This window comes from Pristiophorus japonicus, chromosome 11 (assembly GCF_044704955.1).
Source record: "Pristiophorus japonicus isolate sPriJap1 chromosome 11, sPriJap1.hap1, whole genome shotgun sequence".
Taxonomy (NCBI): domain Eukaryota; kingdom Metazoa; phylum Chordata; class Chondrichthyes; family Pristiophoridae; genus Pristiophorus; species Pristiophorus japonicus.
The window spans coordinates 1649644-1792372 of record NC_091987.1 but is presented as its reverse complement, the minus strand read 5'-3'; the positions used below and the strand labels follow the sequence as shown (position 1 = coordinate 1792372).

Genomic DNA, 142729 nt, shown 5'->3' with positions numbered 1-142729 from the left:
GGCTTCACCATAGGTGATCTGGTCATGGCTGGAATACTGGGTGGAAATCGACCCTAGCTATCCCAGCCATCTCCCCTTGTGGCGATAGATGCTCGCCCCATCCTTTGAGCCACCTCCAGTAGTCACGGTCAGTCCATCTCCGCCGGTGCAGCCGAAAACAACCAATTCCTCGGTGTCGCCCCTGCGACTCGTGCTGCCTTCAATCATGACGATCAGGATTACTATGACTGACTTCACCTTGTTCTTAGTTGTACAACTGCAGTTGTACAGGGCCTTGGTGAGACCACACCTTGAGTATTGTGTGCAATTTTGGTCGCCTCATCTGAGGCAGGACATTCTTGCCATTGAGGGAGCGCAGCGAAGGTTCACCAGACTGATTCCCGGGATGGCAGGACTGACATATGAAGAAAGATTGGATCAACTGGGTTTATATTCACTGGAGTTCAGAAGAATGAGAGGGGACCTCATAGAAACATATAAAATTCTGACGGGACTGGACAGGTTAGATGCAGAAAGAATGTTCCCAATGTTGGGGAAGTCCAGAACCAGGGGTCACAGTCTAAGGATAAGGGGTAAGCCATTTAGGACCGAGATGAGGAGAAACTTCTTCACCCAGAGAGTTGTGAACCTGTGGAATTCTCTACCAAAGAAAGTCGTTGAGGCCAGTTCGTTCGATATATTCGAAAGGGAGTTAGATGTGGCCCTTACGGCTAAAGCGATGAAGGGGTATGGAGAGAAAGCAGGAATGGGGGACTGAAGATGAATGATCAGCCATGATCATATTGAATGGTGGTGCAGGCTCGAAGAGCCGAATGGCCTACTCTTGCACCTATTTTCTATGTTTCTATGTTTCTATGTTTCTTAGGCATTCCCTGAAAACATACAGAAGACACCATTTCCTTTGGGTGATGCCTCACTTTTCCAGACGCAGCTACACATGATTACCTTTGGTAACCGGAATATACAGACAAGCTGAGGCAACAGACAGGAGAGAAAGAAGTTATGTACAACGCCACCTGTCTCCGGGTGGCCACACTAGGTCTCTGCGACCCTGGGCCTCTTACAACCCTGGCTTCCTTCATTCACCAGTGTGTAAGGAGACGTCTACGGTGCCCTTGGCCGTGGGATCCTGGCACTCCTCCTCACTCCTGCCCCCACAGGTGGAACGGCTGGTCCCTCTGTGGGCTCCTCATAATCCCAGATTATGGGCTGGAGGCCCACACCTATAGCGCAGCTCACCACTCCCTGCTGTTCCCTCCTCTTATCAGCTCTTTCCCCAGGGTTGAAAAGCTTGCACTGATTGATATGGAACCACTTAGTGCATCGGGGCATTTTGACCACATATACCATCGGACTTGCCTTATCCATGATACTGTACGGTCCCATGTATAACGGTTCAAAAGTCCCTACCCTGGCGAAGTTTCTGACCATTACTTGATCTCCGACCTTCCACTCGTGGTGCTTCTGAGGCTCAAGCAATAAACAATTTCTCCGATGTTGCTTCCCCATGTTACTGGCAACCTGCCAATGGATCTGTTTGAGATACTCAAACAGATTCTGAACAAATCTTTCCCGGTTCACCTCTCTCAACTGACCTTCCGTGAGAACTGGTGCCAGTACATGGCTGGTCGTTCTCATGACCCAACCAGTCACGAGCTCATGCGGGGAATACCCTATGCTTCTAAACGGGCTGGCTCGGACCCCCATCAGAACTAATGGCAAGACCTCCACCCATTTTCTAGGCGAGTCTCCCGTTTCCTTTCATAACCTTTCCTATCCATTCGCTCCACAATCCCCGATGATTGCGGGTTGTGGGCGACGTGCCATTTACCCTCTACACCTAGCATCTTCAGAGTCACCTGCATGGCTGCCCCTGTGAAGTGACTGCCCAGATCGGACTCCACATACTGTGGTAGCCCCCACCTTGAGAACACTTCACTCACTAGAATCGTTGCGGTCCCCAAAGCTGTAGCTGTTCGGCATGGCAAGGCTTCTACCCATTTAGAGAACAACATCTACCAGGACCAGGCAGTACTTGTAACCCCCCCAACCCCGCGCGGTGGGCGGCGGTCCGATATAATCGACCTGTATGGACTGCCATGGTCCCTCCACTCTCCGAGTGTATCCTTGGATACCTTCCTTTTCTGGGGGTCGGTGTTGTTTACAGCACACCAAGCAATCTGCGCAGAACTCGCGGACGTCCTCCCTCAGTTGCGACCACCCATTGCCAGGTAGTCTCCGGCCCGGGGTGCCCCCGCTCCTGGACCCTCATGGGCCAACTGAAGGAATTCTCTCCGGTGCTGCTGCAGAACTACCCACTGTTCCCCTCTGAAAACCATCCCTTCCTTTACCGTAATGCCTGCCACTCCATATGGCGCCTCTACCTTACCTCCCTTAGCCAGTTTCTCCAGAACAGTCTTTCGGACGGGATCCTGTATCTGAACCATCTTTAGGTCCGGGGCTAAAGCTACCCCTGCACTCCCTTGTGTCCCCCCTCTGACTCTGATTGCGGCTACTGAACTCGACCCATGAGGATCCCAAAACTTGCCCGTTTGAGCACCTTCCTTGGCCAATACGTCGGCCTGCTGATTGCCCATCGCACGGGATTCTGTCTTAGAATGGGCCTTGACTTTGTGGATATAGAAATCCCCCTGGGTTCCTGCGATGTTATGATCTGTTGCAACAAAGGCTTGGTTGCCAGGGGTTTCCCGTCTGCAGATGTGAACTCGCGACGAGACCAAATGGCCAAATATTCTGTACATGAACTGCAAGTGAACATGCTGTCCGAGCAAATCGTGTAAGGTGTCAGGAACTCTTCGGGGTGAGTAACCACATACACCACCGCCGACAGTTCAGTGTGCTGGGCGCTCATGGTGCTCGGGAGTTTAATTACCTTGGCAATGCCTGCCTTTGGGTCAAAAATCCCACATCCAGTGAGTCGCTCCTGTCTACATAGATCTCGCAGCCCGTGAGATGGATCCCAGCCCGAAACCCTATGTCTACATCGCATACTCCTTCAACAGAACATTTGTGAGCCACCCCTGGGTAGATCAAATTTGCGGCGAGCTTGGGCTCACAGAGGCCCTTTCACGCTCAAATTGATCTGCAAGAGCAATAAATTCCAGTGAGCAATGCGTGCACTGCTCACCGTGCCGTCCTTTATCCTCCCATCCAGAAACATCTGAATGGGCGTATGATGGGTTAAGAGCGTTATCGGGGACACCCCTGTGAAGATTTGTGATCTCTTCACGGCCCAATGTGTGGCAAGCAGGTGCCTCTCGCAATTGGAGTATCCCTCTCTACATCTGTGAGGATTCTTGATGAGTATACCATAGGCCTCAGCTTGCCATGCCACTCCTGGAGCAGCACTGCGCTTAAACTGTCCCCTGTGACAGCCAGCTCCAAAAAGAACTCCCCTCCCCCATCAATTGCTCCTAAAGCTGGCTCCTCCACCAGGGAGTGGGCTGGGAGTGGGATAAGGACTGCATGGCAGCTTTTAGTCGTCTGAAGATGAAGGAGTAGAGGGGTTTCCATAGCGGCATAGTCCTCTATGAAATCCCTGCAGTACCCTGTGAGTCCCAGGAAGGATCTTATCCCCGTTACCCTGGTCAGGGCAGGTAGCTCCTGTATTGCCTTCCTCCTCGCCTCATCGATGGCCCTCTCCCCAGCACGCACGGTCAGCCCGAGGAATCTTACTTCCTGCTGGCCTATCTGGAATTAACCTTGAACCCAGCTTCCTTTAACAGACTCAGCAGCTCAGCCAGCAGTGGGCCATGCTCCTCCCCCTTGTCGGAGAACAAAAGCAGGTTGTCCATGTACTGCACAAGCTGCTGTGGTCTGCTGAACGCTTTTAAACAGTCGGCCATACATTGGCGGAAAATAGGACTGTTATGAAACCCTTGGGGCAGGCGGGTCCATGTGTACTGCTGACCCTTGAAAGTGAATGCGAACTTTTGAGAGGGATGCACCAGAATCCGTTTAAAATGTCCAGCACCCGTGAATGTTTTCACAGATGCTGGGATACTCCCGATCAGGTCGGCTAAGGCTGCGATGGTGGGAGCACAGGCTGGGGTGTTCTTGCTAAGAACCCGATAGTCCACAGTGGCTCTCCACGAATTGTCCGGTTTCCTAACTGGCCAAATCAGAGAGTTCACATGAGTCGCTATGGGTCTCAACACACCCTGCTCAACCAGTGATACCAATGCCGTTTCTAAATCCGCCTCTGCCTCTCTGAGGAACTTGTACTGTTTCTGTGGTCGGGCCATGGGGTCTCCTTCTACTCTGACCTCCAACCCTGCTACCCTCCCGCAGTCGTGCTTGTGTGTAGCGAATGCCGCGAGGTTGGTTCGCACATCCGCTCTGTACTCCACCGGGGTAGAAGTGACCAAAAGTTCAAGGTCATAACTACCCTTGGGCTTCAGTGTACATGTGGTTCCCTTGCTTTGCTTCCCTGGTATAACTATCATCTCCTTTTCCTTTCCTGTGCATACTGCCCACCTTAGACAGTGATTCCGGAAATCCATCAATATCTTGTGGGCCAGTATGAAGTCTGCCCCCAAAATGCCTATTCCCTCCCACTCCCACTGCATCAGGACACAGTTTCACTCCACATGGAGTGTCCCCAGATCGATGGCGAGTGGGATGCAGAAAAACCCAGTTCGTTCATTCCCGGTGAACACTACTAAGTTAGATGGGACCCTGTTCGATAGAGGTGATATGGCCGGCTTATCCGCACAGACAATAGTGCTTGAAGCTCCAGTGTCCAGCAGATAGGCCCCTTGCACCTTCTCCACCCCCATCTTCATGCACGGTCTTTTCCAAGCATCATAACTTAGTGGGCACAGGTAAACGGGCTGAGAAGCCCCTAGTCATGGGTCGAGATTGATCGGGGCGGATGGGAGTACGCTGCCTGTTGCCACGTCCACCCTACCCTGACCTATCGGAAAGACTGCGCGGAGAGCAGCCATTAATACCACGAACGGATCAGTGCTGCTTCCCGCCACAGCTGCGGCTTTCCGCGCTGGCGCCGGAGGATCCCCTTTCCCGCTCCCTCTGTCAGGGACCGGGCAGTCTTTCCTCCAGTGCCCTTTACTCCCGCACCCATAACAACCCTGCTTCTTCTCTGAGCTACCCCCTTCCTGGTGCCACTGTTTTCTAACGTTGCCTCCACTAGGCTTTACCCGGTGCACTCTGCCCTTTGGTTTGTCACCCCCTACCATTCGTAAAAGAGAGAGTTAACTGCCAGATCACCCCTCTTCTGTGGTCTGGGGATCCCTGGAATCAAAGCACCCCTCTGCTTTGGCCTTGAGCCTGGGCAGGCTGTTCGCCATCAGGGTCCTCAACCACTGAGCCCTAGGCTCCCCCTACAGCTGTGTCCGGTCAGGCACCCAGCGCAGGCACTCCGGTAGCACTCTGCGAAAGCCTGTGGTACCTCCCCAGCTAACTGCAGTATCCTTTCCACTCGGGAGAAGGGACTTCCATCATTGAGGCCCATAGCCTCTAGGATGTCATCCTTTATCCCCTCTAACGTACCCTGTCCCCTCTTGCTACCCGCTGAATGGGACTGGTACAACCTACTATCCAGGGAAAACACAAGTAATTTGGCTGACTCAGCTTCGTTACACTTATTGATTCCCCCCCCACTCCCCAACCTGCTCCACATCCATAAAATGGACAGATGGGTCCCTTTTGCTAGTCAGTTTGGTCAGGTTAGAGACCATTGCCTGCAGCTGGGAGGTTGTATATGGGACCACGAAACCACTCTGCAGTGGTCCTTGCTCTTGACCGCTTATGGGCACACTGTATTTCCGCTGCCGGACAGGGCAGATGGGTCCTGGTCCCGGCACTTCAGGATGTGGTCAAGCGTCCTCCTCTGCCTCACAGTCCTCCTTATCTTTCCTCTGCTCTTCCTCATCTACCCGGACCCTTCCCAAGCGGACCATCCCTTTGGCCTTAGATAGAGCATCGGTTAAATTCCGGATCTGCACCTGGCAAGGACCATGATTACCTATATCAAACCCTCTAGTGCTGGCGACTATGTATGCCACCTGAATATCCTTCAACTGCTTTTCCAGCGCCTTTACCTCATTCGACAAGTGAGTGTTCTGTAAGGGGTGGTTTGCAGGGGGTCAGCTTTCCCTTCTGACCTGATATGAGCGGTTCCGAATCGCTCCCACACCCTTGGTTCTAGACACTGGAATTATGAAGGGACTGTGACAGACTTGGACAGACAATCGGTTTCAAGGTAGGAAGCAGGTATGGCTTTATTGTGTTCAAAAAGAAGTAAAAGGCACACCTTTAATAACACACACAGACCAATACACACTGAAGGGTACAACACATTGAATAAAATGTCAAATTACAGCCTGTGGGGAAAAGAATACAGCTTAAACTCTAAATGGGGTAAAGAGGAGAATGCAGATACATTTACACAAGTTATCCCAGCCTCCCCCCTCCCAATTCCCCGAAATAACTAAGTTATAGCTCTGAGGGTTCAGGGGCTATGCTCACCAATCCCTTTAGACAGTTGCCGGTGAATCACGGTTTCGGGGTTCACTGCACTTGGCCTTCTAGGCGAGCCGTACCCCGGACGGAGGAGAGGACTTCGGACTGCGTAGTCTTCAGTTGGGGTGCGTCCGTTGATGCGGTAAGTTGCGTTTTGGATGTATGGGATAAGTACCCACTTTCTTTGGTTTTAGTTAGTCCCTTTAGGTAATTTCTCACCTGTTGGCTGTTCAGAAGTAGATTGTAAAGTGGAAATAAATGTCGATTCTTCGGTTTTTGCTGAGTTGGTTTTGGTTGGTCGTTTCGCTGCTTGTGGTAACCTGGGTTTGTCAATTTGGTTGCTGAAAACCTTCCATTTCGTGGGCCTCGTGCTCGGTCGGTCCTTGACGATTTCTTGTAGGTTCCTTCACGACTCCATTTCTTCACTCCGGCTGCTTGTGTCTGTCTCTGTGTTCCCATCTGTGTCCTTGTTCGAGTCTGTGTTCTGCTAGTCTGTGTTCTGCTACCTTTTCCTTGTAAAACTGGGGAATAGATATATCCCAAAAAAAGGCTCTGTTATTTCCCATCAAATCTCTTGGGCTCTGTTTAAACTGTTCTGGCCATTGATTTTCCAATGTCTCCTTTGTCAGCAGTAACTCGATTAGGGTGTGTGAATGTGCTATCACTGGGTTTGCATTGTTTTAGAATTATCCAGTTTCTGACCATGATTTCCATTGTGCTTGATTGGGTCATTCGATTATCTCTTAGGGGGTGAATAGTTCCCCCAGACAGTCTGGGATCCTTAATACACGAATTTGCTTCAGACGTTGGCCCCACCTCCTGTATTTGGTAACTCTTTTTTGCAGCCAAAATGTTGTAGAATCTTAAAATTGATATGCTCCTTCCCAGAGATGTTATGGGGATCTCAAGCTTCTGTAATTTAGCTCCATTTTGAATTCCCTTTCCTATGAGTCCAAACACTGGGGGGGGGGGGGGTCTCCATGAATGCATCCCCTTTTATCCCCCGCAGGCTTCGTCTGCCCCTTTAAACTCATTTTAAAAGCTCAGAAAGGGATTCTTCTCCTCTGCAGGGGAAAGGTACCTGGAATCTTTGCGAGATATTGGTAAATCCTACATTCCCCCGTGATACCATATCACTTATGATATCATCTTTGAGGTGAGCAAAGTTCCTGACTCCCAAGAGATAACCTTCCCCGTAAATTAGCTAAACTAATACCCAAAATGCATTACACTTATGCAACATCACCATAGATACACACTTTTCCCTTTACAGGTACAAACTTTTTACATTTACACCCTCCCAGCTTGGAGGGGGTTCAATCACTACAATTGCATTTCAGCACAGTTACATTTCATTTCAGTTACATTATATTCACCAGCATACAGGCAACGTACAACCACATTACAGAAGGAAAAAAACATAGATTAAAATTAAACAACATCAATTGGTCTCCTGAGGTTTGTCCATCACCCGGTAATGTCTGGATCCTGCCCTTGAGAACTGCTCTCAGGCTGGCTGACACACAAGACAAACTCAAAATAATCACCTTAACATTACTGCAACATTACCCTCAATTCTAAACTTAACTTTAAAATGTAAAATGGTGCAGTCAGCTGCCTTAAACTAAAATTAGAGCTATGTACAACCGCCACCCGTCTCCGGGTGGCCTGGTTAGTCCCTGTCAGGCCCATGCCTTGTGCGGCCTGATAGCCGCCTGGATGCTAGGGTTTCCCCGCAGCCGGTGAGCTGGAGACCCTTGTCTCTGGGACAGCTCGTTGTTACTGCTCCTGTGAGACCCTCACCGCTGGAGGTGGCTGGCTGGTGGTCCCTACTCTGAGCGGCCTCTGTACTTCTGACCTTGGGTTGACCACTGATAAAATCAGCCCCCAGGATCCCTTTTCCCTTCTGCTCCCATTTCATCAGGACACACTTCCATTTCGTTTTGAGTGTCCCTAACTGAATGGTGAGCGGGATGGAAAATGAACCAGTTTGCTCATTGCCTGTGAACCCCACTAGACTGTACGGGACCCCGTTCGATAGAGGTGAGGTGGCTGGGTTATCTGCATATACAAGGGTGCTGGAAGCACCGGTATCTAGCAGGTAGGTCCCGTTCACTTTCTCCACCTCCATCGTAACGCACATTCTCTTCCAGGCATCGTACTCTAGGGAACACAGGTACACAGGCTGCGCTGGCTCTAGTCATGCATCTGGGTGGTTGGAGCAGAGGGTTTTACCGTACCGGCTACTGGACCGGTTGCGATAGCTACTGCTCCCTGTCCGTTTATGAGTGTCTGTAGGGCGGCTACGAATGTCTCATATGTATCGGGTGTTCCTGCCCCGGCCTTACGGGCTGGGGCTGAAGTGGCCTTTCCCTTAGTCTCTTTCCAGGGGTTCCTACAGTCCTTCCTCCAGTGCCCACTTTTCCCACACCCAAAACACTCGCCCCCTTTGTGGGGAGGGTTCCCACCTTCCTGATGCCACTCTCTCTTGCCTTGGCTGGGTTTAATCTCATGGACCCTCCCTTTAGAGGAGGGTTCCTCTGTCCCTCTACCGTTCCGGTAAGCCAGGGTCAACTGTCTGACCACTGTCTCCTCGGTGGTTCTGGGATCTCTTGGATCGAACCAGACCTGGGCTTTTGCCTTTACTCCAGGTAAGCTGTTTGCCACCAGGCTGCGGAGCCAGTGAGCCAGCTTGTTAGGGTTCAGGTCGGCCTGGTCAAGAACCCCACTACAGGCCCTTTCGTAGACCGGCCACAACCTGTCGGTGAAAGCCTGTGGAGTCTCCCCATCGAGCTGCACTGTCTTCTCCACTCGGGAGAAAGGACTCCCGTCGTTCATACCAATGGCCTCTAGAACCTCCTCCTGAACCGTAGCGTACGTGTTTCGCCCCTTTCTGTTGTCTGCAGAGAGGGAATGGCACAGCTTGGTGTCTAGTGAGAGGAGCAACAGCTTAGCCTGCTCCGAATCATCGCACCCGTTAATATCCCCTGTGTGTTCCACTTCCAGGAAGTGTAGCGAGGGATCCCCCTGTTGGGTGAGCTTACTTAGGTGGCCTATCATAGCCCTCAGTTTTTGAGTGTCGTGGGGGACTACGAAGTTGCTTTCTAGGGGTCCTGCTGCCCCATTGGCATCAGGCGGGCCAAACTTCTGCTGCCAGACCGGGTGCATTGGCCCTGGTTCCGGCCCTTCTTGTATTGGCTCGCCCTCTTCCCCCTGCTGCCAAGCCGAGTTAAAACTCGGGGCTGCCGGTGTTGGTAGTTTGCAATCCTTGCCTGTCCCGCACTCTGGCTGACACCCCTGCTGCTCCGGGCCATTCCTGGGAGCTGCAGGCGGTGACTGAGGGGTTTCTCCTTGCCCAACCAGGTGTTCCTGGGCTAAACCCGGGTTTATCAGGCACACCATGCCTTTAGCCCGGGATAGAGCAAGGTTCAAGCTTTGGATCTGCTGCTGGCAGGGGCCGTGGTCTCCTGCCTCAAATTCCCTGGCACTGGCTACCTTATAGGCTACCTGAATGTCTCTCACCCTCTCCCCGTACTCTTTAACTTGCTTGGCGAGTCAGGAATTCTCTTCCCGCAATGCCAGTTCGCTATTCTTGGCTTTGAGATTCATCATCTTTGATTCTCTCTAGCGGCTCGAGGATGTTGCAATATCCCAGAATGAGTGCCTTCACAGCTTCAGCGTCGGCACTCCACAGTGTCCCGGATAGTGATTTGGGCACTAGACATCCCTTTGGTAGTGAATCTGTAAGAATCTTGGACAAATCCAAAAAATAAAACTGCTTCAACGCAACAGCCCTCAGCAGACTGGCCAACGAGCTTTAGTGAGTGTGCTGCGCAACATGTAATCAACCAAAGCGTTGTGCTCTTTTATCTTTGCCTGCATCCCTGAATATTTACCGCTCATATTGGAGGCATTATCGCTGCTTTGGCCACGACAAAGACTGAAGTCAATACTTTTTTCGGTGAGAAAGTCAAGTAGGTATGAGGCAAGTTTCTCCTGTGTGGCTCGTGATGCTTTTGAAGGTCATGAAACGTTCCACTGGTCCGCTGGGTAACGCAAGATGACTGAGAACTGATTTGTGTGTGACGCATCTGGTGTTGAGTCTACAGACACAGAAAAGTACCCTGCATCCTTGATCTCATCAGCAATTGCTGATAGGGTCTTCTTTGTCAGCAGTGCAATGAATTCATCAGAAATTGTCTTTGATAATATGATGAATGGCCGTTTCCACGCTTTCCGTACTTATTGATGTGCTGAGCCAAGAAAGGGTCAAATTTAGCAATCAGTTCCAGAATGCCAAGATAGTTGCCATTGTGTTTTGATTATTACTTTTGACATTTGGCTTTGACATCTACATTTCCACTGTCAAAAGATAAATGAAAATTCTTCATTCTTTCGTAAGCATTCACGATGGTCAAACCTGATATTATTTATGTATTTATCCTATGAACAGCGTACATAACTGTCCGGGTGACTTTTGCTTGGATATTTATACATGTTTCAAGATTGTCACAGAATTTTATACACAATTTGAGCCATAAGGATGCAATATTCTGCACCTCTGAAGAGATAATTATGCAGTTACATACAATAATTGCTTAACCAACCTAGTGACAAAGATTTAGGGTTAATGATATAAATATCAGGGCCTAACGTCAAAGGCCTAAAACATATGAGGGTCTAAGGCTTATTAGCCTGTGAGTTAATCTGGCCCTGGTGCAGTCAGAAGCAGAAGGGACATGTTTCTACCCAGCAATGGGAGGAAGAAACCTGTGGCTCTCACCAAGAAGGCATGGAGACAGCTGAGGAGATGAGCAGCTGACGCATTGTGCCCCCGCCTTGGATGCAGTGCAAGAAGCAGTTTAATCGCCTAATGAGGGTCAGAAAAAATACACTAGTTGATTCAACTACATCCTGCAGTTTAAGTGTCCCCCCACCCTCCGACTTTCACTCTGTCTTGCTAAGCGTACTCCATCACATCACTCCACGCACCCACTCAACTTGCAGTAGCACCCAACCTTTATTTTCTCTGCACTTCATCGCTCCCCATTTATCGATCTACCATTGCCACTCACCCTGATCATTGTGCAATGTGATGCATCTGTCTCATAGTCACTCTCACCGAATGCACCGCAGCCAGCGGGTGAATGTCTAGCCTCCACTCACTCACAGATCTGTTTTTTCACCCCTTGTAGAAGAGAGCACAAAATGTAAAGCAGAAAGATGACTGGAGGGGCTCCACAAATAGTCCAGCTCATATATTCAGAGGAGGTCCTGACACATCTACGTCCCTCTCAGTCAGAGAGACTGAGAACTCGCAAATAACCGATGATAGAATAACAAATATCTCTGACATACGTATGCTGACTGTATTTCATCAATGACTGAACTATGAGAAGACTGATTATGGTGATTGTCAAGATTGTGACTTTGACACGACTAAATCATATCCCCTTCTTTTGTCTTCTATGGCCTTCATGCGTAAAGAAAGTGTTGCAGGACATTCATTAGGACAATTCCTTGGAGGACATCATTCCTTCTGAGGGTACACCGTCACAGGACGTACAGCCACATGTGACAAATTTACTGGCGTTCTTTGAGGATGTAACGAGCAGGGTGGATAAGGGGGAACCAGTGGATGTGGTGTATTTGGATTTCCAGAAGGCATTCGATAAGGTACCACATCAAATGTTACTGCACAAGAGCTTACAGATTGGGGGTAATATATTAGCATAGATAGCGGATTGGCTAACTAACAAAAAACAGAGAGTCGGGATATAAATGGGTCATTTTCCGGATGGCAAACTGACTAGTGGAGTGTCACAGGGATCGGTGCTGGGGCCTCAACTATTTACAATCTCTATTAATCATTTGGATGAAGGGACCGAGTGTAATATATCCAAGTTTGCTGATGGTACAAAGATGGGTGGGAAAGCAAGTTCTGAGGAGGGCACAAAAAATCTGCAAAGGGATATAGACAGGCTAAGTGAGTGGGCAAAATTTTGGCAGATGGAGTATAATGTGGGAAAGTGTGAGGTAATCCACTTTGGCAGAAAAAATAAAAAAACAAATTATTATTTAAATAGAGAAAAATTACAAAATGCTGCAGTACAGAGGGACCTGGGGGTCCTTATGCATGAATCATAAAAAGTTAGTATGTAGGTACAGCAAGTGATCAGGAAGGCAAATGGAATGTTGGCCTTTATTGCAAGGGTGATGGAGTATAAAAGCAGAGAAGTCCTGCTACAGTTGTACAGGGTATTGGTGAAGCCATACCTGGAGTACTGTGTACAGTTTTGGTCTCCTTATTTAAGGAGGGATATACTTGCATTGGAGGCAGTTCAGAGAAGGTTCACTCGGTTGATTCCTGAGATGAAGAGGTTGAATTATGAAGAAAGGTTGAGCAGGTTAAGCCTGTATTCATTGGAGTTCAGAAGAATGACAGCTGATCTTATCGAGACATATGAGATAATGACGGGGCTCAACAAGGTAGATGCAGAGAGGATGTTTCCACTCATGGCGGAATCTAGAACTAGGGGGCATAGTTTTAGACTAAGGGGTTGCCCATTTAAAACTGAGATGAGACATTTCTCTCCTAGAGGGCTGTGGAATTCTCTGCCCCAGAGAGCTGTGGAGACTGGGTCATTGAATAAATTAAAATGGAAATATTTGAGTGACAAGGGAGTAAAGGGTTATGGGGAGCGGGCAGGGAAGTGGAGCTGAGTCCATGATCAGATCAGCCATGATCTTATCGAATGGCGGAGCAGGCTCGAGGAGCCAAATGGCCTACTCCTGTTCCTATTTCTTATGTTCTTACTATTGCACTTGTCACTGTCTGTCATCCAGCCACCCCAGAATGCTGCCACCTGACCTGAGGTGGTTCAGTCTACAGCCGGACCTTCCAGGCCCAGAGCTGGATGAGGACGTCCTGCAAGGGCATCTGTAGTCTATGGTCCTGACACTCAGCAGCCTTCCACCAGCCTTGCTGCAGCCACTGGGGAGACACGACGTAGGAGCAGTAGAATAGTAAATTTAATAGTTGTTTATATTTGTGCTTAATGTGATGCGATAAATTTTTTAGTCGAATGTTGCACACTTGGTGCTGTCTCTCATTTCAGTTTTGTGACGTGGTATGGAATGAGAAATGGATGCACTGAAAGGGACGTGCACAGCAATGAAATTGGCTTTTAATTCAATGGAACGTAATTCTGATGATGCGGTCACAGACTTTCCTGACTACAACATACGGCACCGGCCAGACACCAAAAATTGCACTGACGCGCTCAGCAGGCTCCCACTGGCGACCACCGAGGGGGCGTCGGAATAATGCGCTGAGATGGTCATGGACGTTGAGGCTTTCGACACGGCAGGCTCCCCCATCACAGCTCGCCAGATCAAAATCTGGACCAACAGAGATCCCCTCATATCCCTGATTCCGAAATGTGTCCTGACTGGGGATTGGGCGCCCGGACACGGAGCATGCCCCGAGGAGGTCAGGCCGTTTCACAGACGGATGGATGAGCTCTCCATCCAAGCCGACTGCCTGCTATGGGGCAGTCGGGTAGTCATGCCCCAGAAAGGAAGGGAAGCATTCATCAGGGAACTCCACAGCGAGCACCCAGGCATCGTGCTAATGAAGACCATTGTCCGGTCACATGTACCGTGGCCGGGAATTGACTCAGACCTGGTACACTGGGTTCGCAGGTGCACTATGTGTGCTCAGCTGGGAAATGCCCCCAGGGAGGCCCCACTCAGTCCGTGGCCCTGTCCCACCAGGCCATGGTCACGTATTCACTTCATGGGCCCGTTCATGGGACAAATGTTCCTGATTGTTGTCGATGCATACTCGAAATGGATCGAGTGCATCATATTGAATTAGTGCACAACATCCACCACCGTGGAAAGTCTGCGTACAGTCTTTGCGACCCACGGCTTGCCGGACATCCTGGTTAGCGATAATGGCCCGTGTTTCACTAGCTATGAATTCCAGGAGTTCATGCCGGGTAATGGTATCAAACACGTCAGGACAGCACCGTTCAAGCCGGCTTCCAATGGCCAGGTTCAAATCATAAAACAGGGCATGCTCTGGATTCAAGGACCCTCCCTTCAATGCCGCCTATCGCGTCTCCTGCTGGCCTATAGGTCCCGGCCGCATTCGTGCATGGCAGTCCCGACCGCGGAACTACTCATGAAACGCACGTTTAAAACGCGGCTGTCCCTCATTCATCCAGCCCTGTCAGACATTGTTGAGGGCAAGCACCAGTCCCAAATCAAGTGCCATGATCGCAACTCAGTGGGGAGATGCATAGAAATCGATGACCCTGTATTCGTTCTCAATCATGCTTTGGGACCCAAGTGGCTTGAGGGTATTGTAATTGGCAAAGAGGGGAATAGGGACATAGTGGTCAGACTTAACAATGAGCAGATATGCTGCAAACATCTGGACCAAGTAAAGAAAAGGTTCAGCATGTACACTGAGGAATCTGAGGAAGATCATGAGATGTCACCCACACCACCGCCAGTGAACGAGCAACAAGGACATTCACCAGCATGCACAGTCCCTGTGGCCAGCCCGGACAGGCCGGAATCACCACAGAGGACAGAGACGCATGCCAAGGCCCAACCACCAGAGCCCCAACTGCGGCGCTCCACGAGAGAACGTCGACCGCCTGAAAGACTCAATCTTTGACCCAAAGACGTTGGGGGGGAGGTGATGTCATGTTTGTAACCTTCACATAACTGTAACCCTTATGTAACAACACTGTACACTGTATACACCTTGACCACAGGGGGTGAACTTGTGAGAGACACTCCTCACCTGGTCATCCAGGTATATAAAGGGAGGTCCCATGCAGGGTCATCACTTCTTGGTCCTGTGAACAAAGGTTCAGGTCACGTAGTGACTTTGTCTGCAGTACATCCCTCGTGTGATTCTATAGTAAGGTGTAAGGACACCACACTTTGGGAGTCTCGTGTCTGGCATGCGAACAATGTGGCCTGCCCAGTGGAGCTGATCAAGTGTGGCCAGTGCTTCAATGCTGGGGATGTTGGTCTGGTCGAGGACGCTAACGTTGGTGCGTCTGTCCTCCCAGGGAATTTGTAGGATCTTGCAGAGACATCGTTGGTGGTATTTCTCCAGCGACTTGAGGTGTCTACTGTACATGGTCCATGTCTCTGAGCCATACAGGAGGGCGGGTATTACTACAGCCCTGTAGACCATGAGCTTGGTAGCAGTTTTTAGGGTCTGGTCTTCAAACACACTTTTCCGAAGGTGGCTGAAGGCGCACTGGAGGCGGTGTTGGATCTCGTCGTCTAATGCCTGCTCTTGTTGATAGGAGGCTCCCGAGATACGGGAAGTGGTCCACGTTGTCCAGGGCCGTGCCGTGGATCTTAATGACCCAGGGGGCAGTGCTGTGCGGCAAGGACAGGCTGGTGGAGGACCTTTGTCTTATTGATGTTTAGCGTAAGGCCCATGATTTCGTACACCTCAGTAAATACGTCGACTATGTCCTGGCGTTCAGCCTCTGTATGTGCGCAGACGCAGGCATCATCCGCGTACTGTAGCTCACCGATAGAGGTTGGGGTGGTCTTCGACCTGGCCTGGAGATGGCGAAGGGTGAACAGGTTCCCACTGGTTCTGTAGTTTAGTTCCACTCCAGCGGGAAGCTTGTCGACTGTGAGTTGGAGCATGACAGCGAGGAAGATGGAGAAAAGAGTTGGGGCGATAACGCAGCCCTGCTTGACCTCGGACCGGACGTGGATTGGGTCTGCGATGGACCCGTTGGTAAGGATCACGGCCTGCATGTCATTGTGGAGCAGGCGGAGGATGGTGACGTACTTTTGGGGGCATCCGAAACAGAGGAGGACGCTCCATAGACCCTCGTGGTTGACAGTGTCAAAGGCTTTTGTCAGGTCAAAGAAGGCCATGTATAAGGGCTGGCGCTGCTCCCTGCATTTTACCTGCAGCTGTCACGCTGCAAAGATCATGTCCATTGTGCCCCGTAGGGAACAAAATAGGCACTGCGACTCCGGGAGGAGCTCCTTGGCCACAGGGAGAAGACGGTTGAGGAGGCCTTTAAATAGCGCCCCTGCAGCCACCATCCGATTGAAATCTGCTTCCTCAAACTGACATTGTTAACGGCAGGCACAACAGCAGGGGCGCGTGAGCCAATTCTGCTTCCGGGATGCTGTGCATGGCGATGACATCACGATCTCCGGGTGCAGGGGATCGGGGTGCAACACCGTACCGCCACCGCTAAACTCCCGCCGAATTTAATGGGAGGTGCTGATCGCGCCACGCCTGGGCGCTAGCTCATTTGCGGCCCGTTAACACCTCCGGAGCCTCAAACAAGAGGTGCAAAGCAGCCCAATTTCTTCCCCTATGCCTCTATGAAGCCCAGGATTCTATATATTTTTTTAACCACTTTCTAACGTGCCCTGCCACCTTCAATGATTTGTGCACATATACTCTCAAATCACTTTGTTCATGCACCCCCTTTAGAATTGTATCCGTTGTCAGCTGCGGGGAGTCTGCTTTGGGGGTTTAATCCTCTCCAAGCTCTGCTCAGCTGGACGTGTGAGCTGGATCCGGGGCTTGAAAAGGAGAATGCTAGAGGTACATCAGTAACTCAGCCAGGTACTGACAGACATATCCCGCAAACTCTCCACAATAGTGTAGAGTTTGGAGGAGTCCAACTCACTCGTTAGTGAATTGGTGGCTCAGCTAATTTTGAGAATGTCTGCCATGGAGAGAGTGACCGCCTCCATAGAGCTTCAAACAAACCTATGAGTCCATGCAGGCCATGACCATGGCTGTGCAGACTTTAGATGCCAACATGTCTACTGCCATAAACAGAATGACGGATATTGTATTTGTGGCCTTACAACGCATAAGAACATAAGAACATAAGAATTAGGAACAAGAGTAGGCCATCTAGCCCCTCGAGCCTGCTCCGCCATTCAACAAGATCATGGCTGATCTGGCCGTGGACTCAGCTCCACTTACCCGCCCGCTCCCCGTAACCCTTAATTCCCTTATTGGTTCCATCATTGATCTACACCAAGCTGGTCTGCTAAAGAGTAGTAAGAGTGATTCTGAAGGTGATTGACAGGGTAGATGCTGAGAGGTTGTTCCCACTTGCTGGAGAGTCTCGAACTAAGGGGCATTGTCTCAGGATAAGGGATAGGCCATTTAAGACCGAGATGAGAAGGAATTTTTTCACTCAGAGGGTTGTGAATCTTTGGAATTCTCTGCCCCAGAGTGCTGTGGATGCTGAGTCATTGAATATATTCAAGGCTGAGATAGATAGATTTTAGGACTCGAGGGGAATCAAGGGATATGGAGATTGGGCCGGAAAGTGGAGTTAAGGTCGATGATCAGCCTTGATCTTATTGAATGGTTCGAGTGGCCATATAAGAACATAAGAAATAGGAACAGGAGTAGGCCATATGGCCCCTCGAGCCTGCACCACCATTCAATAAGATCATGGCTGATCTGATCATGGACTCAGCTCCCCCTCCCTGCCCGTTCCCCATAACCCCTTATCCCCTTATCGTTTAATAAACTGTCTCTCTCTGTCTTAAACTTATTCAATGTCCCGGCTTCCACAGCTCTCTGAGGCAGCGAATTCCACAGATTTACAACCTCTTGAGAGAAGAAATTTCTCCTCATCTCAGTTTTAAATGGGCGGCCCCTTATTCTAAGACCATGCCCTCTAGTTCTATTCTCCCCCATCAGTGGAAACATCCTCTCTGCATCCACCTTGTCGAGCCTCCTCATAATCTTGTACGTTTCGATAAGATCGCCTCTCATTCTTCTGAATTCCAATGAGTAGAGGCCCAACCTACTCAACCTTTCCTCATAAGTCAACCCCCTCATCTCCGGAATCAACCCAATGAACCTTCTCTGAACTGCCTCCAAAGCAAGTATATCCTTTCATAAATATGGAAACCAAAACTGCACGCAGTATTCCAGGTGTGGCCTCACCAATACCCTGTACAGCTGTAGCAAGACTTCCCTGCTTTTATACTCCATCCCCTTTGCAGTAAAGGCCAAGATTCCATTGGCCTTCCTGATCACTTGCTGTACCTGCATACTATCCTTTTGTGTTTCATGCACAAGTACCCCCAGGTCCTGCTGTACTGCAGCACTTTGCAATCTTTCTCTATTTAAATAATAACTTGCTCTTTGATTTTTTTCTGCCAAAGTGCATGACCTCACACTTTCCAACATTATACTCCATCTGCCAAATTTTTGCCCACTCACTTAGCCTGTCTATGTCCTTTTGCAGATTTTTTGTGTCCTCCTCACACATTGCTTTTCCTCCCATCTTTGTATCGTCAGCAAACTTGGCTACGTTACACTCAGTCCCTTCTTCCAAGTCGTTAATATAAATTGTAAATAGTTGGGGTCCCAGCACTGATCCCTGCAGCACCCCACTAGTTACTGATTGCCAACCAGAGAATGAACCATTCTCCTGGCCGACACCTGCTTCTATTTCTTATGTGGCACTGACCCAGGAGAGGGATGATGGCGAAAGGCGATACAGAAGTGGGTTCTCCACTCAGTCTGTCAGCCAATGCTGCCTATTCCCTAGCCAGGATCCGACATGCTGCCTTGCGGCTGAAATTCACCTCTGCTCGAAATGGCGCGGACTTACCGTTTTTGAAGTCTTCTGGACGTTGCCTATCCGGAGAAATTCAGCTGCTTGAACATTTTTTTCAAGCGGGGCGGAGTTGGCCTCACCATGGGGCAGAAGTGGGGGCAGAGCGGATGGACGTCACTAGCGGGGCGGAAGTGGGGGGCGGGACGTTTTCTCCACCACTGTCAGTGTTCAGCGCCGATGAGGTCATCATGCTGGGGCGTCACAGCATCTCCCCCTCAGTTAAAGGGGAGGGCCGCTGCGAGCTCTGCATCTTTTTTAGTTAGGTCCACTGGGCCAACAGGGAAGGTTTCAGCCGGGCCAGCACTGGCACCCAAGCGGAAGTGCCTGGCTGCCTGTTGGCGGCCCGGCTGAACCCGGGGGCATGATTGTTGGCCCGACCTGGCAGTCAGCCGAAAAAAACAGACGTCGTTTAAGGACGGCCGCGCCTGCAACCAACAAGGAGTGCCCCAAAACAAAAAGCTTTCGGGGCACCGAACAGCGGCTGGGAGACTTTTGCAGGTGAATTTCCTTCCCGGAGCGGTTCCGTTGCGGTATGCGCACTGATGACGTATTTAAGATGCATCTGTAGGAGCGGAGCAGATCGTAACACCACAACAAAAAGCCCCGAGCTGAATTTAGTGAGCATCAGCCAGGGGGATGCCCCAAGTCGGCAGCCATTCAGCGCCACTCCATGGCCGCCGATTTCAGGTGCCCAGAGGCCTTATCGGGAGGCTGAATTTTGGCCCGCTCGTCTCTGGATGGCCGAGTCTGCCCCTGCACAGGTGCAGGTGGAGCAGAGGGCATAGGCCAAAAGCATCTCAACATTCAGAGTAGGGATCTGAGCAGTCTGCTTATACCTCTGTTGAAGCCACACGGGTGTTGGCATACGGACCTCAGTTAATTAATCTTCTGAAAGGTGTTCAGGTTTAGTTCATTCAATATGGGAAAAAAGGTGGTTGGCATCATGATACAGATTTCCTTTAGCAACAGCCACTGTTCAAGATTGAAGTTGGCTCTTGGGATGTATATAGTATTGCCATACTGTAAACATCCCATCACATACCATTGCAATCTTCGTAAGAGGATGTTGAAGTACAAGCCGGTTGAAAGGTGATCTATTGACTGTAAACTATCGAATGTTGATGTACGAGAAATGTAAACTTATGTGCAATCGGCTGAAGGATGCTGTTGACTGGAGACTACCAAATAAGGCAAGGATACTTCCACTTAGATGAAGAGAATAATGTATAAATATAAGCTTTTTCCTTTGTTCAAGCAGCATGAGGCGGGTCCCATGCCTATGTTTGGGTGCTCTATCTGTGACTATACTCTGCTTGTAAATTGCTTTTTATGCTGAAGTTTGTAATAGAGCTCCCTCTAGTGGACTACTGCTCCACCTAGTGGACTACTGTGGTAATGCAACTACTGATGTAAATAATAAAGGATCATGTGGCAAGGTCACACGATGACAGTTTCTAGGGTAGAACCATCTTGTAGAGTGTGTTTGTTACTGATATCGTAAGAATATATCACATTGGCGAATGAAGATTGGATAATTGGATTCCCTAGCTGAAATTTTTGTTGGTGGATAATCCAACCAACTGACAGAGAGACTTTGAGAGGTTCTTTGTTTTGCAAAACAGCTTAAACTCCAAGGTCAATTACAATCACACTTGGTTGAACTTTTGACTTTGCCCGAGTCCAGATGGCCATGCCTATGGAAATAATAGGGCGCTTGGGTGAGTTCCATCACGACCAAGAAACTTTCAGAGCACATGTGCTAGAAATGTTTTTACATAAGAACATAATAGGAGTAGGAGCCTGCTCCGCCATTCAATAAGATCATGGCTGATCTGATCCTGGCCTCAACTCCATTTTCCTGCCCGCTCCCCATCACCTTTGACTCCCTTTTAATTCAAAAATCTGTCTATCTCCACCATAAATATATTCAAAGACACAGCCTCCACAGCTCTCTGGGACAGAGAATTCCAAAGATTCATGATCCTCTGAGAGAAGAAATTCCTCCTCATTTCTGTTTTAAATGAGCAACCCCTTATTCCAAACTTATGCCCCGTAGTTCTAGATTCCCACATGAGGGGAAACATCCTCTTTGCATCTGTCCTGTCTCTCTACCCTGTCAAACCCCCTCAGAATCTTATCTGTTTCAATAAGATCACCTCACATCTTCTAAACTCCAATGAGTATAGGCCCAACTGCTCAACCTTTCTTTATATGACAACCCGTTCATCTCAGGAATTGGCCTTGTAACCTTCTCTGAACTACTTCCAATGCAAGTATATCCTTCTTTAAATAAGGAGACCAAAACTGTACACAGTACTCCAGGTGTGGTCTTACCAATGCCCTGTATAGCTGGAGCAGGACTTCCCTACTTTTATACTCCATCCCCCTTGCAATAAAGAGCAATATTCCATTTGCCTTCCTGATCACTTGCTATTGCTGCATGCTAACTTTTTGTGTTTCATGTACAAGCACCCCCAGATCCCTCAGTAGGGCATCATTTTGTAAGCTCTCCCCATTTAAATAATAATTTGCTTTTTTATTTTTCCTACTGAAGTGGATAATCTCACATTTTCCCACATTATTGTCCATCTGCCAAATGTTTGCCCACTCACTGAGCCTGTCTATATCCCTTTGTAGATTCTTTGCATCCTCCTCACAACTTGCTTTCCCACCCATCTTTGTATCATCAGCAAATTTGGCTACGTTACACTCAGTCCCTTCATTCAAGTCATTAATATAAACTAAATAGCTGAGGCCCCAGCACTGATCCCTGTGGCACCCCAATAGTTTCACCGTGATTAGTTTTGTCAAAGTCCCCGATGATGAAAACCATAAGCAGTTGGTTTTTGAAAGAAAACAGGCTGTTGTCTTGACTGAAGCAGGCCACGAGGTGTATAAAAACCTTGAAAAATGTACTTGTTCCTGTGAAGCCAAAGTACACGCCACTGGGCGGAGATTCTCACCAAGTTAGAACAGGACTACAGGCCTGAACCCCTGGCAACTGAGGAAATATATTGTTTTGTAATACGAGATCAATTAAATGAAGAGGTTATCAGTGAGTACATTGTAGCTTTAAAAAAATTATCCATTCATTGTCGTTTTGGAAACTGTCAGGACCGAGCATTTGTGTGACCGCTTTGTGGGATGAAAAAATGAAGCAATCAGAAGAAAACTGTCGTTTGACGTTTGATTTAGCTTGTCAGACAGCTGTGTCAATGGATATGGCTGACCAATGCTCTCGAGAATGTAGCGCCATTTCCAGTTTTGAGGCAACCAAGGTGAATTGCCTGTAGGTTAAAAGTAAAAGGCAGTTGGGCCCCAAGCCTCAGCAACTGGCCTAGGTAACAGTGCCTTGATGTCATACAATTGGTGCATGAAACAACACATTGCTCAAAACTGTCCGTATGTGAAAGCGGAATGTTTCTTATACAAAAAAACTGGGTATCTTGCAAAGATATGCCGACTGAAGAGTGAACCGATGTTCAATGTTATAAGTAGAAATCACCAGACACTACATAGCATTGAAGGGAAGCAACAAGATGAGAAGGTTCTGGAGATACACGTCATCAGGAGCACAAAGGTATCTTACAGCAATTCACGCAATATCGTGATCCAAGTAGACGGTGCAGGAATCAGAATCTGGAAATCGACACTGGTACATCCATGAGCGTAGTACCGGAATTGCTGTATCTTGACAAGTTGAGTAATTTTAGACTGGAGAAGTCGAAGATAGTGTTGCTAGGCTACTCAGGAGAGCAAACCCCTGTTGTAAGACATGTCACCATACTGGTGAAATACAAGGATCAGTTTCATAGTAGTGGCAGGAGACAAGCCAGCCTTGATAGGAAGAAATTGATTGGGATCACTGAAGTCGAATTGGAATGAGATTTTTCGTGTAGAAATGAAATTTGCATTGAAAGATGATGTCATCAAGCAGTATCCAAAGGTGTTATGTGAAACAGATAGCCTGATCCAAGAATTCAAGGTGAGTGTAAGAGTGCAGAAGGACTCAAGGAGAAGGTTTCGCTGGAACTCAAAAGACTAAAGCTGAGAAAATTATCTCTAAGGTAGATCTAAGTAATTAGGTTACACCTATTGTTGTTGTACCTAAGTCAGATGGTAATGCTGATGCTATGTCCAAGATGCCATCGCCATCACAAGTTATACCCAATGTAGAAGAAGTGTTCCATTTTTCATACATTGAACTACCAGTCACAGCTGAAGAGATTGGTAGATCAACCAAACGTGACCCTGTTATGTCAAAGGTGTATGATTACACAGGAAATGGCTGGCCAAACCAGATATCAGAGAAAGATATTCATCCATACTTCGTTCGTAGCAATGAATTATCAGTGGATATAGATTGTGTCATTTGGGGTGCAAGAGTGGTTATCCCAAATAAGTTCAGGTCGAAATTGCTTGGAGATCTTCATGACCTGTATCTGGGAATTTGCTTGACCAAGAGTTTAGCATGCCGTTACTTATGGTGGCCAGGTTTAGATAAAGAGACCATTTGGAAAGATTATTTTCTTGATATGGCTTCCCAGAAGAAATTGTGTGCGATAATGGGCTGCAATTAATTCAAAAGAATTTGCACAGTTCACAAGCAGAAACTATGTGAAACATACTAAAATTCCACTGTACCACCTTGCTTCAAATGGTGCAGGAGAGCGCACAATACAAATTGTAAAATGTGCCCTCATCAAGCAAATGATGGATCCAAATCCAAAGAAACAGCAGTTATCATTGATTACTGATTGTAAAACTCCTCATACAATTACTGGTAGAACACCAGCAGTTTTTTCTCAAACGACAGCCATGAAGCAGGTTCTTGTTGTTAAAGCCAAACTTGGCACAGTCAGTAGAAGAGAAACAATTAAGACAGAAAGAGAAACATGATTAAAGTAGAATAAGAGAGAGAAGTGTGAAATTGAATTAGAAGGTTAGAGTGAAGAACCATCACCATAAATGGTTAAAGTGGTTACCAGGAAGAGTAGTGAAGATATGTGGCCCTCACACATATTTGTCAAGATGCACAAGATAAAAGTTCACGGGGTTGGAGGTAATATATTAGCATGGATAGAGGATTGGCTAACTAACAGAAGCCAGAGAGTCGGGATAAATGATTCATTCTCTGGTTGGCAACGAGTAACTAGTGGGGTGCCGCAGGGATCAGTGCTGGGATTCCAACTATTTACAATCTATATTAATGACTTGGAAGAAGGGACTGAGTGTAATGTAGCCAAGTTTGCTGATGATACAAAGATAGGAGGAAAAACAATGCGTGAGGAGGACACAAAAAATCTGTAAAAGGACATAGACAGGCTAAGTGAGTGGGCAAAAATTTGGCAGATGGAGTATAATGTTGGAAAGTGTGAGGTCATGCACTTTGGCAAAAAAAAATCAAAGAGCAAGTTATTATTTAAATGGAAAAAGATTGCAAAATGCTGCAGTACAGCGGGACCTGGGGATACTTGTGCATGAAACACAAAAGGATAGTATGCAGCTACAGTAAGTGATCAGGAAGACCAATGGAATCTTGGCTTTTATTGCAAAGGGGATGGAGTATAAAAGCAGGGAAGTCTTGCTACGGTTATACAGGGTATTGGTGAGGCCACACCTGGAATACTGCGTGCAGTTTTGGTTTCCATATTTATGAAAGGATATGCTTGTTTTGGAGGCAGTTCAGAGAAGGTTCACTCGGTTGATTCCGGAGATGAGGGGGTTGACTTATGAGGAAAGGTTGAGTAGGTTGGGCCTCTACTCATTGCTATTCAGAAGAATGAGAGGTGGTCTTATCGAAAGGTATAAAATTATGAGGGGGCTTGACAAGGTGGATGCAGAGAGGATGCTTCCACTGATAGGGGAGACTAGGGCTAGAGGGCATGATCTTAGAATAAGGGGCCGCCAATTTCAAACAGAGATGAGGAGAAATCTCTTCTCTCAGAGGGTTGCAAATCTGTGGAATTCGCTGCCTCAGAGAGCTGTGGAAGCTGGGATATTGAATAAATTTAAGACAGAAATAGACAGTTTCTTAAAAAACAAGGAGATAAAGGGTTATGGGGATTGGGCAGGGAAGTGGAGCTGAATCCATGATCAGATCAGCCATGGTCTTATTGAATGGCGGAACAGGCTCTAGGGGCTGTTTGGCCTAATCCTATTCCTATTTCTTATGTTCTTATGTTTGATGATGAAAAAAAATATGTTTGTTCACATTGATCATATTTTACCCAGACATGTGGAAGGAGTGGAAAGCTGGAATGATTTGATTATATCTGATGAGTCAGTTAGTCTTGTTACAGGTAGAGTACCAGTAGAAAATCCTACATCAGATGTACTGGAAAGAAGTCCAAGAGAAAGTCAGAATTTAAGTCAGAGTCAGGCAGACAAACAGTCTAAAGTTGTAGAAACTCCAAATGTAGATCAACGATTGCCCTTGGAGAAAAACTCCTCTGGCTCAGCCTAGAATGAGTCTAATTTCCACAACAAGTTTGGAAAGTTCTGTTTTTTTTGGAAGAGGACACAAATAACGTTGCAGAAATGCTAGGGAACCAAAGGTCTAGTGAGCAGAGGAATTAAAGGAAATGATTATTAGTAAGAAAATAGTGTTGGAGAAACTAAAGGGACTGAAGGTCAATAAATCCCCAGGGCCTGATGATCTGCATCCCAGAGTACTAAAAGAGGTAGCCATGGAAATAGTAGATGCATTGGTTGTCATCTTCCAAAATTCTATAGATTATGGAACAGTTCCTACAGATTGGAGGGTGGCAAATGCAACACCACTATTTAAAAAAGGAGGGAGAGAGAAAACGGGAAATTACAGCCCGGTCAGCCTGACCTCAGTAGCAAGGAAAGTGCTAGGGTCTATTATAAAGGATGTGATAATGGCACATTTAGATAATATCAATGGGAATAAATAAAGTCAACATGTATATATGAATGGAAAATCTTGTTTGCCAAACGTACTGGAGTTTTTTGAGGATGTAACTGATAGAATAGATAAGGGAGAACCAGTGGATGTGGATTTTGATAAAGTCCCACATAAGAGGTTAGTGTGCAAAATTAAAGCACATGGGATTGGGGGTAACGTATTGGCATGGATTGAAAATTGGTTAACTGACAGGAAACAGAGAGTAGGAATAAATGGGTCTTTTTCGGGGTGGCGGGCTGTAACTAGTGGGGTACCACAGGGATCAGTGCTTGAGCCCCAGCTATTCACAATATATATAAATGATTTGGATGAGGGAACCAAATGTAATATTTCCAAGTTTGCTGATGACACAAAACTAGGTGGGATTGTGAGTTGTGAGGAGGATGCAAAGACACTGCAAGGCGATTTAGATAGGTTGAGTGAGTGGGCAAATACATGGCAGATGTAGTATAACATGGATGAAGTTATCCATTTTGGTAGGAAAAACATAAGGTCAAAGTATTATTTAAATGGTGATGGCTTGGGAAGTGTCAATGTACAGAGGGTCCTTGTACACCAGTCATTGAAAGCAAACATGCAGTTGCAGCAAGCAGTTAGGAAGGCAAATGGTATGTTGGCCTTCATTGCAAGAGGATTTGAGTACAGGAGCAAGGATGTCTTACTAGAGTTATACAAGGCCTTGGTGAGACCACACCTGGAGTATTGTGTGCAGTTTTGGTCTCCTTACCTAACAAAGGATATACTTGCCATAGAGGGAGTACAGCGAAGGTTCACCAGACTGATTCCTGGGATGGCAGGACTGTCGTATGAGAAGAGACTGGATCGACTAGGCCTGTATTCACTAGAGTTTAGAAGAATGAGAGGGGATCTCATTGAAACGTATAAAATTCTGACTGGGTTTGATAGACTGGATGCGGGGAGGATTTTTCCCCTGGTTGGGAAGTCTAGAACAAGGGGTCATAGTCTCAAGATACGTGATAGGAAATTTAGGACCGAGATGAGGAGAAATATTTTCACTCAGAGGGTGGTGAACCTGTGGAATTCTCTACCACAGAAGGCTGTGGAGGCCAGTCACTGAATATATTTAAGAGGGAGATAGATTGATTTCTAGAAGCAAAAGGCATCAAGGGGTATGGGGAAAAAGTGGGAATATGGTGTTGAGATAGAGGATCAGCCATGATCATATTGAATGGTAGTGCAGACTCAAAGGGCCGAATGGCCTGCTATGCTCCTATTTTCTATGTTTCTATGTTTGAGAGCAAAGGTACCCTCTTTGAAAGAGAAAACCAGTGGTTAAGTTTGGTTTGTAAATATGGAAAAATAAGTCCATATCTTTTGTTGTGTATACCATGCAAGTTATGTATAATGATTATTTTGTTATTATTATATATGTGGACTTGTACTTACTCTATACAGCCACCAGCGGGCTTATTCCCCGGAGTCCCAAGCGATCCCATAATCCCTTAGGAGCACAGGTATTTAAGAAGGCTTCACAGGTTTGGAGAGTCACTCTGGAGACCTGCAATAAAAGACTAAGGTCACACTTTACTTTGAGCTCACAGTGTTCAGTCTTACAATTTCTCCATACACAACAACTGGTTACCAAGATACAGATAGCGAACCCAAAGATGCAGAGAGCATTAGGCATCCTGGAGGAATTTTCGGAGGAGATGATTGGGAAACTTTTGTGGAAGGACTCGACCAATACTTTGTGGCCAACGAGCTAGATGGGGAAGAGAGCGCTGCCAAATGTAGAGCGATTCTCCTCACAGTCTGTGGGGCACCAACGTATGGCCTCATGAAGAATCTGCTCACTCCAGTTAAACCCATGGAGAAATCGTATGACAATTTGTGCACACTGGTCCGAGAGCAATTTGAACCCGAAGTAAAGCGTTCTGATGGTGAGGTATCGGTTCTACACCTACAAAAGGTCTGAAGGCCAGGAAGTGGCGAGTTATGTCGCCGAGCTAAGATGCCTTGCAGGACATTGCGAATTTGAAGGACATTTGGAGCACATGCTCAGAGACTTTTTCGTACTTGGCATTGGCCACAAAACCATACTTTGCAAGCTTTTGAAGATGAGAAAGGGGATTTAATAATGGGAAACGTGGAAATGGCTGAGACCTTAAACAATTATTTTGCTTCGGTCTTCACAGTGGAAGATACAAAAACCATGCCAAAAATTGCTGGTCACAGGAATATGGGAAGCGAGGACCTCGAGACAATCACTATCACTGGGGGGGTAGTGCTGGACAGGCTAATGGGACTCAAGGTAGACAAGTCCCCTGGTCCTGATGAAATGCATCCCAGGGTATTAAAAGAGATGGCGGAAGTTATAGCAGATGCATTCGTTATAATCTACCAAAATTCTCTGGACTCGGGGAGGTACCAGCGGATTGGAAAGCAGCTAATGTAACGCCTCTGTTTAAAAAAGGGAGCAGACAAAAGGCAGGTAACTATAGGCCGGTTAGTTTAACATCTGTAGTGGGGAAAATGCTTGAAACTATCATTAAGGAAGAAATAGTGGGACATCCAGATAGGAATAGTGCAATCAAGCAGACGCAGCATGGATTCATGAAGGGGAAATCATGTTTAACTTATTTACTGGAATTCTTTGAGGATACAACGAGCATGGTGGATAGAGGTGTACCGATGGATGTGGTGGATTTAGATTTCCAAAAGGCCTTCGATAAGGTGCCACACAAAAGGTTACTGCAGAAGATAGAGGTACGAGGAGTCAGAGGAAATGTATTAGCATGGATAGAGAATTGGCTGGCTAACAGAAAGCAGAGAGTCGGGATAAATGGGTCCTTTTCGGGTTGGAAATCGGTGGTTAGTGGTGTGCCACAGGGATCGGTGCTGGGACCACAACTGTTTACAATATACATAGATGACCTGGAAGAGGGGACAGAGTGTAGTGTAACAAAATTTTCAGATGACACAAAGATTAGTGGGAAAGCGGGTTGTGTAGAGGACACAGAGAGGCTGCAAAGAGATTTGGATAGGTTAAGCGAATGGGCTAAGGTTTGGCAGATGGAATACAATGTTGGAAAGTGTGAGGTCATCCACCTTGGGGAAAAAAACAGTAAAAGGGAATATTATTTGAATGGGGAGAAATTACAACATGCTGAGGTGCAGAGGGACCTGGGGGTCCTTGTGCATGAAACTCTTTTGAGTTTACCTGAAAAAAAACATAAACATTAAACCGTGCCACCCGCCTGGGTGACACAGCAGACATTTTCAAGGCCCCTTTTTTTTTTCCTTTTTTTGTGGTTTTTTTTTTGTTTTTCTTTTTTTTGGTTTTTTTTTGGGCGCTAAAATCACATTTTTCCAAGTGCCCCCTATAAAAGGGGAGGGGGACACTAAAAGCACCGGCAATTAAAACAAATTAAACTTTAAAACGTAAAATCAAATTAAAATTTGGTTGCCGGGCGTGATGATGCACTCCAGTCCCTCCGGTGCCCACCTCTCGCGGAAGGCCGCGAGCGTACCGGTGGACACCGCGTGCTCCATCTCCAAGGACACCCTGGACCGGATGTAAGAGCGGAAGAGAGGCAGGCAGTCAGGTTGAACGACCCCCTCGACCGCCCGCTGCCTGGACCGGCTGATGGCACCCTTGGCCGTGCCCAGGAGCAGTCCTACGAGGAGGCCTTCGGACCTACCCGCTCCCCTCCGCACAGGGTGCCCAAAGATCAGGAGAGTGGGACTGAAGTGCAGCCAGAATTTCAGGAGCAGCCCCTTCAAATAATAAAACAGGGGCTGCAACCTTGTGCATTCCATAAAAACATGGAACACGGACTCTTCCAGACCGCAGAAATTGCAGGCGGCCTGGGAGTCCGTGAACCGGCTTAAAAATTTGTTGCACGGCACTGCTCCATGCACCACCCTCCAGGCCAAGTCCCCGATGAATAGTGGGAGGACCCCTGCGTAGAGTGCCCTCCATCGGGGACCCCCGCCTCCTCCGGACGGCAAGATGGTACGCCATGGCGTGTCCGGACGGCCGGCGAGGATGGCAAAGTTGAGAGTGTGCAGGAGCAGCCCATACAGGAAACCCCTCCGCGCGGAACTGAAAGGCACGGAGGGGATTTCCCCGAGGCGGCTCAAGTTGTGAGGCGCCGGCCCCCGAGGGAGGTTCCGGGGTTTGGCGCCGATGAGGAATTCCGTCCGGACGGGGGTCAGTTCGGATGGGATCTCCCCACGTGCTTGAGCCTCCTCGATGCACCTAACGGGGTCAGGGCCCAGAGCTGTTTTTAGCGACTCGATGGCATCGGCCGCGTGGCGGACGTTGGCAGAATTTAGGCGCCGCGCCAGCGTGTCTGGCGCCATCCAGCCCGCTCCTCCGCCATCGAGCAGGTCCCTGACCCTGGTCACCTCACCAGCCACAGCCCTCTCTTCCGACCGCCACATAAAACCTCGGCCGTGGAGGTACGGATTCCCGAGCAGCGGCTCCTGCAGGACGGCCGTCACTCCAGCCGGGGGAGAGCTGCGATTGGTGGAGACTTTGTTCCAGACCCTGATGAGTTCCCTGTAAAAGACAGGCAGCTCCCGGAGGGCGGTCCTGGCACCCCCCAAGTTCACAAACAGGAGCTGCGTGTCGTAATTGAGGTCGCGCTGCTGGCGGAAGAAATACGTCGCCAGAGCACACCACCTAGGAGGGGGCTCGACGTAAAGGTATCTCTGCAGGGTCTGAAGACGGAAAGTCGCGAGCTGGGCGCTGACGCACACCAACGACTGACCGCCCTCCTCAAGCGGGAGACTCAAGACCGCGGCAGAGACCCAGTGCTTCCTGTTGTTCCAGAAGAAGTCCACCAGCTTCTTCTGTATTTTGGCGACAAACGCAGGGGGAGGGGTCAAAGTGACCAGCCGGTACCACAACATTGCGGCCACCAGCTGGTTTATGACTAGCGCTCGACCCCTGTAGGACAGCACTCGGAGCAGTCCTGTCCAGCGCCCTAGGCGAGCGGCGACCTTGGCCTCCAGCTCCTGCCAGTTCGCCGGCCAGGCTCCCTCGTCTGGGCTAAGGTAGACTCCCAGATAGAGGAGATGGGTCGTGCTCCAGGCAAAAGGCCTGAGCTCCTCCGGCAGGGAGTCCACCCGCCACTGACCCACCAGGAGTCCAGAACATTTCTCCCAGTTGATTCTGGCGGAGGACGCGGCCGAGTAAATCTCTTGGCACTCACGCATCCTCCGCAGGTCAGCGGGATCCTCTACCGCGAGGAGCACGTCATCGGCGTAAGCCGAGAGGACGACCTCCACGCCTGGCCCTTGCAGAGCCAGTCCCGTCAACCTCGTCCGCAAGAGGCGCAGGAAAGGCTCCACGCAAACAGCGTATAACTGGCCGGACATGGGGCATCCCTGGCGCACCCCTCTCCTAAAGCGAAGGGGCGCCGTCAAGGACCCGTTAACCTTAATCAGACACTCTGCGGCGGCGTACAAAAGTCGGATCCGGGCGACGAAATGCGTCCCGAACCCGAAAGCGCGCAGAGTTCCGAGCAGATAGTCGTGATCCACCCTGTCGAACGCCTTCTCTTGGTCGAGGGATAGGAAGGCGACCGACAGACCAGCCTCCTGGGAACAATGGATGAGGTCCCGGACCAGATGGATGTTATCGTGGATTGTCCGGCCCGGGACCGTGTAGGACTGGTCGGGGTGGATCATGTGGTCCAGCACGGCACCAAGGCAAGCTGACATCGCCCTGGCGAAGATTTTGTAGTCCGTGCTGAGGAGGGAGACCGGGCGCCAGTTCTTAAGGAGGCGGAGATCGCCCTTCTTAGGCAGCAGGACGATGACTGCCCTGCGCCAAGAGAGGGGCATCTCCCCGGTCGCCAGACTTTCCCCCAGGACCCGCGCGTAGTCGCCCCCCAGGACGTCCCAGAACGCCCTGTGGAACTCCACGGTCAGCCCGTCCAGCCCCGGGGATTTTCCCCTCGAGAGCCGGTCGAGGGCACCGGTCAGCTCCGCCAGGCTTAGCGGAGCTTCCAAATTTTCGGCGCCCTCCGGGCTGATCTTCGGCAGGTCCTCCCACAAAACTCTATGCGCTTCCTCGCTGGACGGATCCGGAGAGAACAGAGCCCCGTAATATTCACGGGCCCTGTTGTTGACGCCCTCCGGATCCGAGAAGAGAGAGCCGTCGTCGGCCAGCAGCGTCAAGAGCTGCTTACGGACACTCTGCCTTTTTTCCAGCGAGTAGAAGAGGGGGGAGCCGCGGTCCAGATCCCGCAGGAACCGGATCCGCGACCTCACGAACGCGCCTCGGGACCCGACGAGCTGCAGGTCCTTCAGCGCGGCCTTCTTCGCTTCGTACACCGTCCGCAGGGCCGGGTCCTGGACGACTTGACCGAGACGGGATTCCAGGTCGATCACCTCTTTTTCTAGGCGCCCGACTCTGGCCGCCCGCCTCTTGGTCGACCCCCTCGCGTACTCTTGACAGAAGACGCGGACGTCCTTGTGCATGAATCCCAAAAAAAAGTTAGTTTGCAGGTGCAGCAGGTAATCAGGAAGGCGAATGGAATGTTGGCCTTCATTGCGAGAGGGATGGAGTACAAAAGCAGGGAGATCCTGCTGCAACTGTACAGGGCATTGGTGAGGCCGCACCTGGAGTACTGCGTACAGTTTTGGTCACCTTACTTAAGGAAGGATATACTGCCTTTGGAGTGGGTACAGAGACGATTCACTAGGCTGATTCCGGAGATGATGGGGTTACCTTATGATGATAGATTGAGTAGACTGGGTCTTTACTCGTTGGAGTTCAGAAGGATGAGGGGTGATCTTATAGAAACATTTAAAATAATGAAAGGGATAGACAAGATAGAGGCGGAGAGGTTGTTTCCACTGGTCGGGGAGACGAGAACTAGGGGACACAGCCTCAAAATACGGGGGAGCCAATTTAAAACCTAGTTGAGAAGGAATTTCTTCTCCCAAAGGGTTGTGAATCTGTGGAATTCTCTGCCCAAGGAAGCAGTTGAGGCTAGCTCATTGAATGTATTCAAGTCACAGATAGATAGATTTTTAAACAATAAGGGAATTAAGGGTTATGGGGAGCGGGCGGGTAAGTGGAGCTGAGTCCACGGCCAGATCAGCCATGATCTTATTGAATGGCGGAGCAGGCTCGAGGGGCTAGATGGCCTACTCCTGTTCCTAATTCTTATGTTCTTATGTTCTTATGACTGTAAAGACCCCAACCTTGATTAAGGCCATAGCGATAGCCCAGGCATTCATTGCCACCAGTAACACTACGAAGCAAATCTCTCAGCACACAAGTGCTGCTATTAGTACTGTGAACAAAGTGATGTTGTTTTCGAATCATAACGTATAGGGCAGGTCACACATACCTGCAGCTACATGTCCGCAGATGTCTGAGAGTCCACCATCAAGGGTGATGAATGCTAGGCCATTAACACCTTGTTGGTGCTGCGGGGGTGATCATCGTTTCCATTCATGCCGATTCAAAGGATACTTTTGCAAGGACTGTGGAACAATGGGACACCTCCAACGAGTGTGCAGGCAAGCTGCTAAGCCTGTTAAACCTGCAAACCACCACATTGCAGAGGAGGACAGATCCATGGAGGATCACTACGAACTAGAGCCTCAGATAGAGGAGGCAGAGGTACATGGGGTGCAAACATTCACCACTAATTGTCCCCCGATAATGCTGAATGTTGAACTAAATGGACTCCCACTGTCAATGGAGAGGGACACGGGCGTGAGCCAGTCCATCATGGGCAATAAGACTTTCGAAAGGTTGTGGTGCAACAAGGCCTCAAGGCCAGTCTTAACTCCAGTTTGCACGAGACTAAGAACTTAAGAACTGATTCCTGTAATCGGCAGTGCTACTGTAAAGGTCTCCTACGATGGAGCGGTGCACAAGCTACCACTCTGGGTGGTACCGGGCGTTGGTCCCACGCTGCTCGGCAGGAGCTGGCTGGGAAAGGTACGCTGGAACTGGGACGACGTCCGAGCGCTATTGCCCGCTGATGACACTTCGTGTGCCCAGGTCTTAAACAAATTTCCTTCGCTGTTCGAACCAGGCATCGGGAAATTCTAGGGAGCAAAAGTGCAGATCCACCTAATTCCGGGGGCGCGACCCATCCATCACAGGGCGAGAGCAGTACCGTACATGATGAGAGAAAGGGTAGAGATCGAGCTAGACCGGCTGCAACGGGAGGGCATCATTTCACCGATCGAGTTCAGCGAGTGGGCCTGTCCTCAAGGGAGACGGCACCATCAGAATCTGTGGCGATTACAAAGTAACTATCAATCGTTTCTCCCTGCAGGACCAATAACCACTACTAAAAGCCACGACCTCTTTGCAACGCTGGCGGGAGGAAAGACGTTCACGAAGCTGGATCTGACTTCAGCCCACATGACGCAGGAACTGGAGGAATCATGGAAGGCCCTCACCTGCATCAACACGCACAAAGGTCTTTTTGTTTATAACAGATACCCGTTTGGAATCCGATCAGCGGCGGCGATATTCCAGAGAAACATGGAAAGTTTACTGAAGTCGGTCCCGCACACCTTGGTCTTCCAGGACGACATCTTGGTCACAGGTCGGAACATAGTCGAGCATCTGCAGAACCTGGAGGAGGTTCTTAGTCAACTCAACCATGTGGGGCTCAGGTTAAAATGCTCGAAGTGCGTTTTCCTGGTGCCTGAAGTGGAGTTCCTGAGAAGGAGGATTGCGGCGGACGGCATCAGGCCCACCAACGCGAAGACGGAGGCAATCGAGAACGCACCGAGGCCACAGAACGTGACGGAGCTGCGGTCATTTCTGGGGCTCTTGAACTACTTTGTTAACTTCTTACCGGGTCTCAGCACACTGCTAGAACCACGACACGTCTTACTACGAAAAGGGGGCGAATGGGTTTTGGGAAAAGCCAAGAAAATGCCTTTGTAAAAGCGAGAAAATTGTTATGCTCAAACAAATTGCTTGTGTTGTATGATCCATGTAAGCGTTTGGTACTCGCATGTGATGCGTCGTCATATGGTGTAGAGTATGTATTACAACAAGCTAATGATTTCAGGAAACTGCAACCGGTTGCTTATGCATCCAGGAGTCTGTCTAAGGCCGAGAGAGCCTACAGCATGATTGAGAAAGAAGCGTTAGCGTGTGTCTATGGGGTAAAGAAAATGCATCAATATCTGTTTGGGCTAAAATTCGAATTGGAAACTGACCATAAGCCACTTATATCCCTGTTTTCCGAGAGTAAAGGGATAAATACCAACGTATCGCCCCGCATCCAGAGATGGGCGCTCACGTTATCCGCATACAACTACGCCATCCGCCACAGGCCAGGCACAGAAAACTGCGCCGATGCTCTCAGTAGACTGCTATTGCCCACCACGGGGGTGGAAATGGCGCAACCTGCAGATCTAGCCATGGTTATGGAAGCATTTGAGAGTGAGCAATCACCCGTCACTGCCCAGCAGATCAAAACTTGGACAAGCCAGGACCCATTATTATACTCGTCAAAAGCTGTGTGCTTTACGGGAGCTGGTCTAGTGTCCCAGTGGAAATGCAGGAAGAGATAAAGCCATTCCAGTGGTGCAAAGATGAAATGTCTATACAGGCAGACTGCCTTCTGTGGGGCAATCGAGTAGTGGTCCCCAAGAAGGGCAGAGACACCTTCATCAATGACTTCCACAGTACCCACCCAGGCATCGTAATGATGAAAGCGATAGCCAGATCCTAGTTGTGGTGGCCCGGTATCGATGCAGACTTAGAGTCCTGCATTCACAGCCGTAATATATGTTCGCAATTAAGCAATGTACCCAGGGAGGCACCGCTAAGTTTATGGTCTTGGCCCTCCAAACCATGGTCTAGGGTACACGTCGACTATGCAGGCCCGTTCTTAGGTAAAATGTTCCTTGTGGTTGTAGACGCGTACTCCAAGTGGATTGAATGTGAGATAAAGTCGGCTAGCACGTCCGCTGCCACCACTGAAAGTGAGTGATGAGCGATGAGCCAGTTCATCCTCCCCGCGGAGGCAGCGTTAGTGGTACTTCTCCAGTGTTTTGACGTGCCTGCTGTACATAGTTCATGTCTCTGAGTCATATAGGAGGGCGGGTATCACCACTGCTCTGTGGACCATGGGATTGGTGCCAGGTTTGAGGTCCTGGTCTTCAAACACTCTCTTCCTCAGGCGACTGAAGGCTGTACTGGTGCACTGAAGGCGGTGTTGGACCTCGTCGTCGATGTCTGCCATTGTTGACAGTTTGCTCCCGAGGTATTGGAAATCATCCACGTTGTCCAAGGCCTTGTTGTGGATTTTGATATCTGGGGGGCATTGCTGTGTGGCAGGACCTTTATCTTACGGATGTTTAGCGTAAGGCCCATGCTCTCGTACGCCTCGGTGAAGGTGTTGACGATGGCTTGGAGTTTGGCCTCCGATTGTGTGCAGATGCAGACATCGTCTGTGTACTGTAATTCGATGACGGAGGATGGGATGAACTTGGATCTGGCCTGGAGGCAGTGGAGGTTGAACAGATTCCCGTTTGTCCTGTAATTGAGTTCCACTCCAGCGGGGAGCTTGCTGAGGGTAAGGTGGAGCATTGCAACAAGGAAGATCGAAAAGAGCGTTGGTGTGCTGATACAGCCTTGCTTGACCCCGGTCCAAACATGGAATGGGTCTGTGGTGGATCCTTTGATCAGGATCACAGCTTGCATGTAATCGTGGAGCAGGCGGAGGATGGTGACAAACTTTTGAGGGTAGTCGAATTTGAGGCGAATGCTCCATAATTCTTCATGGTTGACAGTTTTGAAGGCTTTTGTGAGGTCAAAGAAGGCCATGTACAGGGGTTAGTGCTGTTCCCTGCATTTCTCTTGTATCTGCCGCACAGTGAAGATCATGTCCTTAAAGGGCGGAATCCTCATTGCGACTCTGGGAGAAGTTCCTCAGCCACAGGGAGAAGGCGATTCAGGAGGATTCTTGCGATGACTTTTCCGGTGGTTGACAGCAGGGAGATTCTTCTGTAGTTACCGCAGTTGGACTTGTCATCTTTCTTGAAGATGGTCACGATTACAGCGTCTCTGAGATCTCCTGGCATGATTTTCTTCCAGATAAGAGAGATGAGATCATGGATCCGCACTAGTAGTGCTTCTCCGCCATGTTTTAGTGCTTTGGTGGTGATTCAATCTGCTCCTGATGACTTGTTCTTCGATTGTCAGATGACCTTTTCAACCTGGTGCCGGGCTGGGGTTGTGCTGAGATGGTGGCGGGTAGCATGCCGTGGGATGGAGTCAAGGACATTCACATTGAAGACAGAGTCTCGGTTGAGGAAATCCTCGAAATGCAACTTCGAGCGGGCAGTGACTGCCTCTCTGACCTTGATGAACACTTCTCCATTCCTGGCCAGTAGTGGGGTAGGGCCTTGAGTGCTTGCGGCGTAGGACGCCTTGACTGAGCTGAAGAATCCTCCCACGTTGTGGTTGTCGGCTAGCTGCTGGATTTCTTGAGTTTTCTGCACCCACCATCTGTTCTTTAGGTCGCGGGTTTTCTTTTGGACCTCACCTTTAGACATCTGGAGAGCTGCTTTCTTACCCTCGAGTTATGTTGCTGCTTCCAGTCCAGGAATGCTCAGCGGCAAATCAGGGCCTTAAAAGGAGCGGCGAGCAGCAGCCTGGAGCAGCATGGCGGCACTGACCTGCGAGGGAACATCAGCGGCAGCTCAGGACTGTCACATATGTATAGTCTGTACATACCAAGCTGGTACCACTAGAGGGTGTAACTGTGGGAGGCCCAGGCAGCGGCTGTATAAAAGGCTAAGCACCACATTGCTGCCTCACTCTGGGTTACAATAAAGAGCTGAAGGTCACAGCAATTCAAGCATAGCACTAGACCTCGTGGAGTTATTCTACAGATAAGTAGAAGCATATTAACTGGCGACGAGAACAGATCACGGACTTACACGCAGAGATGGCTGCTGTTGGTAGTTCAGAAAAGTTATGAAAGGGAAATCATGCTTGACAAATCTTCTGGAATTTTTTGAGGATGTAACTAGTAGAGTGGACAGGGGAGAACCAGTGGATGTGGTGTATTTGGACTTTCAAAAGGCTTTTGACAAGGTCCCACACAAGAGATTGGTGTGCAAAATTAAAGCACCTGGTATTGGGGGTAATGTACTGACGTGGATAGAGAATTGGTTGGCAGACAGGAAGTAGAGAGTTGGGATAAATGGGTCCTTTTCAGAATGGCAGGCAGTGACCAGTGAGGTGCCACAGGGCTCAGTGCTGGGACCCCAGCTATTTACAATATACATTAATGAGTTGGATAAAGGAATTGAGTGTAATATCTCCAAGTTTGCAGATGACACTAAACTGGGTGGCGGTGTGAACTGTGAGGAGGATGCTAAGAGGCTGCAGGGTGACTTGGACAGGTTAGGTGAGTGGGCAAATGCATGGCAGATGCAGTATAATGTGGATAAATGTGAGGTTATCCATTTTGGGGGCAAAAACACAAAGGCAGAATATTATCTGAATGGCGGCAGATTAGGAAAAGGGGAGGTGCAACGAGACCTGGGTGTCATGGTACATCAGTCGTTGAAAGTTGGCATGTAGGTACAGCAGGCGGTGAAGAAAGCAAATGGTATGTTCGTCTTCATAGTTGGGGTTTTGAGTATAGGAGCAGGGAGGTCTTACTGCAGTTGTACAAGGCCTTGGTGAGGCCTCAGCTGGAATATTGTGTTCAGTTTTGGTCCCCTAATCTGAGGAAGGACGTTCTAGCTATTGAGGGAGTGCAGCGAAGTTTCACCAGACTGATTCCCAGGATGGCTGGTCTGACATATGAGGAGAGACTGGATCAACTGGGCCTTTATTCACTGGAGTTTCGAAGGATGAGAGGGGATCTCATAGAAACATATAAAATACTGGCAGGACTGGACAGTTTAGGTGCAGGAAAATGTTCCCAATGTTGGGGAAGTCCAGAACCAGGGGACACAGTCTAAGGATTTAGGACTGAGATGAGGAGAAACTTCTTCACTCAGAGAGTTGTTAACCTGTGGAATTCCCTGTCGCAGAGAGTTGTTGATGCCAGTTCATTGGATATATTCAAGAGTGAGTTAGATATGGCCCTTACGGCTAAAGGGATCAAGGGGTATGGAGAGAAAGCAGGAAAGGGGTACTGAGGTGAAAGATCAGCCATGATCTTATTGAATGGTGGTGCAGGCTCGAAGGGCCGAATGGCCTCCTCCTGCACCTATTTTCTACGTTTCTATGTTTACAGAAAATGAAGACTTTACTCGGGTTTTGCTGGCCAGGTATCGCTTCTACATACACCGCCGCACCGAGGGCCAGGATTCAGCGGAATATCTCGCAGACCTACGAAGGCTCGCAGAACCGTGCGAATTTGGTGAACTCCTCAATAATGTGTTGTGGGACGTTTTCGTGACGGGACGGGCCGTGAAGTGGACCATCACCTTAAGCCAGGTGCCCACGACCTCAACATTGAGATTCTCCCAGAATCAAAACTCACTGGCAAGTACTGTGCAGAAAATAACTGTTGATCAAAGAATTAGTCCGACTCAGAGTCCGCCAAGGGGTGTAAATGTGAATTGTTTAATATGCCAGCATTGCGGGTGTTATATATGTAAACTTGTATTTACTCTGTACAGCCACCAGAGGGCTCATCCCCTGGAGTCCCAGGGGATCCCATAATCCCTTGGGAGCACAGGTATTTAAGGAGGCCTCACAGGTTGGAGAGGCACTCTGGAGACCTGCAATAAAAGACTAAGATCACACTTTACTTTGAGCTCAAAGTGTTCAGTCTTACTCTTTCTCCATACATAACAACTGGCGACGAGATACAGATAGTGAATCCAAAGTTGCAGAGAACAGTGGGCATTCTGGGGAAATTCTCGGAGGGAGATGATTGGGAAACTTTTGTGAAGCGACTCGACCAATACTTCGTGGCCAACGAGCTAGATGGGGAAGAGAGCGCTGCCAAACGAAGGGTGATCCTCCTCACTGTCTGTGGGGCACCAACGTATGGCCTCATGAAGAATCTGCTCAACCCACAAAGAAATTGTATGACGATTTGTGCACACTAGTCCGAGAGCATTTGAACCCGAAGGAAAGTGTGAGTACTATTCTACACCTACAAAAGGTCTGAAGGCCAGGAAGTGGCGAGTTATATCGCCGAGCTAAGATGCCTTGCAGGACATTGCAAATTTGAAGGACATTTGGAGCACATGCTCAGAGATTTTTTCATACTTGGCATTGGCCACGAAACCATACTTCGCAAACTTTTGACTGTCGAGACCCCAACCTTGAGTAAGGCCATAGCGATCGCCCAGGCGTTCATTGCCACCAGTGACAATACAAAGCAAATCTCTCAGCACACAAGTGCTGCTACAAATACTGTGAACAAAGTGATGTTGTTTTCGAATCGTAACGTACGGGCAGGTCACATATACCTCAGAGTCTCAGAGTCCACCATCAAAGGTGATGAATGCAAGGCCATTAACACCTTGTTGGTGCTGCGGGGGTGATCATCATTTCCATTCATGCTGATTCAAAGGGTATGTTTGCAAGGGCTGTGGAACAATGGTACACCTCCAATGAGTGTGCAGGTGAGCTGTAAATCCTGTTGAACCTGCAAACCAGCATGTTGCACAGGAGAACAGATCCACAGAGTCTCACGACAAACCAGAGCCTCAGACCGAGGAGGCAGAGGTACATGGGGTGCACACATTCACCACAAATTGTCCCCCGATAATGCTAAATGTTGAACTAAATGGACTCCCAGTGTCAATGGAGCTGGACACGGGTGAGAGCCAGTCCATCATGGGCAAAAAGACTTTCAAAAGATTGTGGTGCAACAAGACCTCAAGGCCAGACTTAACTCCAGTTCACACGAAACTAAGAACTTACAGAAAAGAACTGATTCCTGTAATTGGCAGTGCTACCGTAAAGGTCTCCTACGATGGAGCGGTGCACAAGCTACCACTCTGGGTGGGACCGGGCAATGGTCCCACACTACGCAGCATGAGCTGGCTGGGAAAGATACGCTGGAACTGGGACAACATCCGAGCGCTATCGCCCGCTGACGACACTTCGTGTGCCTAGATCTTAAACAAATTTTCTTCGCTGTTTGAACCAGGCATCGGGAAATTCCAAGTAGCAAAAGTGCAGATCCACCTAATTCCGGGGGCGCGACCCATCCACCACAAGGCGAGAGCAGTACCGTACATGATGTGAGAAAGGGTAGAGATCGAGCGAGACCGGCTGCAAAGAGAGGGCATCATTTCACCGATCGAGTTCAACGAGTGGGCCAGTCCAATTGTCCCAGTCCTCAAGGGAGACGGCATCGTCAGAATCTGTGGCGATTACAAAGTAACTATCAATCGTTTCTCCCTGCAGCCACTAGGCTGACGACCTCTTTGCAATGCTGGCCGGAGGAAAGACGTTCACGAAGCTGGATCTGACTTCAGCCTACATGACGCAGGAACTGGAGGAATCACCGAAGGCCCTCACATGCATCAACATGCACAAAGGTCTTTTTGTTTCGAACAGATGTCCGTTTGGAATCCGATCAGCGGCGGCGATATTCCAGAGAAACATGGAAAGTTTACTGAAGTCGGTCCCCTACACCTTGGTCTTCCAGGACGACATCTTGGTCACATGTCGGAACATAGTCGAGCATCTGCAGAAACTGGAGGAGATTCTTAGTCAACTCAACCGAATCGGGCTCAGGTTAAAACGCTCGAAGTGCGTTTTCCTAGCGCCTGAAGTGGAGTTCTTGGGAAGGAGGATTGCGGTGGACGGCATCAGGCCCACCAACAAGAAGACGGAGACAATCGAGAATGCACCGAGGCCACAGAACGTGACGGAGCTGCGGTCGTTTCTGGGACTCCTGAACTACTTTGGTAACTTCTTACCGGGTCTCAGCACACTGTTAGAACCTCTACATGTCTTACTATGAAAAGGGAATGAATGGGTTTGGGGCAAAAGCCAAGAAAATGCCTTTGTGAAAGCGAGAAAATTGTTATGCTCAAACAAATTGCTTGTGTTGTATGATCCATGTAAACATTTAGTACTAGCATGTGATGTGTCGTCATACGACGTCGGGTGTGTATTGCAACAAGCTAATGATTTCGGGAAACTGCAACCGGTTGCTTATGCATCCAGGAGTCTGTCGAAGGCTGAGAGAGCCTGCAGCATGATTGAGAAAGAAGCATTAGCGTGTGTCTATTTGGTAAAGAAAATGCATCAATACCTGTTTGGGCTAAAATTCGAATTGGAAACTTATCATAAACCACTTACATCCCTGTTTTTTGAGAGTAAAGGGATGAATACCAATGCATCGGCCCGCATCCAGAGATGGGCGCTCATGTCTGCATACAACCATGCCATCCGCCACAGGCCAGGCACAAAAAATTACGCCGATGCTCTCAGTAGGCTGCCATTGCCCACCACGGGGGTGGAAATTGCACAGCCCGCAGATCTAGCAATGGTTATGGAAGCATTTGAGAGTGAGCATTCACCCGTCACTGCCTGGCAGATCAAAACCTGGACAAGCCAGGACCCCTTATTATCTCTGGTCAAAAGCTATGTGCTTCACGGGAGCTGGTCCAGTGTCCAGTGGAAATGCAGGAAGAGATAAAGCCGTTCCAGTGGCACAAAGATGAAATGTCTATTCAGGCAGACTGCTTTCTGTGGGGCAATCGAGTAGTGGTCCCCAAGAAGAGCAGAGACACCTTCATCAATGACCTCCACAGTACCCACCCAGGCTTCGTAATGATGAAAGTGATAGCCAGAACCCACGTATGGTGGCCCGGTATCGATCCGGACTTAGAATCCTGCGTTCACAGATGCCCGCAGTTAAGCAATGTACCCAGGGAGGCGCCGCTAAGTTTATGGTCTTGGCCCTCCAAACCGTGGTCCAGGGTCCATGTCGACTATGCAGGCCCATTCTTGGGCAAAATGTTCCTTGTGGCTGTAGATGCGTACTCCAAGTGGATTGAATGTGAGATAATGTCGGTTAGCACGTCCGCTGCCACTACTGAAAGCCTGCGGGCCAGGTTTGCCACACACAGCCTACACGATGTCCTGGTGAGCGACAATGCGCCAAGTTTTACCAGTGCTAAGTTCAAAGAATTCATGACCCGCAACGGGATCAAACATGTCACATCTACCCCGTTTAAACCAGCGTCCAATGGTCAGGCAGAGAGAGCAGTGCAAACCATCAAGCAATGCTTGAAGAGGGTAACTGAAGGCTCACTGCAGACTCGCCTAGCCCGAGTCCTGCTTAGCTACCGCACGAGACCCCACTCGCTCACTGGGATCCCACTTGCTGAACTACTCATGAAAAGAGCAATTAAGGCAAGGCTCTCGTTAGTTCACCCTGATCTACATGAACAGGTAGAGAGCAGGCGGCTTCAACAAAGTGCATACCATGATAGCGCAAATGTCTCACGCAAGATTGAAATCAAGGATCCGGTATTTGGATTGAATTATGGACAAGGTCCCAAGTGGCTTCCCGGCACTGTCGTGGCCAAAGAGGGAGCAGGGTGTTTCTGGTCAAACTTTCAAATGGACACATTCACCAGAAACACTTGGATCAAATCAAACTCAGTTTCACGGACTATCCTGAGTGACTCACCTTGGACCCTACTTTTTTTGATCCCCCAACATACACACCAGTGGCAACCGGCACCACGGTTGACCACGAAGCAGAACCCATCATCCACAGCAGCCCAGCAGGGCCCAACAAATGATTCAAACAACACCAGCTTTCACACCGAGACAATCAACCAGGGCAAGAAGGGCCCCATGTCGACTCACATCGTAAATAGTTACACTATTGACTTTGGGGGGGGAGTGTTGTTATATATGTGGACTTGTATTTACTCTGTACAGCCACCAGAGGGCTCATCCCCCGGAGTCCCAAGAGATAATCCCTTGGGAGCACAGGTATTTAAGGAGGCTTCACAGGTTGGAGAGTCACTCTGGGACCTGCAATAAAAGACTAAGGTCACACTTTACTTTGAGCTCACATTGTTCAGTCTGACTCTTTCTCCATACATAACAGCAGAGGTAACCATCAGATCCATCTGTGTCGATTCAGCCACTATGTGTGCAAAGGCTGCGGCCAAAAGGCCCACCCACAGCTAATGTGCAGAAGAACTGCGACTCAAAACGTGGTAGAGGAGTCGGCAGGTGGTTTCCAATCCTGCAAGGATCATAAAGTACAAGCTAGAGAGGCGGCTCAGCCTGAGGATGCAGTGCACGGGGTGCACACCTTCACTACCAGAAGTCCCCCCATGATGATGACAGTCAAGAAAAATGGCATTCCTGTTTCCATGGAGTTGGACATGGGGGCACATCAGTCACCTATGAGCCAGAAGATATTTGAGAGGCTGTGGGGCAACAAAAAACAAAGACCCAAGCTGAGCCCGATTCAGACAAAGCTGCGTACTTACACCAAGGAACTGATCCCAGTTATCGGCAGTGCCAACGTAAAGGCATCCTATGATGGAGAGATACACGAATTGCTCCTGTGGGTTGTACCAGGCAACGGGCCAACTCTGCTTGGCAGAAGCTGGATGAGGAAGATTCAGTGGAACTGAGAAGATGTCAGAGCACTATCTTCAGTGGACAATGCTTCATGTGCTCAAGTGCTGGGCAAGTTACCATCCCTATTTGAACCAGACATCAGCAACTTCACAGGTGCCAAAGTGCAGATCCACTTGATCCCAGAGGCACGGCCTGTTCATCACAAGGCTCGAGCGGTCCCTTATATGATGAGGGAGAAAGCGGAGATCGAATTGGACGCACTCCAATGCGAGGGAATCATATCAGCAGTCGAATTCAATGAGTGGGCCAGCCCGATTGTTCTGGTACTTAAGAGAGATGGCACGGTCAGAATCTGCGGCAACTACAAGGTAACGATCAACCGAGTTTCAGTACAGAACCAGTACCCGCTACCCAAAGCCGATGATCTCTTTGTGACATTAGCAGGGGGAAAGGCATTTCCCCAAGCTGGATCGAACATCCACTTACATGACCCAGGAGCTGGTTTAGTCGTTGAAAAAGTTAATGTGCATTAACACACACAAGGGACTGTTTTTGTACCACAGGTGCCCGTTTGGGATCCGCTCAGCTGCAGCCATCTTCCAAAGGATCATGGCGAGCCTGTTGAAATTGGTTCCATTTCAGGATGAGATCCTAATCACTGGTCGCGACACAACCGAACACCCGCACAACCTGCAAGAGGATTAAACAGAGTCGGACTCCGGCTGAAACGATCCAAGTGTGTCTTCCTGGCGCCAGAGGTAGAATTCCTGGGGAGGAAGATTACGGCAGATGGCATCAGGCCCACGGGCTCGAAGACAGAGGCCATCAAGAAAGCACCCAGACCACGAAATGTAACGGAGCTGCGCTCGTTCCTGGGACTCCTCAACTATTTCAGTAACTTTCTTCCAGGGTTGAGCACCTTGCTCGAACCGATGCACAAGTTGTTACGCTAGGGAGACGACTGGGTTTGGAGTCAAAATCAAGAGACCGCCTTCAAAAAGGCCAGAAACTTGCTGTGTTTGAACAAGTTGCTTGTATTGTATGACCCAAGGAAACGTCTAGTTTTAGCAAGCAACTGTAGCGGGCAAACTCCAACCGGTTGTGTCATGTTTGCAACCTTCACATAACTGTAACCTTTATGTAACAACACTGTACACTGTATACACCTGAGTAATGCACACCTTGACCACAGGGGGTGAACTTGTGGGAGACACTCCTCACCTGATCATCCAGATATATAAAGGGAGGTCCCACGCAGGGTCAGCACTCGTTGGTCCTGGGAATAAAGTTTCAGGTCACGTAGTGACTTTGTCTGCAGATATACTAGCTTTGGAGGGGGTGCAGAGATGATTCACTAGGCTGATTCCGGAGATGAGGGGGTTACCTTATGATGATAGATTGAGTGGGACTTTACTCGTTGGAGTTCAGAAGGAAAAGGGGTGATCTTATAGAAACATTTAAAATCATGAAAGGGATAGACAAGATAGAGGCAGAGAGGTTGTTTCCACTGGTCGGGGAGACTAGAACTAGGGGGCACAGCCTCAAAATACAGGGGAGCCAATTTAAAACCGAGTTGAGAAGGAATTTCTTCTCCCAGAGGGTTGTGAATCTGTGGAATTCTCTGCCCAAGGAAGCAGTTGAGGCTAGCTCATTGAATGTATTCAAGTCACAGATAGATAGATTTTTTAACCAATAAGGGAATTAAGGGTTACGGGGAGCGGGCGGGTAAGTGGAGCTGAGTCCACGGCCAGATCAGCCATGATCTTGTTGAATGGCGGAGCAGGCTCGAGGGGCTAGATGGCCTACTCCTGTTCCTAATTCTTATGTTCTTATGTTCTGAAACACTGGAGTTTAGAAGGATGAGAGGGGATCTCTTAGAAACATATAAGATTCTGACGGGACTGGATAGGTTGGATGCGGGAAGAATGTTGGGGAATGTTCCCGATGTTGGGGAAGTCCAGAACCAGGGGACACAGTCTTAAGGTAAGGGGTAGGCCATTTCGGACTGAGATGAGGAGAAACTTCTTTACTCAGGGAGTTGTTAACCTGTGGAATTCTCTACCACGGAGAGTTGTTAATGCCAGTTCATTGGATATATTCAAGAGGGAGTTAAATATGGCCCTTACGGCTAAAAGGATCAAGGGGTATGGAGAGAAAGCAGGAAAGAGGTACTGAGGTGAATGATCAGTCATGATCTTATTGAATGGCGGTGCAGGCTCGAAGGGCTGAATGGCCTACTCCTGCACCTATTTTCTATGTTTCTATGTCTATGTTTGCATGCCTCGTGTGATTCTAGTGTAAGGTGTAAGGACACCACATTTGGCGACGAGAAACGGGATCAACAACTCACGAGGATGGCCACCGGTAGCACAGAGAAACGGTACTGTGTTGGTGAGGACTGGGACGATTTTGTTGAGACGCTCCAGCAGAGCTTTGTCACGAAGGACTGGCTGGGAGCAGCAGCAGCTGGCAAGCGGAGGGCACATCTACTGACCAGCTGTGGATCCAAGACGTACGCGCTGATGAAAGACCTGCTTGCACCCGAGAAGCCGGCGGACAAGTCCTTTGAAGAGCTCAGCACACTGATCGGTGAGCACCTCAAACCGGCGAGCAGTATACACATGGCCCGGCACCAGTTCTACACACACCGGCGTCGGGAGGGACAAAGCATATCGGACTTCGTTGCGGACCTTCGGCGTTTGGCCAGCCTCTGTAAGTCCACAGACGCCTGCAGGGGGGAGATATTAAGGGATTTCTTCATTGAGGGCATTGGTCATGCCGGGATTTTCAAGAAGCTTATTGAGACCAAGGACTTGACTTTGGAAAGGGCAACGTAGATAGCTCAGACCTTCATGGCAGGGGAAGAGGAGACCAAGATAATTTACGCACACAGCCCTGGTTCCAACGTGGCGATGGACCAGGGAGTTAACATGGTGAATGCGACTCAGAACCCCGCAGGCAGGCAAGGGCAATTCGACACTGCCCAGGCAGCAACAGACTCTAGGGGGGGGCCAGCAACAGAGACAATGGCAGAGGGATCGGCAATTCACGCCATCACAAGGGACAATGCGTCCCTGGATGGGACCATTGACACTCAGCAACAGAATGCTCAGGAGTAATCAAAGAGACAATCAGAGAGGAATGCCTGTTAATAGTTCCTTTGTTCACAACAATCTCAGCTCATGCTGGAGGTGCAGTGGCAGACATGCTGCGAAAACCTTTAGGTTTCAGCAATTTATCTGCAGAAACTGTAATTTCAGTGGACATCTGGCCATAATGTGGCAGACGTCCACGACTCGTACACCAAAACGCCACCTATGATGATGAAAGTTCTATTAAATGGCATTCCGGTACGCATGGAGCTGAACACAGGAGCCAGCCAGTCACTTATGAGTGCCCAACAATTTGAAAAACTATGGCTAACAGGCCCAAACTGGAACGCATTGACACGCAGTTACGGACGTACACCAGAGAGATCATAAGAACATAAGAACATAAGAATTAGGAACAGGAGTGGGCCATCTAGCCCCTCGAGCCTGCTCCGCCATTCAACAAGATCATGGCTGATCTGGCCGTGGACTCAGCTCCATTTACCCGCCCGCTCCCCGTAACCCTTAATTTCCTTATTGGTTAAAAATCTATCTATCTGTGACTTGAATACATTCAATGAGCTAGCCTCAACTGCTTCCTTGGGCAGAGAATTCCACAGATTCACAATCCTCTGGGAGAAGAAGTTCCTTCTCAACTCGGTTTTAAATTGACTCCCCGTATTTTGAGGCTGTGCCCCCTAGTTCTAGTCTCTCCCACCAATGGAAACAACCTCTCTGCCTCTATCTTGTAATCATCCCAGTACTAGGCAGTGAAAACTTGGTGGTCACACACAATGGATCGGAGAACCGGCTGCCACTCTGGATTATCCCGGGGAATGGTCCCGCGCTCATGGGGAGGAGCTAGCTAGCTGAGATGAACTGGAAATGGGGGGATGTGCACGTCATTTCATCTGTGGAGCGAAGTTCAAGCTCACAGGTCCTACAGAAATTCGAGCCACTTTTTCAACCAGGTGTCGGGACTTTTAAAGACACCAAAGTAGTGATACGCATCACCCCGGACGTCAGACCAGTGCACCACAAAGCCAGAGCCATGCCGTATGTGATGCGTGAGAGAATTGAGAGTGAGTTGGACAGGCTGCTAAGAGAGGGCATAATTTCGCCCATTGAATTCAGTGACTGGGCAAGCCCCATCGTTCCTGTCCTTAAAGCGGATGGCTCGGTCAGGATCTGTGGCAACTACAAGGCCACCATCAACCGTGTCACTACAGGACCAATACCCTCTTCCGAAAGCGGAGGATCTTTTAGCCACGCTGGCAGGTGGCAAGCTGTTCACCAAGTTGGACCTCACCTCAGCCTACATGACTCAGGAACTGGCTGAAGAATCCAAGCTACTGACCACCATCACGACGCACAAGGGGCTATTTGTTTACAACAGGTGTCCGTTTGGCATTCGTTCAGCGGTCGCTATCTTCCAGAGGAACATGGAAAGCCTGCTTAAATCCATCCCTGGAACAATTGTATTCCAGGTTGACATCCTAATCACGGGTCGAGACACCGAGGAACACCTCCACAACCTGGAGGAGGTTCTACGCCGGCTGGACCGGGTAGGCTTGTGACTAAAGAAGTCCAAGTGTGTGTTTTTGGCCTCAGAGGTCGATTTTTTGGGCAGGAGGGTTGCCGCAGACGGGATCCGGCCTACCGAATCCAAAACGGAGGCGATCCGTCGTGCGCCCAGGCCCGACAACACATCGGAGTTGCGGTCATTTCTGGGACTATTGAACTACTTCGGGAACTTTCTGCCGAACTTAAGCACATTGTTGGAGCCACTACACGTGCTTCTGCGTAAGGGTTGTGAATGGTTTTGGGGGGACTGCCAAGAACGGTCTTTCAATCGGACGTGGTTCTTGTACAACCCCTGTAAGAAACTGGTTTTAACATGTGGTGCATCATCCTATAGAGTTGGGTGCGTGTTGCAGCAGAGTAATGATGAGGGCCAACTCCAACCTGTGGCTAATGCCTCCAGGTCGCTCTCCTAGGCAGAACGGGGATATGGGATGGTTGAAAAGGATCACTCGCATGTGTCTACGGGGTGAAAAAGATGCACCAGTACCTTTTCGGCAGAAGGTTCGAGTTAGAAACGGACCACAAGCCGTTAACATCCCTGTTGTCCGACAGCAAGGCTGTCAATGCCAATGCGTCAGCTCGCATACAGCGATGGGCTCTCAAGTTGGCTGTGTATGACGACACCATATGGCACCGGCCAGGCACCGAAAATTGCGCTGACGCGCTCAGCAGGCTCCCACTGGCCACCACTGAGGGGGCGTCGGAGCAAAGCACGGAGATGGTCATGGCCATTGAGGCTTTTGACATCGCAGGCTCCCCCATCACAGCCCGCCAGATCAAAATCTGGACCAACAGAGTCCCCCTCCTATCCCTGATAAAGAAATGTGTCCTGACTGGGGATTGGGCGCCCGCACACAGAGCATGCCCTGAGGAGGTCAGACCGTTTCACAGACGGATAGATGAGCTCTCCATTCAATCGACTGCCTACTATGGGGCAGCTGGGTAGTCATGCCCCAGAAAGGAAGGGAGGCATTCATCAGGGAACTCCACAGCGAGCACCCAGGCATTGTGCTAATGAAGACCATTGCCCGGTCACATGTATGGTGGCCGGGAATTCATTCTGACCTGGAACACTGTGCTTGCAGGTGAACGACGTGTGCCCAGCTGGGCAATGCCTCCAGGGAGGCCCCACTCAGCCCGTGGCCCTGGCCCACCAAGCCATGGTCACGTATTCACATAGACTACGTTGGCCCGTTCATGGGAAAAATTTTCCTGATTGTTGTCGATGCATACTCGAAATGGATCGAGTGCATCATATTGAATTCGTGCACGACATCCACCACTGTGGAGAGTCTGCGTGCGGGCCTTGTGACCCACGGTTTGCCGGACATCCTGGTTAGCGACAACGGCCCGTGTTTCACTAGCTATAAATTCCAGGAGTTTATGTCGGGTAATGGTATCAGACATGTCAGGACAGCACCGTTCAAGCCGGCTTCCAATGGCCAGGCGGAACGTGCGGTTCAAATCATAAAACAGGACATGCTCCGGATTCAAGGACCCTCCCTTCAGTACCGCCTATCGCGTCTCCTGCTGGCCTATAGGTCCTGGCCACATTCGCTCACGGAAATGTCGCCCGCGGAACTACTCATGAAACGCACGTTTAAAATGCGGCTGTCCCTCATTCATCCAGCCCTGTCAGACATTGTTGAGGGCAAGCGCCAGTCCCAAATCGAGTGCCATGATCGCAACTCAGTGGGGAGAGGGATAGAAATCGATGACCCTGTATTTGTTCTCAATCATGCTTTTGGACCCAAGTGGCTTGAGGGTACTGTGATTGGTAAAGAGGGGAATAGGGTCATAATGGTCAGACTTAACAATGGACAGATATGCCGCAAACATCTGGACCAAGTAAAGAAAAAGTTCAGCATGGACACTGAGGGACCTGAGGAAGATCATGAGATGCTGCTCACACCACCGCCAGTGAACGAGCAACAAGAACATTCAGCAGCATGCACAGTCCCTGTGGCCAGCCCGGACAGGCCGGAATCACCACAGGTGACAGAGACGCATGCCAAGGCTCAACAACCAGAGCCCCAACTGCGGCGCTCCACGAGAGAACGTCGACCGCCTGAAAGACTCAATCTTTGACCCAAAGATGTTGGGGGGGAGGTGAAGTCATGTTTGTAACCTTCACATAACTGTAACCCTTATGTAACAACACTGTACACTGTATATACCTGAGTAATGTACACCTTGACCACAGGGGGTGAACTTGTGGGAGACACTCCTCACCTGGTCATCCAGGTATATAAAGGGAGGTCCCACGCAGGGTCAGGACTTCTTGGTCCTGTCAATAAAGGTTCAGGTCACGTAGTGACTTTGTCTGCAGTACATGCCTCGTGTGATTCTATCGTAAGGTGTAAGGACACCACAGGTTGCATATGCGTCTAGAAGTCTATCCAAGGCCGAAAGAGCCTTCAGTATGGTCGAGAAGAAGGTTTTGACCTGTGTTTATGGGGTAAAAAAAATGCACCAGTATTTGTTCGGACTCAGGTTCAAAGTAGAAACGGACCACAAGCCCCTAATCTCACTATTTTCGGCAAGCAAAGGCATAAACACCAATGCTTCGTCGCGAATACAAAGATGGGCACTAATACTGTCGGCCTACGATTATACGATCTGTCACAGGCCGGGTACTGTCAACTGCGCCGATGCCCTCAGCCGGCTACTGTTGCCCACCACCAGGGTGGAAATGGCGCAGCCCGCAGACCTGTAATGGTAATGGACATCTTCGAAAGCGAAGGGTCACCCGTAACGGTCCGCCAGATCAGGACCTGGACCAACCAGGACCTCGTGTTACCTCTTGTAAAAAGCTGCGTCCTCAATGGGGGCTAGTCAGCGGTCCCAAGAGAAATGCAAGACGAGATAAAGCCGTTTCACCGTCGTAAAGACGAAATGTCCATCCAATCAGATTGCCTCTTATGGGGCAACCGCGTCGTCCTGCTAAAAAAAGGCAGGGCAACCTTCATGTGCGACCTACACAATGCCCACCCAGGCATAGTCATGATGAAGGCTATCGCCAGGTCCCACGTCTGGTGGCCCGGCATTGACTCGGACTTGGAGTCGTGCGTGTGCCAGTGTAACACTTGCTCACAATTGAGCAATGCCACCAGGGAGGCTCCACTCAGTCTGTGGTCCTGACCCTCAAAACCATGGTCCAGGATCCACGTAGATTATGCGGGCCCCTTTCTTGGAAAAATGTTCTTCGCTGTAGTGGACGCCTACTCTAAGTGGATCGAATGTGTAATAATGGCATCCAGCACATCCACCGCCACCAATGAAAGCCTCAGGGCCATGTTCGCCACCCATGGCTTGCCCGACATTCTGGTCAGCGACAATGGTCCGTGTTTCACCAGCTCAGAATTCAATGAATTCATGACCCACAGTGGCATCAAGCATGTTATGTCTTCCCCGTTCTAGCCCGCATCCAACGGCCAAGCGGAGCGGGCAGTCCAAACCGTAAAGCAGAGCTTGAAATGTGTCACGGAAGGCTCCTTACAAACCCGCCTATCCCGGGTGCTGATCAATTACAGGACACGACCCAACTTGCTTACTGGGGTCCCTCCTGCGGAGTTATTAATGAAACATGCACTCAAAACCAGGTTCTCCTTGGACCACCCTGACCTCAACGATCAGGTGGAAACCAGGCGTTATCGGCAAAACATGTACCATGATCATGTGGCTGTATCACGTGACATCAATGTAAACGACCCGGTGTTTGTGCTGAATCATGGTCATGGCCCCAAGTGGGTCGCTAGCTTGGTTTTAGCCAAGGAGGAGAATAGAGTTTTGTCAAACTGCTTGACAGACAAACATGCAGAAAGCATTTGGACCAGACCAAATTGCGATTTACAGGTAACCAGGAACTACCGGGAGAGGACCTTACCTTCAGCGATCCACCTACACACACCCAATCAGCAACAGACCTAGCTGTCAACCACGAGGATGATCCCACCAACTCCAACAGTCCAGTCAGACCAACAGCGCTGCAAGACAGCAGTGGTCCGACCAACTCACCCATGCCAGAAGTGACACTCAGACGATCAACCAGGGAGCGCAGAGTTCCAGATCGCCTCAACCTGTAACGAACTCACATCAAAGACTTTGGGGGGCGGAATGTTGTCATATATGTATAATCTGTACATACCATGCTGGTACCACTAGAGGGTGTAACTGTGGGAGGCCCAGGCAGCGGCTGTATAAAAGGCTGGCATCACATTGCTGCCTCACTCTAAGTTACAATAAAGAACTGAAGGTCACAGCAGTTCAAGCACGTTATATATGTAAACCTGTAAATACCTTGTGTAACCACCAGAGGGCTCATCCTCTGGAGTCGCAAGGGATCCCACAATCCCTTGGGAGCACCTGTACTTAAGGAGGCCTCGCAGGCTGGCGAAGCACTCTGGAGACCTGTAATAAAAGACAAAGGTCACACTTTATTTTGAGCTCACAGTATCTGGTCAGACTCTTTATTCATATACAACAACTGGCGATGAGATACAGATGACGAATCCAACGATGCAGAGAACAGTGGGCATCCTGGAGACATTTTCGGAGGGAGATGATTGGGAAACCTTTGTCGACCAATACTTTGTGGCCAACGAGCTGGAAGGAGAAGTGAACGCTGCCAAACGAAGGGCGATTCTCCTCACCGTTTGCGGGGCACCAATGTATGGCCTCATGAAAAATCTGCTTGCTCCAGCGAAATCCACGGCGAAATCGTACGATGATTTGTGCACACTGGTCCGAGAGCATTTGAACCCGAAGGAAAGCATTCTGATGGCGATGTACCGGTTCTACACATACAAAAGTCTGAAGGCCAGGAAGTGGCGAACTATGTCGCCGAGCTAAGACGCCTTGCAGGACATTGCGAATTTGAAGGACATTTTGGGCACATGCTCATGGACTTCTTTGTACTTGGCATTGGCCACAAAGTGATACTTTGCAAACTTTTGACTGTAGAGACCCCAACCTTGAGTAAAGCCATAGCGATAGCCCAGGCGTTCATTGCCACCAGTGACAATACCAAACAAATCTCTCAGCACACAAGTGCTGCTACTAGTACTGTGAACAAAGTAATGTTGTTTTTGAATCGCAATGTACAGGGCAGACCTCACATGCCTGCAGCTGCACATCCGCAGATGTCTCAGAGTCCACCATCAAGGGTGATTAACACCTTGTTGGCGCTACGGGGGTGATCATCGTTTCCATTCATGTCACTTCAAAGGATATGCTTGCAAGGGTTGTGGAACAATGGGACATCTCTAACGTATGTGCAGGCGAGCTGCAAACCCTGCTAATCCTGCAAATCACCACATTGCAGAGGAGGACAGATCCATGGCGGATCACGACGAACCAGAGCCTCGGACCGAGGAGTCGGAGGTATATGGGGAGCACACATTTACCACAAAATGTCCCCCAATAATGCTGAAGATTGAATTAAATGGACTCCCGGTGTCAATGGAGCTGGACACCGGTGCGAGCCAGTCCATTATGAGCAAAAAGACTTTTGATAAATTGTGGTGCAGCAAGGCCTCAAGGCCAGTCCTGACTCCCATTCGCAATAAACTTCGAACTTACACAAAGGATAGAGCGGTGCACAAGCTACCACTCTGGGTGGTACCGGGCGATGGCCCCATGCTGCTTGGCAGGAGATGGCTGGGGAAGATAGGCTGGAACTGGGGCGACATCCGAGTGCTCTCGTCCGTCGACGACACTTCATGTGCCCAGGTCTTAAACGAGTTCCCCTCACTGTTCGAACCAGGCATCGGGAAGTTCCAAGGAGCAAAAGTGCAGATCTGCCTAATTCCAGGGGCGCGACCCATCCATCACAAGGCGAGAGCAGTACCGTACATGATGAGAGAAAGGGTGGAGATCGAGCTGGACTGGCTGCAATGAGAGGGCATCATTTCGCCGATCGAATTCAACGAGTGGGCCAGTCCGATTGTTCCAGTCCTCAAGGGAGACGGCACCGTCAGAATCTGTGGTGATTACAAAGTAACTATCAATCGTTTCTCCCTGCAGGATCAATACCCATTACCAAAGGCAGACGACCTCTTTTTGACACTGGCGGGAGGAAAGACGTTCAAGAAGCTGGACTTAACCTCGGCCTACATGACACAGGATCTGGAGGAATCATCGAAGTGCCTCACCTGCATCAACACACACAAAGGCCTCTTCATTTACAACAGATGCCCGTTTGGGATTCGATCAGCCGCAGCGATATTCCAGAGAAACATGGAAAGCTTAGTGAAGTCGGTCCCGCGCACCGTGGTCTTCCAGGATGACATCTTAGTTACAGGTCGGGACACAGTTGAGCATCTACAGAACCTGGAGGAGGTTCTTAGTCGGCTCAACCGCGTGGGGCTCAGGTTAAAACGCTCGAAGTGCCTTTTCCTGGCGTCTGAAGTGGAGTTCCTGGGGAGAAGAATCGCGGCGGCTGGCATTAGGCCCACTGATTCGAAGATGGAGGCAATCGAGAATGCACCAAGGCCACAGAACGTGATGGAGCTGCGGTCATTTCTAGGACTCCTGAACTACTTTGGTAACTTCTTACCGGGTCTCAGCACACTGTTAGAACCACTGCACACCTTACTGTGTAAAGGAGACGAATGGGTATGGGACAAAAGCCAAGAAAATGCCTTTGTAAAAGCTAGAAAACTGTTTTGCTCAAACAAATTGCTTCTGTTGTATGATCCATGTAAGCGCTTGATACTAGCATGTGATGCGTCGTCATACGGTGTCGGGTGTGTATTGCAACAAGCTAATGAATCTGGGAAATTGCAACTGGTTGCTTATACATCCAGAAGTCTGTCTAAGGCTGAGAGGGCCTACAGCATGATTGAAAAAGAAGCATTAGCGTATGTTTATGGGGTAAAGAAAATGCATCAATATCTTTTTGGGCTTAAATTTGAATTGGAAACTGACCATAAGCCACTGATATTCCTTTTTTCTGAAAGTAAGGGGATGAATACGAATGCATCGGCCCGCATCCAGAGATGGGCGCTCACGTTGTCCACATACAACTACGCCATCTGCCACAGGCCAGGCACAGAAAACTGTGCCGATGCTCTCAGTAGGCTGCCATTGCCCACCACGGGGGTGGAAATGGCACAGCCCGCAGATTTAGTCATGGTAATGGAAGCATTCGAGAGTGAGCAATCACCTGTTACCGCCCGACAGATTAGAACCTGGATGAGCCAGGACCCCTTACTGTCCTTAGTAAAAAACTGTGTGCTTCAAGGGAGCTGGTCCAGTGTCCCATTAGAAATGCAGGAAGAGATAAAGCCGTACCAGTGGCGCAAAGATGAAATGTCTGTACAGGTAGACTGCCTTCTGTGGGGCAATCGGGTAGTGGTACCCAAAAAGAGCAGGGGCACTCTCATTAGTGATCTCCACAGTACTCACCCAGGAATTTTAATGATGAAAGCGATAGCCAGATCCCACGTGTGGTGTCCCGGTATCGATACAGACTTAGAGTCCTGCGTGCACAAATGCAACACATGTTCACAGTTAAGCAATGCACCCAGGGAGGCGCCACTATGTTTATGGTCTTGGCCCTCCAAACATGGTTTAGGGCCCATGTCGACTATGCAGGCCCATTCTTGGGTAAAATGTTCCTCGTGGTTGTAGATGCGTACTCCAAATGGATTGAATGTGAGATAATGTCAGCAAGCATGTCTGCTGCCACCACTGAAAGCCTGCGGGCCATGTTTGCCACGCATGGCCTGCCTGATGTCCTTGTGAGCGACAACGGGCCGTGTTTCACCAGAGCCGCGTTCAAAGAGTTCATTACCCGTAATGGGATCAAACATGTTACATCTGCCCCGTTCAAGCCAGCATCTAATGGTCAGGCAGAGAGGGCAGTGCAAACAATCAAGCAGAGCTTGAAGAGGGTAACTGAAGGCTCACTGCAGACTCGCTTATCCCGAGTCCTGCTCAGCTACCGCACGTGACCCCACTCGCTCACTGGCATTCCACCCGCTGAACTGTTCATGAAAAGGGCACTTAAGACAAGGCTCTCGTTAGTTCACCCTGATCTACACGAACAGCTGGAGAGCAGGCGGCTTCAACAAAGTACATATGCTAGCGCAAATGTGTCACGCGAAATTGAAATCAATGATCCTGTATTTGTGTTGAACTATGGACAAGGTCCCAAGTGGCTTCCCGGCACTGTTGTGGCCAAAGAGGGGAGTGGGGTGTTTCGGGTCAAACTTTCAAATGGACTCATCTACAGGAAACACTTGGGCCAAACCAAACTCAGATTCACAGACTATCCAGAGCAACCCATATTAGACTCTACCTTCTTTGACCCCCCAACACACACACCAGTGGCAACCGACCCAGTGGTTGACCATGAAGCAGAACCCATCATCTACAGCAGCCCAGCAGGACTCACCACACCAGGCAACCCAGCAAGGCCAGCTGCACAGCAGCCCAGCGAGGGCCCAACAAATGACTCACCAAAACCATTATTTGCATCGAGACGATCAACCAGGGAAAGAAAGGCCTCAGATCGACTCATCTTGTAAATAGTTACACTATTGACTTTGGGGGGGGGAGTCTTGTTATATATGAAACCTGTAAATACCTTGTGTAACCACCAGAGGGCTCATCCCCTGGAGTCCCAAGGGATCCCACAATCCCTTGGGAGCACCTGTACATAAGGAGGCCTCACAGGTTGGAGAGGCTCTCTGGAGACCTGTAATAAAAGACTAAGGTCACACTTTACTTTGAGCTCAGAGTAACTGGTCAGACTCTTTATTCATATACAATGAAGCCCAGCACTAGGCCTCGTGGAGTTATTCTACAGATAAGTAGAGACATATTAGGGACCTTAAAAGGAGCGGCGAGCGTTGGCCTGGAGCAGTTTGGCAGCATACCACTGAAAGGTACAGCGTGAGCTGATACAGGAGGGTGACGGCAGTCAAGAGGGCGACTGGATTGGACATCATCAAACTCCAGGTCGGTGATTGCAGCGTGGGCAGGTACAGCAGTAGTGGTGAGGTCTGGGCTCAGGAGCGGCGGGTGATCGTGGAGCAATGCGATCGGGGCCCAGGAGAGGCGAGGGCCCAGGGGCAGCACGGACCAGCCCACACTGCGATATGTGTGTGCGCACTAGGTCCGTGCAGCAGAGCTGGTCTCCAGTCATCTTGGTTAATCCTTGCCACTGGACCAAGACCTCGCTCTGTCAAGCCCGTGTGGTGGCTGGTGTGTAACGGCCACCCCACGTTAAAACAATCCACCCACAGGCATCTTCCACCCTCCAGGATGTAGTTCGGGATCTGGAATATTTGGTCCTTCATTGAAACACCTGTGAACTCATCCCTTTTTGGCGTGGAAGCAAGTCATCCTCGATACGAGGGACTGCCTAAGATGATGATGATGAGGGCTGACCAGGTACTGTGGACACTCTGCGTCACCGGGAGTCATCAGGTTGGTAGCGAGGCATTGGCTGAATAGGGCTTTCTTAGCAGGATGTTTGAGTGCACTGGTGTTGATGTTCCTGCGGCATTGTTTCTTTTGCCGTTGCTGTTTTGGGACAATGTTGATGGTGATGACAGAACGAATTAGGTGGTGATCCATCCAGCAGTCATCAGCTCCTGTCATTGTGCGGGTGATGCACCATCTTTGTGGTCCCTCGCTCGGACAATGGCATAGTCTGGCAGATGCCAGTGCTTGGAGCGAGGGTGTTGCAATGAAGCTTTATATTTGTCCTTCTGATGGAACAGGGTGTTGGTTATGACGAGACCATGTTCTCAGCATTTCTTCAGGAGGAGGGTGCCATTAGGTGTCTTCTGAAGGACTGTCAAACACATCCAATGCACCTCCCATCCTGATCTTGTCAGTTTGAAAGCCTTCAAGGTTGAAAACAGCACAAGAACTCTCTGCCAAACTGTTTAAACTTGCCTGCATTTCCCTAGTCAGTTTCCTGAGCACTAGGGAACTCATCCTGCACAGGTTAGAACATGAGAATGTAAGAAATAGGAGCAGGAGTTGGTCATTCGACCCCTCGAGCCTCCTCCGCCATTCTTTAGGATCATGCCTGATCTTCTACTTCAACTCCACTTTCCTGCACTATCCCCTCATCCCTTGATGTAAAATTTAGAACAAAGTTAAAATCAATTTACAAAGACCACATTAGCGGATTTCTAAGGACATTAATTGTACCATAGACTACCCATCCACCTGCAATAATGAAATCCCTGACTTCAGCGAGTAGATTTTCATCGGCATTCAAATTCGACTCTGTTAAACCTGGAGGTGGGCGCGTTAGAGACGGGCTGCAGGCCTGTTCAAGAATTCATTCATTTTAACCCCGCACCCTCCCCCAAACCACCCATTCTTGGGGGTTAAAATTTCCCCAAAGTTCTTTTTTTCTATTTTTGCAAAGAATTTCTCAAAGGTGAGTTCCATAATTTCCTATATATATATATATATATATATTTATTTATTTATCGAATAGAACGTTGAAATAATTTAGAAAATGCATCGAAAAATAGGTAAGATACAGTTGCTTTCAACATCAGAAAACATAATCAAAGAATAAAGAATAAGTGCATCAAAATATTTCTTCAATAATCTGCCCATAAAACCCTGTTACTTCAAATTCATGGCCACTGACAGTTTTTTTAAGTGTTTTTTATTTCCTTGTAATTTTCTCCACTCTTCTGAGTGCAGGAAACCCTGGAACATCTCATCTAAGTGGCCATCCTTCATGCATGAGCACAGATAGCAGGATATTCCACCACAAAGGGCATCAGTCAAGCCTGATCCTGCCTTCGCCTTCCCAAGTCCAGAGGCTCTGGGGACAATGATACTGCCGCGACCGGCATGTCGAATGAGATCAGCAGACTCACCGCAGACTAGGGCCAAATCTGGGCCCTTCATAGATTTGCGTGGCTCAGCACCACCAAACCAGGAGATGTAGCGACCTACTAACTGCATCGAGGGGAGGTCATTCAGATCGTAAATCTCAGTCAGAGAAAAAAATGATTTACAGTCCGGGCAACTGAAAACCACACAAGGCATGCTCAGAACTTAGCTATGCAGTTTTTAAAATTTATTCATTTACGAGATGCTGAGAAGCTGCCTTCTACAACTGAGTGTCTCGCTGGGCCATTTCAGAGGGCATTGCTGTGGGTCTGGAGTCACATATAGGCCGGAGCAGGTAAGGACGGCAGATTTCCTTCCCTAAAGGACGTTAGTGAACCAGATGGTTTTTTACGACAATCCGGTAATTTCATTGCTGATATTAGCTTTTTATTCCAGATTTATTTAATTAACTGAATTTAAATTCCCCAGCTCCAGTGGTGCAATTGGAACTCATGTCTCTGGATCATAAGTCCAGGCTTCTGGATTACTAGTCCAGTAACATAACCACTATGCGACTGTACCCCTATTATTGAAGTATGTGAAGTATTATTTATCATTAGAGACAATAAATATTGTTTGACACATTCTGTCGCCAATCACAGATTCAATACTTACACCAAATATAATTGAATCAGTAAGTACTGCTAAATGCTCTTTGCATTTTTTAATCATTAATTAAAGTGCAAATTTATATTTTTTGCAGCATTACTTATCCCGCATAAACATAATATTCCAGAACATTATAACGTGTTACAAATATCGCATCCAGATCTTCAGAGAACTGGTAAAATAAACAATATTTTTCATCGAGGTTTTGTGGAATCAGCTACAGATTCGAATAGTTGATTTGATGTACAAGGCTAGGTGTGTTTATGTCGTACTTCCTGGATGTTTTCTTTGTATAGATTATTGCTGCTACTACTGCCAGGATTATCAGCAGAGCTGCGCCTAGAACTGCTCCCAAAACGATCACAGCCACTCTCCATCCAGGATTTTCTGATCCAGGTTGGGACTGCACCGTGGGAACAGTCTGTGGTCGGATAGGGGCCTCGGTCGTAAGTTGCGTTGTACCTAAAACAGACAACGTAGAATTATTTTTTTAAATACTACCATAATTAAATGAGACTCTTTAAACTATGTGCACAGTGGAGGTGTAGATGTTGCAAAGAATAAAGGAAAACGATAGTGGCCCGGAGTTTGCACTGGGTAATAACAGCAAACCAACAGCGTTCTCTGCTATTGCCCTTCTGAAACTGACTGCAACTTCAGGATTTGGGGCATGTGCATCCTAATGCAGAATCAGTCATTCGCTGCTCCGACACTGACTGCGCTGCGGAACTACCACCCGTACCCCCCTGCCCACCACAGAGCCGGCAATCAGTCAAACCATGGAAAGTGGCAACATTTCGGCTCTTCCATGGTAATACCACTGTTAAATACCCCACTAATAGTTTGACCCTTTAGGATTAGGTGTAACTCGGATGTAAACAACGTATTGACTGCCAAACAATGAGTATGGCCCTTTTAATGAAAGTGGCAGCCACGGGGCGGCACGGAATGGCCGCTGTGTCTCCGCGGAGGGTACGCCATTTTGGAAAATGCCCTTCCTCAGGTTTGGAGTGGTGTCCGGGACAGCTCTGCCTGTTTTCCTGCCGTGACGTACACACGCTGACCCCTTACCGGCTTTTGCTGTTAGTACACTTTCTGTAGCATGTCGGCGAAGCCAACTGCCAGGTCGGTCCATCAATTATGGCCGCGGGTTCAGCCGGGCCACCAACAGGCAGCCTGGCATCCCCCCTTGGGTGCCAGGCCGCTGGCCCGGCCGAAACCCTTCCTGGTGGCCCAGTGTTTGCCACTAAACTGGCTGCAGAGTTCACAGTGGCCCTCCCCTTTAACTGAAGGGGAGAGATGTTGTGATGCACCAGCACGATGATGCGTCAACGCGGCACTGATGACTGACAGACTCGGCTACTCCTCCCCGCCCTCACTTCCGCCCGCGCCCAAAAAATCCCTGAAGTGCTGAATTTCGACGGTTCGGCTACCCCAGTGTATGGGCCGGCCAGAACACACCGGAACTGATGGGTGTGCCTTGTTTCGGGTCGAGCGCAATTCCGGCCCCATATTTTTAAAAAGTTTGTCCATCTTTATTTCAGGTTTGCCTTTTCCTCCCTACGAGAGCCTCAATCTTTAGTTTGCTCTCTTAGATTTTTGGTAGGTTAGAATCAAAGGGCCCAAATTTGATGAAGGTCTCCGCCCGTCAAGTGCTGCCCAAAGGATCGCCGGTGGGCGGCGAGGTCCCTGATGGTTCTTCGGGCGGGGTTTTCATCACCCAGGTCCCTCGAAGGTTGGCGGGCGGCAAATCTGCGACGTACGCCGCCAACCTGGGCGGCAGCCCTTATTGTCGCCGGCAAAGGCACTTGCCGCCCAGGTACCACCGAGGATGGAGTCCGGGCCCACGGAGGGTCGAAGACCTGAAAATAAAAAGTATCAAATACAAAAAAAAAATCATCTGACGACCTTCAGGGGACCCCATCCACGTAAGTACCTGTAAACAAATGATTTAAATAATCTTAACTAATCTTTTTTACAGCATCTTCACACTTACTGTTGAGGACAGAGCTGCCTGCACTCAACGGTCCACTGCCAACTCCTTCCCGCATGAATATGGCATCTTGGCGGGCGGGAGTGTACTTGCATGCATCAGCCTTCTGCTAATGTCAGCAGGCGGTTCCCGGCGGCTCTTCCCTCCCACCCGCTCCAGACTACGACGAAAGTGGCACTGGGGGGTTCGACCAGAGGAACTTCGGCAGCAGTGGGCGGTAAGGCCATCAATTTTTCCCCGAAAGGAGCTTACTCACTTCCTGGTTCACTGTCTGTGAGAATTCTGCATCACAGCAGCTCACGTTAAGGATTCCCCATTAAACTTGCGTTGATTTAAATTACACGTCGGAAAAGCCAGACGTCTCGCCTCAGAGAGCGGGAGATCTTTGTGGGAAGCTTACTTCGGGGCCAGCAGCGAACGCCTTTGCTGCGCTGCTGACTGCAAATTATGGGCCATTAATGTATGGACCACACAGTGTGTTACAGGCAGATGCTCTGTTTCCAAGCTACCAGCAATGTGATTCAAAATTAGCTGCTGGAAGGTACACAAGGTCTGGCCAGGCTGACACTCCTCTCTCCAATCTTTCCTCCTTTCCTAATGACCTGGCTGGCATCCGGTAAACAAATTGTGGAGGAACGGTAGAGAAGACTCCCGCAGTACTACCCACTCAAAAAAAGCAACACCACCAGAACTAGCTCAATCTTCACCCGGTTAAGTCATTAGGTAAGGCAGGGCATCCTTCATCATTAATTAATGCATCAACAGGGATAAAATTCAACGTCGGTGGGAGCGGAAAATAAGCAGTAGGCTGGCCTTCATACACCTTGCCTGATTCTCCTCTCACTGAAGACTTAAAAAATTAAATGAAACCGCACCATTGTAAGTGAATAAAGCCTGAGAAACCTAGTTTCATCAAATAGGGATAACGTTAAAAAGAGTAAGAGAGAGGATAAGGTAAATCAAGAAGTTATGATTAGAGGACACTATTTAAAATCATTATTGTTATGTATGCAAACCTCACCAATGTGTAAGACTTGCCACCAGGGGGCACACCTGTGGGAGACCTAAGGGTCACCTGTGCACCCTGGGCAAGCAGGTATAAAAGGCAATCCACCAGGCTGCTTTCTCACTTTGGAGTTTCATTAAAGAGACCAAGGTCACAATGGTTTGAGCTTAAAACACAGCCTTGTGGATTTATTCTGAACATAATAATTGGCGACGAGTTACAGATCACGAACTTTCACACGGTAATGGCTGCTGTTGGTATTCTTGAGAGATTTGTTGAGGGTGATGATTGGGAAGCCTTCGTTGAGCGTCTCGACCAGTACTTTGGGGCCAATGAGCTGGACACAGCTGAGATGGCGGTCAAGCACAGGGCGATTCTCCTCACCGTATGTGGGTCTTCGATATATGGCCTCATCAAAAATCTGCTGGCACCGGTCAAACCAACGGACAAGCCTTACACAGAGCTGTGCACGCTGGTTCGGGAACACCTCAAACCAAAGGAGAGCGATCCTAATGGCCATGTATCGCTTTTACACGCACCATCGCTCCAAGGGCCAGAACATGGCGAGCTTTGTCGCCGACCTAAGACGCCTTGTGGTACAGCGAATTTGCCGAATCTTTGGGGGAAATGTTGTGGGACTTTTTCGTGCTTGGAATCGGTCACGAGGTCATTCTTCACAAACTACTGTCTGCCGAATCCCTAGATCTGAGCAAGGCCACCACGATAGCCCAGGCCTTCATATCCACGAGCGACAACAAGAAACAGATATCTTCACAGAATCGAAACTCACCGGCAAGTACTGTGCATAAAATAATGCCTTCAGCAGGCAGAACTGTACATGGCAGGGCCTACATGACCTCAGAGGCCAGGCCTCGGGTGACTCAGAGGCCGCTGTGGGTTGTGAATACATATCCATTAACACCATGTTGGCACTGCAGGGGGCAGCCATAGAGCCCATCAGTGTGGATTCCAGCACTATGTGTGCAAGGGCTGTGGAACAAGGGGCACCTCCAGCGAATGTGCAAACGACCTCTGACTCACCACGTGGCAGAGTCAGCAGAGGACGACCGATCCAGCGCGGATCACGCTGAACGAGCAGGAGAGGCAACTCAACCTGAGGATGAAGAGGAAGTATATGGGGTACACACCTTCACCACCAAAAGCCCTCCGATAATGTTAAAAGTTAAACTTAACGGCATTCCAGTCTCCATGGAATTGGACCCGGGGGCGAGTCAATCAATCATGAGCCAGATGACTTTTGAGAAACTGTGGGGCAACAAGGCACAGAGGCCAAAACTGAGCCCGATCCACACCTATCATTGTAGGCAGTCCCTCGAATCGAGGGTGACTTGCTTCCATGTCAAAAAGTTCACATGTGTTTCAATGATGGACCTAAAAACCTAATATTCCAGGTCTAAACTAAATGTTGAAGGGTGGAAGATGCCTGTGTGTGAATTTTTTTAATGTGGGGTGACCGTTGCACACCAGCCACCACACGGGCTTGACAGAGCTAGGTCTTGGTCCAGTAGCAAGGATTAACCAGGATGACTGGAGACCTGCTCTGCTGCATGGACCTAGTGCACACATATCGCAGTGTGGGCTGGCCCGTACTGCCCCTGGGCCCTCGCCTCTCCTGGGCCCCGAACTCATGCCTCTCCTGGGCCCTGATCACGTCCCTCTATGAACTCTTGCTGCTCCTTCGCCCTGGCCTCGCCGCTCCTGCTGTACCTGCCCACGCTTCAATCACCGGCCTGGACCTTGATGATGTTACTCTTTACTGCCGTTGCTCTCCTGCTCCAGCTCGCACAGCTCCCTGGAGTGATACACCTCCACGCTGCTCCTTCCACTCCTCGGCCTGCTCCGATGGTGCTCGCAGGCCAGGGGCCGCACAGACTGCTGGGCTAGGCCGCCACGCTGCTCCTCCCACTCCTCGGCCTGCTCCAATGGTGCTCGCAGGCCAGGGGCCGCAGACTGCTGGGCCAGGCATCCACGCTGCTCCTTCTGCTTCGATCTACACTAAGCTGCGACATACACCAAAGGACTCATACCTATTATCAGCAGTGCGGCAGTGAAAGTATCGTACGACGGAATAGTGCATGATTTGCCACTATGGATTATACCAGGCAATGGCCCAATGCTGTTCGACAGAAGCTGCCTAGGAAAGATACGATAGAACTGGGACGACATCAAAGCACTGTCTTCGGTGGATGACGCCCCGTGCGCCCAGGTGCTCAACAAATTCCCAGCGTTATTTGAGCCAGGCATCGGCAACTTCACAGGCACCAAGGTGCAGATCCATCTTGTTCCTGGGGCACGGCCCGTTCATCACAAGGCCCGAGCAGTCCCATATGTGATGCGAGAGAAAGTCGAGATTGAGTTGGACAGACTTCAATGAGAGGGAATCATATCGCCAGTCGAGTTCAACGATTGAGCCAGTCCATCGTGCCGATGCTAAAGAGCGATGGGACGGTCAGAATCTGCAGGGACTACAAGGTAACGAACAACCAAGTCTCAGTACAGGACCAGTACCCATTACCCAAAGTTGAGAACATATTCGCAATGTTAGCAGGGGGAAAGTCATTCACCAAGCTAGATCTAACCTCTGCTTACATGATACAGGAGCTGGCTGAACCATCAAACAAATTGACGTACATCCACACACACAAAGGACTGTTCGTGTACCACAGATGTCCCTTTGGGATTCACTCGGTTGCGGCCATCTTCCAGAGGAACATGGAGAGTATGCTGAAATCGGTTCCATGCACCGTGGTGTTCCAAGACGACATCTTGATCACTGGTCGCAACACCACCGAACACCTACACAACCTGGAAGAGGTTCTAAAGCGACTGGACAGAGTGGGACTCAGGCTGAAACGCTCCAAGTGTGTTTTCCTGGCGCCAGAGGTCGAATTTCTGGGGAGAAAGATTGCGGCAGACGGCATCAGACCCACGGACTCCAAGACGGAGGCTGTAATGTCCTTACACACTACTATAAATTCACACGAGGCATATTCTGCAGACAAGGTCACTCTGTGACCTGAACCTTTATTCCCAGGACCAAGAAGTGATGACCCTGCGTGGGACCTCCCTTTATATACCTGGATAACCAGGTAAAGAGTGTCTCCCACAAGTTCACCCCCTGTGGACAAGGTGTGCATTTCTTAGGTGTATACAGTATGCAGTGTTGTTATGAAGGTTACAGTTACATGAAGGTTGCATACATGACATCACCTCCCCCCCAACATCTTATGGGGTCAAAGATTGAGTCTTTCAGGCGGTCGACGCTCTCGTGGAGCTCCGCAGTTGGGGCTCTGGTTGTTGAGCCTTGGCATGAGTCTCTGTCACCTGTGGTGATTCCGGCCTGTCCGGGCTGGCCGCAGGGACTGTGCATGCTGCTGATTGTTCTTGTTGCTCGTTCACTGGCGGTGGTGTGGGCAACATCTCATGATCTTCCTCAGGTTCCTCAGTGTCCATGCTGAACCTTTTCTTTACTTGGTCCAGATGCTTGCGGCATATCTGCCCATTGTTAAGTCTGACCACTATGACCCTATTCCCCTCTTTACCAATTACAGTATCCTCAAGACACTTGGGCCCCACAGCGTGATTAAGAACAAATACAGGGTCATCGATTTCTATACATCTCCCCTTTGAGTTACGGTCATGGCACTCATTTTGGGACTGGCGCTTGCCCTCAACAATGTCTGACAGGACTGGATGAATGAGGGACAGCCGAGTTTTTAGTGTACATTTCATGAGTAGTTCCACTGGCGGGACCCCCGTGAGCGAATGTGGCCGGGACCTATAGGCCAGCAGGAGGCGCGATAGGCGGCATTGAAGGGAGGGTCCTTGAATCCGGAACATGCCCTGTTTTATGATTTGGACCGCACGTTCCGCCTGGCCATTGGGAGCCGGCTTGAACGGTGCCATCCTGACATGTTTGATGCCATTACCCGACATAAACTCCTGGAATTTATAGCTAGTGAAACACGGGCCGTTATCGCTAACCAGGATGTCCGGCAAGCTGTGGGTCGCAAAGACCGCACGCAGACTCTCCACAGTGGTGGATGTCGTGCACAAATTCAAAATGATGCACTCGATCCATTTCGACTACGCATCAACAACATGAACAGGCCCGCGTAGTCTACGTGAATAAGTGACCATAGCTTGGTGGGCCAGGGCCATGGGCTGAGTGGGCCCTCCCTGGGGGCATTACCCAGCTGGGCACACGTCGTGCACCTGCGAACACAGTGTTCCAGGTCTGAGTCAATTCCCGGCCACCATACATGTGACCGGGCAATGGCCTTCATTAGCACAATGCCTGGGTGCTGTGGAGTTCCTTGATGAATGCTTCCCTTCCCTTCTGGGGCATGACTACCCAGCTGCCCCATAGTACGCAGTCGGCTTGGATGGAGAGCTCATCCACCCATCTCTTAAACGGTCTGACCGCCTCGGGGCATGCTCCGTGTGCGGGCGCCCAATCCCTAGTCAGGACACATTTCTTAATCAAGGATAGGCGGGGATCTCTGTTGGTCCAGATTTTGATCTGGCGGGCTGTGATGAGGGAGCCTGCGCTGTCAAAGGCTTCAACGGCCATGACCATCTCAGCGCTTTGCTCCACTGCCCCCTCAGTGGTGGCCAGTGGAAGCCTGCTGAGCGCGTCAGCGCAATTTTAGGTGCCTGGCCGGTGCCGTATGGTGTAGTCATACGCAGCCAGCGTGAGAGCCCATCGCTGTATGCGAGCTGACGCATTGGCATTGACAGCCTTGCTGTCGGACAACAGGGATGTTAACGGCTTGTGGTCCATTTCTAACTCGAACCTTCTGCCAAAAAGGTACTGGTGCATCTTTTTCACCCCGTAGACACATGCGAGTGCCTCCTTCTCAACCATCCCATATCCCCGTTCTGCCTAGGAGAGCGACCTGGAGGCATAAGCCATGGGTTGGAGTTGGCCCTCATCATTACTCTGCTGCAACACGCACCCAACCCCATAGGATGATGCATCACATGTCAGAACCAATTTCTTACAGGGGTTGTACAGAGTCAACAGCTTATTAGAACAAAGCAGGTTCCGCTCCCGATTGAAAGCCCGTTCCTGACAGACCCCCCAAATCCAATCGTAACCCTTACGCAGGAGCACATGTAGTGGCTCCAACAATGTGCTTAAGTTCGGCAGAAAGTTCCTGAAATAGTTCAAGAGTCCCAGAAATGAACGCAACTCCGATGTGTTGCCGGGCCTGGGCACACGACGGATCGCCTCTGTTTTGGATTCGGTAGGCCGGATCCCGTCTGCGGCAACCCTCCTGCCCAAAAACTCGACCTCTGGGGCCAAAAACACACACTTGGACTTCTTTAGTCGCAGGCCTACCCGGTCCAGTCGGCGTAGCACCTCCTCCAGGTTGTGGAGATGTTCCTCGGTGTCACGACCCGTGATGAGGATGTCGTCCTGAAATACGATTGTTCCAGGGATGGATTTGAGCAGGCTTTCCATGTTCCTTTGAAAGATAGCGGCCGCTGATCGAATGCCAAACGGACACCTGTTGTAAACGAATAGCCCCTTGTGCGTGGTGATGGTGGTCAGTAATTTGGATTCTTCGGCCAGTTCCTGGGTCATGTAGGCCGAAGTGAGGTCCAACTTGGTGAACAGCTTGCCGCCTGCCAGCGTGGCAAAAAGATCCTCTGCTCTTGGAAGCGGGTATTGGTCTTGTAGTGACACTCGGTTGATAGTGGCCTTGTAGTCGCCACAGATCCTGACCGAGCCATCCGTTTTTAGGGCAGGGACGATGGGGCTTGCCCAGTCGCTGAATTCAATGGGCGAAATGATGCCCTCTCTTAGCAACCTGTCCAACTCACTTTCAATTTTCTCCCGCATCACATACGGCACAGCTCTGGCTTTGTGGTGCACTGGTCTGGCGTCCAGGGTGATGCGTAACCTTTGAAAGTCCCGACACCAGGTTGAATTAGTGACTCAAATTTCTGTAGGACCTATGAGCATGAACTTCGCTCCACAGATGAAATGGCGTGCACATCCCCCCATTTCATCTCGGCTAGCCAGCTCCTCCCCAAAAGCGCGGGACCATTTCCCGGGACAATCCAGAGTGGCAGCCAGTTCTCTGATCCATTATGTGACCACCAACATTGCACTGCCTAGCACTGGGATGATCTCTTTGGTGTACATCCGTATTTGCGTGTCAATGCGTTCTAGTTTGGGTCTGCTAGTTTCTCGAATTGTTGGACACTCATAAGTGACTGGCTGGCCCCTGTGTCCATGCATACCGGGATGCTGTTTAATAGGACTTTTATCATCATAGGTGGCGTTTTGGTATATGAACTGTGGATGTTTGCCACATGAACCCGCTGAACTTCAGCATCCATTGCTTTGTCCCAAGCTTCAACCTGCCTTGCAGACCCCTCTTCTGGTTCATCTTCCTCGTAAATTAGCCTCGCTGCGGGCTTCCTGCACATTCTGGCTAAATGTCCACTGAAGTTACAATTTCTACAGATAAATTGTTGAAACCTACAGGTTTTTGCAGCATGTCTGCCCCCGCACCACCAGCATGAGCTGAGATCGTTGTGAACAAAAGGGCTGTTACCAGGCATTCCTCTCTGATTGTCTCTTTGATTACTCTTGAGCACTCTGTTAGTGGGTGTCAATAGCCCCATCCCGGGACGCATTGTCCACCGTGATGGCTTAAATGTCTGTTCAACCTGCCATTGTCTCTGTTGAGGACCCACTCTAGAGTCTGTTGCTGCCTGGGTGGTGTTGAATTGCCCTTGCCTGCCTGCGGGGTTCTGAGTCGCGTTTACAATGTTAACTCCCTGACCCATTGCCACGTTGGAAGCAGAGTTGCGCACGTATATTATCTTGGTTTCCTCCTCCCCAGCCATGAAGGTCTGAGCCATCAATGCCGCCGCTTCCAAGGTCAAGTCCTTGGTCTCAATTAGCTTTCTGGAAATCCCGGCATGACCAATGCTCTCAATAAAGAAATCCCTAAACATCTCCCCCTTGCAGGCGTCTATGAACTTACAGAGGCTGGCCAAGCACCGAAGGTCCGCAACGAAGTCCGGTATGCTCTGTCCTTCCCGACGTATAGAACCGGTGTCGGGCCATGTGTATATTACTCGCCGGTTTGAGGTGCTCACCGATCAGTTTGCTGAGCTCTTCAAAGGTTTTGTCCGCCGGCTTCTTGGGTGCAAGCAGGTCTTTCATCAGCGCGTACGCCTTAGGTCCACAGCTGGTCAGTAGATGCGCCCTTCACTTGTCAGCCACTGCATCTCCCAGCCAGTCCTTTGTGACAAAACTCTGCTGGAACCTCTCAACGAAATCGTCCCAGTCCTCACCAACACAGTACCGTTCCTCTGTGCTACCGGTGGCCATTCTCGTGAGTCGTTGATTCCCGTTTCTCGTCGCCAAATGTAATGTCCTTACACACTACTATAAATTCACATGAGGCACATTCTGCAGACAAGGTCACTCTGTGACCTGAACCTTTATTCACAGGACCAAGAAGTGATGACCCTGTGTGGGACCTCCCTTTATATACCTGGATGACCAGGTGAGGAATGTCTCCCACAAGTTCACCCCCTGTGGTCAAGGTGTGCATTTCTTAGGTGTATACAGTATGCAGTGTTGTTATGAAGGTTACAGTTACATGAAGTTACATACATGACAGAGGCCATCAAGAATGCACCCAGACCACAGAATGTGACGGAGCTGCGTTCGTTCCAGGGACTCCTCAACTATTTTGGTAACTTAATACTGGGGCTGAGCACTTTGCTAGAACCCTTGCATTTATTGCTACACAAGGGTGATGACTGGGTTTGGGGTAAATCTCAAGAGACGGCCTTTAATAAGGCCAGAAACCTACTATGCTCTAACAAGTTACTTGTATTGTATGACCCATGTAAACGTTTAGTACTAGCTTGTAATGCATCGTCGTACGGGGTCGGTTGTGTGTTACAGCAAGCAAATGTGTCAGGCAAACTGCAACTGGTTGCATATGTGTCCAGAGGTTTATCCAAGGCTGAAAGAGCCTGCAGTACGGTTGAGAAAGAATCGTTCGCATGTGTATATGGGGTTAAGAAAATGCACCAGTACCTATTTGGTCTCCGGTTCGAGCTCGAAACCGACCACAAACCACTTAATTCACTGCTCTCAGAAAGGAAAGGTATCAACACCAATGCTTCATCCCACATCCAAAGATGGGCACTAACATTGTCTGTTTATGACTATGTAATCTGTCACAGACCAGGCACAGAACTGCGCTGATCCCCTCAGTCGGCTACCATTGCCCACCACCGGGGTGGAAATGGCGCAACCCACAGACTTGCTTCTGGTAATGGATGCTTTTGAGAGCAAGGGGTCACTCGTCACGACTCGACAGATCAGGACCTGGACTAGCCAAGACCCTGTGCTATCACTAGTAAAAAGCTGCATCCATAATGGGATCTGGTCGGTGGATTCCCTTGGAAATGCAACATGAAATTAAACCGTTCCACCGTCGTAAGGATGAATTGTCCATCCAATCAGATTGTCTCCTATGGGGGAATCACATGGTTTTGCCAAAAAAAAGGCAGGGAAACGTTCATACGCGACCTACACAGTCCCCACCCAGGCATAGTCATGATGAAGGCTATCGCCAGGTCGCACGTTTGGTGGCCCGCCATTGACTGCGAATTGGAATCATGTGTACACCAATGTAACACTTGCTGACAGTTGAACAACATACCCAGGGAGGCCCCACTGAGCCTGTGGTCATGGCCTTCCAAACCGTGGTCCAGGGTCCACATAGATTTTTCTGGCCCCTTTCTAGGAAAGGTGTTTCTCGTTGCAGTGGACGCTTACTCTAAATGGATTGAATGTATAATAATGTCATCATGTACGTCCACTGCCACCATTGAAAGCCTCAGGGCCATGTTCGCCACCCATTGTCAGTGACAATGGACCGTGTTTCACCAGCTCAGAATTTAACGAGTTCATGACCCGCAATGGCATTAAGCATGTCAGGTCTGCCCCATTTAAGCCCGCTTCCAATGGTCAAGCGGAATGGGCAGCCCAAACCATCAAGCACAGCTTGAAATGCGTAGCGGATGACTCCTTGCAGACCCGGTTATCTCGGGTCCTGCTCAGCTACCGGACACAACCCCACTCGCTCACCGGGGTTCCCCCTGCAGAATTGTTAATGAAGAGAGCACTCAAAACCAGGCTCTCCTTAGTCCACCCGGATCTCAATGATCACGTAGAAACCCGGCAGCACTGGCATAATATGTACCACGATCGCACGGCTGTATCGCGTGACATTGAGGTTAATGATCCTGTGTTTGTTCTCAATTACGGTCATGGTCCCAGATGGATTGCTGGCACTGTTTTAGCCAAGGAGGGGAATAGACTGTTTGTTGTTAAACTGTTGAATGGGCAAACGTGCAGAAAGCACTTGGATCAGACCAAACTGCGATTCACTGACAACCAAGAACGGTTTGAAGAACACTTTACCATCTATGATCCACCAATATACACCCAGCCAGCAATTAACCTCACTGTCAACCACAAGGATGAACCCACCATGCCCGACAGTCCGATCAAGGTCACAATGGTTTGAGCTTACAACACAGTCCTGTGGAGTTATTCTGAACATAATAATTATGATGGTAAGAGGAAAGAAAGGCTGAGAAAGGTAAAGGGTTCCATAGTTTTAAGGTCCTGACAAAGAATGAATTCGATCAGGAATGGTGTCGTGAATCTTGATTTCAACACATTCTGTAATCAGGGTGGAGGAAGAGTGCGTGGGCTGCTTTTTTAGCCCATAGAAGAAATAAGAGAGGAAGTCCACTGAAACACTGACCATATATTTATCACCAGATATATACTGTTATCATAATATTCATCATAATACTTGCCTGTTATGATGATTAAACTATTATTATCAAGTGCTTTGATTGCATCGGCAACAGCACCGAGCAGTGTGGTCAAGTTAACAGTTGAGTTGTTGTTCACGACAGCCAGAAAGTTTACCACCACACTTCCATTTTGAAAACCAATGATGGAGATATTAAAACTTTTATCTTTGAGCTTGCCTTGTGTAGTTGGCACAACCTAAAAATGAGGCACAAATATTATTTAATTGTCATTGAGTAAGACTTCAGAGTTCCATTCACCCATTCAGCACCCACCCGCTCATCCATCCAGCTACCATTACATCCATCCATCTCCCCACTGATCTATCCATCTCCCCACCATCCATCCACCCACTCCTCCATCAACTCGCCCCCATCTGCATGAAAGAAATACAACTGCTGGAAAAAGCAGCCCAGTGACGAAGTGCAGACTGTATGAATATAAATACATGTTTAAAGCTCCCTACTCCTTGGAAGAACTGGTGTGCTAGCTCACTGGGTCTAATAGTGGGCCGTGTTGTTTTTTTAAGAATACAAACAAGCACAAAAGTAGTTTAACTTACTGTATTTATAAAATTGACAGATAAGTTCCTGTAGGCTTCACTTGCAGGATTTTTCAGGTCATTGGAGAACTCTTTGGTGCTCAATGTCGCTTTCAATCTGAATGCCACTTTGTCTGTAGAAACAGTAACAAATCATGAGCTACTTGGCTGCTGTATGTGTTGAATCTGCACTGGAATCAGACATTCAAAGAATAGACCGTGTTGCCTTAATTCACAAGATGCGAATAATTCTACAATATAGTCAGAAGTTATTTATTTGTGAAAAGCTCTGGTGCTCAGAGGATGACATTGTCCTAAAATGGCACAGAGTCCTCATTGATAAATGTGTCCGCTCTTGTTTAAATTTCAGTTCTCCAAATGAAAGGGTTAATTGATACAGCCAGAGGAATGTTCTACGCTAGACCAGGCGTATGACAGATAAGCAAAGGCTCTGATGTCCTGCAACTGGGACGCAGATGAAAGCGCGGATTGAGATAATCAAGCTCAATTCCGTCCCGTGGAAAATGTACAACTCACATTAGATGTTTACGATGTTGCTGACATAGAATTCTTTGGATCGATATTTCCAGAGATATTTGTAAACACATATGTAAAAGTTAGCAAGAAACGATTAACAAATGAAACATTCCCACTAAGTTTGAGATGTTAACACATAGCAAGCAGGGAAACTCACCAACTCCGCCCCTCCCCCCTCACCGGCTAATTAATTTTTTTTGAAGGAGGTAAATAATTTCTAAGGAGACCATTTTTAAACTGTATTCTGCCATTTCTTCACTAAGTTAACTTACGCTGATGACCTTTAAAAGTTTAACAAAGGTTTAGCATTAATACCATTTATATAATCTCTGAGTAAACTGCAATGTATGCACCTGTGAATATGCTCACAGATTTGGAGAGCTGCTGCACGCCTATTCTGGGCCGACGTCCGCCGCGCGGCCGATGCCATCGAGTCGCTAAAAACAGCTCTGGGCCCTGACTCCGTTAGGTGTGTCGAGGAGGCTCAAGCACGTGGGGAGATCCCGTCCGAACTGACCCCCGTCCGGACGGAATTCCTCATCAGCGCCAAACCGCAAAACCTCCCTCAGAAGCCAGCGCCTCACAATTTCAGCCTCCTCCGGGAAATCCCCTCCGTGACTTTCAGTTCTGCGCGGAGGGGATTCCTGTACGGGCTGCTGTTGCACACTCTCCACTTTGCCATCCTCGCCTGCCATCCGGACACTCCATGGCGCACCATCTTGCCGTCTGGAGGATGTAGGTGTCCCCAATGGCATGCTCTCTACCTTTATTTATTGGGAACTTGGCCTGGAGGGTGTTGCACGGAGCAGTCCTGTGCAATAAGTTTTTAAGTCAGTTCACGGACTCCCGTGCCGCCTGCAATTTCTGTGGTCTGGAAGAGTCCGTGTTCCATGTATACCCCTATTCCATTATCTGAAGGGGCTGCTCCTCAAATTCTGGTTGCAGTTCAAGCCCACACTCCTGATCTTTAGGCACCCTGTGCGGAGGGGAGCGGGCAGGACTGCTCCTGGGCACGGCCAAGGGTGCAATCAACCGGTCCAGGCGGCGGGCGGTCGAGGGGGTCATTCAGCCCGACTGCCTGCCTCTCTTCCGCAGTTACATCCGAGCCAGGGTGTCCCTAGAGATGGAGCACGCAGTGTCCACCAGTACACTCGCGGCCTTCCGCGAGAGGTGGGCGCTGGAGGGACTGGAGTGTATCATCACCCCCGGCAACCAAATTTTAATTTGACTGTTTAAAGTTTAACGTTTAATTTGTGTAAATTGTCGGTTTTAGTGCCCCTTTAATAAGGGGGCATTTGATTTACATTTGTTTTACAGATACAACAAAAATAATTGTAGAGCTGTTGCATTGTGAGTGGCTTAGACTCAATAAAACACCAGTCAGTTGGGTTTAGGAGATCCACGATGAGGAATGCAGTTGTGAACCTGGTGGGTGAACTGGTAATATATCGTGTGATTGTTAAACCTTTGTTAATAAACCAACTAGTTCTTAATAGCAATGTGTTGCTATGAATTCTTAAGCGAAGAACCCATGAACAAAGAACACATACATTACATAAACCACTTTGAATAGTGCACCTTTTGTGCTACTGCTGTGCTATAATTTTCACAGCAGACTCTGTTGTCCGTGTCCGGGGATTTTAACCTACATATCGATTGGTCAAATCAAATCGCAGGGGGTAGCCTGGAGGAGGAATTCATAGAATGCATACGGGATTGTTTCTTAGAACAGTATGTAACAGAGCCTACAAGGGAGCAAGTCATTTTGGATCTGGTCCTTTGTAACGAGACAGGAAAAATAAACAATCTCCTCGTAAAAGATCCTCTCGGAATGAGTGATCACAATATGGTTGAATTTGTAATACAGATTGAGGATGAGGAAGTTGTGTCAGAAACGAGCGTACTATGCTTAAACAAAGGGGACTACAGTGGGATGAGGGCAGAGTTGGCTAAAGTAGACTGGAAACAAGGACTAAACGGTGGCACAATTTAGGAACAGTGGAGGACTTTTAAGGAGCTCTTTCATAATGCGCAACAAAAATATATTCCAGTAAAAAAGAAGGGCGGCAAGAGAAGAGATAACCAGCCGTGGATAACCAAGGAAATAAAGGAAAGTATCAAATCAAAGACCAATGCGTATAAGGTGGCCAAGGGTAGTGGGAAACTAGAGGATTGGTAAAATTTTAAGCAACAGCAAAGAATGACTAAAAAAGCAATAAAGAAAGGGAAGATAGATTACGAAGGTAAACTTGCGCAAAACATAAAAACAGATAGTAAAAGCTTTTACAGATATATAAAACGGAAAAGAGTGACTAAAGTAAATGTTGGTCCCTTAGAAGATGAAAAGGGGGATTTAATAATGGGAAATGTGGAAATGGCTGAGACCTTAAACAATTATTTTGCTTCCGTCTTCACAGTGGAAGACACAAAAACCATGCCAAAAATTGCTGGTCATAGGAATGTGGGAAGGGAGGACCTTGAGATGATCACTATCACTGGGGAGGTAGTGCTGGACAGACTAATGGGACTGAAGGTAGACAAGTCCCCTGGTCCTGATGAAATGCATCCCAGGGTATTAAAAGAGATGGCGGAAGTTATAGCAGATGCATTTGTTATAATCCACCAAAATTCTCTGGACTCTGGGGAGGTACCAGCGGATTGGAGAGCAACTAATGTAACGCCTCTGTTTAAAAAAGGGGGTAGGCAAAAGGCAGGTAACTATAGGCCGGTTAGTTTAACATCAGTTGTGGGGAAAATGCTTGAAACTATCATTAAGGAAGAAATAGCGGGACATCTGGATAGGAATAGTGCAATCAAGCAGACGCAGCATGGATTCATGAAAGGGAAATCATGTTTAACTAACTTACTGGAATTCTTTGAGGATATAACGAGCATGGTGGATAGAGGTGTACCGATGGATGTGGTGTATTTAGATTTCCAAAAGGCATTCGATAAGGTGCCACACAAAAGGTTACTGCAGAAGATAAAGGTACGCGGAGTAAGAGGAAATGTATTAGCATGGATAGAGAATTGGCAAGCGAACAGAAAGCAGAGAGTCGGGATAAATGGTTCCTTTTCCGATTGGAAATCGGTGGTTAGTGGTGTGCCACAGGGATCAGTACTGGGACCACAACTGTTTACAATATACATAGATGACCAAGAAGAGGGGACAGAGTGTAGTGCAACAAAATTTGCAGATGACACTAAGATTAGTGGGAAAGCGGGTTGTGTAGAGGACTCAGAGAGGCTGCAAGGAGATTTGGATTGGTTAAGCGAATGGGCTAAGGTTTGGCAGATGGAATACAATGTCGGAAAGTGTGAGGTCATCCACCTTGGGAAAAAAAAACAGTAAAAGGGAATATTATTTGAATGGGGAGAAATTACAACATGCTGCGGTGCAGAGGGACCTGGGGGTCCTTGTGCATGAATCCCAAAAGGTTAGTTTGCAGGTGCAGCAGGTAATCAGGAAGGCAAATGGAATGTTGGCCTTCATTGCGAGAGGGATGGAGTACAAAAGCAGGGAGGTGTTGCTGCAACTGTATAGGGTATTGGTGAGGCCGCACCTGGAGTACTGCCTGCAGTTTTGGTCACCTTACTTAAGGAAGGATATACTAGCTTTGGAAGGGGTACAGAGACGATTCACTAGGCTGATTCCGGAGATGAAGGGGTTACCTTATGATGATAGATTGAGTAGACTGGGTCTTTACTCCTTGGAGTTCAGAAGGATGAGGGGTGATCTTATAGGAACATTTAAAATCATGAAAGGGATAGACAAGATAGAGGCAGAGAGGTTGTTTCCACTGGTCGGGGAGACTAGAACTAGGGGGCACAGCCTCAAAATACGGGGGAGCCAATTTAAAACCGAGTTGAGAAGGAATTTCTTCTCCCAGAGGGTTGTGAATCTGTGGAATTCTCTGCCCAAGGAAGCAGTTGAGGCTAGCTCATTGAATGTTTTCAAGTCAAAGATAGATATATTTTTAACCAATAAGGGAATTAAGGGTTATGGGGAGCGGGCGGGTAAGTGGAGCTGAGTCCACGGCCAGATCAGCCATGATCTTGTTGAATGACGGAGCAGGCTCGAGGGGCTAGATGGCCTACTCCTGTTCCTAATTCTTATGTTCTTATGTGTCTCTAGTTTGTTCGCTTAAGTACTAGAGCTGTGCTGGCTCCCAGGGCATTAATCTCGTCAAGGTGACTGCATTCCCCAAGTAAACTTGCCAGATCCATTGAGGCTGGTTGCAGGGAGTATACAGCAGCCATATTGGCATCAGCTGCGTAAAGCATGTGCCTGGAATGGAGGCATCGAACAACACTGATCATCAATAAGCATGTCTTAGAGTTCTCGTTAACAGATAGCCCACCTTCCTTGGTGATAGCAACCAGCCCCTAATGATTCTGAAAGTTTGTCGGGGGGAATGCGTTTCGTTCATAATACCTCAATATTGTTGCTGTAGTGGTTGTGTAATTTTCACATTAAACACTTAAACTAAGGAGGAAATATTGTAGAGACAACAGAAATGGGAGTAGGGGAACATCTGGATTGCATCACAGAGAAAGACCAGAGAAGGTAACAGCACTTACTTTTGCAGTTACTGACTGTAAACAGCATGCAGTTCGACAAAGCACAGATATCTCTCTTATTGATGAAACAAACATTAGGATCTGTAGGTAAATAAAAATAATCAATAGTCAATACTGAGCAAGAATTCTCTTCAAGAGTCAGTGGTTATAGGAATACTAGCACTTCTTCATAGATGAGAGACCTTTTTTGTGCAACAGTTGTTCACTATTTCGGTAGCATTCATTTAATATATGTGTAACTGATCCCTCGTGCCTAGATAAACTCTGACTCTTCGTTCTTGAAAGGAATTAAATAACAAAGGGCCCTATGGGACTATATTAGATACTAATTAGAGTAGAAAGGATTAACGCTGAGCACTATTTCAGGTTAAGCTTTCACTGTAGGTCATGGGAATATAGGTTTAAATTAGTAACTGGCAAGTTCAAGACTGATGTCAGGAAGTACCTTTTCAGACTAAGAATGATCAACACTCAACAACAACAACTTGTATTTATATAGCGCCTTTATTGTAGTGAAACATCCAAATGGGGTTCCCAGGAGTATTATGAGATTTAAAAAATTAACACCGAGCTGCAAAAGTAGAAATTAGGGCAGGTGACCAAAAGCTGGTCAAAGAGGAATGTTTTAAGGAGTATCTTGAAGGAGGATAGAGAGGCGGAGAGGTTGAGTCAGGGAGTTCCAGAGTTTGCGGCCTAGGTAACAGAAGGCGTGGCCACTAATGGATGAGCGATTATAATCAGGGATACTCAAGAAGGCAGAATTAGAGGAGCGCAGACATTTCGGGGCAGTTTTGGGGCTGTAGTAGTGGTGCATTAGGGTGGCCCCAACTCATATAAGAAATAGGAGCAGGAGTAGGCCATTTGGCCCCTCAAGTGAGCTCGGCCATTCAATAAGATCATGGCCGATCTGATCATGGGCTCAGCTCCACTTCCCTGCCCGCTCCCATAACCCTTTACTCCCTTATTGCTCAAAAATCCGTCTTAAACATATCCAATGTCCCAGCCTCCACAGTTCTCTGAGGCAAAGAATTCCACAGATTTACAACCCTCTGAGAGGAGAAATTCCTCCTCATCTCAGTTTTAAATGAACGACCCCTTATTCTAAAACTATGCCCCCTAGTTCTAGATTCCCCCATGAGTGGAAACATCCTCTCTGCATCTACCTTGCTGAGCCCTGCCATTATATTATATGTCTCAATAAGATCAGCTGTCATTCTTCTGAACTCCAATGAGTACAGGCCCAACCTGCTCAACCTTTCTTCATAAGTCAACACCTTCATCTCAGGAATCAACTGAGTGAACCTTCTCTGAATTGCCTCCAATGCAAGTATAAGGAGACCAAAACTGTACGCAGTACTCCAGGTGTGGCCTCACCAATACCCTGTACAGCTGTAGCAGGACTTCTCTGCTTTTATACTCTATCCCCCTTGCAATAAAGGGCAACATTCCATTTGCCTTCCTGATTACTTGCTGTACCTGCATACTAACTTTTTGCGTTTCATGCACAAGAACCCCCAGGTCCCTCTGTACTGCAGCATTTTACAATTTTTCTCCATTTAAATAATAATTCGTTTTTTTTATTTTTTTCTGCCAAAGTGGATAACCTCACACTTTCCCACATTATACTCCATCTGTCAAATTTGTGCCCACTCACTTAGCCCATCTATATCTCACGAAGAAGCAGAACTCAGTGCAGCATTCTGCATCTCCGAGACAGCGAGAGCAAGGCCTAGATCAGGCTGAAGAGGGAGACTGGTTAAAATATTTCAAAAACTTTTCCTCTCACTTCCAGTGGTAAGTGTCATGTATGTAACCGTGCTACAACTGTAACCTTCATGTAACTGTAACCTTCATGTAAACACTGCACACTGTACATATATCCTAGAAATGCACACCTTGACCACAGGGGGTGAACTTGTGGGAGACACTCCTCACCTGGGCATTCAGGTATTTAAAGGGAGGTCCCACGCAGGGTCAGCACTTCTTGGTCCTGGGAATAAAGGTTAAGGTCACGTAGTAACCGTGTCTGCAGTACATGCCTCATGTGATTTTGTAGCAAGGTGCAGGGACACCACATTTGGCGACGAGAAACGGGAATCACCGAACCACGAAGATGGCCACCGGTAGCACAGAGGAACGTTACTGTGTGGGTGAGGACTGGGACGATTTCGTGGAGAGACTCCAGCAGAGCTTTATCACGAAGGACTGGCTGGGAGCGGCAGCGGCTGACAAGCGGAGGGCGCATCTACTGACTAGCTGCAGACCAAAGACGTACGCGCTGATGAAAGACCTGCTCGCATCCCAGAAGCCGGCAGACAAGTCCTTCGAAGAGCTCAGCCAGCTGATCAGTGAGCATCTCAAGCCGGCGAGTAGCGTACACATGGCCCGGCACCGGTTCTACACACACCAGCGTCAGGAGGGACAAAACATCTCGGACTTTGTTGCGGACCTGCAGCGCGTGGCCAGCCTCTGTAAGTTCACAGACACCTGCAGTGGGGAGATGTTAAGGGATTTCTTCATTGAGGGCATTAGTCATGCCGGGATTTTCAGGAAGCTCATGGAGACCAAGGACTTGACTTTAGAAAGGGCGGCGTTGATAGCTCAGAACTTCATGGCAGGGGAAGAGGAGACCAAGCTAATTTACAAGCACAGCCCTGGTTCCAACGTGGCGATGGACCAGGGAGTTAACATGGTGAACGCGGCTCAGGACCCCACAGACAGGCAAGGGCATTTTGAAACCGCCCAGGCAGCAACAGACGCTAGGGTGGGCCCGCAACAGGGACAATGGAAAGGGGATCGGCAATTCACGCCATCACGAGGAACAATGCATCCCGTGATGGGACCATTGACACCCACCATCAGAGTGCTTAGAAACAGCCAAATGGGCAATCAGAGAGGAATGCCTGGTAACAGTCCCTTTGTTAACAACAATCTCAGCTCATGCTGGTGATGCGGAGGTAGACATACTGCGAAAAGCTGCAGGTTCCAGCAATTTATCTGTAGAAATTGTAACATCAGTGGACATTTGGCCAGAATGTGCAGAAAGGCTGTAGCGAGGCTAATCTACGAGACAGAGCAACCAGACGAGGGGTCTGCAATGCAGGATGATGCTTGGGGAAAAGCCATGGATGCTGAAGTTCAGCGGGTTCATGTGGCTGATGTCCACAGCTCATACACCAAAACGCCACCCATGATGATGAAAGTTTTATTGAATGGCATCCCAGTGCGCATGAAGCTGGACACAGGAGCCAGCCAGTCACTTATGAGCGCCCAACAATTTGAGAGACTATGGCCACACAGAGCTAGCAGGCCCAAACTGGAACACATTGACATGCAGCTACGTACGTACACCAAAGAGATCATCCCAGTGCTGGGCAGTGCAAACTTGGTGGTAACACATAATGGATCACAGAACCGGCTGCCACTCTGGATCGTCCCGGGAAATGGCCCCGCGCTCTTGGGGAGGAGTTGGCTAGCTGAGATGAACTGGAAATGGAGGGATGTGCACGCCATTTCATCTGTGGAGCGAAGTTCATGCTCACAGGTCCTACAAAAATTCGGGTCACTGTTTCAACCCAGTGTCGGAACTTTCAAGGGCACCAAAGTAGTGATACGCATCACTCCGGACGCCAGACCAGTGCACCACAAAGCCAGAGCGGTGCCGTATGTGATGCGTGAGAAAATTGAAAGTGAATTGGACAGGCTGCTCAGAGAGGGCATAATTTCGGCCGTGGAATTCAGTAACTGGGCAAGCCCCATCGTTCCTGTCCTTAAAGCGGATGGCTCGGTCAGGATTTGTGGCAACTACAAGGCCACCATCAACCGAGTGTCACTGCAGGACCAATACCCTCTCCCGAGAGCGGAGGACCTTTTTGCCACGCTGGCAGGTGGCAAGCTGTTCACCAAGTTGGACCTCACTTCGGCCTACATGACTCAGGAACTAGCTGAAGAATCCAAGCTACTGACCACCATCACGACGCACAAGGGGCTATTTATCTACAACAGGTGTCCGTTTGGCATTCATTCAGCGGCCGCTATCTTTCAGAGGAACATGGAAAACTTGCTCAAATCCATTCCTGGAACAATCGTGTTCCAAGGCGACATCCTCATAACGGGTCGAGGCACCGAGGAATACCTCCACAACCTGGAGGAGGTGCTACGCCGACTGGACCGGGTAGGCTTGCGGCTGAAAAAGGCCAAGTGTGTGTTTTTGGCCCCAGAGGTCGAGTTTTTGGGTAGGAGGGCTGCCGCAGATGGGATCCGGCCCACCGAATCAAAAACAGAGGCGATCCGTCGTGCACCCAGGCCCGGCAACACATCGGAGTTGTGTTCATTTCTGGGACTTTTGAACTATTTCAGGAACTTTCTGCCGAACTTAAGCACATTGTTGGAGCTGTTACACGTGCTCCTGCGTAAAGGTTGTGAATGGTTTTGGGGGGACTGTCAAGAACGGGCTTTCAATCGGGCGAGGAACCTGCTTTGTTCTAACCAGCTGTTGACCTTGTACGACCCCTGTAAGAAACTGGTTTTAACGTGTGATGCATCGTCCTATGGGTTGGGTGCGTGTTGCAGTCGCCCTCCCAGGCAGAGCGTGGATACAGCATGGTCGAGAAGGAAGCACTCGCTTGTGTTTACAGGGTGAAAAAGATGCACCAGTACCTTTTCGGCAGAAGGTTCGAGTTAGAAATGGACCACAAGCCGTTAACATCCCTGTTGTCCGACAGCAAGGCTGTCAACGCTAATGCGTCAGCTCGCATACAGCGATGGGCTCTCACGCTGGCTGCATATGACTACACCATACGGCACCGGCCTAGCACTGAAAATTGCGCTGACGCGCTCAGCAGGCTTTCACTGGCCACCACTGAGGGGGCAGCGGAGGAAAGCGCTGAGATGGTCATGGCCATTGAGGCTTTTGACAGCGCAGGCTCCCCCATCACAGCCCACCAGATCAAACTCTGGACCAACAGGGACCCCCTCCTATCCATGATAAAGAAATGTGTCCTGACTGGGGATTGGGCGCCCGCACACAGGGCGTGCCCCGAGGAGGTCAGACCATTTCACAGGCGGATGGATGAACTCTCCATCCAAGCCAACTGCCTGCTATGGGGCAGCCAGGTAGTCATGCCCCAGAAAGGGAGGGAAGCGTTCATCAGGGAACTCCACAGCGAGCACCCTAGCATCGTGTTAATGAAGGCCATTGCCCGGTCACATGTATGGTGGCCGGGGATTGACTCAGACCTGGAACACTGGGTTCGCAGGTGCACGACGTGTGCCCAGTTGGGTAATGCCCCCAGAGAGGCTCCACTCAGCCCGTGGCCCTGGCCCACCAGCCCATGGTCACGTATTCACAGAGACTATGTGGGCCCGTTCATGGGGAAAATGTTCCTGAACGTTGTCGATGCATACTCAAAGAGGATCGAGTGCATCATATTGAACTCGTGCACGACATCCATCACTGTGGAGAGTCTGTGTACGGTTTTCGCGACCCATGGCTTGCCAGATATTCTGGTCAGCGACAATGGCCCGTGTTTCACCAGCCATGAATCCCAGGAGTTTATGTCGGGTAATGGTATCAAACACGTCCGGACAGCGCCGTTCAAGATGGCATCCAATGGCCAGGCGGAACGTGCGATCCAAGTCATAAAACAAAGCATGCTCCGTATCCAAGGACCCTCCCTTCAGTACCGCCTATCACGCCTCCTGCTGGCCTACAGGTCCCGGCCGCACTCGCTCACGGGAGTCCCGCCAGCGGAACTTCTCATGAAACGCATGCTTAAAGCGCGGCTGTCCCTCATTCACCCAGACCTGGCAGACATTGTTGAGGGCAAGCGTCAGTCCCAAACCGAGCTCCATGATCGAGGCTCAAGGGGGAGGTGTATAGAAATAGATGACCCCGTATTTGTTCTTAACCATGCTTTGGGACCCAAGTGGCTTGAGGGCACCGTAATCGGCAAAGAGGGAAATAGGGTCATAGTGGTCAGACTCAACAATGGGCAGATATGCCGCAAACATCTGGACCAAGTAAAGAAAAAGTTCAGCATAGACACTGAGGAACCTGAGGAAGATCATGAGATGTCACCCACACCACCGCCAGTGGACGAGCAACAAGAACTTCACCAGCATGCACAGTCCTGGTGGTCAGCCTGACATGCCGGAATCACCACAGGGCACAGAGACGCATGCCAAGGCTCAGCCACCAGAGCCACAACTGCGGCGCTCCACGAGAGAGCATTGACCAGCTGAAAGACTTGACAAAAAGACATGAGTGGGTGGGGAGTGATTTCATGTATGTAACCATCATACAACTGTAACCTTCATGTAACTATAACCGTCATGTAACCACTGCACACTGTACTATCCTAGAAATGCACACCTTGACCACAGGTGAACTTGGGGGAGACACTCCTCAGCTGGGCATTCAGGTATTTAAAGGGAGGTCCCACGCAGGGTCAGCACTTCTTGGTCCTGGGAATAAAGGTTAAGGTCACGTAGTGACTGTGTCTGCAGTACATGCCTCGTGTGATTTTGTAGCAAGGTGCAGGGACACCACAGTAATCAATGCGTCTGGGATCACTTACTGTTTTCTTATTACATACTGGAGTCTTCACTAAGCCCAGAACAGAACCTATGATTGCTCTCAGCAGAAGCAAGTTGCATTGGGCCTATCAGGAGGACTTTGGGTAGAATTCCAGGGAGAATCAGGAATACCCCCTACCCATCCCCCCACAGACACCACCCCCCCACCCCCTAACTGCTGGTTCCACATAACTGGGGTTGGCAGAAGAAGCTCCTGCGTTTGCAGGCTCAGGATTTCTGGAATTTATGAAATGGGATAGAAACTTAGTGCCGCAAATTGCAACCGCGACGACCCACCTGCCCCCTGCTCCCATCACAATTGTGCCCTTTATACTTTTACCATTCCACACTGTCCCAACACTCCAGGTTTAAACAGTTCCGATCTTTACCTCTGCACTGTGTCCCTGGGTTTGCTGGATTGGTGTCTATAATTCCCTGGAAACAGCTACACGAGTAGCTCCCTGGGGTGTTCGTGCAGGCTGCAAAATCAGAGCATGTGTTGTTCCCAGTCTGACACTCATCAATATCTAAAACAAGAATTAGATAACAACAATCACTTGGAGCAAAAGTGACTTTAACGCAATGATTTAAAGTTGTGTTAAACTCAGGCAACGTCCTACCTTCACATGTTCTTCCTGGGACACTGGGGCTTGTGTCTGTGAACCCAGCATTACACTGACAGGTGTAAGTGGCATTCAATCTTATACAAGTTCCATTACCTGAACAGTCATTCAGCCCTGGCTGGCAGCTGTCTCTGTCTGTAATGAGAAGGAGAGATCTGTGTTAGAAAATTGATTCAATTGGGATCAAAGTACTTCAGATGATAAGTTTCAATAAAGCCGAAATCTGCCCTAGACTTTAGTGTGGCTCCCCAACCCGATATGGGCTGATCGTGCTGTTATTGTACTTCTAGAAAACAAGAGAAAGCTTGTTATCTGATTCTTCTCTCACCTCCATCCTACAATCTATCTACCTCTGTTGCTATCTCTGTTGCAACTTTTCTGCTAATACAAGAACAGGAGTCGGTCACTCGATCCATCGACCTTCATTTTGTCTATCTCTTTAATCCCATGTACTGCCTTTTCTCGATACCCCGTAATATCTTTACACTTCAAACAAATACCTAAAGACTTTTTAAACAGCTCATTTGGATTTGCCTCTGTGGTCTTCTGGTGCAGTGCATCCATATTCTCTCTTTCCTTTCTGCGAATAATTTTTTTCCTGGATTCACTTTTAACCAGTTTAGCTTCAATTTTAGGCTATTTAGGTTTCATGAATGCTATTTTTCCTCAGTTATTACAGCTCTTCTGCCAAAGCTACGGTGGATGTGTGGGAGACCTTCCATGGAAATTCCTTCTACTTGTCTTTATTTCTTGCTTTTCTTCTGTATCAATGCTAATAGAGCGACTCTTTTTCTCCGGAACTCCAAAGAACTGTCTCACACACTCTTTGCCATCTTCACATCCGCGCTGTGTTGAAATCACGACTCACAATTTCTTCAACTCAAACTCGATTTTCCCAGGACCCAAAGCTTTGGGGCCTAAAAATTGGTTTGCCCCCGAAAACAGGTGCGGGGATCGCGATGCATGATCAACCCGCGCCTGTTCTGAGGACTGCAAGCAGCAAACAAACCTCTCATGCTGCCTGCCCATTTACAGGATTTTGTAGTGTGCTGACGTGGATTGAGAACTGGTTGTCAGACAGGAAGCAAAGAGTAGGAGTAAACGGGTACTTTTCAGAATGGCAGGCAGTGACTAGTGGAGTGCCGCAAGGTTCTGTGCTGGGGCCCCAGCTGTTTACATTGTACATTAATGATTTAGACGAGGGGATTAAATGCAGTATCTCCAAATTTGCGGATGATACTAAGTTGGGTGGCAGTGTGAGCTGCGAGGAGGATGCTATTAGGCTGCAGAGTGACTTGGATAGGTTAGGTGAGTGGGCAAATGCATGGCAGATGAAGTATAATGTGGATAAATGTGAGGTTATCCACTTTGGTGGTAAAAACAGAGAGACAGACTATTATCTGAATGGTGACAGATTAGGAAAAGGGAAGGTGCAACGAGACCTGGGTGTCATGGTACATCAGTCATTGAAGGTTAGCATGCAGGTACAGCAGGCGGTTAAGAAAGCAAATGGCATGTTGGCCTTCATAGCGAGGGGATTTGAATACAGGGGCAGGGAGGTGTTGCTACAGTTGTACAGGGCCTTGGTGAGGCCACACCTGGAGTATTGTGTACAGTTTTGGTCTCCTAACTTGAGGAAGGACATTCTTGCTATTGAGGGAGTGCAGCGAAGGTTCACCAGACTGATTCCCGGGATGGCGGGACTGACCTATCAAGAAAGATTGGATCAACTGGGCTTGTATTCACTGGAGTTCAGAAGAATGAGAGGGGACCTCATAGAAACGTTTAAAATTCTGACGGGTTTAGACAGGTTAGATGCAGAAAGAATGTTCCCAATGTTGGGGAAGTCCAGAACCAGGGGTCACAGTCTGAGGATAAGGGGTAAGCCATTTAGGACCAAGATGAGGAGAAACTTCTTCACCCAGAGAGTGGTGAACCTATGGAATTCTCTACCACAGAAAGTAGTTGAGGCCAATTCACTAAATATATTCAAAAGGGAGTTAGATGAAGTCCTTACTACTCGGGGGATCAAGGGTTATGGCGAGAAAGCAGGAAGGGGGTACTGAAGTTTCATGTTCAGCCATGAACTCATTGAATGGCGGTGCAGGCTAGAAGGGCTGAATGGCCTGCTCCTGCACCTATTTTCTATGTTTCTATGTTTCTATGTAATCCAGCAGCGAAAGCGCTGCTGAGTGGCTGAATAGTCATCAAGGGGCCCAAGTTCGTGCGAGGCTAGCACCAATTACACCTAGCCTGCACTACATAAAGGCAGTCTGCACCTCTTAAACAGGAGGTGCATTCTGCCTGCAGCAGATCATGGAACTGACTGGGGAAAAGGTGAAGAACAATTAAAGATGCACAATGGGGGACTTTAATGAACTCACTGAGTTAATGAACTCACACGAGTAGACAAGGTCAATGAATTCATCTTCAAATTCCATATTCCACGATCTGCACCATTAGCCTCACAGACTGCTCAATGCACCACACCCCCATCACTCACCTACCAACAATCTCTACCAAACACATCACATACCTCACATTCATAGCTTCACCTCGCCCTCACATACTTACCACAGCTACAAGTCTCATACACACATCTAACAGCTTGCACACACTGTCAGCTATTTAACCATGACAGGGGCATCACGCAAACACATTGCATGACACTCACTGACACACTTCCCTTTCTCTTGCTGGAAAAGATGATGCATAACCGATGCCAGCAGAACCTAACTGGTGGGGGACAGGCTCGCCTGCATCACTTTACTCTCATGGAGGAGATGGCACTGGCTATTCTTGGGAAGGGCGTGGCTGAGCACATGGTCAGTGGAGGGGCTGTAAGAATTCTCATACGTTATCCTCCTTCTCAGATCCAACTTCCCACAGTCTCTTCTGATTTACAAGCTGCACATGGTGTAAGCATGCACCTCTTGTGGTTCCCCCCCCGCCCCACCACCTTCCCCTCACCATAACACTACTTGTGCCTTTCTCATTTCAGAGACACAAGATATCCAACCTGCCCAGTGGTTCAAGAAGAAGATGGAGAGGATAGTGATGAAGAAGAAAAAACACCGTCACTCAATCTGATACTCGCAGAACACCACCTTAAACATTCACTCCCTCCACCACCAGCACACTGTGGCTGCAGTGTGTACCATCTACAAGATGCACTGCAACAACTCGCCAAGGCTTCTTCGACAGCACCTCCCAAACCTGCGACTTCTACAACTGAGGACAAAGGCAGCAGGCACATGGGAACACCGCCACCTCCAAATTCCTGACATACCATCCTGACTTGGAAATACATTGCTGTTCTTTCATAATTGCTGGGTCAAAGTCCTGGAACTCCCTCCCTAACACGACTGTGGGAGTACCTTCACCACATGAACTGCAGTGGTTCAAGAAGGCGGCTCACCACCACCTTCTCAAGGGCAATTAGGGATGGGTAAAAAGTGCTGGACTTGCCAGCGATGCCCATATCCCATGAACGAATAAAAAGAACAGGATACTGGGCATTCTCCGTCATGGTGTTCTGTGCATGGTCGCATCCCAACTGCACATTCAGCGAGTGATAACCTTTGCAGTTGCAGTACATCTCAGAATTTAGATCTGGTGCCCGCAAAGCCACATGCGTGCAGTCCAAGGTGCCCTGCATGGGGACACCCACTCTCCTGGCAAAGCCACATGCGTGCAGTCCATGGTGCCCTGCATGGGGACACCCACTCTCCTGGCAAAGCCACGTGCGTGCAGTCCATGGTGCCCTGCATGGGGACACCCACTCTCCTGGCAAAGCCACATGCTCTCTCGCCCTGCTTCTCTCTGGTCAGAAAGAAGACAATGAAGTCCGCTCTCCTGACATAAAGAGCTCCTGTCACCTCTCTTATGCAGCAGTGGAAAGCAATGTTACATCGCTTGGCGATGTTACATATTTCGCCTGCTCCAGCCTGGAAAGATCCCGATGCAAACAAATTGTCTACTCTACATACTTCTGGTGCAGGCTCCCAGCGCCGACACAAATCTCTCACTCAGGTAGCGCACGGTACAGCCCGCACCAGAAGAATACACGCGCTGCTCAGACACCATTTCGAACCAAAACAGCACCCATGGCTCCCAAACAACGGGTGTTAGGCAATAAAATGTTTAGCCCTGGAACTTATTATTTCCCTCAGTCTTCCCTTTCTATTACAATCTACCAGCTCTTATAACCAAGCTTGTCATCACCTAACTATTAACTCATTGTTTACATTGTCTTCTCTCCTGTTCAGGTTTGGTGCTGTACTGAATGATGGACCTTGGCCCTTTTCCTTGGTTTCTCAACTTTATTTTAAAACGTAAGTTAAATTTGAAGTGATTTTTCTTCCCTTACGATGCCAAAACTGCAAATGTACTCATTTAGAAAACGGTTCCAAGGCACTTTGCAGTGGTGTAATCAGACAAAAATGAACACTGAGACAAAGAAGAAGATATTAGGATGGGTGACCAAAAGCTTCATCAAAGAGGTAGGTTTTATGGAGTGTCTTAAAAGAGATGGTGAAGGCAGAGGGCGGGGGGGTGGGGGGGGATTTGGGGGGGAATTCTACAGGCGAAGGCACAGATGCCAATGGTGGGGGAAGGGAGAAGGGGATGGACAAAAGGCCAGAGTCAATGGAATGGATAGTTACGTTATATTGTACTGCTTGTATATATCTCCTAACATTTTACAAATCTTTATGGTTGAAAGCCTTGTTATCAAATATCTTACCTGTTATAATAGTGTTTTCAAGATCTATATCAAACTCTTGACTGCTGTTCAAAGACTTAGCAAATGTATCTGCGGTTTCGAGCATAGTGACATTCTCCTCCGTTGAGAACACAATGGTAAAGTTTACATTCACACTCCCTGGCGTAATGTCAACGATGATGATTCTCATTCTTCCACGGTTGAATAAATCGATGAACTTCTGTATTAGTCTGCTTAACAACTAAAACAAAACAAACATAGTCAACGGTTAACATTTGAATCTTAATTTTCTTCTGCTATCCCGCTCCCTCCCAACCTTAATTTTTCTTTCCCAAGTTGCTGCTGGACACTGCCTTCTCCACCTGCCACATGTGAGATGTGTGTTCGGCTTCAGGACTCAGTGCCCAATAATATGGAAAGAAATATGCTTCAGTACACTGAGTGTTCACCATCACCTCATTTGCCCCATGCAAACAGTGGCTTGTCATTCTCTTAATTCCACAAGAACATACACACATTGGGGTCTTTCCTTTTATTAATGAATCATTACTTCTTTCCTTCCACATACGAGAGCTAATGATGAGAAAAGACTTACATCTTTAATGAAATTATTTGTGAATTCCTTGAATTGCCGACTTCGTCTGTCTCTAAATTCTGGTACGAAGCTCCTGTTTCTAATTCTTGTTCTTACGTTCATTGCTTTGGAAGCTTTGGAGAGTAAAAAGTCAACAGGTATATGTTGAGTAAAATCAAAACCGTATGTTTCTTGCGATATCCCCGTCGACCTAGTTACCAAACGGCAATGCGGACACAGTGACCAAGATGGTACACTATGGTTTCTGGGGTCAGACTGCAGAAAATGTGAAAAAGATGTGATCGGAGGATGGGGGTGGGGTGGCTGGTGGGGGTGGGTGCGGTAAGTTTTTACACTAAGCCAATGAGAAGGACAGTCCCTTGGCATGGAGCTGGAAGCTCTCAGATAGTGTGAGATCACAGTGAGCGGATTTCCCAAAGTTGCCAGGGAACTACCTCATACATACTTCCTGTACATGTGGTGGTGGGGTGTGCGAGGAAGGTCCATCCATGCTCCTCTCAACAGAATTCAAAGGAGAACTTTGGGCAGGCCGGAATTCTAGAGGGATCAATTACTTTACTCTGACTCTAATCTCGACAACAACACAAAAATATCCCCAATCAAAGTCACAAATAACATCCTCTAGTAATGTGACCACTGTGCATTATCCCACCCTGTCCTGCTCAACTGCTCTGCAACCTTTGACATGGTTGACCACAATATTCTCCTCCGCGCCTCTGCTCTGCTGTATCTGCTCAGTGGGACTGCCTTCTCTTAGTTTGACTCTTAACTATTTGACCATAGCCAGTCCATCCGCAGCAATGGCTTCTATTCCCGCCCCCACACTAATACATTTGGAGTCCCCTGAGGATTTATCCTTGGCCCCTCCTCTTCATCATCTAGATGCTCCCCATGATAACACCATCTGCAGACATGCAATCAGCTTCCACATCTACACTGACCATCTCTCTACCCCCTCCACTGCCTCTGGGTTATCAGTCTGCTTGTCTGAGCTGGCTGAGCTGCAATTTTCCCCAGTTAAACATTAAGATCCAATGCCTTCGGCCCTTCCACAGCATCTGTACCTATGCCTCCGATTCCATCCCTCTCCCCGGCTACCATCTCAGATTGAAGTGATTTGATGCTATTTTGAGCTTCTATACCCTATCCTCACCATCACAAATACTGCCCATTCTATCTCCATATCGCCCATCTCTGCCTCTACCTCAGACCATCTATTGCCAAATCCCTTGTGTTGCCTTTGTCACCTCCAGACGCAACTGTTCCAATGGTCTACTGGACGGCGTCCCATCGCCCATCCTCAATTCCATCCTGTGAAGCATGGGGAAGCCTAAAATGCTCCACCATACTTGCAGCACCAGAGTAGACCCTCCTCCACCCTCAGGTATTACACAATCAAAGCAACCAAAATGTGGCAAAGCATCTCTGGCAAAGGAGGTTGTATATTGTGGGCAGTAATACTAACTTCACATTCAGCTTGACATTCTTTTTTTTTGCAACAAACGTTTCCATAATTAATGCAAAACTAATGTCAGTTGTTCATCAACGACAGTATAATGTGATATCATCCCACCAAACAGCAAATGGCCTTAATCACTTCTCAAAACTCGTAAGCAAGTGCAGATGAAGGCGAGAGATCTATTTTTTAAATGACAGGTGGAAGATCAAGCCTTCTACTGTAGAACATCAGCAATGTTGAAAAAAGTAGAAGAGAAGATGAGGCAGATGAACAGAAAATGCTGGGAAAACTCAGCAGGTACATAAGAACATAACATAAGAAATAGGTGCAGGAGTAGGCCATTTCGCTCCTCGAGCCTGCTCCTCAATTCAATAAGGTCATGGCTGATCTGATGTCATCGACCTCAAACATTAACACTGTTTCTCTCTTCACATATACTGCCTGACCTGCTGAGTATTTCCAGCAATTTCTGTTTTCATTTCAGATTTCCTGCTTTTTGCAATAACAAGTTGATGTTACTCAACCTGGGATTTGAAAGCTTGGAAGCTGCAGAATGAAGGGAGAACTGAGATAAATATGGAAACTCCACACTTTTGAAATCTTCAGAAGGAATGCTAGACTAAGGAATGGTCCAATAAGCATTGATTTCCAACAGTGAGGCTGCAAGGGGGAGGGGGAGTGTGTAGAATGGTCCATAGAGGAAAAGAGGCACAGACTACAGTAAAATCAAAATATAGAGAAGGAACAGGAAATGCTGGAATAATCAGTGGCAAGTCCTCTTTTTTGCACAGTCACTGATGTTTGACAGGGACAAACCAGGAACAATACTCACGTTTCGTTATTCAAGTACAATCTCTAAATACTTACGTGTCCTGATTATCCTTTGTATCGACTGTTGTTTATTGCAAGTTACCACCAATACAAAAACTCGATATTCATTGTCAGGTATTAGTTGATTGAATACTGCATTTTTCATATTAGTTCTAATCGTGGTTACTTTAAAACCAGCCCTGAATAAAGTGACTTTGTAACGAGCCTGGGTGATTGCATTGTTAGTGTCCCAGGAAACTGAAATTTCTTCACTTTTCACTCGAAGAAATTTCATACGAATGAACCTTATTGGTACTGAAAAAGAAAAACATAATGTTTAATAGTGAGCATCTGTTGATTTCTTACTTTAAAAGAGAGATTTGCATTTATTCAGTCCCTTAACATATCCTGAAGAAACATCTAACTTGCTTCACATTACTTTTGAGTGTTAGTGTCTGTTGCTATGGAAGCAAATGTTGCTCTGGAAGCAAATGTGGCTGGCAGCCATTTTGTGCACAGAAAGATTCCACGAACATAATGGGCAATGAATCCATATTTTTGGTGGTGTTGATTAAGGAGGAAATAATGACCTGTGCACCAGGAGAACTCCAGCATCTTCTATGAATAGTGCCATGCGGATTGTTTAATGCCCACTTGAACAAGCAGACGGGCCCCCACTTTAACATCTCATCCGAAGGACAGCACCTATGACAATGCAGAACTCCTCCAGTACAGGAGGGGCTGAGGGAGAGAGGGTTAACCGAGGTTATGCTTGGGTTCTGAAGTCAAGGAATGAACCCACAACCATATTTCCTTTAGTCATCTCGGATGCATTTTTATGAACAGCTGACACTTTGGCCGGAAATTTCCTCAGAGCTGCTGCTGCTCTGCTGCTGTACATAGGAACAGGGGGAGGCCATTCAGCCCCTCGAGCCTGTTCCGCCATTCAATGAGATCATGGCTGATTTGTGTTATAACTACATCCACTCGGCTCAGCTCCATGAGCAAAGATTTCACTGGAACAGTGCCACCTGGGACGCTAACAGGCCGCTAAACACTTACTGCCAGAGCGCCGTGCTGTCAACGCCTCCCGGGAACTTTAATGGAGGTTTACTGGCAGCGCTGACAGTTAGCACTGTACACTGTAGCGCGATCTATTTGGTGATGTAATTGATTGTGCAACAATCCATTAGCGACGCAGTCACAAACTTCAGTGGGTTCACATGCCTTAGCACCTGGCGCTAATCGTGACAGAGAAAGCAGGCGTTCCCGAACCTCCAAGGGTGATACTGAAATGGATCAGCAGGTGGGTGTTATAAGGTGAGATTTCTTTCACCCTCCCCAACTCCTTCCCTAACAGCACTGTGGGAGAACCTTCATCACGTGGACTGCAGCGGTTCAAGAAGGCGGCTCACCACCACTTCTCGAGGGCAATTAGTGATGGGAAATAAATGCTGGCCTTGCCAGGGACACCCACATCCCAGGCACAAATTAAAAGAATTATCAGTTATCTGTGAGTGAACCTAAGGCACTATTTCAACCTTGGGATTCAGGTAGCAAGTAAAACCTGAACAGATTCTCATGGTTTCCTCTGAGGATCTACCTTCGAATATAGACCTGTCATTCAGTTAATGGCATCACAAGATAGGAGGGCGGATATCACTGCAGCCCTGTAGACCATAAGCTTGGTGCCAGATTTGAGGTCCTGGTCTTCGAACACTCTCTTCCTCAAGTGACTGAAGACTGCGCTGGCGCATTGGAGGTGGTGTTGGACCTCGACGTTGATGTCTACCCTTGCTGATACTCGGCGCCCGAGGTATGGAAAATGGTCCACGGTGTCCAAGGACGCGCCATGGATTTTGATGACCGGGGCAGTGCTGTGTGGCGGGGTCAGGATGGTGGAGGATCTTTGTCATATGGATGTTTAGTGTAAGGCTTGGAGTTCACCCTCTGAATGTGCACAGATGCAAGTGTCGTCCGCGTGTAATTCGATTATATCATCTGCATGCCCGACACGAGACTCCCAAAGCAAGTGTTCTAGTCGGAGCTCTACACGGCAAGCGAGCCCCAGGTGGGCAGAGGGAACATTTCAAGGACACCCTCAAAGCCTCCTTGATAAAGTGCAACATCCTTACCGGCACCTGGGAATCCCTGGCTCAAGACCGCCCTAAATGAAGGAAGGGCATCTGGGAGGGCGCTGAGCACCTCGAGTCTCGTCGCCGAGAGCATGCAGAAAACAAGCGCAGACAGCGGAAGGAACGTGCGGCAAACCAGACTCCACACACACCCTCTCATTCAACGACTGACTGTCCCACTTCTGACAGAGACTGTAATGACCATATTGGACTGTACAGTCACCTGAGAACTCACTTTTAGAGTGAAAGCAAGTCTTCCACAAATAGTTCAGGAGCTCCAGGAACGAACGCAGCTCCGTCATGTTACGGGGTCTGGGTGCTCTCTGGATCACTTCCGTCTTGGACGCAGTAGGTCTGATCCCGTCTGCTGCTACCCTCCTCCCCAGGAATTCTACCTCTGGAGCTAAGAAGATGCACTTCGCCTTTTTCAGTCGCAGCCCTACCCGGTCCAGTCTGCGTAGCACCTCCTCCAGGTTGTGGAGGTGTTCTTCAGTATCGCGACCCGTGATGAGGATGTCGTCTTGAAAAACCAGTACCTGTTTGGCAGGAAATTTGAGCTGGAGACAGATCACAAACCCCTAACGTCCCCTTTGGCCGACAACAAGGCCATAAATGCAAATGCGTCAGCCCGCATACAGAGGTGGGCACTTACGTTAGCCGCCTATGACTATACAATTCGGCACAGACCGGGCACTGAAAACTGCGCCGATGCACTCAGCAGGCTCCCACTAGCCACCACCGAGGGGGCAACCGAGCATGCTGCTGAGATGGTCATGGCTGTTGAAGCTTTCGAAAGCGAAGGCTCACCCGTGACAGCCCGTCAGATTAAAGTCTGGACAAATAGAGACCCGCTACTGTCTTTAGTCAAGAACTGTGTCCTGAATGGGGACTGGGCAGCCATGTAAGGGGCATGCCCTGAGGAATTTAAACCATTATACAGACGCAAGGATGAACTCTCGATTCAGGCCGATTGCCTACTATGGGGAAACCGAATAGTCATGCCCCAGATGGGCAGAGAGGCGTTCATCCGAGAACTCCACAATGAGCACCTGGGCATTGTCATGATGAAGGCAATTGCCAGGTCACACGTTTGGTCCAGGGATAGATGCAGACCTGGAACTTTGTGTTCGCAGGTGCAACACATGTGCCCAGCTGGGAAATGCCCAGTGAAGCCCCCCTTAGCCCCTGGCTATGGCCCGCCAAGCCATGGTCACGCATCCATGAGAACTACGCAGGTCCTTTCATGGGATAAATGTTTTTGGTTGTAGTAGACGCCTACTCCAAATGTATCGAGTGTGACATTCTCAATTCAAGCTCATCCTCAGCCACGGTGGAAAGTCTAACGGCAATGTTCGCCGCCCACGGTCTACTGGACATCTTAGTCAGCGACAATGGTCTGAGCTTTACAAGCACTGAATTCCAGGACTTCATGGCAGGAAATGGTATCAACCATGTCAGAACGGCACCGTTCAAGTCAGCCTCAAACGGCCAGGCGGAATGAGCAGTGCAGATAATCAAATGGGATGCTCAGAATCCAAGGGGGTTCCCTACAAAGCTGCTTATCACATCTCCTGTTGGCCAATAGATCCCATCCTCATCACCAATAATATGTCTTTACTATACAGTACAAATGCACATGAGGCCCATACTAGAGAGAAGGTCACTCTGTGACCAGCAACCTTTATTAGCCAGCACTGATGTGCAGAAGGTGGGTGAAGCTTCCCCTTTTATACCTGCAAGTCCAGGTTAGGAGTGTCTCCCACAAGTTCACCACCTAGTGGTCAGTGTTCTCACAGTGTACAACTTAGGTCAGATTATACATGGATTACAATGACAGTTGAATACATGACAATGATCACAAGATCTAAGTTAACAGGAAAGTTATAAAGCAAATAAACAAATTCATCATCAAACATTGTTTGCTTTGCGATTAATTGAGATTATTTGTAGAATGCATTTGTTACAGCAGGCATTAAAGTTACTTACCACAGAATACAGGAGTGGGAGCAGTGGTGGTGGTGGTAGTGATCATGGTGGTAGGTATCATACTTGGGGTAGTTGTAGTTGGTGTGATAGTTAGGGTTGTAATTTCTGGTGTGGTTGTTGCTGCTGGTGTGGATGTGGCCGATGGTGTGATTATGGCTGTAGTTATTGTTGTGGCTGCTGGTGCGGTTATCGGTACTGGTTTTGTTGTGGCCACTGATGTGGATGCGGCTGATGGTGTGGTTGTGGCTGCTGGTTTTGTTGTGGCTGCTGGTGTTGCTTTGGCTGCCAGTGTGGTTGTAGCTACTGTTGTGGTTGTGGCTACTGGTGTTTTTGTGGTTACCGTTGTGGTTGTGGCTACTGGTGTTGTGGGTACTGGTGTTGTTGTGACTGCTGGTGTTGTTGTGGTTACTGGTGTTGTGACTGCTGGTGTTGTTGTTGCTTCCAGTTTTGTTGTGGTTGTTTGTGTTGATGTGGTTACTGGTGTGGTTACCACTGCCGGTGTTGTTGTGGCTGCTGGTGCAGTTGAAGCTCCTGGTGTGGATGTGGCTGTTGGTGTTGTTGTGGCGATTGGTGTGGTTGTGGCAGCTGGTGTGATTGTGGCTGCTGTGGTTGGGGCCGCGAATGTGGTTGTCACCACAGGTGTTGTTGTGGCTGCTGGTATGGTTGTCGCTGCTGGTGTGCTTCTGACTACTGGAGTTGTTGTGGTTACTGATGTGGTTGCAGCTGTTGGTGTTGTTGTGGCTGCTGGTGTTGTGGCTACTAGTGTTGTTGTTTGTACTGGTGTAGTTCTGGTTGCTGGTGTTGTTGTGGCTAGTGGTGTGGTTGTGGTTGCTGGTGTGGTGGTGGCTACTGGTGTAATTGTGGCTGCTTGTGTGGTTGTGGCTACTGGTATGGTTGTCACCGCAGGTTTAGTTGTAGCTGCTGGTGTTGCTGTGGCTTCTGGTGTGGTTGTAACGACTGGTGATGCTGTGGCTACTGATGTGAATGTGGCTGCCGGTGTGGTTGTGGCTTGTGGTGTGATTGTAGCTGCTGGTGTAGTTGTGACTGCTGTAGTTGTGGCCGCGGATGTGGTTGTCACCGCAAGCGTAGCTGCTGGTGATGTTGTAACTGCTGGTGTTGTAGTGGCTGCTGGAGTGGTTGTAGTTATTGGTGCAGTTGTCGCCGCTGGTGTGGTTGTGGCTGCTAGTGCTGTTGTGGCTGCCTGTGTGGTATTGGCTACTGTTGTGGTTGTTGCTACTGGTGTTGCCGTGGCTTCTGGTGTTGCTACTGGTGTTGTTGTGGGTACTGGTGTGGTTGTCGCTGCCGATGCTGTTCTGGCTGCTGGTGGGGTTGTCGCTGCTGGTATAGTTGAAGCTGCTGGTGTGCTTGTGGCTGCTGGTGTTGTGGTTACTACTGTTTTTGTTTGTACTGTTGTGGTTGTGGCTGCTGGTGTGGTGGTGGCTACTGGTATGGTTGTCGCCGCAGGTGTTGTTGTAGCTGTTGGTGTTACCGTGGCTTCTGGTGCGGCTACTGGTGTTGTTGTGGCTTCTGGTGTGGTTGTGGCTGCTGGTGTGGTTGTGGCTGCTGGTGCTGTTGATGCTGCCGTTGTGGTTCTAGCTACTTTTGTGGTTGTAGCTACTGGTGTTGTTGTGGCTGCTGGTGTTATTGTGGCTACTGGTGTTGTTGTAGCTGTTGGTGTGGTTGTAGCTACTATTGTGGTTGTGGCTGCTCGTGTGGTTGTTACTACTGATGATGTTGTGGTTACTGATGTGGTTGTGGCTGCTGGTGTGATTGTGGTTTGTGGTGTGGTTGTCGCTGCCGGTATGATTGTGAATGTTGTGGTTGGGGCCGCGGATGTGGATGTCGCCGCAGGTGTTGTTGTAGCTGCTGGGATTGTTGTGGCTGCTGGTGTGGTTGTGGCTGTTTCTGTAGTTGTTTGTACTGGTGTTGTTCTGCCTGCTGGTGTTGTTGTCGCTCCTGTGCTGGAAGTGGCAGCTGGTGTTGTTGTGGCTGCTGGTGTGCTTCTGGCTACTGGAGTTGTTGTGGCGCCTGGTATTGTTGTGGCTGCTGGTGTGGTTGTGGCTACTGGTGCTATGGCTGGTGGTGTTGTTGTGAGTACTGGTGTTCTGGCTTCTGGTGTGCTTGTGGCTGCTAATGTTGTTGTGCTTGCTGGTGTTCTTGTGGCTGCTGGTGTGGTTGTCGCTACCTTCGTTGTTGTGGCTGCTGGTTTTGTTATGGCTCCTTGTGTGATTGTGACTACTGGTGCTGCCGTGTCTGCTGATGTGGTTGTAGCTGCTGATGTGGTTGTGGCTATTGGTGTGGTTGCCACCGCATTTGTTGTCGTGGCAATATGTGTGGTTGTGGCTATTGGTGTGGTTGCCACCGCTGGTGTTGTCGTGGCTACTGGTGTGGTTGTGGCTACTGGTGTGGTATTTACTGGTATTGTTGTTGCTGCTGGTGTTGTAGCTGCTGGTGTGGTTGTAGCTACTGATGTGGTTGTGGCTACTGGTGTGGTACTGGCAGCTGGTGGGGTTGTTGCCGCTGGTGTGGTTGTGGCAGCTGGAGTGATTGTAGCTGCTGCTGTGTTTGTGGCTGGCAGTGTTCTTTTAGCTGCTGGTGTTGTGGCTGCTGGTGTTGTTGTAGCTTCTGGTGTTGAAGTGGCTGCTGGTGTTGTTGTCGCTGCTGGTGTTGTTGTGGCTGCTGGTGTTGTCATGGCTGCTGGTGTTGTAGCTGCCCGTGTGGTAGTAGCATCTGGTGTGGTTGTGTCTAGTAGTGTTGTTGTGGCTAGTGGGGTGGTTGTGGCTACTTGTGTGGTTTTAGCTGCTGGGATGGTTGTGGCTACTGGTAACTTTGTAGCTGCTGGTGTTGTTGTCGGTACTGGTGTTGTTGTGGCTATTGGTGTGGATACGGCTACTGGTGTTGTTGTGGCTGCTGGTGTGGTTTTAGCTACTGGTGTGGTTGTGGCTACTGGTATTGTTGTAGCTACTGGTGTTGTTGTGGCTACTGGTGTTGTTGTAGCTACTGGTGTTGTTGTGGCTACTGGTGTGGTTGTGCCGGCTGGTGTAGTTGTAGCTACTGGTGTGGTTGTGGTTGCTGGGGTTGTTGTGGCTGCTGGTGTGGTTGTGGATGCTGGTGCGGTTATGGGTACTGGTGTTGTGACTATTGGTGTGGTTGTTGCTACTTGTGTTGTTGTGACTGCTGGTGTTGTTGTAGCTGTCAGTGTGATTGTGGCCATTGGTGTTGTTGTGCTTGCTGGTCTTCTTGTGGCTGCTGGTGTGCTTGTCGCCACCTTCGTTGTTGTGGCTGTTGGTTTTGTTATGGCTGCTTGTGTGATAGTGGCTACTGGTGTGGTTGTGGCTGCTGATGTGGATGTAGCAGTTGGTGTGGTTGTCGCCGCATGTGTTGTCATGGCTACTGGTGTGGTTGTAGCTACTGGTGTGGATCTGGCAGCTGGTGGGGTTGTAGCTGCTGGTGTGGTTGTGGCTACTGTTGTTGTGGCTACTGGTGTGCTTGTGGCTACTGTTGTGTTTGTGGCTGCTGGTGTTCTTCTGGCTGCTGGTGTGGTTGTAGTTACTGGTGTGGTTGTTGCTGCTGGTGTTATGGCTACTGGTGTGGTTGTGGTTGCTGCTGGTGTTGTAGATACAGGTGTTGTTGTGGCTACTGGTGTTGTTGTGGCTGCTGGTGTGCTTGTGGCTGCTGGTATTGTGGCTGCTGGTGTGGTTGTAGCTGCTGGTGTGGTTGTTGCTGCTGGTGTTGTTGTAGCCACTCGTGTGGTTGTGGCTACTGGTGTTGTAACTGCCAGTGTGGTACCAATTGCTGTGATTGTGGCTGCTGGTCTTCTTGTGGCTACTGGTATGGTTGTCACCGCAGGTCTTGTCGTGGCTACTGGTGTGGTTGTGGCTACTGGTGTTGTAGCTGCCAGTGTGGTTGTAGCTACTGGTGTGGTTTTGGCTACTGGTGTGGATCTGGCAGCTGGTATGGTTGTGGCAGCTGGGATGGTTGTGTCTACTGCAGTTGTTGTGGCTGCTGGTGTTGTTGTAGCTTCTGGTGTTGTCGTGGCTGCTGGTGTTGTTGTAGCTAGTGGGGTGGTTGTGGCTACTAGTGTGGTTGTAGCTGCTGGGGTGGTTATGGCTACTGGTAAATTTGTAGCTGCTGGTGTGGTTGTGGCTGCTGGTGTTGTTGTAGCTACAGGTGTGGCTGTCACCGCAGGAGTTGTCGTGGCTACTGATGTGGTTGTGGGAACTGGTGTTGTTGTGGCTGCTGGTGTTGTTGTGGCTGCTGGTGTCGTTGTGGATACTGGTATTCTTGTGGCTACTGGTGTGTTTGTTGCTGCCGGTGTAATTGCCGCAGGTGTTGTTGTGGCTGCTGGTGTGGTTGTAGCTGCTGGTATGGTTGCAGTTGCTGGTGTGGTTGTGGCTACTGGTGTTGTGGCTACTGGTGTTGTTGTGGCTACTGGTGTGATTGTGGCTACTGGTGTAGTTGTGGCTACTGTTGTTGTGGCTACTGGTGTGGTTGCAGTTTCTGGTGTGGTTGTGGCTGCTGGTGTTGTTGTGGCTACTGGTGTGGTTGTGGCCACTGGTGTGGTTGTGGCTGCTGGTGTGGTTGTGGCTACTGGTGTTGTGGCTACTGGTGTTGTTGTGGCTACTGGTGTGCTTGTGGCTACTGGTGTGGTTGTGGCTGCTGGTGTGGTTGTGGCTACTGGTGTTGTGGCTACTGGTGTTGTTGTGGCTACTGGTGTGCTTGTGGCTGCTGGTGTGGATGTGGCTACTGGTGTTGTTGTGGCTGCTGATGTGGTTGTGGCTGCTGGTGTTATGGCTACTGATGTTGTTGTGACTGCTGGTGTTGTTGTGGCTACTGGTGTGCTTGTGGCTACTGGTGTGGTTGTGGCTGCTGGTGTGGTTGTGGCTACTGGTGTTGTGGCTACTGGTGTTGTTGTGGCTACTGGTGTGCTTGTGGCTGCTGGTGTGGATGTGGCTACTGGTGTTGTTGTGGCTGCTGATGTGGTTGTGGCTGCTGGTGTTATGGCAACTAGTGCGGTTGTGGTTGCTGGTATTGTGGTGGCCGCAAGTGTTGTTGTGGCTGCTGGTGTTGTTGTGGCTGCTGGTGTCCTTGTGGCTGCTGGTGTGGTTGTGGCTGCTGGTGTGTTTGTAGGTGGTAGTGTAATTGTGGCTACTGGTGTGATTGTGGTTGCTCGTGTGGTTGTGGCCACTGTTGTGTTTGTGGCTGCTGGTGTTCTTCTGGCTGCTGGCGAGATTGTAGCTGCTGGTGTGGTTGTTGCTGCTGGTGTTATGGCTACTGGTGTGGTTGTGGTTGCTGCTGGTGTTGTGGCTACTGGTGTGGTTGTGGCTACTGGTGTTGTTGTGACTGCTGGTGTTGTTGTGGCTGCTGGTGTTGTAGCTGCCGGTGTAGTTGTGGCTGCTGGTGTTGTTGTAGCCACTGGTATGGTTGTGGTTGCTGGTGTTGTTGTGGCTGCTGGTTTTGTTGTGGCTGCTGGTGTTCTTGTGGATGCTGGTGTGGTTATGGGTACTGGTGTTGTGACTATTGGTGTGGTTGTTGCTACTCGTGTTGTTGTGGCAGCTGGTGTTGTTTTGGCTGGCAGCGTTGTTGCAGCTACTGGTGTGGTTGTGGCTGTTTGTGTTGTTGTAGCTACAGGTGTGGTTGTCACCGCAGGAGTTGTCGTGGCTACCGATATGTTTGTGGGAAGTGGTGTTGTTGTGGCTACTGGTGTTGTTATGGCTACTGGTGTGTTTGTTGCTGCCGGTGTCATTGCCGCTGGTGTGATTGTGGCTACTAGTATTGTTGTGGCTGCAGGTGTACTTGTGGCTACTGGTGTTCTTGTGGCTACTGGTGTTGTTGTGGCTACTGGTGTTGTTGTGGCTGCTGGTGTTATTGTGGCTGCTGGTGTTCTTGTGGCTACTGGTGTGGTTGTGGCCACTGGTGTGGTTGTGGCCACTGGTGTGGTTGTGGCTGCTGGTGTTCTTGTGGCTACTGGTGTTGTTGTGGCTACTGATCTTGTGGCTGCTGGTGTTGTTGTGGCTACTGATGTTGTTGTGGCTGCTGGTGTTGTTGTGGCTACTGGTGTTGTAGCTGCTGGTGTTGTTGTAGCTGCTGGTGTGGTTGTAGCTGCTGGTGTTGTAGCTGCTGGTGTGGTTGTAGCTGCTGGTGTTGTAGCTGCTGGTGTGGTTGTAGCTGCTGGTGTTGTAGCTGCTGGTGTGGTTGTAGCTGCTGGTGTTGTAGCTGCTGGTGTGGTTGTAGCTGCTGGTGTTGTAGCTGCTGGTGTTGTTGTAACTGCTGGTGTTGTAGCTGCTGGTGTTGTAGCTGCTGGTGTGGTTGTAGCTGCTGGTGTTGTAGCTGCTGGTGTTGTTGTAGCTGCTGGTGTTGTTGTGGCTACTGGTATTGTTGTGGCTACTGGTGTGGTTGTGGCTACTGGTGTTGTTGTGGCTACTGGTATGGTTGTGGCTACTGGTGTGGTTGTGGCTACTGGTGTGGTTGTGGCTGCTGGTGTTGTTGTAGCTGCTGGTGTTGTTGTGGCTACTGGTGTTGTTGTGGCTACTGTTGTGGTTGTAGCTGCTGGTGTTGTTGTGGCTACTGGTGTTGTTGTGGCTACTGGTGTTGTTGTGGCTACTGGTGTTGTTGTGGCTACTGGTGTGGTTGTGGCTACTGGTGTGGTTGTGGCTACTGGTGTTGTTGTGGCTACTGGTGTTGTTGTAGCTGCTGGTGTTGTTGTGGCTACTGGTGTTGTTGTGGCTACTGGTGTGGTTGTGGCTACTGGTGTTGTTGTGGCTACTGGTGTGGTTGTGGCTACTGGTGTGGTTGTGGCTACTGGTGTGGTTGTGGCTGCTGGTGTTGTTGTAGCTGCTGGTCTGGTTGTGGCTACTGGTGTTGTTGTAGCTGCTGGTGTTGTTGTGGCTACTGGTGTTGTGGCTACTGCTGTTGTTGTGGCTACTGGTGTGGTTGTGGCTGCTGGTGTGGATGTGGCTACTGGTGTTGTTGTGGCTGCTGATGTGGTTGTGGCTGCTGGTGTTATGGCTACTGGTGTTGTTGTGGCTACTGGTGTGCTTGTGGCTACTGGTGTGGTTGTGGCTGCTGGTGTGGTTGTGGCTACTGGTGTTGTGGCTACTGGTGTTGTTGTGGCTACTGGTGTGCTTGTGGCTGCTGGTGTGGATGTGGCTACTGGTGTTGTTGTGGCTGCTGATGTGGTTGTGGCTGCTGGTGTTATGGCTACTGATGTTGTTGTGACTGCTGGTGTTGTTGTGGCTACTGGTGTGCTTGTGGCTACTGGTGTGGTTGTGGCTGCTGGTGTGGTTGTGGCTACTGGTGTTGTGGCTACTGGTGTTGTTGTGGCTACTGGTGTGCTTGTGGCTACTGGTGTGGTTGTGGCTGCTGGTGTGGTTGTGGCTACTGGTGTGGTTGTGGCTGCTGGTGTTGTTGTAGCTGCTGGTCTGGTTGTGGCTGCTGGTGTGGATGTGGCTACTGGTGTTGTTGTGGCTGCTGGTGTTGTTGTGGCTGCTGGTGTTATGGCTACTGATGTTGTTGCGGCTGCTGGTGTTGTGGCAACTAGTGCGGTTGTGGCTACTGGTGTTGTTGTGGCTGCTAGTGTCCTTGTGGCTGCTGGTGTGGTTGTGGCTGCTGGTGTGTTTGTAGGTGGTAGTGTAATTGTGGCTACTGGTGTGATTGTGGTTGCTCGTGTGGTTGTGGCCACTGTTGTGTTTGTGGCTGCTGGTGTTCTTCTGGCTGCTGGCGAGATTGTAGCTGCTGGTGTGGTTGTTGCTGCTGGTGTTATGGCTACTGGTGTGGTTGTGGTTGCTGCTGGTGTTGTGGCTACTGGTGTGGTTGTGGCTACTGGTGTTGTTGTGACTGCTGGTGTTGTTGTGGCTGCTGGTGTTGTAGCTGCCGGTGTAGTTGTGGCTGCTGGTGTTGTTGTAGCCACTGGTATGGTTGTGGTTGCTGGTGTTGTTGTGGCTGCTGGTTTTGTTGTGGCTGCTGGTGTTCTTGTGGATGCTGGTGTGGTTATGGGTACTGGTGTTGTGACTATTGGTGTGGTTGTTGCTACTCGTGTTGTTGTGGCAGCTGGTGTTGTTTTGGCTGGCAGCGTTGTTGCAGCTACTGGTGTGGTTGTGGCTGTTTGTGTTGTTGTAGCTACAGGTGTGGTTGTCACCGCAGGAGTTGTCGTGGCTACCGATATGTTTGTGGGAAGTGGTGTTGTTGTGGCTACTGGTGTTGTTATGGCTACTGGTGTGTTTGTTGCTGCCGGTGTCATTGCCGCTGGTGTGATTGTGGCTACTAGTATTGTTGTGGCTGCTGGTGTTGTTGTGGCTACTGGTGTTCTTGTGGCTACTGGTGTTGTTGTGGCTACTGGTGTTGTTGTGGCTACTGGTGTTCTTGTGGCTACTGGTGTTGTTGTGGCTACTGGTGTGGTTGTGGCTGCAGGTGTACTTGTGGCTACTGGTGTTGTTGTGGCTGCTGGTGTTGTTGTGGCTACTGGTGTTCTTGTGGCTACTGGTGTTGTTGTGGCTACTGGTGTTGTTGTGGCTGCTGGTGTTCTTGTGGCTACTGGTGTGGTTGTGGCCACTGGTGTGGTTGTGGCCACTGGTGTGGTTGTGGCTGCTGGTGTTCTTGTGGCTACTGGTGTTGTTGTGGCTACTGATCTTGTGGCTGCTGGTGTTGTTGTGGCTACTGGTGTTGTAGCTGCTGGTGTTGTTGTGGCTACTTGTGTTGTAGCTGCTGGTGTGGTTGTAGCTGCTGGTGTTGTAGCTGCTGGTGTGGTTGTAGCTGCTGGTGTTGTAGCTGCTGGTGTGGTTGTAGCTGCTGGTGTTGTAGCTGCTGGTGTTGTTGTAGCTGCTGGTGTTGTAGCTGCTGGTGTGGTTGTAGCTGCTGGTGTTGTAGCTGCTGGTGTTGTTGTAGCTGCTGGTGTTGTAACTGCTGGTGTTGTAGCTGCTGGTGTGGTTGTAGCTGCTGGTGTTGTAGCTGCTGGTGTTGTTGTAGCTGCTGGTGTTGTTGTGGCTACTGGTGTTGTGGCTACTGGTGTTGTTGTGGCTACTGGTGTGCTTGTGGCTGCTGGTGTGGATGTGGCTACTGGTGTTGTTGTGGCTGCTGATGTGGTTGTGGCTGCTGGTGTTATGGCTACTGATGTTGTTGTGACTGCTGGTGTTGTTGTGGCTACTGGTGTGCTTGTGGCTACTGGTGTGGTTGTGGCTGCTGGTGTGGTTGTGGCTACTGGTGTTGTGGCTACTGGTGTTGTTGTGGCTACTGGTGTGCTTGTGGCTACTGGTGTGGTTGTGGCTGCTGATGTGGTTGTGGCTACTGGTGTTGTGGCTACTGATGTTGTTGCGGCTGCTGGTGTTGTGGCAACTAGTGCGGTTGTGGCTACTGGTGTGGTTGTGGCTGCTGGTGTCCTTGTGGCTACTGGTGTTGTGGCTACTGGTGTTGTTGTGGCTACTGGTGTGCTTGTGGCTGCTGGTGTGGATGTGGCTACTGGTGTTGTTGTGGCTGCTGATGTGGTTGTGGCTGCTGGTGTTATGGCAACTATTGCGGTTGTGGTTGCTGGTATTGTGGTGGCCGCAAGTGTTGTTGTGGCTGCTGGTGTTGTTGTGGCTGCTGGTGTCCTTGTGGCTGCTGGTGTGGTTGTGGCTGCTGGTGTGTTTGTAGGTGGTAGTGTAATTGTGGCTACTGGTGTGATTGTGGTTGCTCGTGTGGTTGTGGCCACTGTTGTGTTTGTGGCTGCTGGTGTTCTTCTGGCTGCTGGCGAGATTGTAGCTGCTGGTGTGGTTGTTGCTGCTGGTGTTATGGCTACTGGTGTGGTTGTGGTTGCTGCTGGTGTTGTGGCTACTGGTGTGGTTGTGGCTACTGGTGTTGTTGTGACTGCTGGTGTTGTTGTGGCTGCTGGTGTTGTAGCTGCCGGTGTAGTTGTGGCTGCTGGTGTTGTTGTAGCCACTGGTATGGTTGTGGTTGCTGGTGTTGTTGTGGCTGCTGGTTTTGTTGTGGCTGCTGGTGTTCTTGTGGATGCTGGTGTGGTTATGGGTACTGGTGTTGTGACTATTGGTGTGGTTGTTGCTACTCGTGTTGTTGTGGCAGCTGGTGTTGTTTTGGCTGGCAGCGTTGTTGCAGCTACTGGTGTGGTTGTGGCTGTTTGTGTTGTTGTAGCTACAGGTGTGGTTGTCACCGCAGGAGTTGTCGTGGCTACCGATATGTTTGTGGGAAGTGGTGTTGTTGTGGCTACTGGTGTTGTTATGGCTACTGGTGTGTTTGTTGCTGCCGGTGTCATTGCCGCTGGTGTGATTGTGGCTACTAGTATTGTTGTGGCTGCAGGTGTACTTGTGGCTACTGGTGTTGTTGTGGCTACTGGTGTTGTTGTGGCTGCTGGTGTTGTTGTGGCTACTGATGTTCTTGTGGCTACTGGTGTTGTTGTGGCTACTGGTGTTGTTGTGGCTGCTGGTGTTCTTGTGGCTACTGGTGTGGTTGTGGCCACTGGTGTGGTTGTGGCCACTGGTGTGGTTGTGGCTGCTGGTGTTCTTGTGGCTACTGGTGTTGTTGTGGCTACTGATCTTGTGGCTGCTGGTGTTGTTGTGGCTACTGGTGTTGTAGCTGCTGGTGTTGTTGTGGCTACTTGTGTTGTAGCTGCTGGTGTGGTTGTAGCTGCTGGTGTTGTAGCTGCTGGTGTGGTTGTAGCTGCTGGTGTTGTAGCTGCTAGTGTGGTTGTAGCTGCTGGTGTTGTAGCTGCTGGTGTTGTTGTAGCTGCTGGTGTTGTAGCTGTTGGTGTGGTTGTAGCTGCTGGTGTTGTAGCTGCTGGTGTTGTTGTAGCTGCTGGTGTTGTAGCTGCTGGTGTTGTAGCTGCTGGTGTGGTTGTAGCTGCTGGTGTTGTAGCTGCTGGTGTTGTTGTAGCTGCTGGTGTTGTTGTGGCTACTGGTGTGGTTGTGGCTACTGGTATTGTTGTGGCTACTGGTGTGGTTGTGGCTGCTGGTGTTGTTGTAGCTACTGGTGTGGTTGTGGCTACTGGTGTTGTTGTAGCTGCTGGTGTTGTTGTGGCTACTGGTGTTGTTGTGGCTACTGGTGTGGTTGTAGCTGCTGGTGTTGTTGTGGCTACTGGTATTGTTGTGGCTACTGGTGTGGTTGTGGCTACTGGTGTTGTTGTGGCTACTGGTGTGGTTGTGGCTACTGGTATTGTGGTGGCTACTGGTGTGGTTGTGGCTACTGGTGTTGTTGTGGCTACTGGTGTTGTTGTGGCTACTGGTGTTGTTGTGGCTACTGGTGTGGTTGTGGCTACTGGTGTTGTTGTGGCTACTGGTGTGGTTGTAGCTTCTGGTGTGGTTGTGGCTGCTGGTGTTGTTGTAGCTGCTGGTCTGGTTGTGGCTACTGGTGTTGTTGTAGCTGCTGGTGTTGTTGTGGCTACTGGTGTGGTTGTCACCGCAGGAATTGTCCTGGCTACTGGTGTGGTTATGGGAACTGGTGTTGTGGTGGGTACTGGTGCTGTTGTGGCTGCTGGTGTTGTTGTGGCTACTGGTGTGTTTGTTGCTGCCGGTGTGGTTGTAGCGGCGTGTGTGGTTGTGGCTACTGTTGTTGTTGTTGTGGCTACTGGTGTTCTTGTGGTTACAGGTGTTGTTGTGGCTACTGGTGTTGTAGCTGCCGGTTTGGTTGTAGCTGCTGGTGCTGTGGTGGCCACAGGTGTTGTAGCTGTTGGTGTTGTCGTGGCTTCTGGTGTTGTAGCTGTTGGTGTTGTTGTGGCTGCTGGTGTGCTTGTGGGTACTGGTGTTGTTGGGGCTAATGGTGTGGTTGTGACTGCTGGTGTTGTTTTGGCTGCTGGTGTCGTTGTATCTTCTGGTGTTGTTGTGGCTACTGGTGTGCTTGTGCCTGCTGGTGTGGTTATAGCTCCTGGTATAGTTGTTGCTGCTGGTGTTGTGGCTACTGGTGTTGTTGTGGCTGCTGGTGTTCTTGTGCCTGTTAGTGTGGTTATGGGTGCTGCTGTTGTTGTGAATATTGATGTGGTTGTGGCTGCTGCTGTGGTTGTAGCAGCTGGTGTAGTTGTTGCCGCATGTATTGTTGAGGCTGCTGGTGCTATTGTGGCTGCTGATGAGGTTGTAGCTGCTGGTGTGGTTGATGCTGCTGGTGTTGTGGCTGCTGGTGCGGTTGTAGTTGCTGGTGTTGTGGTGGCCGCAGGTGTTGTTGTGGCTACTGGTGTTGTTGTGGCTACTGGTGTTGTTGTAGCTGCTGGTGTGGTTGTAGCTGCTGGTGTGGTTGTAACTGCTGGTGTGGTTGTGGCTACTGGTGTTGTTGTGGCTGCTGGTGTGGTTGTAGCTGCTGGTGTGGTTGTAACTGCTGGTGTTGTTGTGGCTACTGGTGTTGTTGTGGCTACTCGTGTTGTTGTAACTGCTGGTGTTGTTGTGGCTACTGGTGTTGTTGTAGCCACTGGTATGGTTGTAACTGCTGGTGTGGTTGTGGCTACTGGTGTTGTTGTGGCTGCTGGTGTGGTTGTAGCTGCTGGTGTGGTTGTAACTGCTGGTGTTGTTGTGGCTAATGGTGTTCTTTTGGATGCTGGTGAGGTTGTGGCTACTCGTGTTGTTGTAACTGCTGGTGTTGTTGTGGCTAATGGTGTTGTAGCTGCTGGTGTGGTTGTTGCTGCTGGTTTTGTGGCTACTGGTGTTGTTTTGGCTACTGGTGTGGCTGTGGCTACTGGTATTGCAGTTGCCTGTGTGGTTGTGGCTCCTGGTGTGGTTGTGGCTGCTGATGTGGTTAGACCAGCTGGTGTGGTTGTCGCCGCATGTGTTGTTGAGGCTACTGGTGTTATTGTGGCTGCGAGTGTCATTGTAGCTTCTTGTGCTGTTGTGGCTGCTGGCGTTAGTTTGGCTGCCAGTGTTTTTGTGGTTGCTGGTGTTGTTATGGCTGTTGGTGTTGTTGTGGCTACTGGTGTTGTTATGGCTGCTGGTGTTGTTATGGCTGCTGGTGTTGTTATGGCTGCTGGTGTTGTTGTGGCTGCTGGTGTTGTTGTGGCTGCTGGTGTGGCTGTGAGTACTGGTGTTGTTGTGGCTGCTGGTGTTGTTGTGGCTACTGGTGTTCTTGTAGCTACTGGTGTGTTTGTTGCTGCTGGTGTCATTACCGCAGGTATGGTTGTGGCTATTGGTGTGCTTGTGGCTACTGGTCTGATTGTGGCTGCTGGTGTGTTTGTAGCTGGTGGTGTGATTATGGCTGCTCGTGTGGTTGTGGCTACTGTTGTTGTTGTGGTTACTGGTGCGGTTGTGGCCACTGGTGTAATTGTGGCTGCTGGTGTGGTTGTTGCTGCTGGTGTTGTGGCTACTGGTGTGGTTGTGGTTGCTGGTGCTGTGGCGACCGCAGGTGTTGTTGTGGCTGCTGGTGTTGTTGTGGCTACTGGTGTTATAGCTGCCAGTGTGGTTGTAGCTGCTGGTGTTGTTGTGGCTACTGGTGCGGTTGTGACTGCTGGTGTTGTTTTGGCTGCTGGTGTGGTTGTTGCTACTGGTTTTGCTGTGGCTACTGGTATTGTAGCTGCCGGTGTTGTTGTGGCTGCTATTGTGGTTGTGCCTGCTGGTGTGGTTGTAGCTCCTAGTATGGTTGTTGCTGCTGGTGTTGTTGTGGCTACTGGTGTGGTTGTGGTTGCTGGTGTTGTTGTGGCTACTGGTATTGTTGTGACTACTGGTGTTCTTGTGGTTGTTAGTGTTGTTATGGGTACTGGTGATATTGTGACTATTGGTGTGGTTGTGGCTACTCGTGTTGTCGTGACTGCTGGTGTTGTGGCTACTGGTGTTGCGGCTGCTGGTGTTGTTGCGTCTGCTGGTGTTGTTGTGGCTGCTGGTGTTGTTGTGGTTGCTGGTGTTGTTGTGGTTGCTCGTGTGGTTGTGGCTGCTGATGTGGTTGTGGCTGCTGGTGTTGTTGTGGCTGCTGGTGTTGTTGTGGTTGCTGGTGTTGTTGTGGTTGCTGGTGTTGTTGTGGTTGCTGGTGTTGTTATGGCTGCTGGTGTTGTTGTGGTTGCTGGTGTTGTTGTGGTTGCTGGTGTTGTTGTGGCTACTGGTGTTCTTGTAACTACTGGTGTGTTTGTTGCTGCTGGTGTCGTTACCGCAGGTATGGTTGTGGCTATTGGTGTGCTTGTGGCTACTGGTCTGATTGTGGCTGCTGGTGTGTTTGTAGCTGGTGATGTGATTATGGCTGCTCGTGTGGTTGTGGCTGTTGGTGTTGTTGTAGCTACAGGTGTGGTTGTCACCACAGGAATTGTCCTAGCTACTGGTGTGGTTGTGGGAACTGCAGTTGCTGTGTGTACTGGTGTTGTTATGGCTGCTGGTGTTGTTGTGGCTGGTGGTATGGTTGTGCCTGCTGGTGTCGTTGTGGCTACTGGTATTCTTGTGGCTACTTGTGTGTTTGTTGCTGCCGGTGTCGTTGCCGCAGGTGTTGTTGTGGCCGCTGGTGTGGTTGTTGCTGCTGGTATGGTTGTGGCTGCTGGTGTGGTTGCTGCCACTGGTGTTGTTGTGGCTAATGGTATTGTTGTGGCTACTGCTGTGCTTGTGGCTCCTAGTGTGATTGTGGTTGTTGAGGCTACTGGTGTTATTGTAGCTGCGAGTGTCATTGTAGCTTCTTGTGCTGTTGTGGCTGCTGGTGTTGTTTTGGCTGCCGGTGTTTTTGTGGTTGCTGGTGTTGTTTTGGCTACTGGTGTTGTTGTAGCTGCTGATGTGGTTGTGGTTTCTGGTGGTGTTGCAACTACAGGTGTGGTTGTCACTGCAGGAGTTGTCGTGGCTACTGGTGTGGTTGTGGGAACTGGTGTTGTGGCTATTGGTGTGTTTGTTGCTGCCAGTGTCATTGCCGCAGGTGTTGTTGTGGCTGCTAGTGTAGTTGTAGCTGCTTGTACGGTTGTGGCCACTGGCTTTGTTGTGGCTGCTGGTGTGGTTGTGGCTGCTGGTGTAGTTGTAGCTGCTGGTATGGTTGTGGCCACTGATGTGTTTGTGGCTGCTGGTGTTGTTGTGGCTGTTGTTGTGGCTACTGGTGTTGTGGCTGTTGGTGTAGTTGTAACTGCTGGTATGGTTGTGGCCACTGATGTGGTTGTGACTGCTGGTGTGGTTGTAGCTGCTGGTGTGGTTGTTGCTGATGGTGTTGTGGCTACTGGTGTGGTTCTGGTTCTTAGTTTTGTTGTGGCTACTGGTGTTGTTGTGGCTACTGGTATTGTTGTGGCTGCTGGTGAGATTGTAGCTCGTGGTGAGATTGTGGCTGCTGCTGTGGCTGTAGCAGCTGGTGTGGTTATCGCCGCATGTGTTGTTGAGGCTACTGGTGTTATTGTGGCTGCAAGTGTCATTGTAGCTTCTTGTGCTGTTTTGGCTGCCGATGTTGTTGTGGTTGCTGGTTTTGTTTTGGCTACTGGTGTTGTTGTAGCTGCCAGTGTAGCTGTGGTCACTGGTGTTGTTATGGCCACTGGTGTTGTAGCTGCTGGTGTGGTTTTGGCTGCTGGTGTGTTTGTAGCTGGTGGTGTGATTGTGGCTGCTCGTGTGGTTGTGGCTACTGGTGTGGTTGTGGCCACTGGTGTGTTTGTGGCTGCTGGTGTTCTTCTGGCTGCTGGTGTGGTTGCAGCTGCTGGTGTGGATGTTGCTGCTGGTGTTATGGCTAGTGATGTGTTTGTGGCTATTGTTATTGTTGTGACTGCTGGTGCTGTTGTGGCTGATGTTATTGTGGCTACTGGTGTTCTTGTGGCTGCTGGTGTTGTTGTGGCTATTGGTGTGGTTGTGGCTACTGGTGTTGTTGTGGCTACTGGTGTGGTTGTGGCTACTGGTGTGGTTGTGGCTACTGGTGTGGTTGTGGCTGCTGGTGTTGTTGTAGCTGCTGGTCTGGTTGTGGCTACTGGTGTTGTTGTAGCTGCTGGTGTTGTTGTGGCTACTGGTGTGGTTGTGGCTACTGGTGTGGTTGTGGCTGCTGGTGTTGTTGTAGCTACAGGTGTGGTTGTGGCTACTGGTGTTGTTGTGGCTACTGGTGTTTTTGTGACTGCTGGTATTGTTGCGGCTACTGGTATGGTTGTGGTTGCTGGTGTTGTTGTGCCTACTGGTGTTATTGTGGCTGCTGGTGTTCTTGTGGCTAATGGTGTGGTTGTGGTTGCTGGTATTGTTGTGGCTGCTCGTGTGGTTGTGGTTGCTGGTGTGGTTGTGGCTGCTCGTGTGGTTGTGGTGGCCGCAGGTGTTGTTGTGGCTACTGTTGTGGTTATAGGTACTGGTGGTGAGGTTGTAGCTGCTGTGGTTGTACCAGATGGTATGGTTATCGCCGCATGTGTTGTTGAGGCTACTGGTGTTATTGTGGCTGCGAGTGTCATTGTAGCTTCTTGTGCTATTGTGGTTGCTGGTGGTGTTTTGGCTGCCGGTGTTGTTGTGGTTGCTGGTGTTGTTTTGGCTACTGGTGTTGTTGTGGCTGTTGGTGTGGTTGTGGCTGCTGGTGTGGTTGCGGCTGCTGGTGTGCTTGTTGCTGCTGGTGTTGTGGCTACTGGTGTGGTTGTGGTGACTGTTGTTGTTGTGACTGCTGGTATGGTTGTGGCTACTGGTGTTGTGGCTACTGGTGTGGTTGTGGCTGCTGGTGTGGTTGTAGCTGCTGGTGTGGTTGTTGCTGCTGGTGTTGTGGCTACTGGTGTGTTTGTAGCTGCTGGTGTGGTTGTGGTTGCTGATGTTGTTGTGACTATTGGTATAGTTGTGACTACTGGTGTTGTTCTGACTGCTAGTGTTGTTGTGGCTACTGGTGTTCTTGTGACTGCTGGTGTTGTTGCGGCTACTGGTTTGGTTGTTGCTGCTGGAGTTGCGGCTACTGGTGTGGTTGTGGTTGCTGGTGTTGTTATGGCTACTGGTGTTGTTGTGGCTGCTGCTGTTCTTGTGGCTAATGGTGTGGTTGTGGCTGCTCGTGTGGTTGTGGTGGCCGCAGGTGTTGTTGTGGCTACTGTTGTGGTTATAGGTACTGGTGGTGAGGTTGTAGCTGCTGTGGTTGTACCAGATGGTATGGTTGTCGACGCATGTGTTGTTGAGGCTACTGGTGTTATTGTGGCTGCGAGTGTCATTGTAGCTTCTTGTGCTGTTGTGGTTGCTGGTGTTGTTTTGGCTACTGGTGATGTTGTAGCTGCCAGTGTGGTTGTGGCTGCTGGTGTTGTTGCGGCTGCCAGAATGTTTGTCACCACAGGTGTTGTCGTGGCTACTGGTGTTGTTGAGGCTGCTGGTGTTATTGTGGCTATTGGTGTGGTTGTGGCTGCTGGTGTTATTGTGGCTGCTGGTGTTGTTGTGGCTGCTGGTGTTGTTGTGGCTGCTGGTGTTGTTGAGGCTGCTGGTGTGGTTGTGGCTACTGGTGTTGTTGTGGGTGCTGGTGTGGTTTTGGCTGCTGGTATTGTTATGGCCACTGGTGTTTTTGTGGCTGTTGGTGTTGTTGTGGCTGCTGGTGTTGTGGCTGTTGGTGTTCCTGTGGCTGCTGGTGTGGTTATGGGTACTGGTGTGGTTGTGGCTCCTGGTGTGGTTGTTGCTGCTGGTGTTGTGGCTACTGGTGTGGTTGTGGCTGCTGGTGTGGTTGTGGCTGCTGGTGTGGTTGTGGCTGCTGGTGTTGTTGTGGCAACTGGTGTGATTATGGCAGCTGATGTGGTTGTAGCTACTGGTGTTGCGGCTGCTGTTGGTGTTGTTGAGGCTACTGGAGTTGTTGTGGCAACTGGTGTTGTTGTAGCCTCTGATGTGGTTGTTAGCACAGGTGGTGTTGTGGCTGCTGGTTTTGTTGTTGTTGCTGGTGTTGTTGTGGCAGCTGGTGTTGTTGAGGCTACTGGTGTTATGGTGGCTGTGATTGTCATTGTAGCTTCTTGTGCTGTTGTGGCTGTTGGTGTTATTGTGGCAGCCAGTGTGGTTGTGGCCGCCGGTGTTGTTGTGGTTGCTGGTGTTCTTGTGGTTGCTGGTATGGTTATGGTTACTGGTGTTGTTGTGGCTATTGGTGCGGTTGTGGCGACAGGTGTTGTTGTGACTGCTGGTGTTGTTGTGGCTACTGGTGTTGCTGCTGGTGTGGTTGTGGCTGCTGGGGTTATTGTGGCTGCAGATGTTGTCGTGGCTGCTGGTTTTGTTATGGCTACTGGTGTTGCTGCTGGTGTGGTTGTGGCTGCTGGGGTTATTGTGGCTGCAGATGTTGTCGTGGCTGCTGGTTTTGTTATGGCTACTGGTGTGCTTGTGGCTGCTGGAGTGGTTGTGGCTGCTGGTGTGTTTGTGGCTACTGTTGTTGTTTTGGCTGCTGGTTTGGTTCTGGGTACTGGTGTTGTTGTGGCTATTGGTGTTGTTGTGGCTACTGGTGTTGTAGCTGCTGGTGTGGTTTTGGCTGCTGGTGTTGTTATGGCTGCTGGTGTTGTTGTAGCTGCTGGTGTGGTTGTTGCTGCTGATGTGGTTGTTGCTGCTGGTGTTATGGCTATTGGTGTGGTTGTGGCTACTGGTGTTGTGACTGCTCCTGTCATTGTGGCTGCTGGTGTTGTTGAGGCTACTGGTGTTGTTGTGGCTGCTGGTGTGGTTGTGGCTAATGGTGTTGTTGTAGCTACTGGTGTTGTAGCTGCCGGTGTGGTTGTGCTTGCTGGTGTTGTTGTGGCCACTGGTATGGGGGTGGCTGCTGGTGTTGTGGCTACTGGTGTTGTTGTGGCTGTTGGTGTTGTTGTGGCTACTGGTGTGGTTGTGGCTACTGGTGTGGTTGTGGCTACTGGTGTTGTTGTGGCTGCTGGTGTTGTTGTGGCTACTGGTGTGGTTGTGACTGCTGGTGTTGTGGGTACTGGTGTTGTTGTGGGTACTGCAGTTGTTGTAGCCACTGGTGTTTTGACTGCTGGTGTTGTTATGGCTATTGGTGTGGTTGTGGCTGCTGGTGTTGTGACTACTGGTGTTGTTGTGGCTGCTGGTGTTCTTGTGGCTGCTGGTGTGGTTATGGGCACTGGTGTTGTGCCTATTGGTGTGGTTGTGGCTACTGGTGTTGTTGTTACTGCTGGTGTTGTGGCTACTGGTGTGGTTATGGGTACTGGTGCTGTTGTGCCTATTGGTGTGGTTGTGGCTGCTGGTGTTGTTGTGGGTGCTGGTGAGGTTGTGGCTGCTGCTCTGGTTATAGCAGCTGGTGTGGTTATCACCGCATGTATTATTGAGGTTACTGGTGTTATTGTGGCTACGAGTGTCATTGTGCCTTCTTGTGTTGTTGTGGCTGCTGGTGTTGTTTTAGCTGCCGGTGTTGTTGTGGCTGCTGGTGTTGTTGTAGCTGCCAGTATGGTTGTTGCTGCTGGTGCTGTTGTGGCTGCTGGTGCGGTTGTGGCTGCTGGTATTGTTGTGGCTGCTGGTGTGGTTGTGGCTGCTGGTGTGGTTGTGGCCACTGATGTTGTTGTGGCTTCTGCTGTTGTAATAGCCGGTGTTGTTGTGGCCGCTGGTATGGGGGTGGATGCTGGTGTGGTGGCTATTCGTGTTGTTGTGGCTGCTGGTGTTCTTGTGGCTACTGGTGTTCTTGTGGCTGCTGGTGTGGTTGTGGGTACTGGTGTGGTTGTGGCCACTGATGTGGTTGTTGCTGTTGGTGTTGTGGCTGCTGGTGTGGTAATGGTTGCTGGTGTTGTTGTGGCTACTGATGTTGCTGTAGCTGCTGGTGTGTTTGTGGCTACTGATGTTATTGTGGCTGCTGGTGTTGTTTTGGCTGCTGGTGTTATTGTGGCTGCTGGTGCTGTTGTGACTGCTGGTGTGGTTGTGGCCTCTGGTGTGGTTGTGGCTGCTGGTGTGGTTGTGGCCTCTGGTGCGGTTATGGGTACTGGTGCGGTTATGGGTACTGGTGCGGTTATGGCTACTGGTGTTGTTGTGGCTATTGGTGTGGTTGTGGCGACTGGAGTTGTTGTAGCTGCTGGTGTTGTTGAAGCAGCTGGTGTGGTTATCGCCGCATGTGTTGTTGAGGCTACTGGTGTTATTGTGGCTGCGAGTGTCATTGTAGCTTCTTGTGCTGTTGTGGCTGCTGGCGTTAGTTTGGCTGCCAGTGTTGTTGTGGTTGCTGGTGTTGTTTTTGCTACTGGTGTTGATATAGCTGCCAGTGTGGTTGTGACTGCTGGTGTTGTTGTGGCTACTGGCATTGTAGATGCTGGTGTGGTTTTGGCTGCTGGTGCTGTTAAGGCTACTGGTGTGGTTGTAGATGCCGGTGTGGTTGTTGCTGCTGGTGAGGTTGTTGCTGCTGGTGTTATGGCTACTGGTGTTGTTGTGGCTGCTGGTGTTCTTGTGGCTGCTGGCGTGGTTATGGGTACTGGTGTTGTGACTATTGGTGTGGTTGTGGCTACTGCTGTTGTTTTGACTGCTGGTATTGCTGTGGCTACTGGTGTTGTTGTAACTGCTGGTGTGGTTGTGGCTACTGGTGTTGTTGTAGCCGCTTGTGTTGCTGTGGCTACTGGTGTTGTTGTAGCCGCTTGTGTTGCTGTGGCTACTGGTGTTGTTGTGGCTACTGGTGTGGCTGTGGCAACTGGTGTGATTGTAGCCACTTGTGTTGCTGTAGCTACTGGTGTTGTTGTGTCTGCCGATGTGGTTGTGGCTGCTGGTGTTGTTGTTGCTGTTGGTGTTGTCGTGGCTACTGGTTTTATGGTGGCAGCGAGTGACATTGTAGCTTCTTGTGCTGTTATGGCTGCTGGTGTGGTTGTGGCTGCTGGAATGGTTGTCACCACAGGTGTTGTTGTGCCTACTGTTGCTGTTGTGGCTAATGGTGTTGTTGTAGCTGCTGGTGTTGTTTTGGCTGCTGGTGTTGTTGTGGCTACTGGTGTGGTTGTAGCTGCTGGTATGGTTGTAGCTGCTGGTGTGGTTGTTGCTGCTGGTGTTGTGGCTACTGGTGTGGTTGTAGCTACTGGTGTTGTTGTGGCTGCTGGTGTGGTTATGGCTGCTGGTGTTGTTGTGGCTACTGACATTGTAGCTGCTGGTGTGGTTGTGGCTATTGGTGTTGTTGTAGCTGCTGGTGTTGTTGCGGCTGCTGGTGTGGTTGTGGCTATTGGGGCAGTTGTGGCTGCTGGTGTTGTTCTGGCTGCTGGTGTTGTTGTGGCTGCTGGTGCTGTTGTGGCTGCTGATGTTGTGGCTGCTGGTGTGGTTGTGGCTGCTGGTGTTGTTGTGGTTGCTGGTGTTGTGGCTGCTGGTGTTGTCGTGGCTGCTGATGTTGTGGCTGCTGGTGTTGTTCTGGCTGCTGGTGTTGTCGTGGCTGCTGATGTTGTGGCTGCTGGTGTGGTTGTGGCTGCTGGTGTTGTCGTGGCTGCTGATGTTGTGGCTGCTGGTGTGGTTGTGGCTGCTGGTGTTGTTGTGGTTGCTGGTGTTGTGGCTGCTGGTGTTGTCGTGGCTGCTGGTGTTGTGGCTGCTGGTGTTGTCGTGGCTGATGATGTTGTGGCTGCTGGTGTTGTGGCTGCTGGTGTTGTCGTGGCTGCTGATGTTGTGGCTGCTGGTGTGGTTTTGGCTGCTGGTGTTGTTGTGGTTGCTGGTGTTGTGGCTGCTGGTGTTGTTCTGGCTGCTGGTGTTGTCGTGGCTGCTGATGTTGTGGCTGCTGGTGTTGTCGTGGCTGCTGGTGTTGTGGCTGCTGGTGTGGTTGTGGCTGCTGGTGTTGTTGTGGTTGCTGGTGTTGTGGCCGCTGGTGTTGTCATGGCTGCTGGTGTGGTTGTGGTTGCTAGTGTTGTTGTGGCTGCTGGTGTTGTCATGGCTGCTGGTGTGGTTGTGGTTGCTGGTGTTGTGGCCGCTGGTGTTGTCATGGCTGCTGGTGTGGTTGTGGCTGCTGGTGTTGTGGCTGCTGGTGTTGTTGTGGTTGCTAGTGTTGTTGTGGCCGCTGGTGTTGTCATGGCTGCTGGTGTGGTTGTGGTTGCCAGTGTGGTTGTAGCTGCTGTTGTGGTTGTGGTTATTTTTGTTGTCGTGGCTACTGGTGTTGTTGTGGCCGCTGGTGTGGATATGGCTACTGGTGTGGATGTCACCGCAGGTGTTGTCGTGGCTGCTGGTGTGGTTGTGCCTATTTTTGTTGTTGTGGCTGCTGGTATTGTTGTGGCTGCTGGTGTGGTTGTCGCTGGTTGTGTTATTGTGGCTGCTGGTGTTGATGTCGCCGCTGGTGTTGTGGCTACTAGTGTGGTTGTGGCTACTGGTGTTATTGTGGCCGCTGGTGTTGTGGCTACTAGTGTGGTTGTGGCTACTGGTGTTATTGTGGCCGCTGGTGTTGTGGCTACTAGTGTGGTTGTGGCTGGTTGTGTTATTGTGGCCGCTGGTGTTGTGGGTACTGGTGTGGTTGTGGCTGGTTGTGTTATTGTGGCTGCTGGTGTTATTGTGGCCGCTGGTGTTGATGTCGCCGCTGGTGTGATTGTAGCTTCTGGTGTTGATGTCGCCGCTGGTGTTATTGTGGCCGCTGGTGTGGTTGTCGCCGCCAGTGTTGTTGCAGCCGCTGGTGTTTTTGCGATTGCTAATGTGGTTGTTGCCGCTGAACTGGTAAAATCTGTAGACAAAGTAAAAATAAATAAATTGTGAGCTCTATCATTTGTGAAATTGTTCAGACATATTTCACTTTTTCGTTTCCTGTAACCCCTTCGGATGTTGTTGCTTTATAGTTTGGGTTTACGCTATTGTTCGCCACAAGAAATGCTCTTATCTTAGCTGGATTCTCAGGAGGTGATGCAGATTTGTGGCTGCATCATTTTGACTTACAATGTCGATTAGAAATTTAGGGGGAATAATTTAGCATTACCCTGTGTGGGTTGCTAATTTTTGAATGTTGAAAAAATTAATGCGGCTGGTCTGACAGGACTGTTGTGAATGGTGGGTTCATCCTCTTGATTGACAGCGAGGTCGGTTACTGGTTGGGTGTGTGTTGGTGGATCGATGATGGTGATGTCCTCTTCAGGTTGTTCCTGGTTCTCGGTGAACCGCAGTTTGGTCTGCATGTTTGTCCATTCAATAGTTTGACTATAAACACTCTATTCCCATCCTTGGCCAAGACAGTGCCAGCAACCCATTTAGGACCATGACCGTAATTAAGGACAAACGCAGGGTCCTTTACATCAATTTCATGCGATGGAGCCACGCGATCGTGATACATGTTTTGCCGGTAATGCCGGGTTTCAACATGATCATTTAGATCCAGGTGGACTAGGGAGAGCCTGGTTTTGAGTGCTCTCTTCATTAACAATTCAGCCGGGGGAACCCCAGTGAGCGAGTGGGGTCGCGTCCGGCAGCTGAGCAGAACCCGAGATAAGCGGGTCTGCAGGGAGCTTTCCGCCACTTGTTTCAAGCTCTGCTTGACCGTTGGATGCGGGCTTAAACGGGGCAGACCTGACATGCTTGGTGCCATTGCGGGTCATAAACTCGTTGAATTCCGAGCTGGTGAAACACGGTCCATTGTCACTGACAAGGACGTCGGGCAAGCCATGGGTGGTGAACATAGCCCGGAGGCTTTCAATGGTGGCTGTGGATGTGCTGGATGACATGATTACACATTCAATCCATTTAGAGTAAGCGTCCACTACAACTAAAAACATCTTTCTGAGAAAGGGACCAGCAAAATCTACGTGGATCCTGGATCACGGTTTGGAGGGCCATGACCACAGACTCAATGGAACCTCCCTTGGTACATTGCTCAATTGTGAGCACGTGTTGCACTGGTGTACGCATGACTCTAAGACTGAGTCAATGCCGGGCCACCAAACATGTGACCTGGTGATAGCCTTCATCATGACTATGTCTGGGTGGGTACTGTGTAGGTTGCATATTAACGTTTCCCTGTCTTTTCTTTAGCAAAACCACGCGATTATCCCATAAGAGACAATCTGACTGGATGGACATTTCATCTTTGCGCCGGTAAAATGGCTTAATTTCATCTTGCATTTCCCTGGGAACGGCCGACCAGCTCCCATTGAGGACGCAACCTTTTACTAGTGATAGCACAGGGTCCTGGCCGGTCCAGGTCCTGATCTGGCGAGCCGTGACGGGTGGCCCCTCGCTCTCAACAGCATCCATGACCAGAAGCAAGTCTGTGAGCTGCGCCATTTCCACCCCAGTGGTGGGCAATGGTAGCTGACTGAGGGCATCAGCACAGTTCTCCGTGCCTGGTCTGTGGCGGATAACTTAGTCATAGGCGGACAATGTCAGTGTCCATCTTTGCATGCGGGATGAAGCATTGGTGTTTATACCTCTGCTTTCTGAAATCAGCAAAATGAGCAGTTTGTGGTAGGTTTCAAGCTCAAACCGGTCCAAATAGGTATTGGTGCATTTTCTTAACCCCATATACACATGCTAACGCCTCTTTCTCGACCATACTGTAGGCTCTTCCAGTCTTAGACAGACTTCTAGACGAGTATGCAATCGGTTGAAGTTTGCCCGATACATTGGTTTGCTGTAACACACAGCCGACCCCGTACAAAGATGCATCACAAGCTAGCACTAATCGTTTACACGGGTCATACGTACAAATAACTTATTAGAACAAAGTAGGTTTCTGGCCTTCTCAAAGGCTGTCTCTTGAGATTTACCCCAAACCCAGTCATCACCCTTACGTAGTAACATGTGCAATGGTTCCAGCAAAGTGCTTAACCCGGGTAGAAAGTTACCAAAATAGTTGTGGAGTCCTACGAACGAACGCAGCTCCGTCACATTCTGTGGTCTGGGTGCATTCTTGATGGCCTCTTTCTTTGAGTCCGTGGGTCTGATGCCGTCTGCCGCAATCTTTCTCCCCCAAAATTCAACCTCTGGCGCCAGGAAAACACACTTGGAGCATTTCCGCCTGAGTCCCACTCTGTCTAGTCGACTTAGAACCTCTTCTAGGTTGTGCAGGTGTTTGGTGTCACGACCGGTGATCAGGATGTCATCTTGAAACACAGCAGTGCGCGGAACCGATTTCAGCAAACTCTCCATGTTCCTCTGGAAGATGGCAGCAGCCGAGCGAATCCCAAAAGGGCATCTGTGGTATATAAACAGTCCTTTGTGTGTGTTGATGCACGTCAATCTTTTCGAAGATTCAGCCAGCTCCTGTGTCATGTAAGTGGAAGTTAGGTCCAACTTGGTGAACGACTTCCCCCCCCCACCTCCACCCCCCCCCCCAGCTAACGTTGCGAACAGGTCATCCACCTTGGGTAGCGGGTACTGGTCTTGTAACGAGACTCGGTTGATCGTGACCTTGTAGTCTCCGCAGATTCTGACCATGCCATCGCTTTTCAACACTGGAACAATCGGACTGGCCCACTCGTTGAACTCGACTGGCGATATGATTCCCTCTCGTTGAAGTCTGTCCAGTTCGATCTCGACTTTCTCCCTCATCATATATGGAACCGCTCGAGCCTTGTGATGAATGGGTCTTGTATCGGGGACTAGATGGATCTGCACCTTGGCGCCTGTGAAGTTGCCGATGCCTGGTTCAAATAGCGACGGAAACTTGCTCAGCACTTGGGCGCACGAGGCATCATCCACTGAAGATAGTGTTTGATGTCGTCCCAGTTCCATCGAATCTTTCCCAGCCAACTTCTGCCGAATAGAGTTGGGCCATCGCCTGGTACAATCCACAGTGATAAATCAGGCATAGCTCCATCGTACGATATCTTAACTGCCGCACTGCCAATGACTGGTATGAGCTCTTTGGTGCAGGTGCGCAGCTTTGTCTGAATCGGGCTCAGTTTGGGCTTTTGTGCCTTGTTGCCCCTCAGTTTCTCAAACGCCTTCTGGCTCATAATTGACTGACTCGCCCCCGTGTCCAACTCCATTGATACCGGAATACCGTTCAATTTGACTTTCAGCATTATAGGAGGGCTCTTGGTGGTGAAGGTGAACCACATACACTTCTTCCTCGGGTTGAGTTGCCTCTCTTGTTTATTCTGCGTGATCCACGCTGGATCGATCATCCTCTGCCGACTCTGCCATGTGGTGAGTCGCAGGACTCTTGCACATTCGCTGGAGGTGCCCCATTGTTTCGCAGCCTTTTCACACGTAGTGCTTGAATCGACATTGATGGGCCCGATGATTACCCCCGCAGCACCAACATGGTGTTAATGGATTTGTATTACGCCCGATGGCGGACTCTGAGTCATCCTAAGTCTTGCAGCTTCAGACGTGTAGACCCTGCCATATACAGTTCTGCCTGCTAGCGACGTTATTTTATGCACAGTACTGGCCGGTGAGCTTCGATGCTGGGAAGATATCTGTCTGGTATTATCGCTCATGGATATGAATGCCTGGGCTATCGTGATGGCCTTGCTCAGGTCTAGGGATTCGGCGGACAGCAGTTTGTGAAGAATGACCTCATGGTCGATGCCAAGCACAAAAAAGTTCCACAGCATTTCCCCAAAAAATCCAGCAAATTCGCAAGTTCCCGCAAGGCGTCTCAGGTCGGCGACATAACTCGCCACGTCCTGGCCCTCGGAGCAGTGTGCGTGTAGAAGCGATACCTGGCCATTAAGAAGCTCTTCTTGAGGTGTTCCCGAACCAGTGTACACAACTCTGTATATGTCTTCTCCACTGGTTTCTCCGGTGTTAGCAGATTCTTGATGGGGCCGTAGGTTGTGGCCCCACACATGGTGAGGAGAATCGCCCTGCGCTTGATTGCTTTATCTCCCCATCCAGCTCGTTGGCCATGAAGTACTGGTCGAGATGCTCAACGAAGGCTTCCCAATCATCACCCTCTACAAATCTCTCTAAAATACCAAAGGCAGCCACGTGAAAGCTTGTAATCTGTTACTCGTCGCCAATTGTTAAGTATGGAAGAACTCCACAAGATTGAGTACTGTGAGCTAAAACTGATGTGATCTTAGTCTCTTTAATACAACTCCAGAGTGCCTAAGCTATATGGCAGACAACCTTTTATACTCCCTTGCACGAGGTGTGCAGGTGACCCTTGGGCCTCCAACAGTTGCGCCCTCTGGTGGCAAATCTTACACAGTTACAATGTTTACATACATAACAACTATCATAAACGTTACAGTCATTGGGCTTACAAAAGGTGATCTGGTTTAGAAAACTGAAAGATTTGTTTTCAAGCTCAATCATTTTGCATAGATCCCTGATTCTTTGGAATTCATGAGTAGTAGATAAACAAAAATAATCTATCTCATTGACTGAGCAAACGTTAATGAAAGAATAACAATTTGCACTTTTGGAGCATCTGTCATGTGATGAACAGCCCAAGCAGGAAGAAGGAAAGCAGTTAGGGGAGACAACTGAAAACAAAGTCTGTGCTGTAGGTGGGGGAGAGAGATTATAAAACAATGGTATTGAGAAAGAAAATTGCAGAATGTAAGAGTGCAGTGACTGAGCAGAGGGTGTGAGCAGTGATGTACAAACTACAACCACAGTCCCACCTTTTCCCCTTGCATGGGACGTTCCAAAACCTCTCCTGATATCCCGCCATAACTTTGATGAGATTATTCGAATTATTTCACGACTTATTCTTTATTTAAAGTCGACATTTGTAAATTCACATTAGCTGTACATTATAAGAATGAATATCACAGTATACTTTGTGTTGAAACAGAGGACCTCAGGCTGAATAAGACACTTGTCAGCACTTCATGCTTTTTCGTGCCTTTTCAGAGGACAAAGAATGATTTTTATGCTGCCACTTGACAATCGTCATTCAGAAGCATGGGGTTAGATTCCACAGGTATGCCAATGTCACCCAGCTCCATTCTCTGCCATCTCCGTGAACCCATCGTCTCCAACTGTCTGTCCGACATTAGGACCTGGCTGAACCTTAACTTCCTCCAGTTAAATTTCGGCAAACCAAAGCCATATCACAGAATTACACCACGGTTTAGAGGTTTAAATTGTGGGAACAGGTTGCATAAAGTTGACTTATATTCCCTTGCGTATAGTACGTTGAGGTGATTAAAATGTTAAAAGAATTTGATAGGGTAAATACAGAGAAACTATTTCCTCTGATGGGAGAATCAAGAACAAGGGAACATAATCTAATAATTACAGGTAAGCCATTCAGGAGGGAAACCAGGGAACACATACTCACACAAAGGGAAGTAGAAATCTTGAATTCTCTCCCCCAAAAGGCTATGGATGCTGGACAATTGGAGCCTTCAACACTGAGCTCGATAGATTTTGTTCGGTAAAGGTATCAAAGGATATGGAGCTAAGGCAGGTAAATGGGCTTGAGGTAGAGATCAGCCATGAGCTAATTGAATGATGGAGCTGGCTCAAGGGGCTGAATGCTTGAACAGCTCCTCCTGCTGTTACGTTCCTATGTCCTCCTGGAAACATTTCTGTGCCTCTAGGCTTGGCTCCATCCACCTTCCTGACTGTTTACCTCAGGCCAATTTCATAACCAGGCTACCAGTGTCCCTTTTATTCCATGGGCTTCAATTTTACTGGCAAGCCTATTATGTGGTAATTTGTCGAATGCCTTTTGGAAATCTATGTGCACCATGTCAACCACATTCCCCTCATCAACCTTCTCTGTTACCTCATCAAAAAACTCGATCAAGTTGGTTAAACATGATTTGCCTTTAACAAATCTGTGCTGGCTTTCCTTAATTAATCCACACCTAACCAAGTGACTGTAAATTTTGTTCCTGATCACTGTTTCTACAAGCTTCCCCATGATCGAGGTTAAACTGACCGGCCTGTAGTTGCTGGGTTTACCTTTACATCCTTTTTTGAACAATGGTGTAACATTTGCAATCCTCCAGTCCCCTGGCACCACCCCAGTATCGATGAAGGATTGGAATATTATGGCCAGTACCTCCGCGATTTCCTCCCTCAATTCCCTCAGATTCCTAAGTTGCATCCCATCGGCTCGTGCTATCAGAAGATTGACTTAATTTAACCACTGACAAAAAAAAGCTACTCGTATCCTAAGCTATAAATGAAATTGCAAACAGCCATTTGCCAGACACGTGTTATATTGGAAACGTAAGAAACGGCCATGAGGAGTCTGGCAGGACTTGATCGATTGTATATGAAGATGGTGGCTGACAAGTGGAAAACCTCAGATGGATGCCGGAACATCAACCCCCAGTTACTATTCTCTACTGCTAACCATCTCCTTAAACCCCTCTCCCCTGTCTCCACCACACTCACCTCCAACATCAAGTGTGAGGAGCTCATGGACTCCTTTGTCTCAAAGATTGAGACCATCCAATCAGCTGCCTCTGCGAGTTCCCTTCCTTCCCCTAGCCTCCGGGGCCAAACCTTATCTGAGTCTCCCACCTGCCCTAGCCCTAAACTTATATATTTCTCTACTTTCTGTTTGATCTCCCCTTTTGATCTCTCCAAACTCGTCTTGTCCATGAGACCCACTTCCTGCTCTCTTGACCCTATTGCCAATAAATTGCTGACAACCCAACTTGCTTTTTTGCCTCCTATGTTAGCCGACATTGTTAACAGTTCTCTCTCCTCAGGTACTGTTCCCCTCTCCCTCAAATCTGCTGTCATCACCCCTCTCCTCAAAAAAACAACCCTTGACCCCACTTTGCTTGCTAGCTATCGCCCCATCTCCAACCTCCCTTTCCTGTCCAAAATACTTGAACGTGTTGTCATCTCCCAAATCCATGATCATCTTTTCATGAATTCAATGTTGGAATCCTTTCAATCTGGTTTTCGCCCCTGTCGCAGTACCAACACGGCTCTCATCAAAGTCACAAATGACATCCTTTGTGAGTTTGACAAAGGTCCTCCTTGTCTTTCTGGACCTGTCTGCAGCCTTTGACACAGTTGACCACTCCTTCCGCCTACAATGTCTCCTCACCAACGTCCAGCCCGGTAGAAACATAGAAACATATGGGTGGGACTGCAATCGCCTGGTTCCATTCTTATCTATCTAATCGTAACCAGAAAATCTCCTGCAATGGTTTCTCTTCCCACTCCCGCATCGTTACCTCTGGTGTCCCCCAAGGATCTGTCCTTGGCCCCCTCCTATTTCTCATCTATATGCTGCCCCTTGGCGATATCATCCGAAAGCACGGAGTCAGTTTCCACATGTACGCTGACGACACCCAGCTCTACCTCACCACCACTTCTCTCGACCCCTGATTGGTATCTAACTTGTCAGATTGCTTGTCCGACAGCCAGTTCTGGATGAGCAGAAATTTTCTCCAATTAAATATTGGGAAGACTGAAGCCATTATCTTTGGTCCCCGCCACAAACTGTGTTCCCTAACCACTGACTCCATCCATCTCCTTAGCACTAATCTGAGGGTGAACACTGTTCGCAACCTAGGTGTCATATTTGACCCTGAAATGATTTTCCAGCCACATAACCGCGACATAACTAAAACCGGCATTTTCCACCTTCGTAACATTGCCCGTTTCCACTCTGCCTCAGCTCTTCTGCTGCTGAAACCCTCATTCGTGCCTTTGTTACCTCTAGACTTGACTACTCCAAATCACTCCTGGCTGGCCTCCTACATTCTACACTATGTAAACTTGAGGTCATTCAAAACTCAGCAGCCCATGTACTAACTCGTACCAACTCACAATCACCTATCACCCAGTGCTTTTTGACCTACATTGGCTCCTGGTTAAACAACACCTCGATTTCCAAAATTCTCATCCCTTTTTACAAATCACTCCATGGCCTCGCCCCTCCCTACCTCTGTAATCTTTTTCAGCCTCACAACCCCACAAGATGTTTGCGCTCCTTAAATCTCTTCAACATCCCTCAATATAACTGCTCAACCATTGGTGGCCGTGCCTTCAGTTGTTTGGGCCTTAAGCTCTGGAACTCCCTCCCTAAATCTTTCTGCCTCTCTACCTCTCTTTCCTCCTTTAAGACGTTTCTAAACACCTACCTCTTTAACCAAGCTTTTGATCATCTGCCTTAATTTATTCTTTTGTGGCAAATTTATCTTGCAGCACTGTTGTGAAGCGCCTTGGGACATTTTACTAAGTTAAAGGCGTGATATAAATAAAAGTTATTATTGTTATTATATACTTTCATTGTTTGCCCATCAGTGGGGTAGGGGGGTAGGGGAGGGTAGGAGCGGGGGGAGGGTTGCATTTTCTGGTGGCTTTCCGGGAGACCTGTTTATGGGTCAGTAAATCAATGCGTGAAATCTTATGGAACAAGCTTTTAGTTCAGAACTGAGCACCTGTATGAAACTGCAAATCCCTCGGTGGATTCTGTATCCCTAAAGACCCTCAGATAGCCTAGAACTGCATCGCAACATTTTAAGATCGCCACTGATAACACTTCTTTTATCTTTATGATTGCATCCCCAGAACGTCACCCCAGAGCAAATCCAGCCTCCACTGCTTAAGATTTTAAGGAATCATAATTAATTTATTCAAAATTACATGACCAATTACTTCTCAAATAATTATTTTGTGCTGTATATGCAAGTCCCACTAAAAGCTGGCATGATTACTACACATTTAAACACTTTGAAGAGTAACCATTGGGAAAAGATTAGTGTTACAGAGAACGCAGATGCATTCATTTCATGAACTATTAAATCAACAAACATCAGGTGGTAGATAATATTTTGGTAGCACGTACAGCAACTGTTCCGTACATGGCCGATAGGTTCGCTTCTTTCTTCCCCGTTCTCCTTCACTGCAAGCGGGAGACAGATGCAACCTTCGGCCTTTTGCTGAGCTTAGCGCTGGAAGGGGCGCGTTACACCACAAAATCTCTACACCGCTGATGTTAATTAGCAGGCTCTCTTAGCCTTGGCCGATGCTGTTACCCGCAGGTTTCCAGCATACTGGAATTTTTAGCCCAACATTTCTAAGCCCATGGCTGAACATGTTTCCAATGTAAAAATACCTTAGGTCAACATTTTTCTTCATATATTTCAATTATTTCGTGTTTATATAACCCTCCCTTTGTAATGATCTGTTGTAAAATTCAGATCAGAAATCTTCAAGTGACAGGTTGCAGACTTAAGAAAGGATTTCAGAAGGGAGTAAATTCACTACTAAAACAATGCAATATACTCTTAGAAAGGATTTTAAAATTCAGGCTCTTTGCTTTATATTGCCAGAGTAATGTATTTTTATTCTATTTTATTAAATGTGATATATTCTAAAACACCAAACTACTAAATGCACTGGAGCTACTGATTGGGTTATGGCACCACAGAGAGAAGGGATAGAGGTTAGATCCATCACTGAGTTCCTCATCCAGCCACGTCTATCTGGTGAAGGTCTATCTGGTGTGGGGAAGCCAGAGGGAGAGTCATTTCTTGGCTCACGGTGCACACTTCCTCGCAGACAGGTGAAGGGAGACAGTGGCAAGCCACTCACCCACTGCTTCAGTCACACGAGATTTGTGACCCAGGAAGAAAAAAGGGACAAAAGACAAGGGGAATTTATACACTAGGAAAAAATCACCCAGAATTTACAAGTCATCTTGAAAATACCTGACACCAATAATATTGTCATGATGTAACAACACAAAAATAATTTGTTTTAAATTACTTTTACATTGATAATTAATATGCCAAAAAATGTGAACGATTAATATCTGAGCTTAATATAATAAGCTGAGTCTAGTGTATATCTTGCACATTGATAACTGGATCCTGCTCACAAAATACCAAAAGAATAATTCTGAATTAAATATATCTAAGGTTTAAGACTTTTTAAAATAAAACAAATATCAGCAAACTTACAGAACAGTACAGCTGTGAAAATGAAGAGGTAAAGCATCCTGGGCTCTATATTGAGACAGAGCCTGCCTCAGTCTTTGAATCTTCTCACAAACTGAATGTTTGGTGCATCAGATCCTATTTGAATAGTCTTGAGACACTTTTTTGGGGAGGAGGTGTTCTTTTTACATATCTTGGTTAGGACCAGGTAAATAAGTCACCTTTACAGACAAGGTGTAAAACCTGTTTCAGTGGACCAATTAGAATGTCAAAGAGTTTCATTCATCAGACGTTGCCTCAGATTTTATGATGTGCTTAAAAGCTTAAATGTTTGCTCAATATGTTACTTATTTAAAATCAGGTTACTCACAGGTGGTGGACTAGCCATTCATTGGAAATGCTTATTCTTTGTGATAAACTCAATTTTCAGCTGTATTAATAAAACTGCACCACGTTATCACTCTCTTAAATACATCAAGGAATATGTTTTTAATGCAAGGGGAAAAAAAAAGAAACAATTACATTCTAAAACATTGCCTGATTGCGCTGGTTCATGGAAGATTTTACGTTTGTGGTTACGGAAATGGGTTCAAGAGGAAACATATACCATAACTACAATTTGGAAAACTAGCGCAATTTCAAGCGCAATTTACGCCCAAAATTCCGATTGCGGCCAAAGCGGAAACTCTACCCCATTTATCTTACCCGACTTTGAAGTTGGCCGAGGCCTAACTTAGATGTAACATTCATGGCCCCAAAACATCATGGGTACCACAAGGTGATTTTTACAAAGACTCGGAGGGAGGCCTGCCCGGTGTCAAAACCACACGAGAATCCACCCTCCCCTCCAACAACAAGTGTGAGGAGCTCATGGACTTCTTTGTCTCTAAGATTGGGACCGTCCGTTCAGCTGCCTCTGCCTCTTCCCTTCCTTCCTCGAGCCCACTGGGCCAAACTTCTATAAACGATCTGTCCTTCCCCAGCGCGGACCTCACATCTTTCTCCAGTTTCTCTCCGATTTCCCCTCATGACCTCCCACTCACATCTCTCTGAGACCCACTTCCTGCTCCCTCGACCCTATTCCCAGCAAACTGCTAACCACCCACTTCCTTTTCTGGCTTCCATGTTAGCCGACATTGTGAACAGTTCTCCCTCCTCAGGTACTGTTCCCCTCTCCCTCAAATCTGCTGTCATCATCCCTCTCCTCAAAAAAACAACCCTTAACCCCTCCGTCCTTGCAAACTATCACCCATCTCCAACTTCTCTTTTACTCTTGAGCATTCCCCCCACCCCTGCCCCCAAGTCATAGAATCATAGAATGGTTACAGCACAGAGTGAGGCCATTCGGCCCATCGAGCCCATGACGGCTCTCTGCAACAGCACTTCAACTAGACCCACTCCACCGCCCTTTCCCTGTAGCCCTAGAATTTATTTTACTTCAGGTATTTATCCAATTCCCTTTTGAAATTTAAGATTGAATTAGCTCCACCACCCTTTCAGGCAGTACATTCAAAATTCTAACCACTCGCTGCATAATCCGTGCCCATCTTTCCAGCAACTCCGTTTTTCAATCCCTCCAGTCAGGTTCCTGCCCTTGCCACAGTACCGAAACGGCTCTCATCAAAGTCACAAATGACATCCATTGTGACTGTGACGAAGGCAAACTAACCTCCTTGTCCTTCTTGACTTGTCTGCATCCTTTGACACGGGTTGACCACTCCATCTTTCTCCAACGCCTCTCCACCATTGTCCAGCTGGATGGGACTGGACTCGGCTGGTGCTATTCTTATCTATCTAATAATAGCCAGAGAATCACCCATGATGGCTTCTCTTGACGCTCCCGCATTATTACCTCTGGTGTCCGCCAAGGATCTATCCTTGGTCCCCTCCTATTTCTCATCTACATGTTGCCCCTTGGCGATGTCATCCAAAAACACAGCGTCAGTTTTCACATGTACGCTGAGACACCCAGCTCGACCTCACTACCATGTCTCTAGAACCCTCCACAATCTCTAAATTGCCAGACTGCTTGTCCAATATCCAGTTCTGGATCAGCGGAAATTTTCTTCAATTGAATATTCGAAAGATCAAAGCCATTGTTTTCGGTCCCCGCCACAAGCTCCATTCTCAAGCCATTGATTCAATCCCTCTGAGGCTGACCCAGACTGTTTGCAACCTTGGTGTGATGTGTGCCCCTGAAATGAGCTTCCAGCCATATACCCACAGCATAACTAAGACCGTCTATTTCCACCTCTGTAATATCGCCTGTCTCTTCCCTTGTCTCAGCTCATCCAATGCTGAACCTCTCATCCATGCCTTTGTTACCTCTAGATTTGACTATTACAATGCTCTCCTGGCTGGCCTCCCACATTTTACCCTACATTAACTTGAGGTGATCCAAAACTCAGCTGCCGTTGTCCTAACTCACACCAAGTCCCACTCATCCATCACCCCTGTGTTCGCTGACCTACATTAGCTCCCAGTTAAGCAATGCCTCAATTTCAAAATTCTCATCCTTGTTTTCAAATCCCTCCATGGCCTCGCCCCTCCCTATCTCTGTAACCTCCTCCAGCCCCACAACCCCCGAGATATCTACACTCCTCTAATTCTGCCCTCTTCAGCATCCCTGATTATAATCGCTCAACCATTGGTTGCCATGCCTTCTGTTACCTAGGCCCCAAGCTCTGGAATTCCCTGCCAAAATCTCGCCTCCTCTATACCTCTCTTTCCTCCTTTAAGGCGCTCCTTAAAACCTACCTCTTTGACCATGTCATGGAACCAACCAGGGAACAGGCTATTTTAGATCTTGTATGTGTAATGAGATAAGGTTAACTAGCAATCTCATTGTAAAGGATCCTCTGGGGCAGAGTGATCATAATACGATAGAACGTCACGTTATGTTTGAGAGTGTCTTGCTTAAATCCGAAACCAGAGTCTTAAACTTAAATAAAGCCAATTACATAGGTATGAGGGGCGACTTGGCTAAGGTAGATTGGAAAAATAGATAAATGCAGTGGTTAGCATTTAGAGAAATATTTCCTAATTCTCAACAAAAATACGTTCCATTGAGAAACAAAAACTCCACAGGAAAAGTGATCGATCCATGGCTAACTGAAGAATTTAAGGATAGCATTAGATTGAAAGAAGAAGCTTATAGGGCCCAAGTTTCCACACGTTAAAAAACGGGTTCCCCTCCGAGCTGGGCGCCCGTTTTTCGCGCCACAAAGTGCGCCTAAAAAAAACCTTCGTATTCTCCAGCTCCCTGCAGGTCCTCTGGCCCTCGGCGCAGCGCAGCAGGAGCTGCAGGGGGCAGAGCTAGGACCCTGCGCTGAAAACAGTGCCGGGACCTCTGCACATGCTCGCTACAGTGGGTACGCAAGTGCAGTAGCTCCAGGCGCCCGAAACTGTGTGGGAGGGGCCCGAATGGCCTCACTGGGGCTGCGTGAATAAGGCTCCTCCCACGCCCAGCTCCTGCTTCCTGCCGACTCCCGCTCCTGCTTTCCCCCCCGTCCCCCCCCCCTCCAGGACCGGACCCGACCCGACCCGACTCTACTCCCGCCCCTGCCCCCCGACCGGACAAGACTCGACCTATCTGCATCTGCCACTCCCGCTCCCGCTCCCACTCCCACCCGACTCGACCTGACTCTACTCCTGCCCCCGCCCCCGGACTGGATCCGACCTGACCTCCCCCTCCCCGACCTCCCCCTCCCCGACCTGACCTCCTCCTCCCCGACCTCCCCCTCCCCGACCTGACCTCCCCCTCCCCGACCTGACCTCCTCCTCCCCGACCTGACCTCCCCCTCCCCGACCTCCCCCTCCCCGACCTGACCTCCCCCTCCCTGACCTGACCTCCCCCTCCCCGACCTGACCTCCCCCTCCCCGACCTCCCCCTCCCCGACCTGACCTCCCCCTCCCCGACCTGACCTCCTCCTCCCCGACCTGACCTCCTCCTCCCCGACCTGACCTCCTCCTCCCCCTCCCCGACCTCCCCCTCCCCGACCTCCCCCTCCCCGACCTGACCTCCTCCTCCCCGACCTGACCTCCTCCTCCCCGACCTGACCTCCCCCTCCCCGACCTGACCTCCCTCCCTCCCTCCCCCTCCCCCTCCCTCCCTCTCCCCCTCCCCCCGCCGACCCGAACCAAACCTCTCTCCCCGACCCCACCCAACGCCACCTACCTCTGGTGCTGGGGACGCGCCCTGCCCGAAATCTCGGGTCGGCCCGTGCAGCCTTCGGTCCCGACGGCAAACCGCTTCCTAAAGGCCTGCCTGAAGCACTTTCACACAGGTAGGAAGATGGTTTATTTAATCTTTTCTTTGCTTATAAATATTTATTCAGGTTGGATTTATTTGTATAATATTTGTATAAGTATAAATAAGGATTTATTGTTGAATTTAATGACTTCCCTTCCCCCCCCTCCCCCCCCACCTCGTTCTGGACGCCTAATTTGTAACCTGCGCCTGATTTTTTTAATGTGTAGAACAGGTTTTTTCAGTTCTACAAAAATCTTCACTTGCTCCATTCTAAGTTTGGAAACTTTGACATCAGGCGTCAGTGGCCGGACACGCCCCCTTTTGAAGAAAAAATTCTGTTCCAAAGTAGAACTGTTCTAACTGACTAGAACTGCAGAAAAAAAAATGTGGAGAATTGCGATTTCTAAGATAGTCCGTTCTCCACCAGTTGCTCCTAAAAATCAGGCGCAAATCATGTGGAAACTTGGGCCCATAATGTTGTGAAGAATAGTTCTAAACCTGAGGATTGGGAAAGTTTCAGAAACCAGCAAAGGATAACCAAAAATTAATAAAAAGGGAAAAAAAATTGACCAAGAGAGAAAACTAGCAAGAAATATAAAAACAGATTGTAAGAGCCTCTACAAGTTGTAAAAAGAGAGTAGCAAAAGTAAACATTGGTCCCTGAGAGACTGAGGCAGAAGAAATTATTATATGGAATAAGGAAATGGTAGAAACGTTAAACAAATATTTTGTATCTGCCTTCACAGCCAAAGATGCAAACTGCATACCTAAAACGGTGGGGAACCAAGGGTCTAATGAGGGTGAGGAACGTAATGTAATTAATATTGTTATATATGTATACTTGTATTTACTCTGTACCATCATGAGAGGGCTCATCCCCTGGAATCCCAAGGGATCCCATAATCCCTTGGGAGCACAAATATTTAAGGAGGTTTGGAGAGGCACTCTGGAGACCTGCAATAAAAGACCAAGGTTACACTTTACTTTGAGCTCACAGTGTTCAGTCTGACTCTTTCTCCATACATGGCGATGAGAGACAGATAGCGAACCCAAAGATGCAGAGAACAGTGGGCATCCTGGAGAAATTCTAGGAGGGAAAAGATTGGGAAACTTTTGTGGAGCGACTCGACCAATACTTCGTGGCCAACGAGCTAGATGAGGAAGAGAATGCTGCCAAACGAAGGGCGATCCTCCTCACCGTCTGTGGGGCACCAACGTATGGCCTCATGAAGAATCTATTCACTCCAGCGAAACCCACGGAGAAATCGTATGACGATTTGTGCACACTGGTCCGATAGCATTTGAACCCGAAGGAAAGCATTCTGATGGCGAGGTACCGGCTCTACACCTACAAAAGGTCTGAAGGTCAGGAAGTGGTGAGTTATGTCACCGAGTTAAGACGCCTTGCAGGACATTGCGAATTTGAAGGACATTTGGAGCACATGCTCAGAGACTTTTTCGTACTTGGCATTGGCCACGAAACCATACTTCGCAAACTTTTGACTGTGGAGACCCCAACCTTAAGTAAGGCCATAGCGATAGCTCAGGTGTTCATTGCCACCAGTGATAATACGAAGCAAATCTCTCAGCACACAAGTGTTGTTAAAAGTACTGTGAACAAAGTGATGTTGTTAGATCCCTTAATTTCCAATGAAATACGAACTCCGATTGTAATTTTAATGTCACTTTATTCTGGCAGCAGCAACAAGCTTCTGGCTTTAAGCCAGGCCTTTGTCCTTCTGAGACCACATGGTCAAAATGGCTGTACCTGTTTCAATTTACAGAAAAGAACTCGCCTTCTTTGACCTTATTGGCTCATTTGATAGTGTTTTAACCTTTAATTGGCTCGCTACCCAAAGGTCCTAAAATGTCAAGTTGATTGATGACTTAATGCAATGTGCTCAGTCGCACGTCGACATGGGAGTCTGTGTTTTCTCAACCTGTCTAAATGCAGCCTGTTTGAATTCTCTATCAGATGTTGTTTTCGAATTGTAACGTACAGGGCAGATCACACATACCTGCAGCTACATGTCCGCAGATGTCTCAGAGTCTACCATGAAGGGTGACGAATGCAAGGTCATCAACACCTTGTTGGCGCTGCAGGGGTGATCATCGTTTCCATTCATGCCGATTCAAAGAGTACGTTTGCAAGGGTTGTGGAACAATGGGACACCTCCAATGAGTGTGCAGGCGAGCTGCAAATCCTGTTAAACCTGCAAACCAGCATGTTGCAGAGGAGGACAGATCCACGGAGGATCACGACGAACCAGAGCCTCAGATCGAGGAGACAGAGGTACATGGGGTGCACACATTCACCACGAATTTTCCCCTGATAATGCTAAATGTTGAACTAAATGGACTCCCGGTATCAATGGAGCTGGACATGGGCGCGAGCCAGTCCATCATGGGCAAAAAGACTTTCGAAAGGTTGTGGTGCAACAAGGCCTCAAGGCCAGTCTTAACTCAGTTTGCACGAAACTAAGAACTTACATGAAAGAACTGATTCCTGTAATCGGCAGTCTGACCGTAAAGGTCTCCTACGAAGGAGCAGTGCACAAGCTACCACTCTGGGTGGTACCAGGCGATGGTCCCACGCTGCTCGGCAGGAGCTGGCTGGGAAAGATACGCTGGAATTGGGATGACGTCCGCTATCGCCCGCTGACAACACTTCGTGTGCCCAGCTCTTAAACAAATTTCCTTCGCTGTTCGACCCAGGCATCGGGAAATTCCAAGTGGCAAAAGTGCAGATCCACCTAATTCCGGGGCGCGACCCATCCATCACAAGGCGAGAGCAGTACCGTACATGATGAGAGAAAGGGTAGAGATCGAGCTAGACCGACTTCAAAGGGCCCAAGTTTCCACATGATTTGCGCCTGATTTTTAGGAGTAACTTGTGGAGAACGGACTATCTTAGAAATCGCAATTCTCTACATTTTTTTTTCTGCAGTTCTAGTCAGTTAGAACAGTTCCACTTTGGAACAGAATTTTTTCTTCAAAAGGGGGCGTGTCCGGCCACTGACGCCTGATTTCAAAGTTTCCACAGTGAAAACGTACTCCAAACTAACTTAGAATGGAGCAAGTGAAGATTTTTGTAGAACTGAAAAAACCTGTTCTACACATTAAAAAATCAGGCGCAGGTTACAAATTAGGCGTCCAGAACGAGGTGGGGGGGAGGGGGGGAAGGGAAGTCATTAAATTCTACAATAAATCCTTATTTATACTTATAAAATATTATACAAATAAATCCAACCTGAATAAAAATTTATAAGCAAAGAAAAGATTAAATAAACCATGTTCCTACCTGTGTGAAAGTGCTTCAGGCAGGCCTTTAGGAAGCGGTTTGCTGTCGGGACCGAAGGCTGCACGGGCCGGGCCCGAGATTTCGGGCAGGGCGCGTCCCCAGCACCAGAGGTAGGTGGCGTTGGGTCAGGTCGGGGAGAGAGGTTCGGTTCGGGTCGGCGGGGGCGGGGAGAGGGAGGGAGAGAGGGGGAGGGAGGGAGGGAGGTCAGGTCGGGGAGGGAGGTCAGGTCGGGGAGGTAGGTCAGGTCGGGGAGAGAGGTTCGGTTCGGGTCGGCGGGGGCGGGGAGAGGGAGGGAGAGAGGGGGAGGGGAGGGGAGGGAGGTCAGGTCGGGGAGGGGGGGGTAGGTCGGGGGAGGGGGGAGGTCAGGTTGGGGAGGGAGGTCAGGTCGGGGAGGGGGGGGGTAGGTGGGGAGGGGGGGTAGGTCGGGGAGGGGGGTCAGGTCGGGGAGGGAGGTCAGGTCGGGGAGGGAGGTCAGGTCGGGGAGGGGGGTCAGGTCGGGGAGGGGGAGGTCAGGTCGGGGAGGGGGAGGTCGGGTCGGGGAGGGGGAGGTCAGGTCGGGGAGGGGGAGGTCAGGTCGGGGAGGGGGAGGTCAGGTCGGGGAGGGAGGTCAGGTCGGGGAGGGGGGGGTAGGTCGGGGAGGGGGGGGTAGGTCGGGGAGGGGGAGGTCAGGTCGGGGAGGGAGGTCAGGTCGGGGAGGGAGGTCAGGTCGGGGAGAGAGGTTCGGTTCGGGTCGGCGGGGGCGGGGAGAGGGAGGGAGAGAGGGGGAGGGAGGGAGGGAGGTCAGGTCGGGGAGGGGGGGGTAGGTCGGGGAGGGGGAGGTCAGGTTGGGGAGGGGGAGGTCAGGTCGGGGAGGGAGGTCAGGTAGGGGAGGGGGAGGTCAGGTCGGGGAGGGAGGTCAGGTCGGGGAGGGGGGGGTAGGTCGGGGAGGGGGAGGTCGGGTCGGGGAGGGGGGGTAGGTCGGGGAGGGAGGTCAGGTCGGGGAGGGAGGTCAGGTCGGGGAGGGGGAGGTCAGGTCGGGGAGGGGGAGGTCGGGTCGGGGAGGGGGAGGTCAGGTCGGGGAGGGGGAGGTCAGGTCGGGGAGGGGGGGGTAGGTCGGGGAGGGGGGGTAGGTCGGGGAGGGAGGTCAGGTCGGGGAGGGAGGTCAGGTCGGGGAGGGGGAGGTCAGGTCGGGGAGGGGGAGGTCGGGTCGGGGAGGGGGAGGTCAGGTCGGGGAGGGGGAGGTCAGGTCGGGGAGGGAGGTCAGGTCGGGGAGGGGGGGGTAGGTCGGGGAGGGGGGGTAGGTCGGGGAGGGAGGTCAGGTCGGGGAGGGAGGTCAGGTCGGGGAGGGAGGTCAGGTCGGGGAGGGGGAGGTCAGGTCGGGGAGGGGGAGGTCAGGTCGGGGAGGGGGAGGTCGGGTCGGGGAGGGGGAGGTCAGGTCGGGGAGGGGGAGGTCAGGTCGGGGAGGGGGAGGTCAGGTCGGGGAGGGAGGTCAGGTCGGGGAGGGGGGGGTAGGTCGGGGAGGGGGGGGTAGGTCGGGGAGGGGGAGGTCAGGTCGGGGAGGGAGGTCAGGTCGGGGAGGGAGGTCAGGTCGGGGAGAGAGGTTCGGTTCGGGTCGGCGGGGGCGGGGAGAGGGAGGGAGAGAGGGGGAGGGAGGGAGGGAGGTCAGGTCGGGGAGGGGGGGGTAGGTCGGGGAGGGGGAGGTCAGGTTGGGGAGGGGGAGGTCAGGTCGGGGAGGGAGGTCAGGTAGGGGAGGGGGAGGTCAGGTCAGGGAGGGAGGTCAGGTCGGGGAGGGGGGGGTAGGTCGGGGAGGGGGAGGTCGGGTCGGGGAGGGGGGGTAGGTCGGGGAGGGAGGTCAGGTCGGGGAGGGAGGTCAGGTCGGGGAGGGGGAGGTCAGGTCGGGGAGGGGGAGGTCGGGTCGGGGAGGGGGAGGTCAGGTCGGGGAGGGGGAGGTCAGGTCGGGGAGGGGGGGGTAGGTCGGGGAGGGGGGGTAGGTCGGGGAGGGAGGTCAGGTCGGGGAGGGAGGTCAGGTCGGGGAGGGGGAGGTCAGGTCGGGGAGGGGGAGGTCGGGTCGGGGAGGGGGAGGTCAGGTCGGGGAGGGGGAGGTCAGGTCGGGGAGGGAGGTCAGGTCGGGGAGGGGGGGGTAGGTCGGGGAGGGGGAGGTCAGGTCGGGGAGGGAGGTCAGGTCGGGGAGGGAGGTCAGGTCGGGGAGGGAGGTCAGGTCGGGGAGGGGGGGGTAGGTCGGGGAGGGGGAGGTCAGGTCGGGGAGGGAGGTCAGGTCGGGGAGGGAGGTCAGGTCGGGGAGGGGGAGGTCAGGTCGGGGAGGGAGGTCAGGTCGGGGAGGGAGGTCAGGTCGGGGAGGGGGTGTAGGTCGGGGAGGGGGAGGTCAGGTCGGGGAGGGGGGGGTCAGGTCGGGGAGGGAGGTCAGGTCGGGGAGGGGGGGTAGGTCGGGGAGGGGGAGGTCAGGTCGGGGAGGGGGAGGTCAGGTCGGGGAGGGAGGTCAGGTCGGGGAGGGGGGGTAGGTCGGGGAGGGGGGGGTATGTCGGGGAGGGAGGTCAGGTCGGGGAGGGGGGGTAGGTCGGGGAGGGGGAGGTCAGGTCGGATCCATTCCGGGGTCGGGGGTGGGAGTAGAGTCGGGTCGAGTCGGGTGGGAGCGGGAGCGGCAGCAGCAGACGCAGACGGGTCGAGTCGGGTCCGGTCGGGGGGGGGGGCGGGGAAGCGGCAGCGACAGGCGGGTCGGGTCCGGTCCTGGGGGGGGGGACGGGGGGGAAAGTAGGAGCGGGAGTCGGCAGGAAGCAGGAGCTGGCCGTGGGAGGAGCCCCAGTGAGGCCATTGGGCCAGGGCTAGGGGCTGCGTGCTTCGGGCCCCTCCCACACAGTTTCGGGCGCCTGGAGCTACTGCACTTGCGTACCCACTGTAGCGCGCATGTGCAGAGGTCTCGGCACTGTTTTCAGTGCAGGGACCTGGCTCCGCCCCCCCTACAGCTCCTGCTGCGTCGCGCCGAGGGCCAGAGGACCTGCAGGGATGTGGAGAATATGGAGGGTTTTTTTAGGCGCACTTTGTGACGCGAAAAACGGGTGCCCAGCTCGGAGGGGCACCCATTTTTTATCGTGTGAAAACTTGGGCCCAAAGAGAAGGCATCATTTCCACGATCGAGTTCAACGAGTGGGCCAGTCCTATCGTCCCAATCCTCAAGGGAGACAGCACCATCAGAATCTGTGGCGATTACAAAGTATATATCAATCGTTTCTCCCTGCAGGATCAATGCCCACTACCAAAGGCCGATGACCTCTTTGCAACTCTGGCGGGAGGAAAGACGTTCACGAAGCTGGATCTGACTTCAGCCTACATGACGCAGGAACTGGAGGAATCATCAAAGGCCCTCACATGCATCAACACGCACAAAGTTATTTTTGTTTATAACAGAAGCCCGTTTGGAATCCGATCAGCAGTGGCGATATTCCAGAGAAACATGGAAAGTTTACTGAAGTCTGTCCCGCACACCGTGGTCTTCCAGGACGATATCTTGGTCAAAGGTCAGAACACAGTCGAGCACCTGCAGAACCTTGAGGAGGTTCTTAGTCGACTCAATCACGTGGGGCTCAGGTTAAAATGCTCAAATTGCGTTTTCCTGGCGCCTGAAGTGTTGTTCCTGGGAAGGACAATTGCAGCGGACAGCATCAGGCCCACCAACGCGAAGACGGAGGCAATCGAGAACGCACCGAGGCCACAGAACGTGATGGAGCTGCGGTCATTTCTTGGACTCCTGAACTACTTTGGTAACTTCTCACCGGGTCTCAGCACACTGTTAGAACCTCTACATGTTTTACTACGAAAAGGGGGCGAATGGGTTTGGGGCAAAAGCCAAGAAAATGCCTTTGTAAAAGCGAGAAAATTGTTACGCTCAAACAAATTGCTTGTGTTGTATGATCCATGTAAGCGTTTGGTACTAGCATGTGATGCGTTGTCATATGGCGTCGGGTGTGTATTACAACAAGCTAATGATTTCGGGAAACTGCAACCAGTTGCTTATGCATCCAGGAGTCTGTCTAAGGCTGAGAGAGCCTACAGCATGATTGAGAAAGAAGCGTTAGCGTGTGTCTATGGGGTAAAGAAAATGCATCAATACCTGTTTGGGCTAAAATTCAAATTGGAAACTGACCATAAGCCACTGATATCCCTGTTTTCCGAGAATAAACGGATGAATACCAACGCATCAGCCTGCATCCAGAGATAGGCGCTCACGTTGTCTGCATACAACTACACCATCCGCCACAGGCCAGGCACAGAAAACACGGGGGTGGAAATGGCGCAGCCCACAGATCTAGCAGTTGAGAGTGAGCAATCACCCGTCACTGCCCGGCAGATCAAAACCTGGACAAGCCAGGACCCCTTATTATCTCTAGTCAAAACTTGTGTCCTTCATGGGAGCTGATGCAGTGTCCCAGTGGAAATGCAGGAAGAGATAAAGCTGTTCCAGCGGCGCAAAGATGAAATGT

At 49.6% G+C, this 142729-nt stretch overlaps 3 protein-coding genes across 3 annotated transcripts; all 3 read right to left on the bottom strand.

The window, feature by feature from the left end:
- Positions 1–60985: 60985 nt before the first annotated feature.
- Positions 60986–97616, bottom strand: LOC139276411 (complement component C1q receptor-like). The gene is made up of 9 exons (XM_070894368.1): positions 97610–97616; positions 94162–94419; positions 91836–91948; positions 91262–91481; positions 86284–86652; positions 79319–79399; positions 74222–74334; positions 73662–73857; positions 60986–61230 (listed from the first exon to the last, which is right to left on the bottom strand). The coding sequence occupies exons 1-9, from the start codon at positions 97614–97616 to the stop codon at positions 60986–60988; spliced, it is 1602 nt and encodes a 533-aa protein (XP_070750469.1).
- Positions 97617–98221: 605 nt separating this feature from the next.
- On the bottom strand, positions 98222–117333 carry LOC139276406 (serine-rich adhesin for platelets-like). The gene is made up of 18 exons (XM_070894359.1): positions 117307–117333; positions 114466–117256; positions 114229–114374; positions 112518–113875; positions 111324–112001; positions 109777–110426; positions 109558–109715; positions 107680–108589; positions 107463–107555; positions 106312–106613; positions 105679–106195; positions 105082–105203; positions 103155–104038; positions 101458–102761; positions 100802–101363; positions 99826–100745; positions 99004–99701; positions 98222–98908 (listed from the first exon to the last, which is right to left on the bottom strand). Exons 1-18 carry the CDS (start codon positions 117331–117333, stop codon positions 98222–98224), a joined length of 12807 nt encoding a protein of 4268 aa, XP_070750460.1.
- A 37-nt stretch (positions 117334–117370) lies between these two features.
- Positions 117371–137079, bottom strand: LOC139276405 (putative uncharacterized protein DDB_G0282133). The gene is made up of 4 exons (XM_070894358.1): positions 136982–137079; positions 119083–120620; positions 118772–118961; positions 117371–118724 (listed from the first exon to the last, which is right to left on the bottom strand). Exons 1-4 carry the CDS (start codon positions 137077–137079, stop codon positions 117371–117373), a joined length of 3180 nt encoding a protein of 1059 aa, XP_070750459.1.
- Positions 137080–142729: the final 5650 nt, after the last annotated feature.

What these genes read in the sequence shown, in the direction of transcription:
- LOC139276411 (XM_070894368.1), bottom strand. An exon ending in CAAATAATTTCATTAAAGAT is followed by an intron (nt 91,482 to 91,835) that starts GTAAGTCTTTTC and finishes GTTTTGTTTTAG; the next exon opens with TTGTTAAGCAGACTAATACA. An exon ending in TGAAAACACTATTATAACAG is followed by an intron (nt 86,653 to 91,261) that starts GTAAGATATTTG and finishes TTCTCATTACAG; the next exon opens with ACAGAGACAGCTGCCAGCCA.
- LOC139276406 (XM_070894359.1), bottom strand. Translation starts at nt 117,333, where the DNA reads ATGACACTCGTAGCCACAATAACACCA. An exon ending in CAGCAGCTACAACAACACCA is followed by an intron (nt 108,590 to 109,557) that starts GTAGCCACAACC and finishes AGTAGCCACAAG; the next exon opens with AACATCAGTAGCCACAACAA. An exon ending in AAACAGCCACAACCACACCA is followed by an intron (nt 106,196 to 106,311) that starts GTAGCTGCAACA and finishes AGCATCCACAAG; the next exon opens with AACACCAGCAGCCACAACAA.
- LOC139276405 (XM_070894358.1), bottom strand. Translation starts at nt 137,079, where the DNA reads ATGAATGGAAACGATGATCACCCCTGCAGCGCCAACAAGGTGTTGATG. An exon ending in TCTGAGACATCTGCGGACAT is followed by an intron (nt 120,621 to 136,981) that starts GTAGCTGCAGGT and finishes CTTTGTCTACAG; the next exon opens with ATTTTACCAGTTCAGCGGCA. An exon ending in CAATAGCCACAACCACACCA is followed by an intron (nt 118,962 to 119,082) that starts GCAGCTACAATG and finishes CAACCACACCAG; the next exon opens with CAGCTACAACCATACCAGCA.